Genomic DNA, 144,179 nt, shown 5'->3' with positions numbered 1-144,179 from the left:
CAGAAAAATCATGGCATTCGAAACAGATTTTTTCGATTTTTTTCTCACGGGTACGAGTTACGCGGTTACGGTTGACTTTTTCTTATTCGAAATCTGATTCTCTATAAAATGCACCTAATGGTTTCCTTTTAGCTTGAAATTTTTTTTTGTCGAAAATCCACAGTACCCTCCCTTGGAAAAATGACTCAGGAAAATCATGGCATTCGAAACAGATTTTTTCGATTTTTTTTCTCACGGGTACGAGTTACGCGGTTACGGTTGACTTTTTCTTATTCGAAATCTGATTCTCTATAAAATGCACCTAATGGTTTCCTTTTAGCTTGAAATTTTTTTTTGTCGAAAATCCACAGTACCCTCCCTTGGAAAAATGACTCAGAAAAATCATGGCATTCGAAACAGATTTTTTCGATTTTTTTCTCACGGGTACGAGTTACGCGGTTACGGTTGACTTTTTCTTATTCGAAATCTGATTCTCTATAAAATGCACCTAATGGTTTCCTTTTAGCTTGAAATTTTTTTTTTCTCGAAAATCCACAGTACCCTCCCTTGGAAAAATGACTCAGAAAAATCATGGCATTCGAAACAGATTTTTTCGATTTTTTTCTCACGGGTACGAGTTACGCGGTTACGGTTGACTTTTCCTTATTCGAAATCTGATACTCTATAAAATGCACCTAATGGTTTCCTTTTAGCTTGAAATTTTTTTTTGTCGAAAATCCACAGTACCCTCCCTTGGAAAAATGACTCAGAAAAATCATGGCATTCGAAACAGATTTTTTCGATTTTTTTCTCACGGGTACGAGTTACGCGGTTACGGTTGACTTTTTCTTATTCGAAATCTGATTCTCTATAAAATGCACCTAATGGTTTCCTTTTAGCTTGAAATTTTTTTTTGTCGAAAATCCACAGTACCCTCCCTTGCAAAAATGACTCAGAAAAATCATGGCATTCGAAACAGATTTTTTCGATTTTTTTTCTCACGGGTACGAGTTACGCGGTTACGGTTGACTTTTTCTTATTCGAAATCTGATTCTCTATAAAATGCACCTAATGGTTTCCTTTTAGCTTGAAATTTTTTTTTGTCGAAAATCCACAGTACCCTCCCTTGGAAAAATGACTCAGAAAAATCATGGCATTCGAAACAGATTTTTTCGATTTTTTTCTCACGGGTACGAGTTACGCGGTTACGGTTGACTTTTTCTTATTCGAAATCTGATTCTCTATAAAATGCACCTAATGGTTTCCTTTTAGCTTGAAATTTTTTTTTTCTCGAAAATCCACAGTACCCTCCCTTGGAAAAATGACTCAGAAAAATCATGGCATTCGAAACAGATTTTTTCGATTTTTTTCTCACGGGTACGAGTTACGCGGTTACGGTTGACTTTTTCTTATTCGAAATCTGATTCTCTATAAAATGCACCTAATGGTTTCCTTTTAGCTTGAAATTTTTTTTTGTCGAAAATCCACAGTACCCTCCCTTGGAAAAATGACTCAGAAAAATCATGGCATTCGAAACAGATTTTTTCGATTTTTTTTCTCACGGGTACGAGTTACGCGGTTACGGTTGACATTTTCTTATTCGAAATCTGATTCTCTATAAAATGCACCTAATGGTTTCCTTTTAGCTTGAAATTTTTTTTTTCTCGAAAATCCACAGTACCCTCCCTTGGAAAAATGACTCAGAAAAATCATGGCATTCGAAGCAGATTTTTTCGATTTTTTTCTCACGGGTACGAGTTACGCGGTTACGGTTGACTTTTTCTTATTCGAAATCTGATTCTCTATAAAATGCACCTAATGGTTTCCTTTTAGCTTGAAATTTTTTTTTGTCGAAAATCCACAGTACCCTCCCTTGGAAAAATGACTCAGAAAAATCATGGCATTCGAAACAGATTTTTTCGATTTTTTTCTCACGGGTACGAGTTACGCGGTTACGGTTGACTTTTCCTTATTCGAAATCTGATTCTCTATAAAATGCACCTAATGGTTTCCTTTTAGCTTGAAATTTTTTTTTCTCGAAAATCCACAGTACCTTCCCTTGGAAAAATGACTCAGAAAAATCATGGCATTCGAAACAGATTTTTTCGATTTTTTCCTCACGGGTGCGAGTTACGCGGTGACGGTTGACTTTTTTTTATTCGAAATCTGATTCCCTATAAAATGCACCTAATGGTTTCCTTTTAGCTTGAAATTTTTTTTTCTCGAAAATCCACAGTACCCTCCCTTGGAAAAATGACTCAGAAAAATCATGGCATTCGAAAGAGATTTTTTCGATTTTTTTCTCACGGGTACGAGTTACGCGGTTGCGGTTGACTTTTTCTTATTGGAAATCTGATTCTCTATAAAATGCACCTAATGGTTTCCTTTTAGCTTGAAATTTTTTTTTCTCGAAAATCCACAGTACCCTCCCTTGGAAAAATGACTCAGAAAAATCATGGCATTCGAAAGAGATTTTTTCGATTTTTTTCTCACGGGTACGAGTTACGCGGTTACGGTTGACATTTTCTTATTCGAAATCTGATTCTCTATAAAATGCACCTAATGGTTTCCTTTTAGCTTGAAATTTTTTTTTGTCGAAAATCCACAGTACCCTCCCTTGGAAAAATGACTCAGAAAAATCATGGCATTCGAAACAGATTTTTTTGATTTTTTTCTCACGGGTACGAGTTACGCGGTTACGGTTGACTTTTTCTTATTCGAAATCTGATTCTCTATAAAATGCACCTAATGGTTTCCTTTTAGCTTGAAATTTTTTTTTGTCGAAAATCCACCGTACCCTCCCTTGGAAAAATGACTCAGAAAAATCATGGCATTCGAAAGAGATTTTTTCGATTTTTTTCTCACGGGTACGAGTTACGCGGTTGCGGTTGACTTTTTCTTATTGGAAATCTGATTCTCTATAAAATGCACCTAATGGTTTCCTTTTAGCTTGAAATTTTTTTTTCTCGAAAATCCACAGTACCCTCCCTTGGAAAAATGACTCAGAAAAATCATGGCATTCGAAAGAGATTTTTTCGATTTTTTTCTCACGGGTACGAGTTACGCGGTTACGGTTGACATTTTCTTATTCGAAATCTGATTCTCTATAAAATGCACCTAATGGTTTCCTTTTAGCTTGAAATTTTTTTTTGTCGAAAATCCGCAGTACCCTCCCTTGGAAAAATGACTCAGGAAAATCATGGCATTCGAAACAGATTTTTTCGATTTTTTTCTCACGGGTACGAGTTACGCGGTTACGGTTGACATTTTCTTATTCGAAATCTGATTCTCTATAAAATGCACCTAATGGTTTCCTTTTAGCTTGAAATTTTTTTTTTCTCGAAAATCCACAGTACCCTCCCTTGGAAAAATGACTCAGAAAAATCATGGCATTCGAAAGAGATTTTTTCGATTTTTTTCTCACGGGTACGAGTTACGCGGTTACGGTTGACATTTTCTTATTCGAAATCTGATTCTCTATAAAATGCACCTAATGGTTTCCTTTTAGCTTGAAATTTTTTTTTGTCGAAAATCCACAGTACCCTCCCTTGGAAAAATGACTCAGAAAAATCATGGCATTCGAAACAGATTTTTTCGATTTTTTTCTCACGGGTACGAGTTACGCGGTTACGGTTGACATTTTCTTATTCGAAATCTGATTCTCTATAAAATGCACCTAATGGTTTCCTTTTAGCTTGAAATTTTTTTTTTCTCGAAAATCCACAGTACCCTCCCTTGGAAAAATGACTCAGAAAAATCATGGCATTCGAAACAGATTTTTTTGATTTTTTTCTCACGGGTACGAGTTACGCGGTTACGGTTGACTTTTTCTTATTCGAAATCTGATTCTCTATAAAATGCACCTAATGGTTTCCTTTTAGCTTGAAATTTTTTTTTGTCGAAAATCCACAGTACCCTCCCTTGGAAAAATGACTCAGAAAAATCATGGCATTCGAAACAGATTTTTTCGATTTTTTTCTCACGGGTACGAGTTACGCGGTTACGGTTGACTTTTTCTTATTCGAAATCTGATTCTCTATAAAATGCACCTAATGGTTTCCTTTTAGCTTGAAATTTTTTTTTGTCGAAAATCCACAGTACCCTCCCTTGGAAAAATGACTCACAAAAATCATGGCATTCGAAACCGATTTTTTCGATTTTTTTCTCACGGGTACGAGTTACGCGGTTACGGTTGACTTTTCCTTATTCGAAATCTGATTCTCTATAAAATGCACCTAATGGTTTCCTTTTAGCTTGAAATTTTTTTTTCTCGAAAATCCACAGTACCTTCCCTTGGAAAAATGACTCAGAAAAATCATGGCATTCGAAACAGATTTTTTCGATTTTTTTCTCACGGGTACGAGTTACGCGGTTACGGTTGACTTTTCCTTATTCGAAATCTGATTCTCTATAAAATGCACCTAATGGTTTCCTTTTAGCTTGAAATTTTTTTTTCTCGAAAATCCACAGTACCCTCCCTTGGAAAAATGACTCAGAAAAATCATGGCATTCGAAACAGATTTTTTCGATTTTTTTCTCACGGGTACGAGTTACGCGGTTACGATTGACTTTTTCTTATTCGAAATCTGATTCTCTATAAAATGCACCTAATGGTTTCCTTTTAGCTTGAAATTTTTTTTTGTCGAAAATCCACAGTACCCTCCCTTGGAAAAATGACTCAGAAAAATCATGGCATTCGAAACAGATTTTTTCGATTTTTTTCTCACGGGTACGAGTTACGCGGTTACGGTTGACATTTTCTTATTCGAAATCTGATTCTCTATAAAATGCACCTAATGGTTTCCTTTTAGCTTGAAATTTTTTTTTTCTCGAAAATCCACAGTACCCTCCCTTGGAAAAATGACTCAGAAAAATCATGGCATTCGAAACAGATTTTTTCGATTTTTTTCTCACGGGTACGAGTTACGCGGTTACGGTTGACTTTTCCTTATTCGAAATCTGATTCTCTATAAAATGCACCTAATGGTTTCCTTTTAGCTGGAATTTTTTTTTCTCGAAAATCCACAGTACCCTCCCTTGGAAAAATGACTCAGAAAAATCATGGCATTCGAAACAGATTTTTTCGATTTTTTTCTCACGGGTACGAGTTACGCGGTTACGGTTGACTTTTCCTTATTCGAAATCTGATACTCTATAAAATGCACCTAATGGTTTCCTTTTAGCTTGAAATTTTTTTTTCTCGAAAATCCACAGTACCCTCCCTTGGAAAAATGACTCAGAAAAATCATGGCATTCGAAACAGATTTTTTCGATTTTTTTCTCACGGGTACGAGTTACGCGGTTACGGTTGACTTTTTCTTATTCGAAATCTGATTCTCTATAAAATGCACCTAATGGTTTCCTTTTAGCTTGAAATTTTTTTTTGTCGAAAATCCACAGTACCCTCCCTTGGAAAAATGACTCAGGAAAATCATGGCATTCGAAACAGATTTTTTCGATTTTTTTTCTCACGGGTACGAGTTACGCGGTTACGGTTGACTTTTTCTTATTCGAAATCTGATTCTCTATAAAATGCACCTAATGGTTTCCTTTTAGCTTGAAATTTTTTTTTGTCGAAAATCCACAGTACCCTCCCTTGGAAAAATGACTCAGAAAAATCATGGCATTCGAAACAGATTTTTTCGATTTTTTTCTCACGGGTACGAGTTACGCGGTTACGGTTGACTTTTTCTTATTCGAAATCTGATTCTCTATAAAATGCACCTAATGGTTTCCTTTTAGCTTGAAATTTTTTTTTTCTCGAAAATCCACAGTACCCTCCCTTGGAAAAATGACTCAGAAAAATCATGGCATTCGAAACAGATTTTTTCGATTTTTTTCTCACGGGTACGAGTTACGCGGTTACGGTTGACTTTTTCTTATTCGAAATCTGATTCTCTATAAAATGCACCTAATGGTTTCCTTTTAGCTTGAAATTTTTTTTTGTCGAAAATCCACAGTACCCTCCCTTGGAAAAATGACTCAGAAAAATCATGGCATTCGAAACAGATTTTTTCGATTTTTTTCTCACGGGTACGAGTTACGCGGTTACGGTTGACTTTTTCTTATTCGAAATCTGATTCTCTATAAAATGCACCTAATGGTTTCCTTTTAGCTTGAAATTTTTTTTTTCTCGAAAATCCACAGTACCCTCCCTTGGAAAAATGACTCAGAAAAATCATGGCATTCGAAACAGATTTTTTCGATTTTTTTCTCACGGGTACGAGTTACGCGGTTACGGTTGACTTTTTCTTATTCGAAATCTGATTCTCTATAAAATGCACCTAATGGTTTCCTTTTAGCTTGAAATTTTTTTTTGTCGAAAATCCACAGTACCCTCCCTTGGAAAAATGACTCAGAAAAATCATGGCATTCGAAACAGATTTTTTCGATTTTTTTCTCACGGGTACGAGTTACGCGGTTACGGTTGACTTTTTCTTATTCGAAATCTGATTCTCTATAAAATGCACCTAATGGTTTCCTTTTAGCTTGAAATTTTTTTTTGTCGAAAATCCACAGTACCCTCCCTTGGAAAAATGACTCAGAAAAATCATGGCATTCGAAAGAGATTTTTTCGATTTTTTTCTCACGGGTACGAGTTACGCGGTTACGGTTGACATTTTCTTATTCGAAATCTGATTCTCTATAAAATGCACCTAATGGTTTCCTTTTAGCTTGAAATTTTTTTTTGTCGAAAATCCACAGTACCCTCCCTTGGAAAAATGACTCAGAAAAATCATGGCATTCGAAACAGATTTTTTCGATTTTTTTCTCACGGGTACGAGTTACGCGGTTACGGTTGACATTTTCTTATTCGAAATCTGATTCTCTATAAAATGCACCTAATGGTTTCCTTTTAGCTTGAAATTTTTTTTTTCTCGAAAATCCACAGTACCCTCCCTTGGAAAAATGACTCAGAAAAATCATGGCATTCGAAACAGATTTTTTTGATTTTTTTCTCACGGGTACGAGTTACGCGGTTACGGTTGACTTTTTCTTATTCGAAATCTGATTCTCTATAAAATGCACCTAATGGTTTCCTTTTAGCTTGAAATTTTTTTTTGTCGAAAATCCACAGTACCCTCCCTTGGAAAAATGACTCAGAAAAATCATGGCATTCGAAACAGATTTTTTCGATTTTTTTCTCACGGGTACGAGTTACGCGGTTACGGTTGACTTTTTCTTATTCGAAATCTGATTCTCTATAAAATGCACCTAATGGTTTCCTTTTAGCTTGAAATTTTTTTTTGTCGAAAATCCACAGTACCCTCCCTTGGAAAAATGACTCACAAAAATCATGGCATTCGAAACAGATTTTTTCGATTTTTTTCTCACGGGTACGAGTTACGCGGTTACGGTTGACTTTTCCTTATTCGAAATCTGATTCTCTATAAAATGCACCTAATGGTTTCCTTTTAGCTTGAAATTTTTTTTTCTCGAAAATCCACAGTACCTTCCCTTGGAAAAATGACTCAGAAAAATCATGGCATTCGAAACAGATTTTTTCGATTTTTTTCTCACGGGTACGAGTTACGCGGTTACGATTGACTTTTTCTTATTCGAAATCTGATTCTCTATAAAATGCACCTAATGGTTTCCTTTTAGCTTGAAATTTTTTTTTCTCGAAAATCCACAGTACCCTCCCTTGGAAAAATGACTCAGAAAAATCATGGCATTCGAAACAGATTTTTTCGATTTTTTTCTCACGGGTACGAGTTACGCGGTTACGGTTGACATTTTCTTATTCGAAATCTGATTCTCTATAAAATGCACCTAATGGTTTCCTTTTAGCTTGAAATTTTTTTTTTCTCGAAAATCCACAGTACCCTCCGTTGGAAAAATGACTCAGAAAAATCATGGCATTCGAAACAGATTTTTTCGATTTTTTTCTCACGGGTACGAGTTACGCGGTTACGGTTGACTTTTTCTTATTCGAAATCTGATTCTCTATAAAATGCACCTAATGGTTTCCTTTTAGCTTGAAATTTTTTTTTGTCGAAAATCCACAGTACCCTCCCTTGGAAAAATGACTCAGAAAAATCATGGCATTCGAAACAGATTTTTTCGATTTTTTTCTCACGGGTACGAGTTACGCGGTTACGGTTGACTTTTTCTTATTCGAAATCTGATTCTCTATAAAATGCACCTAATGGTTTCCTTTTAGCTTGAAATTTTTTTTTTCTCGAAAATCCACAGTACCCTCCCTTGGAAAAATGACTCAGAAAAATCATGGCATTCGAAACAGATTTTTTCGATTTTTTTCTCACGGGTACGAGTTACGCGGTTACGGTTGACTTTTTCTTATTCGAAATCTGATTCTCTATAAAATGCACCTAATGGTTTCCTTTTAGCTTGAAATTTTTTTTTGTCGAAAATCCACAGTACCCTCCCTTGGAAAAATGACTCAGAAAAATCATGGCATTCGAAACAGATTTTTTCGATTTTTTTCTCACGGGTACGAGTTACGCGGTTACGGTTGACTTTTTCTTATTCGAAATCTGATTCTCTATAAAATGCACCTAATGGTTTCCTTTTAGCTTGAAATTTTTTTTTGTCGAAAATCCACAGTACCCTCCCTTGGAAAAATGACTCAGAAAAATCATGGCATTCGAAACAGATTTTTTCGATTTTTTTCTCACGGGTACGAGTTACGCGGTTACGGTTGACATTTTCTTATTCGAAATCTGATTCTCTATAAAATGCACCTAATGGTTTCCTTTTAGCTTGAAATTTTTTTTTCTCGAAAATCCACAGTACCCTCCCTTGGAAAAATGACTCAGAAAAATCATGGCATTCGAAACAGATTTTTTCGATTCTTTTCTCACGGGTACGAGTTACGCGGTTACGGTTGACTTTTTCTTATTCGAAATCTGATTCTCTATAAAATGCACCTAATGGTTTTCTTTTAGCTGGAATTTTTTTTTTCTCGAAAATCCACAGTACCCTCCCTTGGAAAAATGACTCAGAAAAATCATGGCATTCGAAACAGATTTTTTCGATTTTTTTCTCACGGGTACGAGTTACGCGGTTACGGTTGACTTTTTCTTATTCGAAATCTGATTCTCTATAAAATGCACCTAATGGTTTCCTTTTAGCTTGAAATTTTTTTTTGTCGAAAATCCACAGTACCCTCCCTTGGAAAAATGACTCAGAAAAATCATGGCATTCGAAACAGATTTTTTCGATTTTTTTCTCACGGGTACGAGTTACGCGGTTACGGTTGACTTTTTCTTATTCGAAATCTGATTCTCTATAAAATGCACCTAATGGTTTCCTTTTAGCTTGAAATTTTTTTTTGTCGAAAATCCACAGTACCCTCCCTTGGAAAAATGACTCAGGAAAATCATGGCATTCGAAACAGATTTTTTCGATTTTTTTCTCACGGGTACGAGTTACGTGGTTACGGTTGACTTTTTCTTATTCGAAATCTGATTCTCTATAAAATGCACCTAATGGTTTCCTTTTAGCTTGAAATTTTTTTTTGTCGAAAATCCACAGTACCCTCCCTTGGAAAAATGACTCAGCAAAATCATGGCATTCGAAACAGATTTTTTCGATTTTTTTCTCACGGGTACGAGTTACGCGGTTACGGTTGACTTTTTCTTATTCGAAATCTGATTCTCTATAAAATGCACCTAATGGTTTCCTTTTAGCTGGAATTTTTTTTTTCTCGAAAATCCACAGTACCCTCCCTTGGAAAAATGACTCAGAAAAATCATGGCATTCGAAACAGATTTTTTCGATTTTTTTCTCACGGGTACGAGTTACGCGGTTACGGTTGACTTTTTCTTATTCGAAATCTGATTCTCTATAAAATGCACCTAATGGTTTCCTTTTAGCTTGAAATTTTTTTTTGTCGAAAATCCACAGTACCCTCCCTTGGAAAAATGACTCAGAAAAATCATGGCATTCGAAACAGATTTTTTCGATTTTTTTCTCACGGGTACGAGTTACGCGGTTACGGTTGACTTTTTCTTATTGGAAATCTGATTCTCTATAAAATGCACCTAATGGTTTCCTTTTAGCTTGAAATTTTTTTTTCTCGAAAATCCACAGTACCCTCCCTTGGAAAAATGACTCAGAAAAATCATGGCATTCGAAAGAGATTTTTTCGATTTTTTTCTCACGGGTACGAGTTACGCGGTTGCGGTTGACTTTTTCTTATTGGAAATCTGATTCTCTATAAAATGCACCTAATGGTTTCCTTTTAGCTTGAAATTTTTTTTTCTCGAAAATCCACAGTACCCTCCCTTGGAAAAATGACTCAGAAAAATCATGGCATTCGAAACAGATTTTTTCGATTTTTTTCTCACGGGTACGAGTTACGCGGTTACGGTTGACATTTTCTTATTCGAAATCTGATTCTCTATAAAATGCACCTAATGGTTTCCTTTTAGCTTGAAATTTTTTTTTGTCGAAAATCCACAGTACCCTCCCTTGGAAAAATGACTCAGGAAAATCATGGCATTCGAAACAGATTTTTTCGATTTTTTTCTCACGGGTACGAGTTACGCGGTTACGGTTGACTTTTTCTTATTCGAAATCTGATTCTCTATAAAATGCACCTAATGGTTTCCTTTTAGCTTGAAATTTTTTTTTGTCGAAAATCCACAGTACCCTCCCTTGGAAAAATGACTCAGAAAAATCATGGCATTCGAAACAGATTTTTTCGATTTTTTTCTCACGGGTACGAGTTACGCGGTTACGGTTGACATTTTCTTATTCGAAATCTGATTCTCTATAAAATGCACCTAATGGTTTCCTTTTAGCTTGAAATTTTTTTTTCTCGAAAATCCACAGTACCCTCCCTTGGAAAAATGACTCAGAAAAATCATGGCATTCGAAACAGATTTTTTCGATTTTTTTCTCACGGGTACGAGTTACGCGGTTACGGTTGACTTTTTCTTATTCGAAATCTGATTCTCTATAAAATGCACCTAATGGTTTCCTTTTAGCTTGAAATTTTTTTTTGTCGAAAATCCACAGTACCCTCCCTTGGAAAAATGACTCAGAAAAATCATGGCATTCGAAACAGATTTTTTCGATTTTTTTCTCACGGGTACGAGTTACGCGGTTACGGTTGACTTTTTCTTATTCGAAATCTGATTCTCTATAAAATGCACCTAATGGTTTCCTTTTAGCTTGAAATTTTTTTTTGTCGAAAATCCACAGTACCCTCCCTTGGAAAAATGACTCAGAAAAATCATGGCATTCGAAACAGATTTTTTCGATTTTTTTCTCACGGGTACGAGTTACGCGGTTACGGTTGACTTTTCCTTATTCGAAATCTGATTCTCTATAAAATGCACCTAATGGTTTCCTTTTAGCTTGAAATTTTTTTTTCTCGAAAATCCACAGTACCCTCCCTTGGAAAAATGACTCAGAAAAATCATGGCATTCGAAAGAGATTTTTTCGATTTTTTTCTCACGGGTACGAGTTACGCGGTTGCGGTTGACTTTTTCTTATTGGAAATCTGATTCTCTATAAAATGCACCTAATGGTTTCCTTTTAGCTTGAAATTTTTTTTTCTCGAAAATCCACAGTACCCTCCCTTGGAAAAATGACTCAGAAAAATCATGGCATTCGAAACAGATTTTTTCGATTTTTTTCTCACGGGTACGAGTTACGCGGTTACGGTTGACATTTTCTTATTCGAAATCTGATTCTCTATAAAATGCACCTAATGGTTTCCTTTTAGCTTGAAATTTTTTTTTGTCGAAAATCCACAGTACCCTCCCTTGGAAAAATGACTCAGGAAAATCATGGCATTCGAAACAGATTTTTTCGATTTTTTTCTCACGGGTACGAGTTACGCGGTTACGGTTGACATTTTCTTATTCGAAATCTGATTCTCTATAAAATGCACCTAATGGTTTCCTTTTAGCTTGAAATTTTTTTTTGTCGAAAATCCACAGTACCCTCCCTTGGAAAAATGACTCAGAAAAATCATGGCATTCGAAACAGATTTTTTCGATTTTTTTCTCACGGGTACGAGTTACGCGGTTACGGTTGACTTTTCCTTATTCGAAATCTGATTCTCTATAAAATGCACCTAATGGTTTCCTTTTAGCTTGAAATTTTTTTTTCTCGAAAATCCACAGTACCTTCCCTTGGAAAAATGACTCAGAAAAATCATGGCATTCGAAACAGATTTTTTCGATTTTTTTCTCACGGGTACGAGTTACGCGGTTACGGTTGACTTTTCCTTATTCGAAATCTGATTCTCTATAAAATGCACCTAATGGTTTCCTTTTAGCTTGAAATTTTTTTTTCTCGAAAATCCACAGTACCTTCCCTTGGAAAAATGACTCAGAAAAATCATGGCATTCGAAACAGATTTTTTCGATTTTTTTCTCACGGGTACGAGTTACGCGGTTACGGTTGACTTTTCCTTATTCGAAATTTGATTCTCTATAAAATGCACCTAATGGTTTCCTTTTAGCTGGAATTTTTTTTTTCTCGAAAATCCACAGTACCCTCCCTTGGAAAAATGACTCAGAAAAATCATGGCATTCGAAACAGATTTTTTCGATTTTTTTCTCACGGGTACGAGTTACGCGGTTGCGGTTGACTTTTTCTTATTGGAAATCTGATTCTCTATAAAATGCACGTAATGGTTTCCTTTTAGCTTGAAATTTTTTTTTCTCGAAAATCCACAGTACCCTCCCTTGGAAAAATGACTCAGAAAAATCATGGCATTCGAAACAGATTTTTTCGATTTTTTTCTCACGGGTACGAGTTACGCGGTTACGGTTGACATTTTCTTATTCGAAATCTGATTCTCTATAAAATGCACCTAATGGTTTCCTTTTAGCTTGAAATTTTTTTTTCTCGAAAATCCACAGTACCCTCCCTTGGAAAAATGACTCAGAAAAATCATGGCATTCGAAACAGATTTTTTCGATTTTTTTCTCACGGGTACGAGTTACGCGGTTACGGTTGACTTTTTCTTATTCGAAAAAAGATTCTCTATAAAATGCACCTAATGGTTTCCTTTTAGCTTGAAATTTTTTTTTGTCGAAAATCCACAGTACCCTCCCTTGGAAAAATGACTCAGAAAAATCATGGCATTCGAAACAGATTTTTTCGATTTTTTTCTCACGGGTACGAGTTACGCGGTTACGGTTGACTTTTCCTTATTCGAAATCTGATTCTCTATAAAATGCACCTAATGGTTTCCTTTTAGCTTGAAATTTTTTTTTCTCGAAAATCCACAGTACCCTCCCTTGGAAAAATGACTCAGAAAAATCATGGCATTCGAAACAGATTTTTTCGATTTTTTTCTCACGGGTACGAGTTACGCGGTTACGGTTGACTTTTCCTTATTCGAAATCTGATTCTCTATAAAATGCACCTAATGGTTTCCTTTTAGCTTGAAATTTTTTTTTCTCGAAAATCCACAGTACCTTCCCTTGGAAAAATGACTCAGAAAAATCATGGCATTCGAAACAGATTTTTTCGATTTTTTTCTCACGGGTACGAGTTACGCGGTTACGGTTGACTTTTCCTTATTCGAAATCTGATTCTCTATAAAATGCACCTAATGGTTTCCTTTTAGCTTGAAATTTTTTTTTCTCGAAAATCCACAGTACCCTCCCTTGGAAAAATGACTCAGAAAAATCATGGCATTCGAAACAGATTTTTTCGATTTTTTTCTCACGGGTACGAGTTACGCGGTTACGGTTGACTTTTCCTTATTCGAAATCTGACTCTCTATAAAATGCACCTAATGGTTTCCTTTTAGCTGGAATTTTTTTTTCTCGAAAATCCACAGTACCCTCCCTTGGAAAAATGACTCAGAAAAATCATGGCATTCGAAAGAGATTTTTTCGATTTTTTTCTCACGGGTACGAGTTACGCGGTTACGGTTGACTTTTTCTTATTCGAAATCTGATTCTCTATAAAATGCACCTAATGGTTTCCTTTTAGCTTGAAATTTTTTTTTGTCGAAAATCCACAGTACCCTCCCTTGGAAAAATGACTCAGAAAAATCATGGCATTCGAAACAGATTTTTTCGATTTTTTTCTCACGGGTACGAGTTACGCGGTTACGGTTGACTTTTTCTTAGTCGAAATCTGATTCTCTATAAAATGCACCTAATGGTTTCCTTTTAGCTTGAAATTTTTTTTTGTCGAAAATCCACAGTACCCTCCCTTGGAAAAATGACTCAGAAAAATCATGGCATTCGAAACAGATTTTTTCGATTTTTTTCTCACGGGTACGAGTTACGCGGTTACGGTTGACATTTTCTTATTCGAAATCTGATTCTCTATAAAATGCACCTAATGGTTTCCTTTTAGCTTGAAATTTTTTTTTTCTCGAAAATCCACAGTACCCTCCCTTGGAAAAATGACTCAGAAAAATCATGGCATTCGAAACAGATTTTTTCGATTTTTTTCTCACGGGTACGAGTTACGCGGTTACGGTTGACTTTTTCTTATTCGAAATCTGATTCGCTATAAAATGCACCTAATGGTTTCCTTTTAGCTTGAAATTTTTTTGTGTCGAAAATCCACAGTACCCTCCCTTGGAAAAATGACTCAGAAAAATCATGGCATTCGAAACAGATTTTTTCGATTTTTTTCTCACGGGTACGAGTTACGCGGTTACGGTTGACTTTTCCTTATTCGAAATCTGATTCTCTATAAAATGCACCTAATGGTTTCCTTTTAGCTGGAATTTTTTTTTTCTCGAAAATCCACAGTACCCTCCCTTGGAAAAATGACTCAGAAAAATCATGGCATTCGAAACAGATTTTTTCGATTTTTTTCTCACGGGTACGAGTTACGCGGTTACGGTTGACTTTTTCTTATTCGAAATCTGATTCGCTATAAAATGCACCTAATGGTTTCCTTTTAGCTTGAAATTTTTTTTTCTCGAAAATCCACAGTACCCTCCCTTGGAAAAATGACTCAGAAAAATCATGGCATTCGAAACAGATTTTTTCGATTTTTTTCTCACGGGTACGAGTTACGCGGTTACGGTTGACTTTTTCTTATTCGAAATCTGATTCGCTATAAAATGCACCTAATGGTTTCCTTTTAGCTTGAAATTTTTTTGTGTCGAAAATCCACAGTACCCTCCCTTGGAAAAATGACTCAGAAAAATCATGGCATTCGAAACAGATTTTTTCGATTTTTTTCTCACGGGTACGAGTTACGCGGTTACGGTTGACTTTTTCTTATTCGAAATCTGATTCTCTATAAAATGCACCTAATGGTTTCCTTTTAGCTTGAAATTTTTTTTTGTCGAAAATCCACTGTACCCTCCCTTGGAAAAATGACTCAGAAAAATCATGGCATTCGAAACAGATTTTTTCGATTTTTTTCTCACGGGTACGAGTTACGCGGTTACGGTTGACTTTTCCTTATTCAAAATCTGATTCTCTATAAAATGCACCTAATGGTTTCCTTTTAGCTTGAAATTTTTTTTTCTCGAAAATCCACAGTACCTTCCCTTGGAAAAATGACTCAGAAAAATCATGGCATTCGAAACAGATTTTTTCGATTTTTTTCTCACGGGTACGAGTTACGCGGTTACGGTTGACTTTTCCTTATTCGAAATCTGATTCTCTATAAAATGCACCTAATGGTTTCCTTTTTGCTTGAAATTTTTTTTTCTCGAAAATCCACAGTACCCTCCCTTGGAAAAATGACTCAGTAAAATCATGGCATTCGAAACTGATTTTTTCGATTTTTTCCTCACGGGTGCGAGTTACGCGGTTACGGTTGACTTTTCCTTATTCGAAATCTGATTCTCTATAAAATGCACCTAATGGTTTCCTTTTAGCTTGAAATTTTTTTTTCTCGAAAATCCACAGTACCTTCCCTTGGAAAAATGACTCAGAAAAATCATGGCATTCGAAACAGATTTTTTCGATTTTTTTCTCACGGGTACGAGTTACGCGGTTACGGTTGACTTTTCCTTATTCGAAATCTGATTCTCTATAAAATGCACCTAATGGTTTCCTTTTAGCTTGAAATTTTTTTATCTCGAAAATCCACAGTACCCTCCCTTGGAAAAATGACTCAGAAAAATCATGGCATTCGAAACAGATTTTTTCGATTTTTTTCTCACGGGTACGAGTTACGCGGTTACGGTTGACTTTTCCTGATTCGAAATCTGATTCTCTATAAAATGCACCTAATGGTTTCCTTTTAGCTGGAATTTTTTTTTTCTCGAAAATCCACAGTACCCTCCCTTGGAAAAATGACTCAGAAAAATCATGGCATTCGAAACAGATTTTTTCGATTTTTTTCTCACGGGTACGAGTTACGCGGTTACGGTTGACTTTTTCTTATTCGAAATCTGATTCTCTATAAAATGCACCTAATGGTTTCCTTTTAGCTTGAAATTTTTTTTTGTCGAAAATCCACAGTACCCTCCCTTGGAAAAATGACTCAGAAAAATCATGGCATTCGAAAGAGATTTTTTCGATTTTTTTCTCACGGGTACGAGTTACGCGGTTACGGTTGACTTTTTCTTATTCGAAATCTGATTCTCTATAAAATGCACCTAATGGTTTCCTTTTAGCTTGAAATTTTTTTTTGTCGAAAATCCACAGTACCCTCCCTTGGAAAAATGACTCAGAAAAATCATGGCATTCGAAACAGATTTTTTCGATTTTTTTCTCACGGGTACGAGTTACGCGGTTACGGTTGACTTTTTCTTAGTCGAAATCTGATTCTCTATAAAATGCACCTAATGGTTTCCTTTTAGCTTGAAATTTTTTTTTGTCGAAAATCCACAGTACCCTCCCTTGGAAAAATGACTCAGAAAAATCATGGCATTCGAAACAGATTTTTTCGATTTTTTTCTCACGGGTACGAGTTACGCGGTTACGGTTGACATTTTCTTATTCGAAATCTGATTCTCTATAAAATGCACCTAATGGTTTCCTTTTAGCTTGAAATTTTTTTTTTCTCGAAAATCCACAGTACCCTCCCTTGGAAAAATGACTCAGAAAAATCATGGCATTCGAAACAGATTTTTTCGATTTTTTTCTCACGGGTACGAGTTACGCGGTTACGGTTGACTTTTTCTTATTCGAAATCTGATTCGCTATAAAATGCACCTAATGGTTTCCTTTTAGCTTGAAATTTTTTTGTGTCGAAAATCCACAGTACCCTCCCTTGGAAAAATGACTCAGAAAAATCATGGCATTCGAAACAGATTTTTTCGATTTTTTTCTCACGGGTACGAGTTACGCGGTTACGGTTGACTTTTCCTTATTCGAAATCTGATTCTCTATAAAATGCACCTAATGGTTTCCTTTTAGCTGGAATTTTTTTTTTCTCGAAAATCCACAGTACCCTCCCTTGGAAAAATGACTCAGAAAAATCATGGCATTCGAAACAGATTTTTTCGATTTTTTTCTCACGGGTACGAGTTACGCGGTTACGGTTGACTTTTTCTTATTCGAAATCTGATTCGCTATAAAATGCACCTAATGGTTTCCTTTTAGCTTGAAATTTTTTTTTCTCGAAAATCCACAGTACCCTCCCTTGGAAAAATGACTCAGAAAAATCATGGCATTCGAAACAGATTTTTTCGATTTTTTTCTCACGGGTACGAGTTACGCGGTTACGGTTGACTTTTTCTTATTCGAAATCTGATTCGCTATAAAATGCACCTAATGGTTTCCTTTTAGCTTGAAATTTTTTTGTGTCGAAAATCCACAGTACCCTCCCTTGGAAAAATGACTCAGAAAAATCATGGCATTCGAAACAGATTTTTTCGATTTTTTTCTCACGGGTACGAGTTACGCGGTTACGGTTGACTTTTTCTTATTCGAAATCTGATTCTCTATAAAATGCACCTAATGGTTTCCTTTTAGCTTGAAATTTTTTTTTGTCGAAAATCCACTGTACCCTCCCTTGGAAAAATGACTCAGAAAAATCATGGCATTCGAAACAGATTTTTTCGATTTTTTTCTCACGGGTACGAGTTACGCGGTTACGGTTGACTTTTCCTTATTCAAAATCTGATTCTCTATAAAATGCACCTAATGGTTTCCTTTTAGCTTGAAATTTTTTTTTCTCGAAAATCCACAGTACCTTCCCTTGGAAAAATGACTCAGAAAAATCATGGCATTCGAAACAGATTTTTTCGATTTTTTTCTCACGGGTACGAGTTACGCGGTTACGGTTGACTTTTCCTTATTCGAAATCTGATTCTCTATAAAATGCACCTAATGGTTTCCTTTTTGCTTGAAATTTTTTTTTCTCGAAAATCCACAGTACCCTCCCTTGGAAAAATGACTCAGTAAAATCATGGCATTCGAAACTGATTTTTTCGATTTTTTCCTCACGGGTGCGAGTTACGCGGTTACGGTTGACTTTTCCTTATTCGAAATCTGATTCTCTATAAAATGCACCTAATGGTTTCCTTTTAGCTTGAAATTTTTTTTTCTCGAAAATCCACAGTACCTTCCCTTGGAAAAATGACTCAGAAAAATCATGGCATTCGAAACAGATTTTTTCGATTTTTTTCTCACGGGTACGAGTTACGCGGTTACGGTTGACTTTTCCTTATTCGAAATCTGATTCTCTATAAAATGCACCTAATGGTTTCCTTTTAGCTTGAAATTTTTTTATCTCGAAAATCCACAGTACCCTCCCTTGGAAAAATGACTCAGAAAAATCATGGCATTCGAAACAGATTTTTTCGATTTTTTTCTCACGGGTACGAGTTACGCGGTTACGGTTGACTTTTCCTGATTCGAAATCTGATTCTCTATAAAATGCACCTAATGGTTTCCTTTTAGCTGGAATTTTTTTTTTCTCGAAAATCCACAGTACCCTCCCTTGGAAAAATGACTCAGAAAAATCATGGCATTCGAAACAGATTTTTTCGATTTTTTTCTCACGGGTACGAGTTACGCGGTTACGGTTGACTTTTTCTTATTCGAAATCTGATTCTCTATAAAATGCACCTAATGGTTTCCTTTTAGCTTGAAATTTTTTTTTGTCGAAAATCCACAGTACCCTCCCTTGGAAAAATGACTCAGAAAAATCATGGCATTCGAAACAGATTTTTTCGATTTTTTTCTCACGGGTACGAGTTACGCGGTTACGGTTGACTTTTTCTTATTCGAAATCTGATTCTCTATAAAATGCACCTAATGGTTTCCTTTTAGCTTGAAATTTTTTTTTGTCGAAAATCCACAGTACCCTCCCTTGGAAAAATGACTCAGAAAAATCATGGCATTCGAAACAGATTTTTTCGATTTTTTTCTCACGGGTACGAGTTACGCGGTTACGGTTGACATTTTCTTATTCGAAATCTGATTCTCTATAAAATGCACCTAATGGTTTCCTTTTAGCTTGAAATTTTTTTTTTCTCGAAAATCCACAGTACCCTCCCTTGGAAAAATGACTCAGTAAAATCATGGCATTCGAAACTGATTTTTTCGATTTTTTCCTCACGGGTGCGAGTTACGCGGTTACGGTTGACTTTTCCTTATTCGAAATCTGATTCTCTATAAAATGCACCTAATGGTTTCCTTTTAGCTTGAAATTTTTTTTTCTCGAAAATCCACAGTACCCTCCCTTGGAAAAATGACTCAGAAAAATCATGGCATTCGAAACAGATTTTTTCGATTTTTTTCTCACGGGTACGAGTTACGCGGTTACGGTTGACTTTTTCTTATTGGAAATCTGATTCTCTATAAAATGCACCTAATGGTTTCCTTTTAGCTTGAAATTTTTTTTTCTCGAAAATCCACAGTACCTTCCCTTGGAAAAATGACTCAGAAAAATCATGGCATTCGAAACAGATTTTTTCGATTTTTTTCTCACGGGTACGAGTTACGCGGTTACGGTTGACTTTTCCTTATTCGAAATCTGATTCTCTATAAAATGCACCTAATGGTTTCCTTTTAGCTTGAAATTTTTTTATCTCGAAAATCCACAGTACCCTCCCTTGGAAAAATGACTCAGAAAAATCATGGCATTCGAAACAGATTTTTTCGATTTTTTTCTCACGGGTACGAGTTACGCGGTTACGGTTGACTTTTCCTTATTCGAAATCTGATTCTCTATAAAATGCACCTAATGGTTTCCTTTTAGCTGGAATTTTTTTTTTCTCGAAAATCCACAGTACCCTCCCTTGGAAAAATGACTCAGAAAAATCATGGCATTCGAAACAGATTTTTTCGATTTTTTTCTCACGGGTACGAGTTACGCGGTTACGGTTGACTTTTTCTTATTCGAAATCTGATTCTCTATAAAATGCACCTAATGGTTTCCTTTTAGCTTGAAATTTTTTTTTGTCGAAAATCCACAGTACCCTCCCTTGGAAAAATGACTCAGAAAAATCATGGCATTCGAAACAGATTTTTTCGATTTTTTTCTCACGGGTACGAGTTACGCGGTTACGGTTGACTTTTTCTTATTCGAAATCTGATTCTCTATAAAATGCACCTAATGGTTTCCTTTTAGCTTGAAATTTTTTTTTGTCGAAAATCCACAGTACCCTCCCTTGGAAAAATGACTCAGAAAAATCATGGCATTCGAAACAGATTTTTTCGATTTTTTGCTCACGGGTACGAGTTACGCGGTTACGGTTGACTTTTTCTTATTCGAAATCTGATTCTCTATAAAATGCACCTAATGGTTTCCTTTTAGCTTGAAATTTTTTTTTGTCGAAAATCCACAGTACCCTCCCTTGGACAAATGACTCAGAAAAATCATGGCATTCGAAACAGATTTTTTCGATTTTTTGCTCACGGGTACGAGTTACGCGGTTACGGTTGACATTTTCTTATTCGAAATCTGATTCTCTATAAAATGCACCTAATGGTTTCCTTTTAGCTTGAAATTTTTTTTTTCTCGAAAATCCACAGTACCCTCCCTTGGAAAAATGACTCAGAAAAATCATGGCATTCGAAACAGATTTTTTCGATTTTTTTCTCACGGGTACGAGTTACGCGGTTACGGTTGACTTTTTCTTATTCGAAATCTGATTCTCTATAAAATGCACCTAATGGTTTCCTTTTAGCTTGAAATTTTTTTTTTCTCGAAAATCCACAGTACCCTCCCTTGGAAAAATGACTCAGAAAAATCATGGCATTCGAAACAGATTTTTTCGATTTTTTTCTCACGGGTACGAGTTACGCGGTTACGGTTGACTTTTTCTTATTCGAAATCTGATTCGCTATAAAATGCACCTAATGGTTTCCTTTTAGCTTGAAATTTTTTTGTGTCGAAAATCCACAGTACCCTCCCTTGGAAAAATGACTCAGAAAAATCATGGCATTCGAAACAGATTTTTTCGATTTTTTTCTCACGGGTACGAGTTACGCGGTTACGGTTGACTTTTCCTTATTCGAAATCTGATTCTCTATAAAATGCACCTAATGGTTTCCTTTTAGCTGGAATTTTTTTTTTCTCGAAAATCCACAGTACCCTCCCTTGGAAAAATGACTCAGAAAAATCATGGCATTCGAAACAGATTTTTTCGATTTTTTTCTCACGGGTACGAGTTACGCGGTTACGGTTGACTTTTTCTTATTCGAAATCTGATTCGCTATAAAATGCACCTAATGGTTTCCTTTTAGCTTGAAATTTTTTTTTCTCGAAAATCCACAGTACCCTCCCTTGGAAAAATGACTCAGAAAAATCATGGCATTCGAAACAGATTTTTTCGATTTTTTTCTCACGGGACGAGTTACGCGGTTACGGTTGACTTTTTCTTATTCGAAATCTGATTCGCTATAAAATGCACCTAATGGTTTCCTTTTAGCTTGAAATTTTTTTGTGTCGAAAATCCACAGTACCCTCCCTTGGAAAAATGACTCAGAAAAATCATGGCATTCGAAACAGATTTTTTCGATTTTTTTCTCACGGGTACGAGTTACGCGGTTACGGTTGACTTTTTCTTATTCGAAATCTGATTCTCTATAAAATGCACCTAATGGTTTCCTTTTAGCTTGAAATTTTTTTTTGTCGAAAATCCACAGTACCCTCCCTTGGAAAAATGACTCAGAAAAATCATGGCATTCGAAACAGATTTTTTCGATTTTTTTTCTCACGGGTACGAGTTACGCGGTTACGGTTGACTTTTTCTTATTCGAAATCTGATTCTCTATAAAATGCACCTAATGGTTTCCTTTTAGCTTGAAATTTTTTTTTGTCGAAAATCCACTGTACCCTCCCTTGGAAAAATGACTCAGAAAAATCATGGCATTCGAAACAGATTTTTTCGATTTTTTTCTCACGGGTACGAGTTACGCGGTTACGGTTGACTTTTCCTTATTCAAAATCTGATTCTCTATAAAATGCACCTAATGGTTTCCTTTTAGCTTGAAATTTTTTTTTCTCGAAAATCCACAGTACCTTCCCTTGGAAAAATGACTCAGAAAAATCATGGCATTCGAAACAGATTTTTTCGATTTTTTTCTCACGGGTACGAGTTACGCGGTTACGGTTGACTTTTCCTTATTCGAAATCTGATTCTCTATAAAATGCACCTAATGGTTTCCTTTTTGCTTGAAATTTTTTTTTCTCGAAAATCCACAGTACCCTCCCTTGGAAAAATGACTCAGTAAAATCATGGCATTCGAAACTGATTTTTTCGATTTTTTCCTCACGGGTGCGAGTTACGCGGTTACGGTTGACTTTTCCTTATTCGAAATCTGATTCTCTATAAAATGCACCTAATGGTTTCCTTTTAGCTTGAAATTTTTTTTTCTCGAAAATCCACAGTACCTTCCCTTGGAAAAATGACTCAGAAAAATCATGGCATTCGAAACAGATTTTTTCGATTTTTTTCTCACGGGTACGAGTTACGCGGTTACGGTTGACTTTTCCTTATTCGAAATCTGATTCTCTATAAAATGCACCTAATGGTTTCCTTTTAGCTTGAAATTTTTTTATCTCGAAAATCCACAGTACCCTCCCTTGGAAAAATGACTCAGAAAAATCATGGCATTCGAAACAGATTTTTTCGATTTTTTTCTCACGGGTACGAGTTACGCGGTTACGGTTGACTTTTCCTTATTCGAAATCTGATTCTCTATAAAATGCACCTAATGGTTTCCTTTTAGCTGGAATTTTTTTTTTCTCGAAAATCCACAGTACCCTCCCTTGGAAAAATGACTCAGAAAAATCATGGCATTCGAAACAGATTTTTTCGATTTTTTTCTCACGGGTACGAGTTACGCGGTTACGGTTGACTTTTTCTTATTCGAAATCTGATTCTCTATAAAATGCACCTAATGGTTTCCTTTTAGCTTGAAATTTTTTTTTGTCGAAAATCCACAGTACCCTCCCTTGGAAAAATGACTCAGAAAAATCATGGCATTCGAAACAGATTTTTTCGATTTTTTTCTCACGGGTACGAGTTACGCGGTTACGGTTGACTTTTTCTTATTCGAAATCTGATTCTCTATAAAATGCACCTAATGGTTTCCTTTTAGCTTGAAATTTTTTTTTGTCGAAAATCCACAGTACCCTCCCTTGGAAAAATGACTCAGAAAAATCATGGCATTCGAAACAGATTTTTTCGATTTTTTGCTCACGGGTACGAGTTACGCGGTTACGGTTGACTTTTTCTTATTCGAAATCTGATTCTCTATAAAATGCACCTAATGGTTTCCTTTTAGCTTGAAATTTTTTTTTGTCGAAAATCCACAGTACCCTCCCTTGGACAAATGACTCAGAAAAATCATGGCATTCGAAACAGATTTTTTCGATTTTTTGCTCACGGGTACGAGTTACGCGGTTACGGTTGACATTTTCTTATTCGAAATCTGATTCTCTATAAAATGCACCTAATGGTTTCCTTTTAGCTTGAAATTTTTTTTTTCTCGAAAATCCACAGTACCCTCCCTTGGAAAAATGACTCAGAAAAATCATGGCATTCGAAACAGATTTTTTCGATTTTTTTCTCACGGGTACGAGTTACGCGGTTACGGTTGACTTTTTCTTATTCGAAATCTGATTCTCTATAAAATGCACCTAATGGTTTCCTTTTAGCTTGAAATTTTTTTTTTCTCGAAAATCCACAGTACCCTCCCTTGGAAAAATGACTCAGAAAAATCATGGCATTCGAAACAGATTTTTTCGATTTTTTTCTCACGGGTACGAGTTACGCGGTTACGGTTGACTTTTTCTTATTCGAAATCTGATTCGCTATAAAATGCACCTAATGGTTTCCTTTTAGCTTGAAATTTTTTTGTGTCGAAAATCCACAGTACCCTCCCTTGGAAAAATGACTCAGAAAAATCATGGCATTCGAAACAGATTTTTTCGATTTTTTTCTCACGGGTACGAGTTACGCGGTTACGGTTGACTTTTCCTTATTCGAAATCTGATTCTCTATAAAATGCACCTAATGGTTTCCTTTTAGCTGGAATTTTTTTTTTCTCGAAAATCCACAGTACCCTCCCTTGGAAAAATGACTCAGAAAAATCATGGCATTCGAAACAGATTTTTTCGATTTTTTTCTCACGGGTACGAGTTACGCGGTTACGGTTGACTTTTTCTTATTCGAAATCTGATTCGCTATAAAATGCACCTAATGGTTTCCTTTTAGCTTGAAATTTTTTTGTGTCGAAAATCCACAGTACCCTCCCTTGGAAAAATGACTCAGAAAAATCATGGCATTCGAAACAGATTTTTTCGATTTTTTTCTCACGGGTACGAGTTACGCGGTTACGGTTGACTTTTTCTTATTCGAAATCTGATTCTCTATAAAATGCACCTAATGGTTTCCTTTTAGCTTGAAATTTTTTTTTGTCGAAAATCCACAGTACCCTCCCTTGGAAAAATGACTCAGAAAAATCATGGCATTCGAAACAGATTTTTTCGATTTTTTTTCTCACGGGTACGAGTTACGCGGTTACGGTTGACTTTTTCTTATTCGAAATCTGATTCTCTATAAAATGCACCTAATGGTTTCCTTTTAGCTTGAAATTTTTTTTTGTCGAAAATCCACTGTACCCTCCCTTGGAAAAATGACTCAGAAAAATCATGGCATTCGAAACAGATTTTTTCGATTTTTTTCTCACGGATACGAGTTACGCGGTTACGGTTGACTTTTCCTTATTCAAAATCTGATTCTCTATAAAATGCACCTAATGGTTTCCTTTTAGCTTGAAATTTTTTTTTCTCGAAAATCCACAGTACCTTCCCTTGGAAAAATGACTCAGAAAAATCATGGCATTCGAAACAGATTTTTTCGATTTTTTTCTCACGGGTACGAGTTACGCGGTTACGGTTGACTTTTCCTTATTCGAAATCTGATTCTCTATAAAATGCACCTAATGGTTTCCTTTTTGCTTGAAATTTTTTTTTCTCGAAAATCCACAGTACCCTCCCTTGGAAAAATGACTCAGTAAAATCATGGCATTCGAAACTGATTTTTTCGATTTTTTCCTCACGGGTGCGAGTTACGCGGTTACGGTTGACTTTTCCTTATTCGAAATCTGATTCTCTATAAAATGCACCTAATGGTTTCCTTTTAGCTTGAAATTTTTTTTTCTCGAAAATCCACAGTACCTTCCCTTGGAAAAATGACTCAGAAAAATCATGGCATTCGAAACAGATTTTTTCGATTTTTTTCTCACGGGTACGAGTTACGCGGTTACGGTTGACTTTTCCTTATTCGAAATCTGATTCTCTATAAAATGCACCTAATGGTTTCCTTTTAGCTTGAAATTTTTTTATCTCGAAAATCCACAGTACCCTCCCTTGGAAAAATGACTCAGAAAAATCATGGCATTCGAAACAGATTTTTTCGATTTTTTTCTCACGGGTACGAGTTACGCGGTTACGGTTGACTTTTCCTTATTCGAAATCTGATTCTCTATAAAATGCACCTAATGGTTTCCTTTTAGCTGGAATTTTTTTTTTGTCGAAAATCCACAGTACCCTCCCTTGGAAAAATGACTCAGAAAAATCATGGCATTCGAAACAGATTTTTTCGATTTTTTTCTCACGGGTACGAGTTACGCGGTTACGGTTGACTTTTTCTTATTCGAAATCTGATTCTCTATAAAATGCACCTAATGGTTTCCTTTTAGCTTGAAATTTTTTTTTGTCGAAAATCCACAGTACCCTCCCTTGGAAAAATGACTCAGAAAAATCATGGCATTCGAAACAGATTTTTTCGATTTTTTTCTCACGGGTACGAGTTACGCGGTTACGGTTGACTTTTCCTTATTCAAAATCTGATTCTCTATAAAATGCACCTAATGGTTTCCTTTTAGCTTGAAATTTTTTTTTCTCGAAAATCCACAGTACCTTCCCTTGGAAAAATGACTCAGAAAAATCATGGCATTCGAAACAGATTTTTTCGATTTTTTTCTCACGGGTACGAGTTACGCGGTTACGGTTGACTTTTCCTTATTCGAAATCTGATTCTCTATAAAATGCACCTAATGGTTTCCTTTTTGCTTGAAATTTTTTTTTCTCGAAAATCCACAGTACCCTCCCTTGGAAAAATGACTCAGTAAAATCATGGCATTCGAAACTGATTTTTTCGATTTTTTCCTCACGGGTGCGAGTTACGCGGTTACGGTTGACTTTTCCTTATTCGAAATCTGATTCTCTATAAAATGCACCTAATGGTTTCCTTTTAGCTTGAAATTTTTTTTTCTCGAAAATCCACAGTACCTTCCCTTGGAAAAATGACTCAGAAAAATCATGGCATTCGAAACAGATTTTTTCGATTTTTTTCTCACGGGTACGAGTTACGCGGTTACGGTTGACTTTTCCTTATTCGAAATCTGATTCTCTATAAAATGCACCTAATGGTTTCCTTTTAGCTTGAAATTTTTTTATCTCGAAAATCCACAGTACCCTCCCTTGGAAAAATGACTCAGAAAAATCATGGCATTCGAAACAGATTTTTTCGATTTTTTTCTCACGGGTACGAGTTACGCGGTTACGGTTGACTTTTCCTTATTCGAAATCTGATTCTCTATAAAATGCACCTAATGGTTTCCTTTTAGCTGGAATTTTTTTTTTCTCGAAAATCCACAGTACCCTCCCTTGGAAAAATGACTCAGAAAAATCATGGCATTCGAAACAGATTTTTTCGATTTTTTTCTCACGGGTACGAGTTACGCGGTTACGGTTGACTTTTTCTTATTCGAAATCTGATTCTCTATAAAATGCACCTAATGGTTTCCTTTTAGCTTGAAATTTTTTTTTGTCGAAAATCCACAGTACCCTCCCTTGGAAAAATGACTCAGAAAAATCATGGCATTCGAAACAGATTTTTTCGATTTTTTTCTCACGGGTACGAGTTACGCGGTTACGGTTGACTTTTTCTTATTCGAAATCTGATTCTCTATAAAATGCACCTAATGGTTTCCTTTTAGCTTGAAATTTTTTTTTCTCGAAAATCCACAGTACCCTCCCTTGGAAAAATGACTCAGAAAAATCATGGCATTCGAAACAGATTTTTTCGATTTTTTTCTCACGGGTACGAGTTACGCGGTTACGGTTGACATTTTCTTATTCGAAATCTGATTCTCTATAAAATGCACCTAATGGTTTCCTTTTAGCTTGAAATTTTTTTTTTCTCGAAAATCCACAGTACCCTCCCTTGGAAAAATGACTCAGTAAAATCATGGCATTCGAAACTGATTTTTTCGATTTTTTCCTCACGGGTGCGAGTTACGCGGTTACGGTTGACTTTTCCTTATTCGAAATCTGATTCTCTATAAAATGCACCTAATGGTTTCCTTTTAGCTTGAAATTTTTTTTTCTCGAAAATCCACAGTACCCTCCCTTGGAAAAATGACTCAGAAAAATCATGGCATTCGAAACAGATTTTTTCGATTTTTTTCTCACGGGTACGAGTTACGCGGTTACGGTTGACTTTTTCTTATTGGAAATCTGATTCTCTATAAAATGCACCTAATGGTTTCCTTTTAGCTTGAAATTTTTTTTTCTCGAAAATCCACAGTACCTTCCCTTGGAAAAATGACTCAGAAAAATCATGGCATTCGAAACAGATTTTTTCGATTTTTTTCTCACGGGTACGAGTTACGCGGTTACGGTTGACTTTTCCATATTCGAAATCTGATTCTCTATAAAATGCACCTAATGGTTTCCTTTTAGCTTGAAATTTTTTTATCTCGAAAATCCACAGTACCCTCCCTTGGAAAAATGACTCAGAAAAATCATGGCATTCGAAACAGATTTTTTCGATTTTTTTCTCACGGGTACGAGTTACGCGGTTACGGTTGACTTTTCCTTATTCGAAATCTGATTCTCTATAAAATGCACCTAATGGTTTCCTTTTAGCTGGAATTTTTTTTTTCTCGAAAATCCACAGTACCCTCCCTTGGAAAAATGACTCAGAAAAATCATGGCATTCGAAACAGATTTTTTCGATTTTTTTCTCACGGGTACGAGTTACGCGGTTACGGTTGACTTTTTCTTATTCGAAATCTGATTCTCTATAAAATGCACCTAATGGTTTCCTTTTAGCTTGAAATTTTTTTTTGTCGAAAATCCACAGTACCCTCCCTTGGAAAAATGACTCAGAAAAATCATGGCATTCGAAACAGATTTTTTCGATTTTTTTCTCACGGGTACGAGTTACGCGGTTACGGTTGACTTTTTCTTATTCGAAATCTGATTCTCTATAAAATGCACCTAATGGTTTCCTTTTAGCTTGAAATTTTTTTTTGTCGAAAATCCACAGTACCCTCCCTTGGAAAAATGACTCAGAAAAATCATGGCATTCGAAACAGATTTTTTCGATTTTTTGCTCACGGGTACGAGTTACGCGGTTACGGTTGACTTTTTCTTATTCGAAATCTGATTCTCTATAAAATGCACCTAATGGTTTCCTTTTAGCTTGAAATTTTTTTTTGTCGAAAATCCACAGTACCCTCCCTTGGACAAATGACTCAGAAAAATCATGGCATTCGAAACAGATTTTTTCGATTTTTTTCTCACGGGTACGAGTTACGCGGTTACGGTTGACTTTTTCTTATTCGAAATCTGATTCTCTATAAAATGCACCTAATGGTTTCCTTTTAGCTTGAAATTTTTTTTTCTCGAAAATCCACAGTACCCTCCCTTGGAAAAATGACTCAGAAAAATCATGGCATTCGAAATAGATTTTTTCGATTTTTTTCTCACGATTACGAGTTACGCGGTTACGGTTGACTTTTCCTTATTCGAAATCTGATTCTCTATAAAATGCACCTAATGGTTTCCTTTTAGCTTGAAATTTTTCTTTCTCAAAAATCCACAGTACCCTCCCTTGGAAAAATGACTCAGAAAAATCATGGCATTCGAAACAGATTTTTTCGATTTTTTTCTCACGGGTACGAGTTACGCGGTTACGGTTGACTTTTTCTTATTCGAAATCTGATTCTCTATAAAATGCACCTAATGGTTTCCTTTTAGCTTGAAATTTTTTTTTGTCGAAAATCCACAGTACCCTCCCTTGGAAAAATGACTCAGAAAAATCATGGCATTCGAAACAGATTTTTTCGATTTTTTTCTCACGGGTACGAGTTACGCGGTTACGGTTGACTTTTTCTTATTCGAAATCTGATTCTCTATAAAATGCACCTAATGGTTTCCTTTTAGCTTGAAATTTTTTTTTCTCGAAAATCCACAGTACCCTCCCTTGGAAAAATGACTCAGAAAAATCATGGCATTCGAAATAGATTTTTTCGATTTTTTTCTCACGATTACGAGTTACGCGGTTACGGTTGACTTTTCCTTATTCGAAATCTGATTCTCTATAAAATGCACCTAATGGTTTCCTTTTAGCTTGAAATTTTTTTTTGTCGAAAATCCACAGTACCCTCCCTTGGAAAAATGACTCAGAAAAATCATGGCATTCGAAACAGATTTTTTCGATTTTTTTCTCACGGGTGCGAGTTACGCGGTTACGGTTGACTTTTTCTTATTCGAAATCTGATTCTCTATAAAATGCACCTAATGGTTTCCTTTTACCTTGAAATTTTTTTTTCTCGAAAATCCACAGTACCCTCCCTTGGAAAAATGACTCAGAAAAATCATGGCATTCGAAATAGATTTTTTCGATTTTTTTCTCACGATTACGAGTTACGCGGTTACGGTTGACTTTTCCTTATTCGAAATCTGATTCTCTATAAAATGCACCTAATGGTTTCCTTTTAGCTTGAAATTTTTTTTTGTCGAAAATCCACAGTACCCTCCCTTGGAAAAATGACTCAGAAAAATCATGGCATTCGAAACAGATTTTTTCGATTTTTTTCTCACGGGTACGAGTTACGCGGTTACGGTTGACATTTTCTTATTCGAAATCTGATTCTCTATAAAATGCACCTAATGGTTTCCTTTTAGCTTGAAATTTTTTTTGTCGAAAATCCACAGTACCCTCCCTTGGAAAAATGACTCAGAAAAATCATGGCATTCGAAACAGATTTTTTCGATTTTTTTCTCACGGGTACGAGTTACGCGGTTACGGTTGACATTTTCTTATTCGAAATCTGATTCTCTATAAAATGCACCTAATGGTTTCCTTTTAGCTTGAAATTTTTTTTTCTCGAAAATCCACAGTACCCTCCCTTGGAAAAATGACTCAGAAAAATCATGGCATTCGAAACAGATTTTTTCGATTTTTTTCTCACGGGTACGAGTTACGCGGTTACGGTTGACTTTTTCTTATTCGAAATCTGATTCTCTATAAAATGCACCTAATGGTTTCCTTTTAGCTTGAAATTTTTTTTTGTCGAAAATCCACAGTACCCTCCCTTGGAAAAATGACTCAGAAAAATCATGGCATTCGAAAGAGATTTTTTCGATTTTTTTCTCACGGGTACGAGTTACGCGGTTACGGTTGACTTTTTCTTATTCGAAATCTGATTCTCTATAAAATGCACCTAATGGTTTCCTTTTAGCTTGAAATTTTTTTTTCTCGAAAATCCACAGTACCCTCCCTTGGAAAAATGACTCAGAAAAATCATGGCATTCGAAACAGATTTTTTCGATTTTTTTCTCACGGGTACGAGTTACGCGGTTACGGTTGACATTTTCTTATTCGAAATCTGATTCTCTATAAAATGCACCTAATGGTTTCCTTTTAGCTTGAAATTTTTTTTTGTCGAAAATCCACAGTACCCTCCCTTGGAAAAATGACTCAGAAAAATCATGGCATTCGAAACAGATTTTTTCGATTTTTTTCTCACGGGTACGAGTTACGCGGTTACGGTTGACTTTTTCTTATTCGGAATCTGATTCTCTATAAAATGCACCTAATGGTTTCCTTTTAGCTTGAAATTTTTTTTTCTCGAAAATCCACAGTACCCTCCCTTGGAAAAATGACTCAGAAAAATCATGGCATTCGAAAGAGATTTTTTCGATTTTTTTCTCACGGGTACGAGTTACGCGGTTACGGTTGACTTTTCCTTATTCGAAATCTGATTCTCTATAAAATGCACCTAATGGTTTCCTTTTAGCTTGAAATTTTTTTTTCTCAAAAATCCACAGTACCCTCCCTTGGAAAAATGACTCAGAAAAATCATGGCATTCGAAACAGATTTTTTCGATTTTTTTCTCACGGGTACGAGTTACGCGGTTACGGTTGACTTTTTCTTATTCGAAATCTGATTCTCTATAAAATGCACCTAATGGTTTCCTTTTAGCTTGAAATTTTTTTTTGTCGAAAATCCACAGTACCCTCCCTTGGAAAAATGACTCAGAAAAATCATGGCATTCGAAACAGATTTTTTCGATTTTTTTCTCACGGGTACGAGTTACGCGGTTACGGTTGACTTTTTCTTATTCGAAATCTGATTCTCTATAAAATGCACCTAATGGTTTCCTTTTAGCTTGAAATTTTTTTTTCTCGAAAATCCACAGTACCCTCCCTTGGAAAAATGACTCAGAAAAATCATGGCATTCGAAATAGATTTTTTCGATTTTTTTCTCACGATTACGAGTTACGCGGTTACGGTTGACTTTTCCTTATTCGAAATCTGATTCTCTATAAAATGCACCTAATGGTTTCCTTTTAGCTTGAAATTTTTTTTTGTCGAAAATCCACAGTACCCTCCCTTGGAAAAATGACTCAGAAAAATCATGGCATTCGAAACAGATTTTTTCGATTTTTTTCTCACGGGTACGAGTTACGCGGTTACGGTTGACATTTTCTTATTCGAAATCTGATTCTCTATAAAATGCACCTAATGGTTTCCTTTTAGCTTGAAAATTTTTTTTCTCGAAAATCCACAGTACCCTCCCTTGGAAAAATGACTCAGAAAAATCATGGCATTCGAAATAGATTTTTTCGATTTTTTTCTCACGATTACGAGTTACGCGGTTACGGTTGACTTTTCCTTATTCGAAATCTGATTCTCTATAAAATGCACCTAATGGTTTCCTTTTAGCTTGAAATTTTTTTTTGTCGAAAATCCACAGTACCCTCCCTTGGAAAAATGACTCAGAAAAATCATGGCATTCGAAACAGATTTTTTCGATTTTTTTCTCACGGGTACGAGTTACGCGGTTACGGTTGACTTTTTCTTATTCGAAATCTGATTCTCTATAAAATGCACCTAATGGTTTCCTTTTAGCTTGAAATTTTTTTTTCTCGAAAATCCACAGTACCCTCCCTTGGAAAAATGACTCAGAAAAATCATGGCATTCGAAATAGATTTTTTCGATTTTTTTCTCACGATTACGAGTTACGCGGTTACGGTTGACTTTTCCTTATTCGAAATCTGATTCTCTATAAAATGCACCTAATGGTTTCCTTTTAGCTTGAAATTTTTTTTTGTCGAAAATCCACAGTACCCTCCCTTGGAAAAATGACTCAGAAAAATCATGGCATTCGAAATAGATTTTTTCGATTTTTTTCTCACGATTACGAGTTACGCGGTTACGGTTGACTTTTCCTTATTCGAAATCTGATTCTCTATAAAATGCACCTAATGGTTTCCTTTTAGCTTGAAATTTTTTTTTGTCGAAAATCCACAGTACCCTCCCTTGGAAAAATGACTCAGAAAAATCATGGCATTCGAAACAGATTTTTTCGATTTTTTTCTCACGGGTACGAGTTACGCGGTTACGGTTGACATTTTCTTATTCGAAATCTGATTCTCTATAAAATGCACCTAATGGTTTCCTTTTAGCTTGAAATTTTTTTTGTCGAAAATCCACAGTACCCTCCCTTGGAAAAATGACTCAGAAAAATCATGGCATTCGAAACAGATTTTTTCGATTTTTTTCTCACGGGTACGAGTTACGCGGTTACGGTTGACTTTTTCTTATTCGAAATCTGATTCTCTATAAAATGCACCTAATGGTTTCCTTTTAGCTTGAAATTTTTTTTTCTCGAAAATCCACAGTACCCTCCCTTGGAAAAATGACTCAGAAAAATCATGGCATTCGAAACAGATTTTTTCGATTTTTTTCTCACGGGTACGAGTTACGCGGTTACGGTTGACTTTTTCTTATTCGAAATCTGATTCTCTATAAAATGCACCTAATGGTTTCCTTTTAGCTTGAAATTTTTTTTTCTCGAAAATCCACAGTACCCTCCCTTGGAAAAATGACTCAGAAAAATCATGGCATTCGAAATAGATTTTTTCGATTTTTTTCTCACGATTACGAGTTACGCGGTTACGGTTGACTTTTCCTTATTCGAAATCTGATTCTCTATAAAATGCACCTAATGGTTTCCTTTTAGCTTGAAATTTTTCTTTCTCAAAAATCCACAGTACCCTCCCTTGGAAAAATGACTCAGAAAAATCATGGCATTCGAAACAGATTTTTTCGATTTTTTTCTCACGGGTACGAGTTACGCGGTTACGGTTGACTTTTTCTTATTCGAAATCTGATTCTCTATAAAATGCACCTAATGGTTTCCTTTTAGCTTGAAATTTTTTTTTGTCGAAAATCCACAGTACCCTCCCTTGGAAAAATGACTCAGAAAAATCATGGCATTCGAAACAGATTTTTTCGATTTTTTTCTCACGGGTACGAGTTACGCGGTTACGGTTGACTTTTTCTTATTCGAAATCTGATTCTCTATAAAATGCACCTAATGGTTTCCTTTTAGCTTGAAATTTTTTTTTCTCGAAAATCCACAGTACCCTCCCTTGGAAAAATGACTCAGAAAAATCATGGCATTCGAAATAGATTTTTTCGATTTTTTTCTCACGATTACGAGTTACGCGGTTACGGTTGACTTTTCCTTATTCGAAATCTGATTCTCTATAAAATGCACCTAATGGTTTCCTTTTAGCTTGAAATTTTTTTTTGTCGAAAATCCACAGTACCCTCCCTTGGAAAAATGACTCAGAAAAATCATGGCATTCGAAACAGATTTTTTCGATTTTTTTCTCACGGGTACGAGTTACGCGGTTACGGTTGACTTTTTCTTATTCGAAATCTGATTCTCTATAAAATGCACCTAATGGTTTCCTTTTACCTTGAAATTTTTTTTTCTCGAAAATCCACAGTACCCTCCCTTGGAAAAATGACTCAGAAAAATCATGGCATTCGAAATAGATTTTTTCGATTTTTTTCTCACGATTACGAGTTACGCGGTTACGGTTGACTTTTCCTTATTCGAAATCTGATTCTCTATAAAATGCACCTAATGGTTTCCTTTTAGCTTGAAATTTTTTTTTGTCGAAAATCCACAGTACCCTCCCTTGGAAAAATGACTCAGAAAAATCATGGCATTCGAAACAGATTTTTTCGATTTTTTTCTCACGGGTACGAGTTACGCGGTTACGGTTGACATTTTCTTATTCGAAATCTGATTCTCTATAAAATGCACCTAATGGTTTCCTTTTAGCTTGAAATTTTTTTTGTCGAAAATCCACAGTACCCTCCCTTGGAAAAATGACTCAGAAAAATCATGGCATTCGAAACAGATTTTTTCGATTTTTTTCTCACGGGTACGAGTTACGCGGTTACGGTTGACATTTTCTTATTCGAAATCTGATTCTCTATAAAATGCACCTAATGGTTTCCTTTTAGCTTGAAATTTTTTTTTCTCGAAAATCCACAGTACCCTCCCTTGGAAAAATGACTCAGAAAAATCATGGCATTCGAAACAGATTTTTTCGATTTTTTTCTCACGGGTACGAGTTACGCGGTTACGGTTGACTTTTTCTTATTCGAAATCTGATTCTCTATAAAATGCACCTAATGGTTTCCTTTTAGCTTGAAATTTTTTTTTGTCGAAAATCCACAGTACCCTCCCTTGGAAAAATGACTCAGAAAAATCATGGCATTCGAAAGAGATTTTTTCGATTTTTTTCTCACGGGTACGAGTTACGCGGTTACGGTTGACTTTTTCTTATTCGAAATCTGATTCTCTATAAAATGCACCTAATGGTTTCCTTTTAGCTTGAAATTTTTTTTTCTCGAAAATCCACAGTACCCTCCCTTGGAAAAATGACTCAGAAAAATCATGGCATTCGAAACAGATTTTTTCGATTTTTTTCTCACGGGTACGAGTTACGCGGTTACGGTTGACATTTTCTTATTCGAAATCTGATTCTCTATAAAATGCACCTAATGGTTTCCTTTTAGCTTGAAATTTTTTTTTGTCGAAAATCCACAGTACCCTCCCTTGGAAAAATGACTCAGAAAAATCATGGCATTCGAAACAGATTTTTTCGATTTTTTTCTCACGGGTACGAGTTACGCGGTTACGGTTGACTTTTTCTTATTCGGAATCTGATTCTCTATAAAATGCACCTAATGGTTTCCTTTTAGCTTGAAATTTTTTTTTCTCGAAAATCCACAGTACCCTCCCTTGGAAAAATGACTCAGAAAAATCATGGCATTCGAAAGAGATTTTATCGATTTTTTTCTCACGGGTACGAGTTACGCGGTTACGGTTGACTTTTCCTTATTCGAAATCTGATTCTCTATAAAATGCACCTAATGGTTTCCTTTTAGCTTGAAATTTTTTTTTCTCAAAAATCCACAGTACCCTCCCTTGGAAAAATGACTCAGAAAAATCATGGCATTCGAAACAGATTTTTTCGATTTTTTTCTCACGGGTACGAGTTACGCGGTTACGGTTGACTTTTTCTTATTCGAAATCTGATTCTCTATAAAATGCACCTAATGGTTTCCTTTTAGCTTGAAATTTTTTTTTGTCGAAAATCCACAGTACCCTCCCTTGGAAAAATGACTCAGAAAAATCATGGCATTCGAAACAGATTTTTTCGATTTTTTTCTCACGGGTACGAGTTACGCGGTTACGGTTGACTTTTTCTTATTCGAAATCTGATTCTCTATAAAATGCACCTAATGGTTTCCTTTTAGCTTGAAATTTTTTTTTCTCGAAAATCCACAGTACCCTCCCTTGGAAAAATGACTCAGAAAAATCATGGCATTCGAAATAGATTTTTTCGATTTTTTTCTCACGATTACGAGTTACGCGGTTACGGTTGACTTTTCCTTATTCGAAATCTGATTCTCTATAAAATGCACCTAATGGTTTCCTTTTAGCTTGAAATTTTTTTTTGTCGAAAATCCACAGTACCCTCCCTTGGAAAAATGACTCAGAAAAATCATGGCATTCGAAACAGATTTTTTCGATTTTTTTCTCACGGGTACGAGTTACGCGGTTACGGTTGACATTTTCTTATTCGAAATCTGATTCTCTATAAAATGCACCTAATGGTTTCCTTTTAGCTTGAAATTTTTTTTTCTCGAAAATCCACAGTACCCTCCCTTGGAAAAATGACTCAGAAAAATCATGGCATTCGAAATAGATTTTTTCGATTTTTTTCTCACGATTACGAGTTACGCGGTTACGGTTGACTTTTCCTTATTCGAAATCTGATTCTCTATAAAATGCACCTAATGGTTTCCTTTTAGCTTGAAATTTTTTTTTGTCGAAAATCCACAGTACCCTCCCTTGGAAAAATGACTCAGAAAAATCATGGCATTCGAAACAGATTTTTTCGATTTTTTTCTCACGGGTACGAGTTACGCGGTTACGGTTGACTTTTTCTTATTCGAAATCTGATTCTCTATAAAATGCACCTAATGGTTTCCTTTTAGCTTGAAATTTTTTTTTCTCGAAAATCCACAGTACCCTCCCTTGGAAAAATGACTCAGAAAAATCATGGCATTCGAAATAGATTTTTTCGATTTTTTTCTCACGATTACGAGTTACGCGGTTACGGTTGACTTTTCCTTATTCGAAATCTGATTCTCTATAAAATGCACCTAATGGTTTCCTTTTAGCTTGAAATTTTTTTTTGTCGAAAATCCACAGTACCCTCCCTTGGAAAAATGACTCAGAAAAATCATGGCATTCGAAATAGATTTTTTCGATTTTTTTCTCACGATTACGAGTTACGCGGTTACGGTTGACTTTTCCTTATTCGAAATCTGATTCTCTATAAAATGCACCTAATGGTTTCCTTTTAGCTTGAAATTTTTTTTTGTCGAAAATCCACAGTACCCTCCCTTGGAAAAATGACTCAGAAAAATCATGGCATTCGAAACAGATTTTTTCGATTTTTTTCTCACGGGTACGAGTTACGCGGTTACGGTTGACATTTTCTTATTCGAAATCTGATTCTCTATAAAATGCACCTAATGGTTTCCTTTTAGCTTGAAATTTTTTTTGTCGAAAATCCACAGTACCCTCCCTTGGAAAAATGACTCAGAAAAATCATGGCATTCGAAAGAGATTTTTTCGATTTTTTTCTCACGGGTACGAGTTACGCGGTTACGGTTGACATTTTCTTATTCGAAATCTGATTCTCTATAAAATGCACCTAATGGTTTCCTTTTAGCTTGAAATTTTTTTTTGTCGAAAATCCACAGTACCCTCCCTTGGAAAAATGACTCAGAAAAATCATGGCATTCGAAACAGATTTTTTCGATTTTTTTCTCACGGGTACGAGTTACGCGGTTACGGTTGACTTTTTCTTATTCGAAATCTGATTCTCTATAAAATGCACCTAATGGTTTCCTTTTAGCTTGAAATTTTTTTTTGTCGAAAATCCACAGTACCCTCCCTTGGAAAAATGACTCAGAAAAATCATGGCATTCGAAACAGATTTTTTCGATTTTTTTCTCACGGGTACGAGTTACGCGGTTACGGTTGACTTTTTCTTATTCGAAATCTGATTCTCTATAAAATGCACCTAATGGTTTCCTTTTAGCTTGAAATTTTTTTTTGTCGAAAATCCACAGTACCCTCCCTTGGAAAAATGACTCAGAAAAATCATGGCATTCGAAACAGATTTTTTCGATTTTTTTCTCACGGGTACGAGTTACGCGGTTACGGTTGACTTTTTCTTATTCGAAATCTGATTCTCTATAAAATGCACCTAATGGTTTCCTTTTAGCTTGAAATTTTTTTTTCTCGAAAATCCACAGTACCCTCCCTTGGAAAAATGACTCAGAAAAATCATGGCATTCGAAACAGATTTTTTCGATTTTTTTCTCACGGGTACGTGTTACGCGGTTACGGTTGACTTTTTCTTATTCGAAATCTGATTCTCTATAAAATGCACCTAATGGTTTCCTTTTAGCTTGAAATTTTTTTTTCTCGAAAATCCACAGTACCCTCCCTTGGAAAAATGACTCAGAAAAATCATGGCATTCGAAACAGATTTTTTCGATTTTTTTCTCACGGGTACGAGTTACGCGGTTACGGTTGACTTTTTCTTATTCGAAATCTGATTCTCTATAAAATGCACCTAATGGTTTCCTTTTAGCTTGAAATTTTTTTTTCTCGAAAATCCACAGTACCCTCCCTTGGAAAAATGACTCAGAAAAATCATGGCATTCGAAATAGATTTTTTCGATTTTTTTCTCACGATTACGAGTTACGCGGTTACGGTTGACTTTTTCTTATTCGAAATCTGATTCTCTATAAAATGCACCTAATGGTTTCCTTTTAGATTGAAATTTTTTTTTGTCGAAAATCCACAGTACCCTCCCTTGGAAAAATGACTCAGAAAAATCATGGCATTCGAAACAGATTTTTTCGATTTTTTTCTCACGGGTACGAGTTACGCGGTTACGGTTGACATTTTCTTATTCGAAATCTGATTCTCTATAAAATGCACCTAATGGTTTCCTTTTAGCTTGAAATTTTTTTTGTCGAAAATCCACAGTACCCTCCCTTGGAAAAATGACTCAGAAAAATCATGGCATTCGAAACAGATTTTTTCGATTTTTTTCTCACGGGTACGAGTTACGCGGTTACGGTTGACATTTTCTTATTCGAAATCTGATTCTCTATAAAATGCACCTAATGGTTTCCTTTTAGCTTGAAATTTTTTTTTGTCGAAAATTCACAGTACCCTCCCTTGGAAAAATGACTCAGAAAAATCATGGCATTCGAAACAGATTTTTTCGATTTTTTTCTCACGGGTACGAGTTACGCGGTTCGGTTGACTTTTTCTTATTCGAAATCTGATTCTCTATAAAATGCACCTAATGGTTTCCTTTTAGCTTGAAATTTTTTTTTCTCGAAAATCCACAGTACCCTCCCTTGGAAAAATGACTCAGAAAAATCATGGCATTCGAAACAGATTTTTTCGATTTTTTTCTCACGGGTACGAGTTACGCGGTTACGGTTGACTTTTTCTTATTCGAAATCTGATTCTCTATAAAATGCACCTAATGGTTTCCTTTTAGCTTGAAATTTTTTTTTGTCGAAAATCCACAGTACCCTCCCTTGGAAAAATGACTCAGAAAAATCATGGCATTCGAAACAGATTTTTTCGATTTTTTTCTCACGGGTACGAGTTACGCGGTTACGGTTGACTTTTTCTTATTCGAAATCTGATTCTCTATAAAATGCACCTAATGGTTTCCTTTTAGCTTGAAATTTTTTTTTCTCGAAAATCCACAGTACCCTCCCTTGGAAAAATTACTCAGAAAAATCATGGCATTCGAAACAGATTTTTTCGATTTTTTTCTCACGGGTACGAGTTACGCGGTTACGGTTGACTTTTTCTTATTCGAAATCTGATTCTCTATAAAATGCACCTAATGGTTTCCTTTTAGCTTGAAATTTTTTTTTGTCGAAAATCCACAGTACCCTCCCTTGGAAAAATGACTCAGAAAAATCATGGCATTCGAAACAGATTTTTTCGATTTTTTTCTCACGGGTACGAGTTACGCGGTTACGGTTGACTTTTTCTTATTCGAAATCTGATTCTCTATAAAATGCACCTAATGGTTTCCTTTTAGCTTGAAATTTTTTTTTCTCGAAAATCCACAGTACCCTCCCTTGGAAAAATGACTCAGAAAAATCATGGCATTCGAAACAGATTTTTTCGATTTTTTTCTCACGGGTACGAGTTACGCGGTTACGGTTGACTTTTTCTTATTCGAAATCTGATTCTCTATAAAATGCACCTAATGGTTTCCTTTTAGCTTGAAATTTTTTTTTCTCGAAAATCCACAGTACCCTCCCTTGGAAAAATGACTCAGAAAAATCATGGCATTCGAAACAGATTTTTTCGATTTTTTTCTCACGGGTACGAGTTACGCGGTTACGGTTGACTTTTTCTTATTCGAAATCTGATTCTCTATAAAATGCACCTAATGGTTTCCTTTTAGCTTGACATTTTTTTTTCTCGAAAATCCACAGTACCCTCCCTTGGAAAAATGACTCAGAAAAATCATGGCATTCGAAACAGATTTTTTCGATTTTTTTCTCACGGATACGAGTTACGCGGTTACGGTTGACTTTTTCTTATTCGAAATCTGATTCTCTATAAAATGCACCTAATGGTTTCCTTTTAGCTTGAAATTTTTTTTTCTCGAAAATCCACAGTACCTTCCCTTGGAAAAATGACTCAGAAAAATCATGGCATTCGAAACAGATTTTTTCGATTTTTTTCTCACGGGTACGAGTTACGCGGTTACGGTTGACTTTTCCTTATTCGAAATCTGATTCTGTATAAAATGCACCTAATGGTTTCCTTTTAGCTTGAAATTTTTTTTTCTCGAAAATCCACAGTACCCTCCCTTGGAAAAATGACTCAGAAAAATCATGGCATTCGAAACAGATTTTTTCGATTTTTTTCTCACGGGTACGAGTTACGCGGTTACGGTTGACATTTTCTTATTCGAAATCTGATTCTCTATAAAATGCACCTAATGGTTTCCTTTTAGCTTGAAATTTTTTTTTGTCGAAAATTCACAGTACCCTCCCTTGGAAAAATGACTCAGAAAAATCATGGCATTCGAAACAGATTTTTTCGATTTTTTTCTCACGGGTACGAGTTACGCGGTTACGGTTGACTTTTTCTTATTCGAAATCTGATTCTCTATAAAATGCACCTAATGGTTTCCTTTTAGCTTGAAATTTTTTTTTCTCGAAAATCCACAGTACCCTCCCTTGGAAAAATGACTCAGAAAAATCATGGCATTCGAAACAGATTTTTTCGATTTTTTTCTCACGGGTACGAGTTACACGGTTACGGTTGACTTTTTCTTATTCGAAATCTGATTCTCTATAAAATGCACCTAATGGTTTCCTTTTAGCTTGACATTTTTTTTTCTCGAAAATCCACAGTACCCTCCCTTGGAAAAATGACTCAGAAAAATCATGGCATTCGAAACAGATTTTTTCGATTTTTTTCTCACGGGTACGAGTTACGCGGTTACGGTTGACTTTTCCTTATTCGAAATCTGATTCTCTATAAAATGCACCTAATTGTTTCCTTTTAGCTTGAAATTTTTTTTTCTCGAAAATCCACAGTACCCTCCCTTGGAAAAATGACTCAGAAAAATCATGGCATTCGAAACAGATTTTTTCGATTTTTTTCTCACGGGTACGAGTTACGCGGTTACGGTTGACTTTTTCTTATTCGAAATCTGATTCTCTATAAAATGCACCTAATGGTTTCCTTTTAGCTTGACATTTTTTTTTCTCGAAAATCCACAGTACCCTCCCTTGGAAAAATGACTCAGAAAAATCATGGCATTCGAAACAGATTTTTTCGATTTTTTTCTCACGGATACGAGTTACGCGGTTACGGTTGACTTTTTCTTATTCGAAATCTGATTCTCTATAAAATGCACCTAATGGTTTCCTTTTAGCTTGAAATTTTTTTTTCTCGAAAATCCACAGTACCTTCCCTTGGAAAAATGACTCAGAAAAATCATGGCATTCGAAACAGATTTTTTCGATTTTTTTCTCACGGGTACGAGTTACGCGGTTACGGTTGACTTTTCCTTATTCGAAATCTGATTCTGTATAAAATGCACCTAATGGTTTCCTTTTAGCTTGAAATTTTTTTTTCTCGAAAATCCACAGTACCCTCCCTTGGAAAAATGACTCAGAAAAATCATGGCATTCGAAACAGATTTTTTCGATTTTTTTCTCACGGGTACGAGTTACGCGGTTACGGTTGACTTTTTCTTATTCGAAATCTGATTCTCTATAAAATGCACCTAATGGTTTCCTTTTAGCTTGAAATTTTTTTTTCTCGAAAATCCACAGTACCCTCCCTTGGAAAAATGACTCAGAAAAATCATGGCATTCGAAACAGATTTTTTCGATTTTTTTCTCACGGGTACGAGTTACGCGGTTACGGTTGACATTTTCTTATTCGAAATCTGATTCTCTATAAAATGCACCTAATGGTTTCCTTTTAGCTTGAAATTTTTTTTTGTCGAAAATTCACAGTACCCTCCCTTGGAAAAATGACTCAGAAAAATCATGGCATTCGAAACAGATTTTTTCGATTTTTTTCTCACGGGTACGAGTTACGCGGTTACGGTTGACTTTTTCTTATTCGAAATCTGATTCTCTATAAAATGCACCTAATGGTTTCCTTTTAGCTTGAAATTTTTTTTTCTCGAAAATCCACAGTACCCTCCCTTGGAAAAATGACTCAGAAAAATCATGGCATTCGAAACAGATTTTTTCGATTTTTTTCTCACGGGTACGAGTTACACGGTTACGGTTGACTTTTTCTTATTCGAAATCTGATTCTCTATAAAATGCACCTAATGGTTTCCTTTTAGCTTGACATTTTTTTTTCTCGAAAATCCACAGTACCCTCCCTTGGAAAAATGACTCAGAAAAATCATGGCATTCGAAACAGATTTTTTCGATTTTTTTCTCACGGGTACGAGTTACGCGGTTACGGTTGACTTTTCCTTATTCGAAATCTGATTCTCTATAAAATGCACCTAATGGTTTCCTTTTAGCTTGAAATTTTTTTTTCTCGAAAATCCACAGTACCCTCCCTTGGAAAAATGACTCAGAAAAATCATGGCATTCGAAACAGATTTTTTCGATTTTTTTCTCACGGGTACGAGTTACGCGGTTACGGTTGACTTTTTCTTATTCGAAATCTGATTCTCTATAAAATGCACCTAATGGTTTCCTTTTAGCTTGACATTTTTTTTTCTCGAAAATCCACAGTACCCTCCCTTGGAAAAATGACTCAGAAAAATCATGGCATTCGAAACAGATTTTTTCGATTTTTTTCTCACGGATACGAGTTACGCGGTTACGGTTGACTTTTTCTTATTCGAAATCTGATTCTCTATAAAATGCACCTAATGGTTTCCTTTTAGCTTGAAATTTTTTTTTCTCGAAAATCCACAGTACCTTCCCTTGGAAAAATGACTCAGAAAAATCATGGCATTCGAAACAGATTTTTTCGATTTTTTTCTCACGGGTACGAGTTACGCGGTTACGGTTGACTTTTCCTTATTCGAAATCTGATTCTGTATAAAATGCACCTAATGGTTTCCTTTTAGCTTGAAATTTTTTTTTCTCGAAAATCCACAGTACCCTCCCTTGGAAAAATGACTCAGAAAAATCATGGCATTCGAAACAGATTTTTTCGATTTTTTTCTCACGGGTACGAGTTACGCGGTTACGGTTGACTTTTTCTTATTCGAAATCTGATTCTCTATAAAATGCACCTAATGGTTTCCTTTTAGCTTGAAATTTTTTTTTCTCGAAAATCCACAGTACCCTCCCTTGGAAAAATGACTCAGAAAAATCATGGCATTCGAAAGAGATTTTTTCGATTTTTTTCTCACGGGTACGAGTTACGCGGTTACGGTTGACTTTTCCTTATTCGAAATCTGATTCTCTATAAAATGCACCTAATGGTTTCCTTTTAGCTTGAAATTTTTTTTTCTCGAAAATCCACAGTACCCTCCCTTGGAAAAATGACTCAGAAAAATCATGGCATTCGAAACAGATTTTTTCGATTTTTTTCTCACGGGTACGAGTTACGCGGTTACGGTTCACTTTTTCTTATTCGAAATCTGATTCTCTATAAAATGCACCTAATGGTTTCCTTTTAGCTTGAAATTTTTTTTTCTCGAAAGTCCACAGTACCCTCCCTTGGAAAAATGACTCAGAAAAATCATGGCATTCGAAACAGATTTTTTCGATTTTTTTCTCACGGGTACGAGTTACGCGGTTACGGTTGACTTTTTCTTATTCGAAATCTGATTCTCTATAAAATGCACCTAATGGTTTCCTTTTAGCTTGAAATTTTTTTTTCTCGAAAATCCACAGTACCCTCCCTTGGAAAAATGACTCAGAAAAATCATGGCATTCGAAATAGATTTTTTCGATTTTTTTCTCACGATTACGAGTTACGCGGTTACGGTTGACTTTTCCTTATTCGAAATCTGATTCTCTATAAAATGCACCTAATGGTTTCCTTTTAGCTTGAAATTTTTTTTTGTCGAAAATCCACAGTACCCTCCCTTGGAAAAATGACTCAGAAAAATCATGGCATTCGAAACAGATTTTTCGATTTTTTTCTCACGGGTACGAGTTACGCGGTTACGGTTGACTTTTTCTTATTCGAAATCTGATTCTCTATAAAATGCACCTAATGGTTTCCTTTTAGCTTGAAATTTTTTTTTCTCGAAAATCCACAGTACCCTCCCTTGGAAAAATGACTCAGAAAAATCATGGCATTCGAAACAGATTTTTTCGATTTTTTTCTCACGGGTACGAGTTACGCGGTTACGGTTGACTTTTTCTTATTCGAAATCTGATTCTCTATAAAATGCACCTAATGGTTTCCTTTTAGCTTGACATTTTTTTTTCTCGAAAATCCACAGTACCCTCCCTTGGAAAAATGACTCAGAAAAATCATGGCATTCGAAACAGATTTTTTCGATTTTTTTCTCACGGGTACGAGTTACGCGGTTACGGTTGACTTTTCCTTATTCGAAATCTGATTCTGTATAAAATGCACCTAATGGTTTCCTTTTAGCTTGAAATTTTTTTTTGTCGAAAATCCACAGTACCCTCCCTTGGAAAAATGACTCAGAAAAATCATGGCATTCGAAACAGATTTTTTCGATTTTTTTCTCACGGGTACGAGTTACGCGGTTACGGTTGACTTTTTCTTATTCGAAATCTGATTCTCTATAAAATGCACCTAATGGTTTCCTTTTAGCTTGAAATTTTTTTTTCTCGAAAATCCACAGTACCCTCCCTTGGAAAAATGACTCAGAAAAATCATGGCATTCGAAACAGATTTTTTCGATTTTTTTCTCACGGGTACGAGTTACGCGGTTACGGTTGACTTTTCCTTATTCGAAATCTGATTCTCTATAAAATGCACCTAATGGTTTCCTTTTAGCTTGAAATTTTTTTTTCTCGAAAATCCACAGTACCCTCCCTTGGAAAAATGACTCAGAAAAATCATGGCATTCGAAACAGATTTTTTCGATTTTTTTCTCACGGGTACGAGTTACGCGGTTACGGTTGACTTTTTCTTATTCGAAATCTGATTCTCTATAAAATGCACCTAATGGTTTCCTTTTAGCTTGAAATTTTTTTTTGTCGAAAGTCCACAGTACCCTCCCTTGGAAAAATGACTCAGAAAAATCATGGCATTCGAAACAGATTTTTTCGATTTTTTTCTCACGGGTACGAGTTACGCGGTTACGGTTGACTTTTTCTTATTCGAAATCTGATTCTCTATAAAATGCACCTAATGGTTTCCTTTTAGCTTGAAATTTTTTTTTCTCGAAAATCCACAGTACCCTCCCTTGGAAAAATGACTCAGAAAAATCATGGCATTCGAAACAAATTTTTTCGATTTTTTTCTCACGGGTACGAGTTACGCGGTTACGGTTGACTTTTTCTTATTCGAAATCTGATTCTCTATAAAATGCACCTAATGGTTTCCTTTTAGCTTGAAATTTTTTTTTCTCGAAAATCCACAGTACCCTCCCTTGGAAAAATGACTCAGAAAAATCATGGCATTCGAAATAGATTTTTTCGATTTTTTTCTCACGATTACGAGTTACGCGGTTACGGTTGACTTTTCCTTATTCGAAATCTGATTCTCTATAAAATGCACCTAATGGTTTCCTTTTAGCTTGAAATTTTTTTTTGTCGAAAATCCACAGTACCCTCCCTTGGAAAAATGACTCAGAAAAATCATGGCATTCGAAACAGATTTTTTCGATTTTTTTCTCACGGGTACGAGTTACGCGGTTACGGTTGACATTTTCTTATTCGAAATCTGATTCTCTATAAAATGCACCTAATGGTTTCCTTTTAGCTTGAAATTTTTTTTGTCGAAAATCCACAGTACCCTCCCTTGGAAAAATGACTCAGAAAAATCATGGCATTCGAAACAGATTTTTTCGATTTTTTTCTCACGGGTACGAGTTACGCGGTTACGGTTGACATTTTCTTATTCGAAATCTGATTCTCTATAAAATGCACCTAATGGTTTCCTTTTAGCTTGAAATTTTTTTTTGTCGAAAATTCACAGTACCCTCCCTTGGAAAAATGACTCAGAAAAATCATGGCATTCGAAACAGATTTTTTCGATTTTTTTCTCACGGGTACGAGTTACGCGGTTACGGTTGACTTTTTCTTATTCGAAATCTGATTCTCTATAAAATGCACCTAATGGTTTCCTTTTAGCTTGACATTTTTTTTTCTCGAAAATCCACAGTACCCTCCCTTGGAAAAATGACTCAGAAAAATCATGGCATTCGAAACAGATTTTTTCGATTTTTTTCTCACGGGTACGAGTTACGCGGTTACGGTTGACTTTTCCTTATTCGAAATCTGATTCTGTATAAAATGCACCTAATGGTTTCCTTTTAGCTTGAAATTTTTTTTTGTCGAAAATCCACAGTACCCTCCCTTGGAAAAATGACTCAGAAAAATCATGGCATTCGAAACAGATTTTTTCGATTTTTTTCTCACGGGTACGAGTTACGCGGTTACGGTTGACTTTTTCTTATTCGAAATCTGATTCTCTATAAAATGCACCTAATGGTTTCCTTTTAGCTTGAAATTTTTTTTTCTCGAAAATCCACAGTACCCTCCCTTGGAAAAATGACTCAGAAAAATCATGGCATTCGAAACAGATTTTTTCGATTTTTTTCTCACGGGTACGAGTTACGCGGTTACGGTTGACTTTTCCTTATTCGAAATCTGATTCTCTATAAAATGCACCTAATGGTTTCCTTTTAGCTTGAAATTTTTTTTTCTCGAAAATCCACAGTACCCTCCCTTGGAAAAATGACTCAGAAAAATCATGGCATTCGAAACAGATTTTTTCGATTTTTTTCTCACGGGTACGAGTTACGCGGTTACGGTTGACTTTTTCTTATTCGAAATCTGATTCTCTATAAAATGCACCTAATGGTTTCCTTTTAGCTTGAAATTTTTTTTTGTCGAAAGTCCACAGTACCCTCCCTTGGAAAAATGACTCAGAAAAATCATGGCATTCGAAACAGATTTTTTCGATTTTTTTCTCACGGGTACGAGTTACGCGGTTACGGTTGACTTTTTCTTATTCGAAATCTGATTCTCTATAAAATGCACCTAATGGTTTCCTTTTAGCTTGAAATTTTTTTTTCTCGAAAATCCACAGTACCCTCCCTTGGAAAAATGACTCAGAAAAATCATGGCATTCGAAACAAATTTTTTCGATTTTTTTCTCACGGGTACGAGTTACGCGGTTACGGTTGACTTTTTCTTATTCGAAATCTGATTCTCTATAAAATGCACCTAATGGTTTCCTTTTAGCTTGAAATTTTTTTTTCTCGAAAATCCACAGTACCCTCCCTTGGAAAAATGACTCAGAAAAATCATGGCATTCGAAATAGATTTTTTCGATTTTTTTCTCACGATTACGAGTTACGCGGTTACGGTTGACTTTTCCTTATTCGAAATCTGATTCTCTATAAAATGCACCTAATGGTTTCCTTTTAGCTTGAAATTTTTTTTTGTCGAAAATCCACAGTACCCTCCCTTGGAAAAATGACTCAGAAAAATCATGGCATTCGAAACAGATTTTTTCGATTTTTTTCTCACGGGTACGAGTTACGCGGTTACGGTTGACATTTTCTTATTCGAAATCTGATTCTCTATAAAATGCACCTAATGGTTTCCTTTTAGCTTGAAATTTTTTTTCTCGAAAATCCACAGTACCCTCCCTTGGAAAAATGACTCAGAAAAATCATGGCATTCGAAATAGATTTTTTCGATTTTTTTCTCACGATTACGAGTTACGCGGTTACGGTTGACTTTTCCTTATTCGAAATCTGATTCTCTATAAAATGCACCTAATGGTTTCCTTTTAGCTTGAAATTTTTTTTTGTCGAAAATCCACAGTACCCTCCCTTGGAAAAATGACTCAGAAAAATCATATCATTCGAAACAGATTTTTTCGATTTTTTTCTCACGGGTACGAGTTACGCGGTTACGGTTGACATTTTCTTATTCGAAATCTGATTCTCTATAAAATGCACCTAATGGTTTCCTTTTAGCTTGAAATTTTTTTTGTCGAAAATCCACAGTACCCTCCCTTGGAAAAATGACTCAGAAAAATCATGGCATTCGAAACAGATTTTTTCGATTTTTTTCTCACGGGTACGAGTTACGCGGTTACGGTTGACATTTTCTTATTCGAAATCTGATTCTCTATAAAATGCACCTAATGGTTTCCTTTTAGCTTGAAATTTTTTTTTGTCGAAAATTCACAGTACCCTCCCTTGGAAAAATGACTCAGAAAAATCATGGCATTCGAAACAGATTTTTTCGATTTTTTTCTCACGGGTACGAGTTACGCGGTTACGGTTGACTTTTTCTTATTCGAAATCTGATTCTCTATAAAATGCACCTAATGGTTTCCTTTTAGCTTGAAATTTTTTTTTCTCGAAAATCCACAGTACCCTCCCTTGGAAAAATGACTCAGAAAAATCATGGCATTCGAAACAGATTTTTTCGATTTTTTTCTCACGGGTACGAGTTACGCGGTTACGGTTGACTTTTTCTTATTCGAAATCTGATTCTCTATAAAATGCACCTAATGGTTTCCTTTTAGCTTGACATTTTTTTTTCTCGAAAATCCACAGTACCCTCCCTTGGAAAAATGACTCAGAAAAATCATGGCATTCGAAACAGATTTTTTCGATTTTTTTCTCACGGGTACGAGTTACGCGGTTACGGTTGACTTTTCCTTATTCGAAATCTGATTCTCTATAAAATGCACCTAATGGTTTCCTTTTAGCTTGAAATTTTTTTTTCTCGAAAATCCACAGTACCCTCCCTTGGAAAAATGACTCAGAAAAATCATGGCATTCGAAACAGATTTTTTCGATTTTTTTCTCACGGGTACGAGTTACGCGGTTACGGTTGACTTTTTCTTATTCGAAATCTGATTCTCTATAAAATGCACCTAATGGTTTCCTTTTAGCTTGACATTTTTTTTTCTCGTAAATCCACAGTACCCTCCCTTGGAAAAATGACTCAGAAAAATCATGGCATTCGAAACAGATTTTTTCGATTTTTTTCTCACGGATACGAGTTACGCGGTTACGGTTGACTTTTTCTTATTCGAAATCTGATTCTCTATAAAATGCACCTAATGGTTTCCTTTTAGCTTGAAATTTTTTTTTCTCGAAAATCCACAGTACCCTCCCTTGGAAAAATGACTCAGAAAAATCATGGCATTCGAAACAGATTTTTTCGATTTTTTTCTCACGGGTACGAGTTACGCGGTTACGGTTGACTTTTCCTTATTCGAAATCTGATTCTGTATAAAATGCACCTAATGGTTTCCTTTTAGCTTGAAATTTTTTTTTGTCGAAAATCCACAGTACCCTCCCTTGGAAAAATGACTCAGAAAAATCATGGCATTCGAAACAGATTTTTTCGATTTTTTTCTCACGGGTACGAGTTACGCGGTTACGGTTGACTTTTTCTTATTCGAAATCTGATTCTCTATAAAATGCACCTAATGGTTTCCTTTTAGCTTGAAATTTTTTTTTCTCGAAAATCCACAGTACCCTCCCTTGGAAAAATGACTCAGAAAAATCATGGCATTCGAAACAGATTTTTTCGATTTTTTTCTCACGGGTACGAGTTACGCGGTTACGGTTGACTTTTTCTTATTCGAAATCTGATTCTCTATAAAATGCACCTAATGGTTTCCTTTTAGCTTGAAATTTTTTTTTCTCGAAAATCCACAGTACCCTCCCTTGGAAAAATGACTCAGAAAAATCATGGCATTCGAAACAGATTTTTTCGATTTTTTCTCACGGGTACGAGTTACGCGGTTACGGTTGACTTTTTCTTATTCGAAATCTGATTCTCTATAAAATGCACCTAATGGTTTCCTTTTAGCTTGAAATTTTTTTTTCTCGAAAATCCACAGTACCCTCCCTTGGAAAAATGACTCAGAAAAATCATGGCATTCGAAACAGATTTTTTCGATTTTTTTTTCACGGGTACGAGTTACGCGGTTACGGTTGACTTTTCCTTATTCGAAATCTGATTCTCTATAAAATGCACCTAATGGTTTCCTTTTAGCTTGAAATTTTTTTTTCTCGAAAATCCACAGTACCCTCCCTTGGAAAAATGACTCAGAAAAATCATGGCATTCGAAACAGATTTTTTCGATTTTTTTCTCACGGGTACGAGTTACGCGGTTACGGTTGACTTTTTCTTATTCGAAATCTGATTCTCTATAAAATGCACCTAATGGTTTCCTTTTAGCTTGAAATTTTTTTTTCTCGAAAATCCACAGTACCCTCCCTTGGAAAAATGACTCAGAAAAATCATGGCATTCGAAATAGATTTTTTCGATTTTTTTCTCACGGGTACGAGTTACGCGGTTACGGTTGACTTTTCCTTATTCGAAATCTGAATCTCTATAAAATGCACCTAATGGTTTCCTTTTAGCTTGAAATTTTTTTTTCTCGAAAATCCACAGTACCCTCCCTTGGAAAAATGACTCAGAAAAATCATGGCATTCGAAACAGATTTTTTCGATTTTTTTCTCACGGGTACGAGTTACGCGGTTACGGTTGACTTTTCCTTATTCGAAATCTGATTCTCTATAAAATGCACCTAATGGTTTCCTTTTAGCTTGAAATTTTTTTTTCTCGAAAATCCACAGTACCCTCCCTTGGAAAAATGACTCAGAAAAATCATGGCATTCGAAACAGATTTTTTCGATTTTTTTCTCACGGGTACGAGTTACGCGGTTACGGTTGACTTTTTCTTATTCGAAATCTGATTCTCTATAAAATGCACCTAATGGTTTCCTTTTAGCTTGAAATTTTTTTTTCTCGAAAATCCACAGTACCCTCCCTTGGAAAAATGACTCAGAAAAATCATGGCATTCGAAACAGATTTTTTCGATTTTTTTCTCACGATTACGAGTTACGCGGTTACGGTTGACTTTTTCTTATTCGAAATCTGATTCTCTATAAAATGCACCTAATGGTTTCCTTTTAGCTTGAAATTTTTTTTTGTCGAAAATCCACAGTACCCTCCCTTGGAAAAATGACTCAGAAAAATCATGGCATTCGAAACAGATTTTTTCGATTTTTTTCTCACGGGTACGAGTTACGCGGTTACGGTTGACTTTTTCTTATTCGAAATCTGATTCTCTATAAAATGCACCTAATGGTTTCCTTTTAGCTTGAAATTTTTTTTTCTCGAAAATCCACAGTACCCTCCCTTGGAAAAATGACTCAGAAAAATCATGGCATTCGAAACAGATTTTTTCGATTTTTTTCTCACGGGTACGAGTTACGCGGTTACGGTTGACTTTTCCTTATTCGAAATCTGATTCTCTATAAAATGCACCTAATGGTTTCCTTTTAGCTTGAAATTTTTTTTTGTCGAAAATCCACAGTACCCTCCCTTGGAAAAATGACTCAGAAAAATCATGGCATTCGAAACAGATTTTTTCGATTTTTTTCTCACGGGTACGAGTTACGCGGTTACGGTTGACTTTTTCTTATTCGAAATCTGATTCTCTATAAAATGCACCTAATGGTTTCCTTTTAGCTTGAAATTTTTTTTTCTCGAAAATCCACAGTACCCTCCCTTGGAAAAATGACTCAGAAAAATCATGGCATTCGAAATAGATTTTTTCGATTTTTTTCTCACGATTACGAGTTACGCGGTTACGGTTGACTTTTCCTTATTCGAAATCTGATTCTCTATAAAATGCACCTAATGGTTTCCTTTTAGCTTGAAATTTTTTTTTGTCGAAAATCCACAGTACCCTCCCTTGGAAAAATGACTCAGAAAAATCATGGCATTCGAAACAGATTTTTTCGATTTTTTTCTCACGGGTACGAGTTACGCGGTTACGGTTGACATTTTCTTATTCGAAATCTGATTCTCTATAAAATGCACCTAATGGTTTCCTTTTAGCTTGAAATTTTTTTTGTCGAAAATCCACAGTACCCTCCCTTGGAAAAATGACTCAGAAAAATCATGGCATTCGAAACAGATTTTTTCGATTTTTTTCTCACGGGTACGAGTTACGCGGTTACGGTTGACATTTTCTTATTCGAAATCTGATTCTCTATAAAATGCACCTAATGGTTTCCTTTTAGCTTGAAATTTTTTTTTGTCGAAAATTCACAGTACCCTCCCTTGGAAAAATGACTCAGAAAAATCATGGCATTCGAAACAGATTTTTTCGATTTTTTTCTCACGGGTACGAGTTACGCGGTTACGGTTGACTTTTTCTTATTCGAAATCTGATTCTCTATAAAATGCACCTAATGGTTTCCTTTTAGCTTGACATTTTTTTTTCTCGAAAATCCACAGTACCCTCCCTTGGAAAAATGACTCAGAAAAATCATGGCATTCGAAACAGATTTTTTCGATTTTTTTCTCACGGGTACGAGTTACGCGGTTACGGTTGACTTTTCCTTATTCGAAATCTGATTCTGTATAAAATGCACCTAATGGTTTCCTTTTAGCTTGAAATTTTTTTTTGTCGAAAATCCACAGTACCCTCCCTTGGAAAAATGACTCAGAAAAATCATGGCATTCGAAACAGATTTTTTCGATTTTTTTCTCACGGGTACGAGTTACGCGGTTACGGTTGACTTTTTCTTATTCGAAATCTGATTCTCTATAAAATGCACCTAATGGTTTCCTTTTAGCTTGAAATTTTTTTTTCTCGAAAATCCACAGTACCCTCCCTTGGAAAAATGACTCAGAAAAATCATGGCATTCGAAACAGATTTTTTCGATTTTTTTCTCACGGGTACGAGTTACGCGGTTACGGTTGACTTTTCCTTATTCGAAATCTGATTCTCTATAAAATGCACCTAATGGTTTCCTTTTAGCTTGAAATTTTTTTTTCTCGAAAATCCACAGTACCCTCCCTTGGAAAAATGACTCAGAAAAATCATGGCATTCGAAACAGATTTTTTCGATTTTTTTCTCACGGGTACGAGTTACGCGGTTACGGTTGACTTTTTCTTATTCGAAATCTGATTCTCTATAAAATGCACCTAATGGTTTCCTTTTAGCTTGAAATTTTTTTTTGTCGAAAGTCCACAGTACCCTCCCTTGGAAAAATGACTCAGAAAAATCATGGCATTCGAAACAGATTTTTTCGATTTTTTTCTCACGGGTACGAGTTACGCGGTTACGGTTGACTTTTTCTTATTCGAAATCTGATTCTCTATAAAATGCACCTAATGGTTTCCTTTTAGCTTGAAATTTTTTTTTCTCGAAAATCCACAGTACCCTCCCTTGGAAAAATGACTCAGAAAAATCATGGCATTCGAAACAAATTTTTTCGATTTTTTTCTCACGGGTACGAGTTACGCGGTTACGGTTGACTTTTTCTTATTCGAAATCTGATTCTCTATAAAATGCACCTAATGGTTTCCTTTTAGCTTGAAATTTTTTTTTCTCGAAAATCCACAGTACCCTCCCTTGGAAAAATGACTCAGAAAAATCATGGCATTCGAAATAGATTTTTTCGATTTTTTTCTCACGATTACGAGTTACGCGGTTACGGTTGACTTTTCCTTATTCGAAATCTGATTCTCTATAAAATGCACCTAATGGTTTCCTTTTAGCTTGAAATTTTTTTTTCTCGAAAATCCACAGTACCTTCCCTTGGAAAAATGACTCAGAAAAATCATGGCATTCGAAACAGATTTTTTCGATTTTTTTCTCACGGGTACGAGTTACGCGGTTACGGTTGACTTTTCCTTATTCGAAATCTGATTCTGTATAAAATGCACCTAATGGTTTCCTTTTAGCTTGAAATTTTTTTTTCTCGAAAATCCACAGTACCCTCCCTTGGAAAAATGACTCAGAAAAATCATGGCATTCGAAACAGATTTTTTCGATTTTTTTCTCACGGGTACGAGTTACGCGGTTACGGTTGACTTTTTCTTATTCGAAATCTGATTCTCTATAAAATGCACCTAATGGTTTCCTTTTAGCTTGAAATTTTTTTTTCTCGAAAATCCACAGTACCCTCCCTTGGAAAAATGACTCAGAAAAATCATGGCATTCGAAACAGATTTTTTCGATTTTTTTCTCACGGGTACGAGTTACGCGGTTACGGTTGACATTTTCTTATTCGAAATCTGATTCTCTATAAAATGCACCTAATGGTTTCCTTTTAGCTTGAAATTTTTTTTTGTCGAAAATTCACAGTACCCTCCCTTGGAAAAATGACTCAGAAAAATCATGGCATTCGAAACAGATTTTTTCGATTTTTTTCTCACGGGTACGAGTTACGCGGTTACGGTTGACTTTTTCTTATTCGAAATCTGATTCTCTATAAAATGCACCTAATGGTTTCCTTTTAGCTTGAAATTTTTTTTTCTCGAAAATCCACAGTACCCTCCCTTGGAAAAATGACTCAGAAAAATCATGGCATTCGAAACAGATTTTTTCGATTTTTTTCTCACGGGTACGAGTTACACGGTTACGGTTGACTTTTTCTTATTCGAAATCTGATTCTCTATAAAATGCACCTAATGGTTTCCTTTTAGCTTGACATTTTTTTTTCTCGAAAATCCACAGTACCCTCCCTTGGAAAAATGACTCAGAAAAATCATGGCATTCGAAACAGATTTTTTCGATTTTTTTCTCACGGGTACGAGTTACGCGGTTACGGTTGACTTTTCCTTATTCGAAATCTGATTCTCTATAAAATGCACCTAATGGTTTCCTTTTAGCTTGAAATTTTTTTTTCTCGAAAATCCACAGTACCCTCCCTTGGAAAAATGACTCAGAAAAATCATGGCATTCGAAACAGATTTTTTCGATTTTTTTCTCACGGGTACGAGTTACGCGGTTACGGTTGACTTTTTCTTATTCGAAATCTGATTCTCTATAAAATGCACCTAATGGTTTCCTTTTAGCTTGACATTTTTTTTTCTCGAAAATCCACAGTACCCTCCCTTGGAAAAATGACTCAGAAAAATCATGGCATTCGAAACAGATTTTTTCGATTTTTTTCTCACGGATACGAGTTACGCGGTTACGGTTGACTTTTTCTTATTCGAAATCTGATTCTCTATAAAATGCACCTAATGGTTTCCTTTTAGCTTGAAATTTTTTTTTCTCGAAAATCCACAGTACCTTCCCTTGGAAAAATGACTCAGAAAAATCATGGCATTCGAAACAGATTTTTTCGATTTTTTTCTCACGGGTACGAGTTACGCGGTTACGGTTGACTTTTCCTTATTCGAAATCTGATTCTGTATAAAATGCACCTAATGGTTTCCTTTTAGCTTGAAATTTTTTTTTCTCGAAAATCCACAGTACCCTCCCTTGGAAAAATGACTCAGAAAAATCATGGCATTCGAAACAGATTTTTTCGATTTTTTTCTCACGGGTACGAGTTACGCGGTTACGGTTGACTTTTTCTTATTCGAAATCTGATTCTCTATAAAATGCACCTAATGGTTTCCTTTTAGCTTGAAATTTTTTTTTCTCGAAAATCCACAGTACCCTCCCTTGGAAAAATGACTCAGAAAAATCATGGCATTCGAAAGAGATTTTTTCGATTTTTTTCTCACGGGTACGAGTTACGCGGTTACGGTTGACTTTTCCTTATTCGAAATCTGATTCTCTATAAAATGCACCTAATGGTTTCCTTTTAGCTTGAAATTTTTTTTTCTCGAAAATCCACAGTACCCTCCCTTGGAAAAATGACTCAGAAAAATCATGGCATTCGAAACAGATTTTTTCGATTTTTTTCTCACGGGTACGAGTTACGCGGTTACGGTTCACTTTTTCTTATTCGAAATCTGATTCTCTATAAAATGCACCTAATGGTTTCCTTTTAGCTTGAAATTTTTTTTTCTCGAAAGTCCACAGTACCCTCCCTTGGAAAAATGACTCAGAAAAATCATGGCATTCGAAACAGATTTTTTCGATTTTTTTCTCACGGGTACGAGTTACGCGGTTACGGTTGACTTTTTCTTATTCGAAATCTGATTCTCTATAAAATGCACCTAATGGTTTCCTTTTAGCTTGAAATTTTTTTTTCTCGAAAATCCACAGTACCCTCCCTTGGAAAAATGACTCAGAAAAATCATGGCATTCGAAATAGATTTTTTCGATTTTTTTCTCACGATTACGAGTTACGCGGTTACTGTTGACTTTTCCTTATTCGAAATCTGATTCTCTATAAAATGCACCTAATGGTTTCCTTTTAGCTTGAAATTTTTTTTTGTCGAAAATCCACAGTACCCTCCCTTGGAAAAATGACTCAGAAAAATCATGGCATTCGAAACAGATTTTTCGATTTTTTTCTCACGGGTACGAGTTACGCGGTTACGGTTGACTTTTTCTTATTCGAAATCTGATTCTCTATAAAATGCACCTAATGGTTTCCTTTTAGCTTGAAATTTTTTTTTCTCGAAAATCCACAGTACCCTCCCTTGGAAAAATGACTCAGAAAAATCATGGCATTCGAAACAGATTTTTTCGATTTTTTTCTCACGGGTACGAGTTACGCGGTTACGGTTGACTTTTTCTTATTCGAAATCTGATTCTCTATAAAATGCACCTAATGGTTTCCTTTTAGCTTGACATTTTTTTTTCTCGAAAATCCACAGTACCCTCCCTTGGAAAAATGACTCAGAAAAATCATGGCATTCGAAACAGATTTTTTCGATTTTTTTCTCACGGGTACGAGTTACGCGGTTACGGTTGACTTTTCCTTATTCGAAATCTGATTCTGTATAAAATGCACCTAATGGTTTCCTTTTAGCTTGAAATTTTTTTTTGTCGAAAATCCACAGTACCCTCCCTTGGAAAAATGACTCAGAAAAATCATGGCATTCGAAACAGATTTTTTCGATTTTTTTCTCACGGGTACGAGTTACGCGGTTACGGTTGACTTTTTCTTATTCGAAATCTGATTCTCTATAAAATGCACCTAATGGTTTCCTTTTAGCTTGAAATTTTTTTTTCTCGAAAATCCACAGTACCCTCCCTTGGAAAAATGACTCAGAAAAATCATGGCATTCGAAACAGATTTTTTCGATTTTTTTCTCACGGGTACGAGTTACGCGGTTACGGTTGACTTTTCCTTATTCGAAATCTGATTCTCTATAAAATGCACCTAATGGTTTCCTTTTAGCTTGAAATTTTTTTTTCTCGAAAATCCACAGTACCCTCCCTTGGAAAAATGACTCAGAAAAATCATGGCATTCGAAACAGATTTTTTCGATTTTTTTCTCACGGGTACGAGTTACGCGGTTACGGTTGACTTTTTCTTATTCGAAATCTGATTCTCTATAAAATGCACCTAATGGTTTCCTTTTAGCTTGAAATTTTTTTTTGTCGAAAGTCCACAGTACCCTCCCTTGGAAAAATGACTCAGAAAAATCATGGCATTCGAAACAGATTTTTTCGATTTTTTTCTCACGGGTACGAGTTACGCGGTTACGGTTGACTTTTTCTTATTCGAAATCTGATTCTCTATAAAATGCACCTAATGGTTTCCTTTTAGCTTGAAATTTTTTTTTCTCGAAAATCCACAGTACCCTCCCTTGGAAAAATGACTCAGAAAAATCATGGCATTCGAAACAAATTTTTTCGATTTTTTTCTCACGGGTACGAGTTACGCGGTTACGGTTGACTTTTTCTTATTCGAAATCTGATTCTCTATAAAATGCACCTAATGGTTTCCTTTTAGCTTGAAATTTTTTTTTCTCGAAAATCCACAGTACCCTCCCTTGGAAAAATGACTCAGAAAAATCATGGCATTCGAAATAGATTTTTTCGATTTTTTTCTCACGATTACGAGTTACGCGGTTACGGTTGACTTTTCCTTATTCGAAATCTGATTCTCTATAAAATGCACCTAATGGTTTCCTTTTAGCTTGAAATTTTTTTTTGTCGAAAATCCACAGTACCCTCCCTTGGAAAAATGACTCAGAAAAATCATGGCATTCGAAACAGATTTTTTCGATTTTTTTCTCACGGGTACGAGTTACGCGGTTACGGTTGACATTTTCTTATTCGAAATCTGATTCTCTATAAAATGCACCTAATGGTTTCCTTTTAGCTTGAAATTTTTTTTGTCGAAAATCCACAGTACCCTCCCTTGGAAAAATGACTCAGAAAAATCATGGCATTCGAAACAGATTTTTTCGATTTTTTTCTCACGGGTACGAGTTACGCGGTTACGGTTGACATTTTCTTATTCGAAATCTGATTCTCTATAAAATGCACCTAATGGTTTCCTTTTAGCTTGAAATTTTTTTTTGTCGAAAATTCACAGTACCCTCCCTTGGAAAAATGACTCAGAAAAATCATGGCATTCGAAACAGATTTTTTCGATTTTTTTCTCACGGGTACGAGTTACGCGGTTACGGTTGACTTTTTCTTATTCGAAATCTGATTCTCTATAAAATGCACCTAATGGTTTCCTTTTAGCTTGACATTTTTTTTTCTCGAAAATCCACAGTACCCTCCCTTGGAAAAATGACTCAGAAAAATCATGGCATTCGAAACAGATTTTTTCGATTTTTTTCTCACGGGTACGAGTTACGCGGTTACGGTTGACTTTTCCTTATTCGAAATCTGATTCTGTATAAAATGCACCTAATGGTTTCCTTTTAGCTTGAAATTTTTTTTTGTCGAAAATCCACAGTACCCTCCCTTGGAAAAATGACTCAGAAAAATCATGGCATTCGAAACAGATTTTTTCGATTTTTTTCTCACGGGTACGAGTTACGCGGTTACGGTTGACTTTTTCTTATTCGAAATCTGATTCTCTATAAAATGCACCTAATGGTTTCCTTTTAGCTTGAAATTTTTTTTTCTCGAAAATCCACAGTACCCTCCCTTGGAAAAATGACTCAGAAAAATCATGGCATTCGAAACAGATTTTTTCGATTTTTTTCTCACGGGTACGAGTTACGCGGTTACGGTTGACTTTTCCTTATTCGAAATCTGATTCTCTATAAAATGCACCTAATGGTTTCCTTTTAGCTTGAAATTTTTTTTTCTCGAAAATCCACAGTACCCTCCCTTGGAAAAATGACTCAGAAAAATCATGGCATTCGAAACAGATTTTTTCGATTTTTTTCTCACGGGTACGAGTTACGCGGTTACGGTTGACTTTTTCTTATTCGAAATCTGATTCTCTATAAAATGCACCTAATGGTTTCCTTTTAGCTTGAAATTTTTTTTTGTCGAAAGTCCACAGTACCCTCCCTTGGAAAAATGACTCAGAAAAATCATGGCATTCGAAACAGATTTTTTCGATTTTTTTCTCACGGGTACGAGTTACGCGGTTACGGTTGACTTTTTCTTATTCGAAATCTGATTCTCTATAAAATGCACCTAATGGTTTCCTTTTAGCTTGAAATTTTTTTTTCTCGAAAATCCACAGTACCCTCCCTTGGAAAAATGACTCAGAAAAATCATGGCATTCGAAACAAATTTTTTCGATTTTTTTCTCACGGGTACGAGTTACGCGGTTACGGTTGACTTTTTCTTATTCGAAATCTGATTCTCTATAAAATGCACCTAATGGTTTCCTTTTAGCTTGAAATTTTTTTTTCTCGAAAATCCACAGTACCCTCCCTTGGAAAAATGACTCAGAAAAATCATGGCATTCGAAATAGATTTTTTCGATTTTTTTCTCACGATTACGAGTTACGCGGTTACGGTTGACTTTTCCTTATTCGAAATCTGATTCTCTATAAAATGCACCTAATGGTTTCCTTTTAGCTTGAAATTTTTTTTTGTCGAAAATCCACAGTACCCTCCCTTGGAAAAATGACTCAGAAAAATCATGGCATTCGAAACAGATTTTTTCGATTTTTTTCTCACGGGTACGAGTTACGCGGTTACGGTTGACATTTTCTTATTCGAAATCTGATTCTCTATAAAATGCACCTAATGGTTTCCTTTTAGCTTGAAATTTTTTTTCTCGAAAATCCACAGTACCCTCCCTTGGAAAAATGACTCAGAAAAATCATGGCATTCGAAATAGATTTTTTCGATTTTTTTCTCACGATTACGAGTTACGCGGTTACGGTTGACTTTTCCTTATTCGAAATCTGATTCTCTATAAAATGCACCTAATGGTTTCCTTTTAGCTTGAAATTTTTTTTTGTCGAAAATCCACAGTACCCTCCCTTGGAAAAATGACTCAGAAAAATCATATCATTCGAAACAGATTTTTTCGATTTTTTTCTCACGGGTACGAGTTACGCGGTTACGGTTGACATTTTCTTATTCGAAATCTGATTCTCTATAAAATGCACCTAATGGTTTCCTTTTAGCTTGAAATTTTTTTTGTCGAAAATCCACAGTACCCTCCCTTGGAAAAATGACTCAGAAAAATCATGGCATTCGAAACAGATTTTTTCGATTTTTTTCTCACGGGTACGAGTTACGCGGTTACGGTTGACATTTTCTTATTCGAAATCTGATTCTCTATAAAATGCACCTAATGGTTTCCTTTTAGCTTGAAATTTTTTTTTGTCGAAAATTCACAGTACCCTCCCTTGGAAAAATGACTCAGAAAAATCATGGCATTCGAAACAGATTTTTTCGATTTTTTTCTCACGGGTACGAGTTACGCGGTTACGGTTGACTTTTTCTTATTCGAAATCTGATTCTCTATAAAATGCACCTAATGGTTTCCTTTTAGCTTGAAATTTTTTTTTCTCGAAAATCCACAGTACCCTCCCTTGGAAAAATGACTCAGAAAAATCATGGCATTCGAAACAGATTTTTTCGATTTTTTTCTCACGGGTACGAGTTACGCGGTTACGGTTGACTTTTTCTTATTCGAAATCTGATTCTCTATAAAATGCACCTAATGGTTTCCTTTTAGCTTGACATTTTTTTTTCTCGAAAATCCACAGTACCCTCCCTTGGAAAAATGACTCAGAAAAATCATGGCATTCGAAACAGATTTTTTCGATTTTTTTCTCACGGGTACGAGTTACGCGGTTACGGTTGACTTTTCCTTATTCGAAATCTGATTCTCTATAAAATGCACCTAATGGTTTCCTTTTAGCTTGAAATTTTTTTTTCTCGAAAATCCACAGTACCCTCCCTTGGAAAAATGACTCAGAAAAATCATGGCATTCGAAACAGATTTTTTCGATTTTTTTCTCACGGGTACGAGTTACGCGGTTACGGTTGACTTTTTCTTATTCGAAATCTGATTCTCTATAAAATGCACCTAATGGTTTCCTTTTAGCTTGACATTTTTTTTTCTCGAAAATCCACAGTACCCTCCCTTGGAAAAATGACTCAGAAAAATCATGGCATTCGAAACAGATTTTTTCGATTTTTTTCTCACGGATACGAGTTACGCGGTTACGGTTGACTTTTTCTTATTCGAAATCTGATTCTCTATAAAATGCACCTAATGGTTTCCTTTTAGCTTGAAATTTTTTTTTCTCGAAAATCCACAGTACCCTCCCTTGGAAAAATGACTCAGAAAAATCATGGCATTCGAAACAGATTTTTTCGATTTTTTTCTCACGGGTACGAGTTACGCGGTTACGGTTGACTTTTCCTTATTCGAAATCTGATTCTGTATAAAATGCACCTAATGGTTTCCTTTTAGCTTGAAATTTTTTTTTGTCGAAAATCCACAGTACCCTCCCTTGGAAAAATGACTCAGAAAAATCATGGCATTCGAAACAGATTTTTTCGATTTTTTTCTCACGGGTACGAGTTACGCGGTTACGGTTGACTTTTTCTTATTCGAAATCTGATTCTCTATAAAATGCACCTAATGGTTTCCTTTTAGCTTGAAATTTTTTTTTCTCGAAAATCCACAGTACCCTCCCTTGGAAAAATGACTCAGAAAAATCATGGCATTCGAAACAGATTTTTTCGATTTTTTTCTCACGGGTACGAGTTACGCGGTTACGGTTGACTTTTTCTTATTCGAAATCTGATTCTCTATAAAATGCACCTAATGGTTTCCTTTTAGCTTGAAATTTTTTTTTCTCGAAAATCCACAGTACCCTCCCTTGGAAAAATGACTCAGAAAAATCATGGCATTCGAAACAGATTTTTTCGATTTTTTCTCACGGGTACGAGTTACGCGGTTACGGTTGACTTTTTCTTATTCGAAATCTGATTCTCTATAAAATGCACCTAATGGTTTCCTTTTAGCTTGAAATTTTTTTTTCTCGAAAATCCACAGTACCCTCCCTTGGAAAAATGACTCAGAAAAATCATGGCATTCGAAACAGATTTTTTCGATTTTTTTTTCACGGGTACGAGTTACGCGGTTACGGTTGACTTTTCCTTATTCGAAATCTGATTCTCTATAAAATGCACCTAATGGTTTCCTTTTAGCTTGAAATTTTTTTTTCTCGAAAATCCACAGTACCCTCCCTTGGAAAAATGACTCAGAAAAATCATGGCATTCGAAACAGATTTTTTCGATTTTTTTCTCACGGGTACGAGTTACGCGGTTACGGTTGACTTTTTCTTATTCGAAATCTGATTCTCTATAAAATGCACCTAATGGTTTCCTTTTAGCTTGAAATTTTTTTTTCTCGAAAATCCACAGTACCCTCCCTTGGAAAAATGACTCAGAAAAATCATGGCATTCGAAATAGATTTTTTCGATTTTTTTCTCACGGGTACGAGTTACGCGGTTACGGTTGACTTTTCCTTATTCGAAATCTGAATCTCTATAAAATGCACCTAATGGTTTCCTTTTAGCTTGAAATTTTTTTTTCTCGAAAATCCACAGTACCCTCCCTTGGAAAAATGACTCAGAAAAATCATGGCATTCGAAACAGATTTTTTCGATTTTTTTCTCACGGGTACGAGTTACGCGGTTACGGTTGACTTTTCCTTATTCGAAATCTGATTCTCTATAAAATGCACCTAATGGTTTCCTTTTAGCTTGAAATTTTTTTTTCTCGAAAATCCACAGTACCCTCCCTTGGAAAAATGACTCAGAAAAATCATGGCATTCGAAACAGATTTTTTCGATTTTTTTCTCACGGGTACGAGTTACGCGGTTACGGTTGACTTTTTCTTATTCGAAATCTGATTCTCTATAAAATGCACCTAATGGTTTCCTTTTAGCTTGAAATTTTTTTTTCTCGAAAATCCACAGTACCCTCCCTTGGAAAAATGACTCAGAAAAATCATGGCATTCGAAACAGATTTTTTCGATTTTTTTCTCACGATTACGAGTTACGCGGTTACGGTTGACTTTTTCTTATTCGAAATCTGATTCTCTATAAAATGCACCTAATGGTTTCCTTTTAGCTTGAAATTTTTTTTTGTCGAAAATCCACAGTACCCTCCCTTGGAAAAATGACTCAGAAAAATCATGGCATTCGAAACAGATTTTTTCGATTTTTTTCTCACGGGTACGAGTTACGCGGTTACGGTTGACTTTTTCTTATTCGAAATCTGATTCTCTATAAAATGCACCTAATGGTTTCCTTTTAGCTTGAAATTTTTTTTTCTCGAAAATCCACAGTACCCTCCCTTGGAAAAATGACTCAGAAAAATCATGGCATTCGAAACAGATTTTTTCGATTTTTTTCTCACGGGTACGAGTTACGCGGTTACGGTTGACTTTTCCTTATTCGAAATCTGATTCTCTATAAAATGCACCTAATGGTTTCCTTTTAGCTTGAAATTTTTTTTTGTCGAAAATCCACAGTACCCTCACTTGGAAAAATGACTCAGAAAAATCATGGCATTCGAAACAGATTTTTTCGATTTTTTTCTCACGGGTACGAGTTACGCGGTTACGGTTGACTTTTTCTTATTCGAAATCTGATTGTCTATAAAATGCACCTAATGGTTTCCTTTTAGCTTGAAATTTTTTTTTCTCGAAAATCCACAGTACCCTCCCTTGGAAAAATGACTCAGAAAAATCATGGCATTCGAAATAGATTTTTTCGATTTTTTTCTCACGATTACGAGTTACGCGGTTACGGTTGACTTTTCCTTATTCGAAATCTGATTCTCTATAAAATGCACCTAATGGTTTCCTTTTAGCTTGAAATTTTTTTTTGTCGAAAATCCACAGTACCCTCCCTTGGAAAAATGACTCAGAAAAATCATGGCATTCGAAACAGATTTTTTCGATTTTTTTCTCACGGGTACGAGTTACGCGGTTACGGTTGACATTTTCTTATTCGAAATCTGATTCTCTATAAAATGCACCTAATGGTTTCCTTTTAGCTTGAAATTTTTTTTGTCGAAAATCCACAGTACCCTCCCTTGGAAAAATGACTCAGAAAAATCATGGCATTCGAAACAGATTTTTTCGATTTTTTTCTCACGGGTACGAGTTACGCGGTTACGGTTGACATTTTCTTATTCGAAATCTGATTCTCTATAAAATGCACCTAATGGTTTCCTTTTAGCTTGAAATTTTTTTTTGTCGAAAATTCACAGTACCCTCCCTTGGAAAAATGACTCAGAAAAATCATGGCATTCGAAACAGATTTTTTCGATTTTTTTCTCACGGGTACGAGTTACGCGGTTACGGTTGACTTTTTCTTATTCGAAATCTGATTCTCTATAAAATGCACCTAATGGTTTCCTTTTAGCTTGACATTTTTTTTTCTCGAAAATCCACAGTACCCTCCCTTGGAAAAATGACTCAGAAAAATCATGGCATTCGAAACAGATTTTTTCGATTTTTTTCTCACGGGTACGAGTTACGCGGTTACGGTTGACTTTTCCTTATTCGAAATCTGATTCTGTATAAAATGCACCTAATGGTTTCCTTTTAGCTTGAAATTTTTTTTTGTCGAAAATCCACAGTACCCTCCCTTGGAAAAATGACTCAGAAAAATCATGGCATTCGAAACAGATTTTTTCGATTTTTTTCTCACGGGTACGAGTTACGCGGTTACGGTTGACTTTTTCTTATTCGAAATCTGATTCTCTATAAAATGCACCTAATGGTTTCCTTTTAGCTTGAAATTTTTTTTTCTCGAAAATCCACAGTACCCTCCCTTGGAAAAATGACTCAGAAAAATCATGGCATTCGAAACAGATTTTTTCGATTTTTTTCTCACGGGTACGAGTTACGCGGTTACGGTTGACTTTTCCTTATTCGAAATCTGATTCTCTATAAAATGCACCTAATGGTTTCCTTTTAGCTTGAAATTTTTTTTTCTCGAAAATCCACAGTACCCTCCCTTGGAAAAATGACTCAGAAAAATCATGGCATTCGAAACAGATTTTTTCGATTTTTTTCTCACGGGTACGAGTTACGCGGTTACGGTTGACTTTTTCTTATTCGAAATCTGATTCTCTATAAAATGCACCTAATGGTTTCCTTTTAGCTTGAAATTTTTTTTTGTCGAAAGTCCACAGTACCCTCCCTTGGAAAAATGACTCAGAAAAATCATGGCATTCGAAACAGATTTTTTCGATTTTTTTCTCACGGGTACGAGTTACGCGGTTACGGTTGACTTTTTCTTATTCGAAATCTGATTCTCTATAAAATGCACCTAATGGTTTCCTTTTAGCTTGAAATTTTTTTTTCTCGAAAATCCACAGTACCCTCCCTTGGAAAAATGACTCAGAAAAATCATGGCATTCGAAACAAATTTTTTCGATTTTTTTCTCACGGGTACGAGTTACGCGGTTACGGTTGACTTTTTCTTATTCGAAATCTGATTCTCTATAAAATGCACCTAATGGTTTCCTTTTAGCTTGAAATTTTTTTTTCTCGAAAATCCACAGTACCCTCCCTTGGAAAAATGACTCAGAAAAATCATGGCATTCGAAATAGATTTTTTCGATTTTTTTCTCACGATTACGAGTTACGCGGTTACGGTTGACTTTTCCTTATTCGAAATCTGATTCTCTATAAAATGCACCTAATGGTTTCCTTTTAGCTTGAAATTTTTTTTTGTCGAAAATCCACAGTACCCTCCCTTGGAAAAATGACTCAGAAAAATCATGGCATTCGAAACAGATTTTTTCGATTTTTTTCTCACGGGTACGAGTTACGCGGTTACGGTTGACATTTTCTTATTCGAAATCTGATTCTCTATAAAATGCACCTAATGGTTTCCTTTTAGCTTGAAATTTTTTTTCTCGAAAATCCACAGTACCCTCCCTTGGAAAAATGACTCAGAAAAATCATGGCATTCGAAATAGATTTTTTCGATTTTTTTCTCACGATTACGAGTTACGCGGTTACGGTTGACTTTTCCTTATTCGAAATCTGATTCTCTATAAAATGCACCTAATGGTTTCCTTTTAGCTTGAAATTTTTTTTTGTCGAAAATCCACAGTACCCTCCCTTGGAAAAATGACTCAGAAAAATCATATCATTCGAAACAGATTTTTTCGATTTTTTTCTCACGGGTACGAGTTACGCGGTTACGGTTGACATTTTCTTATTCGAAATCTGATTCTCTATAAAATGCACCTAATGGTTTCCTTTTAGCTTGAAATTTTTTTTGTCGAAAATCCACAGTACCCTCCCTTGGAAAAATGACTCAGAAAAATCATGGCATTCGAAACAGATTTTTTCGATTTTTTTCTCACGGGTACGAGTTACGCGGTTACGGTTGACATTTTCTTATTCGAAATCTGATTCTCTATAAAATGCACCTAATGGTTTCCTTTTAGCTTGAAATTTTTTTTTGTCGAAAATTCACAGTACCCTCCCTTGGAAAAATGACTCAGAAAAATCATGGCATTCGAAACAGATTTTTTCGATTTTTTTCTCACGGGTACGAGTTACGCGGTTACGGTTGACTTTTTCTTATTCGAAATCTGATTCTCTATAAAATGCACCTAATGGTTTCCTTTTAGCTTGAAATTTTTTTTTCTCGAAAATCCACAGTACCCTCCCTTGGAAAAATGACTCAGAAAAATCATGGCATTCGAAACAGATTTTTTCGATTTTTTTCTCACGGGTACGAGTTACGCGGTTACGGTTGACTTTTTCTTATTCGAAATCTGATTCTCTATAAAATGCACCTAATGGTTTCCTTTTAGCTTGACATTTTTTTTTCTCGAAAATCCACAGTACCCTCCCTTGGAAAAATGACTCAGAAAAATCATGGCATTCGAAACAGATTTTTTCGATTTTTTTCTCACGGGTACGAGTTACGCGGTTACGGTTGACTTTTTCTTATTCGAAATCTGATTCTCTATAAAATGCACCTAATGGTTTCCTTTTAGCTTGAAATTTTTTTTGTCGAAAATCCACAGTACCCTCCCTTGGAAAAATGACTCAGAAAAATCATGGCATTCGAAACAGATTTTTTCGATTTTTTTCTCACGGGTACGAGTTACGCGGTTACGGTTGACTTTTTCTTATTCGAAATCTGATTCTCTATAAAATGCACCTAATGGTTTCCTTTTAGCTTGAAATTTTTTTTTCTCGAAAATCCACAGTACCCTCCCTTGGAAAAATGACTCAGAAAAATCATGGCATTCGAAACAGATTTTTTCGATTTTTTTCTCACGGGTACGAGTTACGCGGTTACGGTTGACTTTTTCTTATTCGAAATCTGATTCTCTATAAAATGCACCTAATGGTTTCCTTTTAGCTTGAAATTTTTTTTGTCGAAAATCCACAGTACCCTCCCTTGGAAAAATGACTCAGAAAAATCATGGCATTCGAAACAGATTTTTTCGATTTTTTTCTCACGGGTACGAGTTACGCGGTTACGGTTGACTTTTTCTTATTCGAAATCTGATTCTCTATAAAATGCACCTAATGGTTTCCTTTTAGCTTGAAATTTTTTTTTCTCGAAAATCCACAGTACCCTCCCTTGGAAAAATGACTCAGAAAAATCATGGCATTCGAAACAGATTTTTTCGATTTTTTTCTCACGGGTACGAGTTACGCGGTTACGGTTGACTTTTCCTTATTCGAAATCTGAATCTCTATAAAATGCACCTAATGGTTTCCTTTTAGCTTGAAATTTTTTTTTCTCGAAAATCCACAGTACCCTCCCTTGGAAAAATGACTCAGAAAAATCATGGCATTCGAAACAGATTTTTTCGATTTTTTTCTCACGGGTACGAGTTACGCGGTTACGGTTGACTTTTCCTTATTCGAAATCTGATTCTCTATAAAATGCACCTAATGGTTTCCTTTTAGCTTGAAATTTTTTTTTCTCGAAAATCCACAGTACCCTCCCTTGGAAAAATGACTCAGAAAAATCATGGCATTCGAAACAGATTTTTTCGATTTTTTTCTCACGGGTACGAGTTACGCGGTTACGGTTGACTTTTTCTTATTCGAAATCTGATTCTCTATAAAATGCACCTAATGGTTTCCTTTTAGCTTGAAATTTTTTTTTCTCGAAAATCCACAGTACCCTCCCTTGGAAAAATGACTCAGAAAAATCATGGCATTCGAAACAGATTTTTTCGATTTTTTTCTCACGATTACGAGTTACGCGGTTACGGTTGACTTTTTCTTATTCGAAATCTGATTCTCTATAAAATGCACCTAATGGTTTCCTTTTAGCTTGAAATTTTTTTTTGTCGAAAATCCACAGTACCCTCCCTTGGAAAAATGACTCAGAAAAATCATGGCATTCGAAACAGATTTTTTCGATTTTTTTCTCACGGGTACGAGTTACGCGGTTACGGTTGACTTTTTCTTATTCGAAATCTGATTCTCTATAAAATGCACCTAATGGTTTCCTTTTAGCTTGAAATTTTTTTTTCTCGAAAATCCACAGTACCCTCCCTTGGAAAAATGACTCAGAAAAATCATGGCATTCGAAACAGATTTTTTCGATTTTTTTCTCACGGGTACGAGTTACGCGGTTACGGTTGACTTTTCCTTATTCGAAATCTGATTCTCTATAAAATGCACCTAATGGTTTCCTTTTAGCTTGAAATTTTTTTTTGTCGAAAATCCACAGTACCCTCACTTGGAAAAATGACTCAGAAAAATCATGGCATTCGAAACAGATTTTTTCGATTTTTTTCTCACGGGTACGAGTTACGCGGTTACGGTTGACTTTTTCTTATTCGAAATCTGATTGTCTATAAAATGCACCTAATGGTTTCCTTTTAGCTTGAAATTTTTTTTTCTCGAAAATCCACAGTACCCTCCCTTGGAAAAATGACTCAGAAAAATCATGGCATTCGAAATAGATTTTTTCGATTTTTTTCTCACGATTACGAGTTACGCGGTTACGGTTGACTTTTCCTTATTCGAAATCTGATTCTCTATAAAATGCACCTAATGGTTTCCTTTTAGCTTGAAATTTTTTTTTGTCGAAAATCCACAGTACCCTCCCTTGGAAAAATGACTCAGAAAAATCATGGCATTCGAAACAGATTTTTTCGATTTTTTTCTCACGGGTACGAGTTACGCGGTTACGGTTGACATTTTCTTATTCGAAATCTGATTCTCTATAAAATGCACCTAATGGTTTCCTTTTAGCTTGAAATTTTTTTTGTCGAAAATCCACAGTACCCTCCCTTGGAAAAATGACTCAGAAAAATCATGGCATTCGAAACAGATTTTTTCGATTTTTTTCTCACGGGTACGAGTTACGCGGTTACGGTTGACATTTTCTTATTCGAAATCTGATTCTCTATAAAATGCACCTAATGGTTTCCTTTTAGCTTGAAATTTTTTTTTGTCGAAAATTCACAGTACCCTCCCTTGGAAAAATGACTCAGAAAAATCATGGCATTCGAAACAGATTTTTTCGATTTTTTTCTCACGGGTACGAGTTACGCGGTTACGGTTGACTTTTTCTTATTCGAAATCTGATTCTCTATAAAATGCACCTAATGGTTTCCTTTTAGCTTGACATTTTTTTTTCTCGAAAATCCACAGTACCCTCCCTTGGAAAAATGACTCAGAAAAATCATGGCATTCGAAACAGATTTTTTCGATTTTTTTCTCACGGGTACGAGTTACGCGGTTACGGTTGACTTTTCCTTATTCGAAATCTGATTCTGTATAAAATGCACCTAATGGTTTCCTTTTAGCTTGAAATTTTTTTTTGTCGAAAATCCACAGTACCCTCCCTTGGAAAAATGACTCAGAAAAATCATGGCATTCGAAACAGATTTTTTCGATTTTTTTCTCACGGGTACGAGTTACGCGGTTACGGTTGACTTTTTCTTATTCGAAATCTGATTCTCTATAAAATGCACCTAATGGTTTCCTTTTAGCTTGAAATTTTTTTTTCTCGAAAATCCACAGTACCCTCCCTTGGAAAAATGACTCAGAAAAATCATGGCATTCGAAACAGATTTTTTCGATTTTTTTCTCACGGGTACGAGTTACGCGGTTACGGTTGACTTTTCCTTATTCGAAATCTGATTCTCTATAAAATGCACCTAATGGTTTCCTTTTAGCTTGAAATTTTTTTTTCTCGAAAATCCACAGTACCCTCCCTTGGAAAAATGACTCAGAAAAATCATGGCATTCGAAACAGATTTTTTCGATTTTTTTCTCACGGGTACGAGTTACGCGGTTACGGTTGACTTTTTCTTATTCGAAATCTGATTCTCTATAAAATGCACCTAATGGTTTCCTTTTAGCTTGAAATTTTTTTTTGTCGAAAGTCCACAGTACCCTCCCTTGGAAAAATGACTCAGAAAAATCATGGCATTCGAAACAGATTTTTTCGATTTTTTTCTCACGGGTACGAGTTACGCGGTTACGGTTGACTTTTTCTTATTCGAAATCTGATTCTCTATAAAATGCACCTAATGGTTTCCTTTTAGCTTGAAATTTTTTTTTCTCGAAAATCCACAGTACCCTCCCTTGGAAAAATGACTCAGAAAAATCATGGCATTCGAAACAAATTTTTTCGATTTTTTTCTCACGGGTACGAGTTACGCGGTTACGGTTGACTTTTTCTTATTCGAAATCTGATTCTCTATAAAATGCACCTAATGGTTTCCTTTTAGCTTGAAATTTTTTTTTCTCGAAAATCCACAGTACCCTCCCTTGGAAAAATGACTCAGAAAAATCATGGCATTCGAAATAGATTTTTTCGATTTTTTTCTCACGATTACGAGTTACGCGGTTACGGTTGACTTTTCCTTATTCGAAATCTGATTCTCTATAAAATGCACCTAATGGTTTCCTTTTAGCTTGAAATTTTTTTTTGTCGAAAATCCACAGTACCCTCCCTTGGAAAAATGACTCAGAAAAATCATGGCATTCGAAACAGATTTTTTCGATTTTTTTCTCACGGGTACGAGTTACGCGGTTACGGTTGACATTTTCTTATTCGAAATCTGATTCTCTATAAAATGCACCTAATGGTTTCCTTTTAGCTTGAAATTTTTTTTCTCGAAAATCCACAGTACCCTCCCTTGGAAAAATGACTCAGAAAAATCATGGCATTCGAAATAGATTTTTTCGATTTTTTTCTCACGATTACGAGTTACGCGGTTACGGTTGACTTTTCCTTATTCGAAATCTGATTCTCTATAAAATGCACCTAATGGTTTCCTTTTAGCTTGAAATTTTTTTTTGTCGAAAATCCACAGTACCCTCCCTTGGAAAAATGACTCAGAAAAATCATATCATTCGAAACAGATTTTTTCGATTTTTTTCTCACGGGTACGAGTTACGCGGTTACGGTTGACATTTTCTTATTCGAAATCTGATTCTCTATAAAATGCACCTAATGGTTTCCTTTTAGCTTGAAATTTTTTTTGTCGAAAATCCACAGTACCCTCCCTTGGAAAAATGACTCAGAAAAATCATGGCATTCGAAACAGATTTTTTCGATTTTTTTCTCACGGGTACGAGTTACGCGGTTACGGTTGACATTTTCTTATTCGAAATCTGATTCTCTATAAAATGCACCTAATGGTTTCCTTTTAGCTTGAAATTTTTTTTTGTCGAAAATTCACAGTACCCTCCCTTGGAAAAATGACTCAGAAAAATCATGGCATTCGAAACAGATTTTTTCGATTTTTTTCTCACGGGTACGAGTTACGCGGTTACGGTTGACTTTTTCTTATTCGAAATCTGATTCTCTATAAAATGCACCTAATGGTTTCCTTTTAGCTTGAAATTTTTTTTTCTCGAAAATCCACAGTACCCTCCCTTGGAAAAATGACTCAGAAAAATCATGGCATTCGAAACAGATTTTTTCGATTTTTTTCTCACGGGTACGAGTTACGCGGTTACGGTTGACTTTTTCTTATTCGAAATCTGATTCTCTATAAAATGCACCTAATGGTTTCCTTTTAGCTTGACATTTTTTTTTCTCGAAAATCCACAGTACCCTCCCTTGGAAAAATGACTCAGAAAAATCATGGCATTCGAAACAGATTTTTTCGATTTTTTTCTCACGGGTACGAGTTACGCGGTTACGGTTGACTTTTTCTTATTCGAAATCTGATTCTCTATAAAATGCACCTAATGGTTTCCTTTTAGCTTGAAATTTTTTTTGTCGAAAATCCACAGTACCCTCCCTTGGAAAAATGACTCAGAAAAATCATGGCATTCGAAACAGATTTTTTCGATTTTTTTCTCACGGGTACGAGTTACGCGGTTACGGTTGACTTTTTCTTATTCGAAATCTGATTCTCTATAAAATGCACCTAATGGTTTCCTTTTAGCTTGAAATTTTTTTTTCTCGAAAATCCACAGTACCCTCCCTTGGAAAAATGACTCAGAAAAATCATGGCATTCGAAACAGATTTTTTCGATTTTTTTCTCACGGGTACGAGTTACGCGGTTACGGTTGACTTTTTCTTATTCGAAATCTGATTCTCTATAAAATGCACCTAATGGTTTCCTTTTAGCTTGAAATTTTTTTTGTCGAAAATCCACAGTACCCTCCCTTGGAAAAATGACTCAGAAAAATCATGGCATTCGAAACAGATTTTTTCGATTTTTTTCTCACGGGTACGAGTTACGCGGTTACGGTTGACTTTTTCTTATTCGAAATCTGATTCTCTATAAAATGCACCTAATGGTTTCCTTTTAGCTTGAAATTTTTTTTTCTCGAAAATCCACAGTACCCTCCCTTGGAAAAATGACTCAGAAAAATCATGGCATTCGAAACAGATTTTTTCGATTTTTTTCTCACGGGTACGAGTTACGCGGTTACGGTTGACTTTTTCTTATTCGAAATCTGATTCTCTATAAAATGCACCTAATGGTTTCCTTTTAGCTTGACATTTTTTTTTCTCGAAAATCCACAGTACCCTCCCTTGGAAAAATGACTCAGAAAAATCATGGCATTCGAAACAGATTTTTTCGATTTTTTTCTCACGGGTACGAGTTACGCGGTTACGGTTGACTTTTCCTTATTCGAAATCTGATTCTCTATAAAATGCACCTAATGGTTTCCTTTTAGCTTGAAATTTTTTTTTCTCGAAAATCCACAGTACCCTCCCTTGGAAAAATGACTCAGAAAAATCATGGCATTCGAAACAGATTTTTTCGATTTTTTTCTCACGGGTACGAGTTACGCGGTTACGGTTGACTTTTTCTTATTCGAAATCTGATTCTCTATAAAATGCACCTAATGGTTTCCTTTTAGCTTGACATTTTTTTTTCTCGAAAATCCACAGTACCCTCCCTTGGAAAAATGACTCAGAAAAATCATGGCATTCGAAACAGATTTTTTCGATTTTTTTCTCACGGATACGAGTTACGCGGTTACGGTTGACTTTTTCTTATTCGAAATCTGATTCTCTATAAAATGCACCTAATGGTTTCCTTTTAGCTTGAAATTTTTTTTTCTCGAAAATCCACAGTACCCTCCCTTGGAAAAATGACTCAGAAAAATCATGGCATTCGAAACAGATTTTTTCGATTTTTTTCTCACGGGTACGAGTTACGCGGTTACGGTTGACTTTTCCTTATTCGAAATCTGATTCTGTATAAAATGCACCTAATGGTTTCCTTTTAGCTTGAAATTTTTTTTTGTCGAAAATCCACAGTACCCTCCCTTGGAAAAATGACTCAGAAAAATCATGGCATTCGAAACAGATTTTTTCGATTTTTTTCTCACGGGTACGAGTTACGCGGTTACGGTTGACTTTTTCTTATTCGAAATCTGATTCTCTATAAAATGCACCTAATGGTTTCCTTTTAGCTTGAAATTTTTTTTTCTCGAAAATCCACAGTACCCTCCCTTGGAAAAATGACTCAGAAAAATCATGGCATTCGAAACAGATTTTTTCGATTTTTTTCTCACGGGTACGAGTTACGCGGTTACGGTTGACTTTTTCTTATTCGAAATCTGATTCTCTATAAAATGCACCTAATGGTTTCCTTTTAGCTTGAAATTTTTTTTTCTCGAAAATCCACAGTACCCTCCCTTGGAAAAATGACTCAGAAAAATCATGGCATTCGAAACAGATTTTTTCGATTTTTTCTCACGGGTACGAGTTACGCGGTTACGGTTGACTTTTTCTTATTCGAAATCTGATTCTCTATAAAATGCACCTAATGGTTTCCTTTTAGCTTGAAATTTTTTTTTCTCGAAAATCCACAGTACCCTCCCTTGGAAAAATGACTCAGAAAAATCATGGCATTCGAAACAGATTTTTTCGATTTTTTTTTCACGGGTACGAGTTACGCGGTTACGGTTGACTTTTCCTTATTCGAAATCTGATTCTCTATAAAATGCACCTAATGGTTTCCTTTTAGCTTGAAATTTTTTTTTCTCGAAAATCCACAGTACCCTCCCTTGGAAAAATGACTCAGAAAAATCATGGCATTCGAAACAGATTTTTTCGATTTTTTTCTCACGGGTACGAGTTACGCGGTTACGGTTGACTTTTTCTTATTCGAAATCTGATTCTCTATAAAATGCACCTAATGGTTTCCTTTTAGCTTGAAATTTTTTTTTCTCGAAAATCCACAGTACCCTCCCTTGGAAAAATGACTCAGAAAAATCATGGCATTCGAAATAGATTTTTTCGATTTTTTTCTCACGGGTACGAGTTACGCGGTTACGGTTGACTTTTCCTTATTCGAAATCTGAATCTCTATAAAATGCACCTAATGGTTTCCTTTTAGCTTGAAATTTTTTTTTCTCGAAAATCCACAGTACCCTCCCTTGGAAAAATGACTCAGAAAAATCATGGCATTCGAAACAGATTTTTTCGATTTTTTTCTCACGGGTACGAGTTACGCGGTTACGGTTGACTTTTCCTTATTCGAAATCTGATTCTCTATAAAATGCACCTAATGGTTTCCTTTTAGCTTGAAATTTTTTTTTCTCGAAAATCCACAGTACCCTCCCTTGGAAAAATGACTCAGAAAAATCATGGCATTCGAAACAGATTTTTTCGATTTTTTTCTCACGGGTACGAGTTACGCGGTTACGGTTGACTTTTTCTTATTCGAAATCTGATTCTCTATAAAATGCACCTAATGGTTTCCTTTTAGCTTGAAATTTTTTTTTCTCGAAAATCCACAGTACCCTCCCTTGGAAAAATGACTCAGAAAAATCATGGCATTCGAAACAGATTTTTTCGATTTTTTTCTCACGATTACGAGTTACGCGGTTACGGTTGACTTTTTCTTATTCGAAATCTGATTCTCTATAAAATGCACCTAATGGTTTCCTTTTAGCTTGAAATTTTTTTTTGTCGAAAATCCACAGTACCCTCCCTTGGAAAAATGACTCAGAAAAATCATGGCATTCGAAACAGATTTTTTCGATTTTTTTCTCACGGGTACGAGTTACGCGGTTACGGTTGACTTTTTCTTATTCGAAATCTGATTCTCTATAAAATGCACCTAATGGTTTCCTTTTAGCTTGAAATTTTTTTTTCTCGAAAATCCACAGTACCCTCCCTTGGAAAAATGACTCAGAAAAATCATGGCATTCGAAACAGATTTTTTCGATTTTTTTCTCACGGGTACGAGTTACGCGGTTACGGTTGACTTTTCCTTATTCGAAATCTGATTCTCTATAAAATGCACCTAATGGTTTCCTTTTAGCTTGAAATTTTTTTTTGTCGAAAATCCACAGTACCCTCCCTTGGAAAAATGACTCAGAAAAATCATGGCATTCGAAACAGATTTTTTCGATTTTTTTCTCACGGGTACGAGTTACGCGGTTACGGTTGACTTTTCCTTATTCGAAATCTGATTCTCTATAAAATGCACCTAATGGTTTCCTTTTAGCTTGAAATTTTTTTTTCTCGAAAATCCACAGTACCCTCCCTTGGAAAAATGACTCAGAAAAATCATGGCATTCGAAACAGATTTTTTCGATTTTTTCTCACGGGTACGAGTTACGCGGTTACGGTTGACTTTTTCTTATTCGAAATCTGATTCTCTATAAAATGCACCTAATGGTTTCCTTTTAGCTTGAAATTTTTTTTTCTCGAAAATCCACAGTACCCTCCCTTGGAAAAATGACTCAGAAAAATCATGGCATTCGAAACAGATTTTTTCGATTTTTTTTTCACGGGTACGAGTTACGCGGTTACGGTTGACTTTTCCTTATTCGAAATCTGATTCTCTATAAAATGCACCTAATGGTTTCCTTTTAGCTTGAAATTTTTTTTTCTCGAAAATCCACAGTACCCTTGGAAAAATGACTCAGAAAAATCATGGCATTCGAAACAGATTTTTTCGATTTTTTTCTCACGGGTACGAGTTACGCGGTTACGGTTGACTTTTTCTTATTCGAAATCTGATTCTCTATAAAATGCACCTAATGGTTTCCTTTTAGCTTGAAATTTTTTTTTCTCGAAAATCCACAGTACCCTCCCTTGGAAAAATGACTCAGAAAAATCATGGCATTCGAAATAGATTTTTTCGATTTTTTTCTCACGGGTACGAGTTACGCGGTTACGGTTGACTTTTCCTTATTCGAAATCTGAATCTCTATAAAATGCACCTAATGGTTTCCTTTTAGCTTGAAATTTTTTTTTCTCGAAAATCCACAGTACCCTCCCTTGGAAAAATGACTCAGAAAAATCATGGCATTCGAAACAGATTTTTTCGATTTTTTTCTCACGGGTACGAGTTACGCGGTTACGGTTGACTTTTCCTTATTCGAAATCTGATTCTCTATAAAATGCACCTAATGGTTTCCTTTTAGCTTGAAATTTTTTTTTCTCGAAAATCCACAGTACCCTCCCTTGGAAAAATGACTCAGAAAAATCATGGCATTCGAAACAGATTTTTTCGATTTTTTTCTCACGGGTACGAGTTACGCGGTTACGGTTGACTTTTTCTTATTCGAAATCTGATTCTCTATAAAATGCACCTAATGGTTTCCTTTTAGCTTGAAATTTTTTTTTCTCGAAAATCCACAGTACCCTCCCTTGGAAAAATGACTCAGAAAAATCATGGCATTCGAAACAGATTTTTTCGATTTTTTTCTCACGATTACGAGTTACGCGGTTACGGTTGACTTTTTCTTATTCGAAATCTGATTCTCTATAAAATGCACCTAATGGTTTCCTTTTAGCTTGAAATTTTTTTTTGTCGAAAATCCACAGTACCCTCCCTTGGAAAAATGACTCAGAAAAATCATGGCATTCGAAACAGATTTTTTCGATTTTTTTCTCACGGGTACGAGTTACGCGGTTACGGTTGACTTTTTCTTATTCGAAATCTGATTCTCTATAAAATGCACCTAATGGTTTCCTTTTAGCTTGAAATTTTTTTTTCTCGAAAATCCACAGTACCCTCCCTTGGAAAAATGACTCAGAAAAATCATGGCATTCGAAACAGATTTTTTCGATTTTTTTCTCACGGGTACGAGTTACGCGGTTACGGTTGACTTTTCCTTATTCGAAATCTGATTCTCTATAAAATGCACCTAATGGTTTCCTTTTAGCTTGAAATTTTTTTTTGTCGAAAATCCACAGTACCCTCCCTTGGAAAAATGACTCAGAAAAATCATGGCATTCGAAACAGATTTTTTCGATTTTTTTCTCACGGGTACGAGTTACGCGGTTACGGTTGACTTTTCCTTATTCGAAATCTGATTCTCTATAAAATGCACCTAATGGTTTCCTTTTAGCTTGAAATTTTTTTTTCTCGAAAATCCACAGTACCCTCCCTTGGAAAAATGACTCAGAAAAATCATGGCATTCGAAATAGATTTTTTCGATTTTTTTCTCACGGGTACGAGTTACGCGGTTACGGTTGACTTTTCCTTATTCGAAATCTGAATCTCTATAAAATGCACCTAATGGTTTCCTTTTAGCTTGAAATTTTTTTTTCTCGAAAATCCACAGTACCCTCCCTTGGAAAAATGACTCAGAAAAATCATGGCATTCGAAACAGATTTTTTCGATTTTTTTCTCACGGGTACGAGTTACGCGGTTACGGTTGACTTTTTCTTATTCGAAATCTGATTCTCTATAAAATGCACCTAATGGTTTCCTTTTAGCTTGAAATTTTTTTTTGTCGAAAATCCACAGTACCCTCCCTTGGAAAAATGACTCAGAAAAATCATGGCATTCGAAACAGATTTTTTCGATTTTTTTCTCACGATTACGAGTTACGCGGTTACGGTTGACTTTTTCTTATTCGAAATCTGATTCTCTATAAAATGCACCTAATGGTTTCCTTTTAGCTTGAAATTTTTTTTTCTCGAAAATCCACAGTACCCTCCCTTGGAAAAATGACTCAGAAAAATCATGGCATTCGAAACAGATTTTTTCGATTTTTTTCTCACGGGTACGAGTTACGCGGTTACGGTTGACTTTTTCTTATTCGAAATCTGATTCTCTATAAAATGCACCTAATGGTTTCCTTTTAGCTTGAAATTTTTTTTTCTCGAAAATCCACAGTACCCTCCCTTGGAAAAATGACTCAGAAAAATCATGGCATTCGAAACAGATTTTTTCGATTTTTTTCTCACGATTACGAGTTACGCGGTTACGGTTGACTTTTTCTTATTCGAAATCTGATTCTCTATAAAATGCACCTAATGGTTTCCTTTTAGCTTGAAATTTTTTTTTGTCGAAAATCCACAGTACCCTCCCTTGGAAAAATGACTCAGAAAAATCATGGCATTCGAAACAGATTTTTTCGATTTTTTTCTCACGGGTACGAGTTACGCGGTTACGGTTGACTTTTTCTTATTCGAAATCTGATTCTCTATAAAATGCACCTAATGGTTTCCTTTTAGCTTGAAATTTTTTTTTCTCGAAAATCCACAGTACCCTCCCTTGGAAAAATGACTCAGAAAAATCATGGCATTCGAAACAGATTTTTTCGATTTTTTTCTCACGATTACGAGTTACGCGGTTACGGTTGACTTTTTCTTATTCGAAATCTGATTCTCTATAAAATGCACCTAATGGTTTCCTTTTAGCTTGAAATTTTTTTTTGTCGAAAATCCACAGTACCCTCCCTTGGAAAAATGACTCAGAAAAATCATGGCATTCGAAACAGATTTTTTCGATTTTTTTCTCACGGGTACGAGTTACGCGGTTACGGTTGACTTTTCCTTATTCGAAATCTGATTCTCTATAAAATGCACCTAATGGTTTCCTTTTAGCTTGAAATTTTTTTTTGTCGAAAATCCACAGTACCCTCCCTTGGAAAAATGACTCAGAAAAATCATGGCATTCGAAAGAGATTTTTTCGATTTTTTTCTCACGGGTACGAGTTACGCGGTTACGGTTGACATTTTCTTATTCGAAATCTGATTCTCTATAAAATGCACCTAATGGTTTCCTTTTAGCTTGAAATTTTTTTTGTCGAAAATCCACAGTACCCTCCCTTGGAAAAATGACTCAGAAAAATCATGGCATTCGAAACAGATTTTTTCGATTTTTTTCTCACGAGTACGAGTTACGCGGTTACGGTTGACTTTTTCTTATTCGAAATCTGATTCTCTATAAAATGCACCTAATGGTTTCCTTTTAGCTTGAAATTTTTTTTTCTCGAAAATCCACAGTACCCTCCCTTGGAAAAATGACTCAGAAAAATCATGGCATTCGAAACAGATTTTTTCGATTTTTTTCTCACGGGTACGAGTTACGCGGTTACGGTTGACTTTTTCTTATTCGAAATCTGATTCTCTATAAAATGCACCTAATGGTTTCCTTTTAGCTTGAAATTTTTTTTTCTCGAAAATCCACAGTACCCTCCCTTGGAAAAATGACTCAGAAAAATCATGGCATTCGAAATAGATTTTTTCGATTTTTTTCTCACGATTACGAGTTACGCGGTTACGGTTGACTTTTCCTTATTCGAAATCTGATTCTCTATAAAATGCACCTAATGGTTTCCTTTTAGCTTGAAATTTTTTTTTGTCGAAAATCCACAGTACCCTCCCTTGGAAAAATGACTCAGAAAAATCATGGCATTCGAAACAGATTTTTTCGATTTTTTTCTCACGGGTACGAGTTACGCGGTTACGGTTGACATTTTCTTATTCGAAATCTGATTCTCTATAAAATGCACCTAATGGTTTCCTTTTAGCTTGAAATTTTTTTTTGTCGAAAATTCACAGTACCCTCCCTTGGAAAAATGACTCAGAAAAATCATGGCATTCGAAACAGATTTTTTCGATTTTTTTCTCACGATTACGAGTTACGCGGTTACGGTTGACTTTTTCTTATTCGAAATCTGATTCTCTATAAAATGCACCTAATGGTTTCCTTTTAGCTTGAAATTTTTTTTTGTCGAAAATCCACAGTACCCTCCCTTGGAAAAATGACTCAGAAAAATCATGGCATTCGAAAGAGATTTTTTCGATTTTTTTCTCACGGGTACGAGTTACGCGGTTACGGTTGACTTTTTCTTATTCGAAATCTGATTCTCTATAAAATGCACCTAATGGTTTCCTTTTAGCTTGAAATTTTTTTTTCTCGAAAATCCACAGTACCCTCCCTTGGAAAAATGACTCAGAAAAATCATGGCATTCGAAACAGATTTTTTCGATTTTTTTCTCACGGGTACGAGTTACGCGGTTACGGTTGACTTTTCCTTATTCGAAATCTGATTCTCTATAAAATGCACCTAATGGTTTCCTTTTAGCTTGAAATTTTTTTTTGTCGAAAATCCACAGTACCCTCCCTTGGAAAAATGACTCAGAAAAATCATGGCATTCGAAACAGATTTTTTCGATTTTTTTCTCACGGGTACGAGTTACGCGGTTACGGTTGACTTTTCCTTATTCGAAATCTGATTCTCTATAAAATGCACCTAATGGTTTCCTTTTAGCTTGAAATTTTTTTTTCTCGAAAATCCACAGTACCCTCCCTTGGAAAAATGACTCAGAAAAATCATGGCATTCGAAACAGATTTTTTCGATTTTTTTCTCACGGGTACGAGTTACGCGGTTACGGTTGACTTTTTCTTATTCGAAATCTGATTCTCTATAAAATGCACCTAATGGTTTCCTTTTAGCTTGAAATTTTTTTTTCTCGAAAATCCACAGTACCCTCCCTTGGAAAAATGACTCAGAAAAATCATGGCATTCGAAATAGATTTTTTCGATTTTTTTCTCACGGGTACGAGTTACGCGGTTACGGTTGACTTTTCCTTATTCGAAATCTGAATCTCTATAAAATGCACCTAATGGTTTCCTTTTAGCTTGAAATTTTTTTTTCTCGAAAATCCACAGTACCCTCCCTTGGAAAAATGACTCAGAAAAATCATGGCATTCGAAACAGATTTTTTCGATTTTTTTCTCACGGGTACGAGTTACGCGGTTACGGTTGACTTTTCCTTATTCGAAATCTGATTCTCTATAAAATGCACCTAATGGTTTCCTTTTAGCTTGAAATTTTTTTTCCTCGAAAATCCACAGTACCCTCCCTTGGAAAAATGACTCAGAAAAATCATGGCATTCGAAACAGATTTTTTCGATTTTTTTCTCACGGGTACGAGTTACGCGGTTACGGTTGACTTTTTCTTATTCGAAATCTGATTCTCTATAAAATGCACCTAATGGTTTCCCTTTAGCTTGAAATTTTTTTTTCTCGAAAATCCACAGTACCCTCCCTTGGAAAAATGACTCAGAAAAATCATGGCATTCGAAACAGATTTTTTCGATTTTTTTTCTCACGATTACGAGTTACGCGGTTACGGTTGACTTTTTCTTATTCGAAATCTGATTCTCTATAAAATGCACCTAATGGTTTCCTTTTAGCTTGAAATTTTTTTTTGTCGAAAATCCACAGTACCCTCCCTTGGAAAAATGACTCAGAAAAATCATGGCATTCGAAACAGATTTTTTCGATTTTTTTCTCACGGGTACGAGTTACGCGGTTACGGTTGACTTTTTCTTATTCGAAATCTGATTCTCTATAAAATGCACCTAATGGTTTCCTTTTAGCTTGAAATTTTTTTTTCTCGAAAATCCACAGTACCCTCCCTTGGAAAAATGACTCAGAAAAATCATGGCATTCGAAAGAGATTTTTTCGATTTTTTTCTCACGGGTACGAGTTACGCGGTTACGGTTGACTTTTTCTTATTCGAAATCTGATTCTCTATAAAATGCACCTAATGGTTTCCTTTTAGCTTGAAATTTTTTTTTCTCGAAAATCCACAGTACCCTCCCTTGGAAAAATGACTCAGAAAAATCATGGCATTCGAAACAGATTTTTTCGATTTTTTTCTCACGGGTACGAGTTACGCGGTTACGGTTGACTTTTCCTTATTCGAAATCTGATTCTCTATAAAATGCACCTAATGGTTTCCTTTTAGCTTGAAATTTTTTTTTGTCGAAAATCCACAGTACCCTCCCTTGGAAAAATGACTCAGAAAAATCATGGCATTCGAAACAGATTTTTTCGATTTTTTTCTCACGGGTACGAGTTACGCGGTTACGGTTGACTTTTCCTTATTCGAAATCTGATTCTCTATAAAATGCACCTAATGGTTTCCTTTTAGCTTGAAATTTTTTTTTCTCGAAAATCCACAGTACCCTCCCTTGGAAAAATGACTCAGAAAAATCATGGCATTCGAAACAGATTTTTTCGATTTTTTTCTCACGGGTACGAGTTACGCGGTTACGGTTGACTTTTTCTTATTCGAAATCTGATTCTCTATAAAATGCACCTAATGGTTTCCTTTTAGCTTGAAATTTTTTTTTCTCGAAAATCCACAGTACCCTCCCTTGGAAAAATGACTCAGAAAAATCATGGCATTCGAAATAGATTTTTTCGATTTTTTTCTCACGGGTACGAGTTACGCGGTTACGGTTGACTTTTCCTTATTCGAAATCTGAATCTCTATAAAATGCACCTAATGGTTTCCTTTTAGCTTGAAATTTTTTTTTCTCGAAAATCCACAGTACCCTCCCTTGGAAAAATGACTCAGAAAAATCATGGCATTCGAAACAGATTTTTTCGATTTTTTTCTCACGGGTACGAGTTACGCGGTTACGGTTGACTTTTCCTTATTCGAAATCTGATTCTCTATAAAATGCACCTAATGGTTTCCTTTTAGCTTGAAATTTTTTTTCCTCGAAAATCCACAGTACCCTCCCTTGGAAAAATGACTCAGAAAAATCATGGCATTCGAAACAGATTTTTTCGATTTTTTTCTCACGGGTACGAGTTACGCGGTTACGGTTGACTTTTTCTTATTCGAAATCTGATTCTCTATAAAATGCACCTAATGGTTTCCCTTTAGCTTGAAATTTTTTTTTCTCGAAAATCCACAGTACCCTCCCTTGGAAAAATGACTCAGAAAAATCATGGCATTCGAAACAGATTTTTTCGATTTTTTTTCTCACGATTACGAGTTACGCGGTTACGGTTGACTTTTTCTTATTCGAAATCTGATTCTCTATAAAATGCACCTAATGGTTTCCTTTTAGCTTGAAATTTTTTTTTGTCGAAAATCCACAGTACCCTCCCTTGGAAAAATGACTCAGAAAAATCATGGCATTCGAAACAGATTTTTTCGATTTTTTTCTCACGGGTACGAGTTACGCGGTTACGGTTGACTTTTTCTTATTCGAAATCTGATTCTCTATAAAATGCACCTAATGGTTTCCTTTTAGCTTGAAATTTTTTTTTCTCGAAAATCCACAGTACCCTCCCTTGGAAAAATGACTCAGAAAAATCATGGCATTCGAAACAGATTTTTTCGATTTTTTTCTCACGGGTACGAGTTACGCGGTTACGGTTGACTTTTCCTTATTCGAAATCTGATTCTCTATAAAATGCACCTAATGGTTTCCTTTTAGCTTGAAATTTTTTTTTGTCGAAAATCCACAGTACCCTCCCTTGGAAAAATGACTCAGAAAAATCATGGCATTCGAAAGAGATTTTTTCGATTTTTTTCTCACGGGTACGAGTTACGCGGTTACGGTTGACATTTTCTTATTCGAAATCTGATTCTCTATAAAATGCACCTAATGGTTTCCTTTTAGCTTGAAATTTTTTTTGTCGAAAATCCACAGTACCCTCCCTTGGAAAAATGACTCAGAAAAATCATGGCATTCGAAACAGATTTTTTCGATTTTTTTTCTCACGATTACGAGTTACGCGGTTACGGTTGACTTTTTCTTATTCGAAATCTGATTCTCTATAAAATGCACCTAATGGTTTCCTTTTAGCTTGAAATTTTTTTTTGTCGAAAATCCACAGTACCCTCCCTTGGAAAAATGACTCAGAAAAATCATGGCATTCGAAACAGATTTTTTCGATTTTTTTCTCACGGGTACGAGTTACGCGGTTACGGTTGACTTTTTCTTATTCGAAATCTGATTCTCTATAAAATGCACCTAATGGTTTCCTTTTAGCTTGAAATTTTTTTTTCTCGAAAATCCACAGTACCCTCCCTTGGAAAAATGACTCAGAAAAATCATGGCATTCGAAACAGATTTTTTCGATTTTTTTCTCACGGGTACGAGTTACGCGGTTACGGTTGACTTTTCCTTATTCGAAATCTGATTCTCTATAAAATGCACCTAATGGTTTCCTTTTAGCTTGAAATTTTTTTTTGTCGAAAATCCACAGTACCCTCCCTTGGAAAAATGACTCAGAAAAATCATGGCATTCGAAAGAGATTTTTTCGATTTTTTTCTCACGGGTACGAGTTACGCGGTTACGGTTGACATTTTCTTATTCGAAATCTGATTCTCTATAAAATGCACCTAATGGTTTCCTTTTAGCTTGAAATTTTTTTTGTCGAAAATCCACAGTACCCTCCCTTGGAAAAATGACTCAGAAAAATCATGGCATTCGAAAGAGATTTTTTCGATTTTTTTCTCACGGGTACGAGTTACGCGGTTACGGTTGACTTTTTCTTATTCGAAATCTGATTCTCTATAAAATGCACCTAATGGTTTCCTTTTAGCTTGAAATTTTTTTTTCTCGAAAATCCACAGTACCCTCCCTTGGAAAAATGACTCAGAAAAATCATGGCATTCGAAACAGATTTTTTCGATTTTTTTCTCACGATTACGAGTTACGCGGTTACGGTTGACTTTTTCTTATTCGAAATCTGATTCTCTATAAAATGCACCTAATGGTTTCCTTTTAGCTTGAAATTTTTTTTTGTCGAAAATCCACAGTACCCTCCCTTGGAAAAATGACTCAGAAAAATCATGGCATTCGAAACAGATTTTTTCGATTTTTTTCTCACGGGTACGAGTTACGCGGTTACGGTTGACTTTTCCTTATTCGAAATCTGATTCTCTATAAAATGCACCTAATGGTTTCCTTTTAGCTTGAAATTTTTTTTTGTCGAAAATCCACAGTACCCTCCCTTGGAAAAATGACTCAGAAAAATCATGGCATTCGAAAGAGATTTTTTCGATTTTTTTCTCACGGGTACGAGTTACGCGGTTACGGTTGACATTTTCTTATTCGAAATCTGATTCTCTATGAAATGCACCTAATGGTTTCCTTTTAGCTTGAAATTTTTTTTGTCGAAAATCCACAGTACCCTCCCTTGGAAAAATGACTCAGAAAAATCATGGCATTCGAAAGAGATTTTTTCGATTTTTTTCTAACGGGTACGAGTTACGCGGTTACGGTTGACATTTTCTTATTCGAAATCTGATTCTCTATAAAATGCACCTAATGGTTTCCTTTTAGCTTGAAATTTTTTTTTGTCGAAAATCCACAGTACCCTCCCTTGGAAAAATGACTCAGAAAAATCATGGCATTCGAAACAGATTTTTTCGATTTTTTTCTCACGGGTACGAGTTACGCGGTTACGGTTGACTTTTCCTTATTCGAAATCTGATTCTCTATAAAATGCACCTAATGGTTTCCTTTTAGCTTGAAATTTTTTTTTCTCGAAAATCCACAGTACCCTCCCTTGGAAAAATGACTCAGAAAAATCATGGCATTCGAAACAGATTTTTTCGATTTTTTTCTCACGGGTACGAGTTACGCGGTTACGGTTGACTTTTTCTTATTCGAAATCTGATTCTCTATAAAATGCACCTAATGGTTTCCTTTTAGCTTGAAATTTTTTTTTCTCGAAAATCCACAGTACCCTCCCTTGGAAAAATGACTCAGAAAAATCATGGCATTCGAAATAGATTTTTTCGATTTTTTTCTCACGGGTACGAGTTACGCGGTTACGGTTGACTTTTCCTTATTCGAAATCTGAATCTCTATAAAATGCACCTAATGGTTTCCTTTTAGCTTGAAATTTTTTTTTCTCGAAAATCCACAGTACCCTCCCTTGGAAAAATGACTCAGAAAAATCATGGCATTCGAAACAGATTTTTTCGATTTTTTTCTCACGGGTACGAGTTACGCGGTTACGGTTGACTTTTCCTTATTCGAAATCTGATTCTCTATAAAATGCACCTAATGGTTTCCTTTTAGCTTGAAATTTTTTTTTCTCGAAAATCCACAGTACCCTCCCTTGGAAAAATGACTCAGAAAAATCATGGCATTCGAAACAGATTTTTTCGATTTTTTTCTCACGGGTACGAGTTACGCGGTTACGGTTGACTTTTTCTTATTCGAAATCTGATTCTCTATAAAATGCACCTAATGGTTTCCTTTTAGCTTGAAATTTTTTTTTCTCGAAAATCCACAGTACCCTCCCTTGGAAAAATGACTCAGAAAAATCATGGCATTCGAAACAGATTTTTTCGATTTTTTTCTCACGATTACGAGTTACGCGGTTACGGTTGACTTTTTCTTATTCGAAATCTGATTCTCTATAAAATGCACCTAATGGTTTCCTTTTAGCTTGAAATTTTTTTTTGTCGAAAATCCACAGTACCCTCCCTTGGAAAAATGACTCAGAAAAATCATGGCATTCGAAACAGATTTTTTCGATTTTTTTCTCACGGGTACGAGTTACGCGGTTACGGTTGACTTTTTCTTATTCGAAATCTGATTCTCTATAAAATGCACCTAATGGTTTCCTTTTAGCTTGAAATTTTTTTTTCTCGAAAATCCACAGTACCCTCCCTTGGAAAAATGACTCAGAAAAATCATGGCATTCGAAACAGATTTTTTCGATTTTTTTCTCACGGGTACGAGTTACGCGGTTACGGTTGACTTTTTCTTATTCGAAATCTGATTCTCTATAAAATGCACCTAATGGTTTCCTTTTAGCTTGAAATTTTTTTTTCTCGAAAATCCACAGTACCCTCCCTTGGAAAAATGACTCAGAAAAATCATGGCATTCGAAATAGATTTTTTCGATTTTTTTCTCACGGGTACGAGTTACGCGGTTACGGTTGACTTTTCCTTATTCGAAATCTGAATCTCTATAAAATGCACCTAATGGTTTCCTTTTAGCTTGAAATTTTTTTTTGTCGAAAATCCACAGTACCCTCCCTTGGAAAAATGACTCAGAAAAATCATGGCATTCGAAACAGATTTTTTCGATTTTTTTCTCACGATTACGAGTTACGCGGTTACGGTTGACTTTTTCTTATTCGAAATCTGATTCTCTATAAAATGCACCTAATGGTTTCCTTTTAGCTTGAAATTTTTTTTTGTCGAAAATCCACAGTACCCTCCCTTGGAAAAATGACTCAGAAAAATCATGGCATTCGAAACAGATTTTTTCGATTTTTTTCTCACGGGTACGAGTTACGCGGTTACGGTTGACTTTTTCTTATTCGAAATCTGATTCTCTATAAAATGCACCTAATGGTTTCCTTTTAGCTTGAAATTTTTTTTTCTCGAAAATCCACAGTACCCTCCCTTGGAAAAATGACTCAGAAAAATCATGGCATTCGAAATAGATTTTTTCGATTTTTTTCTCACGGGTACGAGTTACGCGGTTACGGTTGACTTTTCCTTATTCGAAATCTGAATCTCTATAAAATGCACCTAATGGTTTCCTTTTAGCTTGAAATTTTTTTTTCTCGAAAATCCACAGTACCCTCCCTTGGAAAAATGACTCAGAAAAATCATGGCATTCGAAACAGATTTTTTCGATTTTTTTCTCACGGGTACGAGTTACGCGGTTACGGTTGACTTTTCCTTATTCGAAATCTGATTCTCTATAAAATGCACCTAATGGTTTCCTTTTAGCTTGAAATTTTTTTTTCTCGAAAATCCACAGTACCCTCCCTTGGAAAAATGACTCAGAAAAATCATGGCATTCGAAACAGATTTTTTCGATTTTTTTCTCACGGGTACGAGTTACGCGGTTACGGTTGACTTTTTCTTATTCGAAATCTGATTCTCTATAAAATGCACCTAATGGTTTCCTTTTAGCTTGAAATTTTTTTTTCTCGAAAATCCACAGTACCCTCCCTTGGAAAAATGACTCAGAAAAATCATGGCATTCGAAACAGATTTTTTCGATTTTTTTCTCACGATTACGAGTTACGCGGTTACGGTTGACTTTTTCTTATTCGAAATCTGATTCTCTATAAAATGCACCTAATGGTTTCCTTTTAGCTTGAAATTTTTTTTTGTCGAAAATCCACAGTACCCTCCCTTGGAAAAATGACTCAGAAAAATCATGGCATTCGAAACAGATTTTTTCGATTTTTTTCTCACGGGTACGAGTTACGCGGTTACGGTTGACTTTTTCTTATTCGAAATCTGATTCTCTATAAAATGCACCTAATGGTTTCCTTTTAGCTTGAAATTTTTTTTTCTCGAAAATCCACAGTACCCTCCCTTGGAAAAATGACTCAGAAAAATCATGGCATTCGAAACAGATTTTTTCGATTTTTTTCTCACGGGTACGAGTTACGCGGTTACGGTTGACTTTTCCTTATTCGAAATCTGATTCTCTATAAAATGCACCTAATGGTTTCCTTTTAGCTTGAAATTTTTTTTTGTCGAAAATCCACAGTACCCTCCCTTGGAAAAATGACTCAGAAAAATCATGGCATTCGAAAGAGATTTTTTCGATTTTTTTCTCACGGGTACGAGTTACGCGGTTACGGTTGACATTTTCTTATTCGAAATCTGATTCTCTATAAAATGCACCTAATGGTTTCCTTTTAGCTTGAAATTTTTTTTGTCGAAAATCCACAGTACCCTCCCTTGGAAAAATGACTCAGAAAAATCATGGCATTCGAAACAGATTTTTTCGATTTTTTTCTCACGGGTACGAGTTACGCGGTTACGGTTGACTTTTTCTTATTCGAAATCTGATTCTCTATAAAATGCACCTAATGGTTTCCTTTTAGCTTGAAATTTTTTTTTCTCGAAAATCCACAGTACCCTCCCTTGGAAAAATGACTCAGAAAAATCATGGCATTCGAAACAGATTTTTTCGATTTTTTTCTCACGGGTACGAGTTACGCGGTTACGGTTGACTTTTCCTTATTCGAAATCTGATTCTCTATAAAATGCACCTAATGGTTTCCTTTTAGCTTGAAATTTTTTTTTGTCGAAAATCCACAGTACCCTCCCTTGGAAAAATGACTCAGAAAAATCATGGCATTCGAAAGAGATTTTTTCGATTTTTTTCTCACGGGTACGAGTTACGCGGTTACGGTTGACATTTTCTTATTCGAAATCTGATTCTCTATAAAATGCACCTAATGGTTTCCTTTTAGCTTGAAATTTTTTTTGTCGAAAATCCACAGTACCCTCCCTTGGAAAAATGACTCAGAAAAATCATGGCATTCGAAAGAGATTTTTTCGATTTTTTTCTCACGGGTACGAGTTACGCGGTTACGGTTGACATTTTCTTATTCGAAATCTGATTCTCTATAAAATGCACCTAATGGTTTCCTTTTAGCTTGAAATTTTTTTTTGTCGAAAATCCACAGTACCCTCCCTTGGAAAAATGACTCAGAAAAATCATGGCATTCGAAAGAGATTTTTTCGATTTTTTTCTCACGGGTACGAGTTACGCGGTTACGGTTGACATTTTCTTATTCGAAATCTGATTCTCTATAAAATGCACCTAATGGTTTCCTTTTAGCTTGAAATTTTTTTTGTCGAAAATCCACAGTACCCTCCCTTGGAAAAATGACTCAGAAAAATCATGGCATTCGAAAGAGATTTTTTCGATTTTTTTCTCACGGGTACGAGTTACGCGGTTACGGTTGACTTTTCCTTATTCGAAATCTGAATCTCTATAAAATGCACCTAATGGTTTCCTTTTAGCTTGAAATTTTTTTTTCTCGAAAATCCACAGTACCCTCCCTTGGAAAAATGACTCAGAAAAATCATGGCATTCGAAACAGATTTTTTCGATTTTTTTCTCACGATTACGAGTTACGCGGTTACGGTTGACTTTTTCTTATTCGAAATCTGATTCTCTATAAAATGCACCTAATGGTTTCCTTTTAGCTTGAAATTTTTTTTTGTCGAAAATCCACAGTACCCTCCCTTGGAAAAATGACTCAGAAAAATCATGGCATTCGAAACAGATTTTTTCGATTTTTTTCTCACGGGTACGAGTTACGCGGTTACGGTTGACTTTTTCTTATTCGAAATCTGATTCTCTATAAAATGCACCTAATGGTTTCCTTTTAGCTTGAAATTTTTTTTTCTCGAAAATCCACAGTACCCTCCCTTGGAAAAATGACTCAGAAAAATCATGGCATTCGAAATAGATTTTTTCGATTTTTTTCTCACGGGTACGAGTTACGCGGTTACGGTTGACTTTTCCTTATTCGAAATCTGAATCTCTATAAAATGCACCTAATGGTTTCCTTTTAGCTTGAAATTTTTTTTTCTCGAAAATCCACAGTACCCTCCCTTGGAAAAATGACTCAGAAAAATCATGGCATTCGAAACAGATTTTTTCGATTTTTTTCTCACGGGTACGAGTTACGCGGTTACGGTTGACTTTTCCTTATTCGAAATCTGATTCTCTATAAAATGCACCTAATGGTTTCCTTTTAGCTTGAAATTTTTTTTTCTCGAAAATCCACAGTACCCTCCCTTGGAAAAATGACTCAGAAAAATCATGGCATTCGAAACAGATTTTTTCGATTTTTTTCTCACGGGTACGAGTTACGCGGTTACGGTTGACTTTTTCTTATTCGAAATCTGATTCTCTATAAAATGCACCTAATGGTTTCCTTTTAGCTTGAAATTTTTTTTTCTCGAAAATCCACAGTACCCTCCCTTGGAAAAATGACTCAGAAAAATCATGGCATTCGAAACAGATTTTTTCGATTTTTTTCTCACGATTACGAGTTACGCGGTTACGGTTGACTTTTTCTTATTCGAAATCTGATTCTCTATAAAATGCACCTAATGGTTTCCTTTTAGCTTGAAATTTTTTTTTGTCGAAAATCCACAGTACCCTCCCTTGGAAAAATGACTCAGAAAAATCATGGCATTCGAAACAGATTTTTTCGATTTTTTTCTCACGGGTACGAGTTACGCGGTTACGGTTGACTTTTTCTTATTCGAAATCTGATTCTCTATAAAATGCACCTAATGGTTTCCTTTTAGCTTGAAATTTTTTTTTCTCGAAAATCCACAGTACCCTCCCTTGGAAAAATGACTCAGAAAAATCATGGCATTCGAAACAGATTTTTTCGATTTTTTTCTCACGGGTACGAGTTACGCGGTTACGGTTGACTTTTCCTTATTCGAAATCTGATTCTCTATAAAATGCACCTAATGGTTTCCTTTTAGCTTGAAATTTTTTTTTGTCGAAAATCCACAGTACCCTCCCTTGGAAAAATGACTCAGAAAAATCATGGCATTCGAAAGAGATTTTTTCGATTTTTTTCTCACGGGTACGAGTTACGCGGTTACGGTTGACATTTTCTTATTCGAAATCTGATTCTCTATAAAATGCACCTAATGGTTTCCTTTTAGCTTGAAATTTTTTTTGTCGAAAATCCACAGTACCCTCCCTTGGAAAAATGACTCAGAAAAATCATGGCATTCGAAACAGATTTTTTCGATTTTTTTCTCACGGGTACGAGTTACGCGGTTACGGTTGACTTTTTCTTATTCGAAATCTGATTCTCTATAAAATGCACCTAATGGTTTCCTTTTAGCTTGAAATTTTTTTTTCTCGAAAATCCACAGTACCCTCCCTTGGAAAAATGACTCAGAAAAATCATGGCATTCGAAACAGATTTTTTCGATTTTTTTCTCACGGGTACGAGTTACGCGGTTACGGTTGACTTTTCCTTATTCGAAATCTGATTCTCTATAAAATGCACCTAATGGTTTCCTTTTAGCTTGAAATTTTTTTTTGTCGAAAATCCACAGTACCCTCCCTTGGAAAAATGACTCAGAAAAATCATGGCATTCGAAAGAGATTTTTTCGATTTTTTTCTCACGGGTACGAGTTACGCGGTTACGGTTGACATTTTCTTATTCGAAATCTGATTCTCTATAAAATGCACCTAATGGTTTCCTTTTAGCTTGAAATTTTTTTTGTCGAAAATCCACAGTACCCTCCCTTGGAAAAATGACTCAGAAAAATCATGGCATTCGAAAGAGATTTTTTCGATTTTTTTCTCACGGGTACGAGTTACGCGGTTACGGTTGACATTTTCTTATTCGAAATCTGATTCTCTATAAAATGCACCTAATGGTTTCCTTTTAGCTTGAAATTTTTTTTTGTCGAAAATCCACAGTACCCTCCCTTGGAAAAATGACTCAGAAAAATCATGGCATTCGAAAGAGATTTTTTCGATTTTTTTCTCACGGGTACGAGTTACGCGGTTACGGTTGACATTTTCTTATTCGAAATCTGATTCTCTATAAAATGCACCTAATGGTTTCCTTTTAGCTTGAAATTTTTTTTGTCGAAAATCCACAGTACCCTCCCTTGGAAAAATGACTCAGAAAAATCATGGCATTCGAAAGAGATTTTTTCGATTTTTTTCTCACGGGTACGAGTTACGCGGTTACGGTTGACTTTTCCTTATTCGAAATCTGAATCTCTATAAAATGCACCTAATGGTTTCCTTTTAGCTTGAAATTTTTTTTTCTCGAAAATCCACAGTACCCTCCCTTGGAAAAATGACTCAGAAAAATCATGGCATTCGAAACAGATTTTTTCGATTTTTTTCTCACGATTACGAGTTACGCGGTTACGGTTGACTTTTTCTTATTCGAAATCTGATTCTCTATAAAATGCACCTAATGGTTTCCTTTTAGCTTGAAATTTTTTTTTGTCGAAAATCCACAGTACCCTCCCTTGGAAAAATGACTCAGAAAAATCATGGCATTCGAAACAGATTTTTTCGATTTTTTTCTCACGGGTACGAGTTACGCGGTTACGGTTGACTTTTTCTTATTCGAAATCTGATTCTCTATAAAATGCACCTAATGGTTTCCTTTTAGCTTGAAATTTTTTTTTCTCGAAAATCCACAGTACCCTCCCTTGGAAAAATGACTCAGAAAAATCATGGCATTCGAAATAGATTTTTTCGATTTTTTTCTCACGGGTACGAGTTACGCGGTTACGGTTGACTTTTCCTTATTCGAAATCTGAATCTCTATAAAATGCACCTAATGGTTTCCTTTTAGCTTGAAATTTTTTTTTCTCGAAAATCCACAGTACCCTCCCTTGGAAAAATGACTCAGAAAAATCATGGCATTCGAAACAGATTTTTTCGATTTTTTTCTCACGGGTACGAGTTACGCGGTTACGGTTGACTTTTCCTTATTCGAAATCTGATTCTCTATAAAATGCACCTAATGGTTTCCTTTTAGCTTGAAATTTTTTTTTCTCGAAAATCCACAGTACCCTCCCTTGGAAAAATGACTCAGAAAAATCATGGCATTCGAAACAGATTTTTTCGATTTTTTTCTCACGGGTACGAGTTACGCGGTTACGGTTGACTTTTTCTTATTCGAAATCTGATTCTCTATAAAATGCACCTAATGGTTTCCTTTTAGCTTGAAATTTTTTTTTCTCGAAAATCCACAGTACCCTCCCTTGGAAAAATGACTCAGAAAAATCATGGCATTCGAAACAGATTTTTTCGATTTTTTTCTCACGATTACGAGTTACGCGGTTACGGTTGACTTTTTCTTATTCGAAATCTGATTCTCTATAAAATGCACCTAATGGTTTCCTTTTAGCTTGAAATTTTTTTTTGTCGAAAATCCACAGTACCCTCCCTTGGAAAAATGACTCAGAAAAATCATGGCATTCGAAACAGATTTTTTCGATTTTTTTCTCACGGGTACGAGTTACGCGGTTACGGTTGACTTTTTCTTATTCGAAATCTGATTCTCTATAAAATGCACCTAATGGTTTCCTTTTAGCTTGAAATTTTTTTTTCTCGAAAATCCACAGTACCCTCCCTTGGAAAAATGACTCAGAAAAATCATGGCATTCGAAACAGATTTTTTCGATTTTTTTCTCACGGGTACGAGTTACGCGGTTACGGTTGACTTTTCCTTATTCGAAATCTGATTCTCTATAAAATGCACCTAATGGTTTCCTTTTAGCTTGAAATTTTTTTTTGTCGAAAATCCACAGTACCCTCCCTTGGAAAAATGACTCAGAAAAATCATGGCATTCGAAAGAGATTTTTTCGATTTTTTTCTCACGGGTACGAGTTACGCGGTTACGGTTGACATTTTCTTATTCGAAATCTGATTCTCTATAAAATGCACCTAATGGTTTCCTTTTAGCTTGAAATTTTTTTTGTCGAAAATCCACAGTACCCTCCCTTGGAAAAATGACTCAGAAAAATCATGGCATTCGAAACAGATTTTTTCGATTTTTTTCTCACGGGTACGAGTTACGCGGTTACGGTTGACTTTTTCTTATTCGAAATCTGATTCTCTATAAAATGCACCTAATGGTTTCCTTTTAGCTTGAAATTTTTTTTTCTCGAAAATCCACAGTACCCTCCCTTGGAAAAATGACTCAGAAAAATCATGGCATTCGAAAGAGATTTTTTCGATTTTTTTCTCACGGGTACGAGTTACGCGGTTACGGTTGACATTTTCTTATTCGAAATCTGATTCTCTATAAAATGCACCTAATGGTTTCCTTTTAGCTTGAAATTTTTTTTGTCGAAAATCCACAGTACCCTCCCTTGGAAAAATGACTCAGAAAAATCATGGCATTCGAAACAGATTTTTTCGATTTTTTTCTCACGGGTACGAGTTACGCGGTTACGGTTGACTTTTTCTTATTCGAAATCTGATTCTCTATAAAATGCACCTAATGGTTTCCTTTTAGCTTGAAATTTTTTTTTCTCGAAAATCCACAGTACCCTCCCTTGGAAAAATGACTCAGAAAAATCATGGCATTCGAAACAGATTTTTTCGATTTTTTTCTCACGGGTACGAGTTACGCGGTTACGGTTGACTTTTCCTTATTCGAAATCTGATTCTCTATAAAATGCACCTAATGGTTTCCTTTTAGCTTGAAATTTTTTTTTGTCGAAAATCCACAGTACCCTCCCTTGGAAAAATGACTCAGAAAAATCATGGCATTCGAAAGAGATTTTTTCGATTTTTTTCTCACGGGTACGAGTTACGCGGTTACGGTTGACATTTTCTTATTCGAAATCTGATTCTCTATAAAATGCACCTAATGGTTTCCTTTTAGCTTGAAATTTTTTTTGTCGAAAATCCACAGTACCCTCCCTTGGAAAAATGACTCAGAATAATCATGGCATTCGAAAGAGATTTTTTCGATTTTTTTCTAACGGGTACGAGTTACGCGGTTACGGTTGACATTTTCTTATTCGAAATCTGATTCTCTATAAAATGCACCTAATGGTTTCCTTTTAGCTTGAAATTTTTTTTTGTCGAAAATTCACAGTACCCTCCCTTGGAAAAATGACTCAGAAAAATCATGGCATTCGAAACAGATTTTTTCGATTTTTTTCTCACGAGTACGAGTTACGCGGTTACGGTTGACTTTTTCTTATTCGAAATCTGATTCTCTATAAAATGCACCTAATGGTTTCCTTTTAGCTTGAAATTTTTTTTTCTCGAAAATCCACAGTACCCTCCCTTGGAAAAATGACTCAGAAAAATCATGGCATTCGAAACAGATTTTTTCGATTTTTTTCTCACGGGTACGAGTTACGCGGTTACGGTTGACTTTTTCTTATTCGAAATCTGATTCTCTATAAAATGCACCTAATGGTTTCCTTTTAGCTTGAAATTTTTTTTTCTCGAAAATCCACAGTACCCTCCCTTGGAAAAATGACTCAGAAAAATCATGGCATTCGAAATAGATTTTTTCGATTTTTTTCTCACGATTACGAGTTACGCGGTTACGGTTGACTTTTCCTTATTCGAAATCTGATTCTCTATAAAATGCACCTAATGGTTTCCTTTTAGCTTGAAATTTTTTTTTGTCGAAAATCCACAGTACCCTCCCTTGGAAAAATGACTCAGAAAAATCATGGCATTCGAAACAGATTTTTTCGATTTTTTTCTCACGGGTACGAGTTACGCGGTTACGGTTGACATTTTCTTATTCGAAATCTGATTCTCTATAAAATGCACCTAATGGTTTCCTTTTAGCTTGAAATTTTTTTTTGTCGAAAATTCACAGTACCCTCCCTTGGAAAAATGACTCAGAAAAATCATGGCATTCGAAACAGATTTTTTCGATTTTTTTCTCACGGGTACGAGTTACGCGGTTACGGTTGACTTTTTCTTATTCGAAATCTGATTCTCTATAAAATGCACCTAATGGTTTCCTTTTAGCTTGAAATTTTTTTTTGTCGAAAATCCACAGTACCCTCCCTTGGAAAAATGACTCAGAAAAATCATGGCATTCGAAACAGATTTTTTCGATTTTTTTCTCACGGGTACGAGTTACGCGGTTACGGTTGACTTTTCCTTATTCGAAATCTGATTCTCTATAAAATGCACCTAATGGTTTCCTTTTAGCTTGAAATTTTTTTTTCTCGAAAATCCACAGTACCCTCCCTTGGAAAAATGACTCAGAAAAATCATGGCATTCGAAACAGATTTTTTCGATTTTTTTCTCACGGGTACGAGTTACGCGGTTACGGTTGACTTTTTCTTATTCGAAATCTGATTCTCTATAAAATGCACCTAATGGTTTCCTTTTAGCTTGACATTTTTTTTTCTCGAAAATCCACAGTACCCTCCCTTGGAAAAATGACTCAGAAAAATCATGGCATTCGAAACAGATTTTTTCGATTTTTTTCTCACTGGTACGAGTTACGCGGTTACGGTTGACTTTTTCTTATTCGAAATCTGATTCTCTATAAAATGCACCTAATGGTTTCCTTTTAGCTTGAAATTTTTTTTTGTCGAAAATCCACAGTACCCTCCCTTGGAAAAATGACTCAGAAAAATCATGGCATTCGAAACAGATTTTTTCGATTTTTTTCTCACGGGTACGAGTTACGCGGTTACGGTTGACATTTTCTTATTCGAAATCTGATTCTCTATAAAATGCACCTAATGGTTTCCTTCTAGCTTGAAATTTTTTTTTGTCGAAAATCCACAGTACCCTCCCTTGGAAAAATGACTCAGAAAAATCATGGCATTCGAAACAGATTTTTTCGATTTTTTTCTCACGGGTACGAGTTACGCGGTTACGGTTGACTTTTTCTTATTCGAAATCTGATTCTCTATAAAATGCACCTAATGGTTTCCTTTTAGCTTGAAATTTTTTTTTCTCGAAAATCCACAGTACCCTCCCTTGGAAAAATGACTCAGAAAAATCATGGCATTCGAAATAGATTTTTTCGATTTTTTTCTCACGGGTACGAGTTACGCGGTTACGGTTGACTTTTCCTTATTCGAAATCTGATTCTCTATAAAATGCACCTAATGGTTTCCTTTTAGCTTGAAATTTTTTTTTCTCGAAAATCCACAGTACCCTCCCTTGGAAAAATGACTCAGAAAAATCATGGCATTCGAAACAGATTTTTTCGATTTTTTTCTCACGGGTACGAGTTACGCGGTTACGGTTGACTTTTCCTTATTCGAAATCTGATTCTCTATAAAATGCACCTAATGGTTTCCTTTTAGCTTGAAATTTTTTTTTCTCGAAAATCCACAGTACCCTCCCTTGGAAAAATGACTCAGAAAAATCATGGCATTCGAAACAGATTTTTTCGATTTTTTTCTCACGGGTACGAGTTACGCGGTTACGGTTGACTTTTCCTTATTCGAAATCTGATTCTCTATAAAATGCACCTAATGGTTTCCTTTTAGTTTGAAATTTTTTTTTCTCGAAAATCCACAGTACCCTCCCTTGGAAAAATGACTCAGAAAAATCATGGCATTCGAAACAGATTTTTTCGATTTTTTTCTAACGGGTACGAGTTACGCGGTTACGGTTGACTTTTTCTTATTCGAAATCTGATTCTCTATAAAATGCACCTAATGGTTTCCTTTTAGCTTGAAATTTTTTTTTCTCGAAAATCCACAGTACCCTCCCTTGGAAAAATGACTCAGAAAAATCATGGCATTCGAAACAGATTTTTTCGATTTTTTTCTCACGGGTACGAGTTACGCGGTTACGGTTGACTTTTTCTTATTCGAAATCTGATTCTCTATAAAATGCACCTAATGGTTTCCTTTTAGCTTGAAATTTTTTTTTCTCGAAAATCCACAGTACCCTCCCTTGGAAAAATGACTCAGAAAAATCATGGCATTCGAAATAGAGTTTTTCGATTTTTTTCTCACGATTACGAGTTACGCGGTTACGGTTGACTTTTCCTTATTCGAAATCTGATTCTCTATAAAATGCACCTAATGGTTTCCTTTTAGCTTGAAATTTTTTTTTGTCGAAAATCCACAGTACCCTCCCTTGGAAAAATGACTCAGAAAAATCATGGCATTCGAAACAGATTTTTTCGATTTTTTTCTCACGGGTACGAGTTACGCGGTTACGGTTGACATTTTCTTATTCGAAATCTGATTCTCTATAAAATGCACCTAATGGTTTCCTTTTAGCTTGAAATTTTTTTTTGTCGAAAATTCACAGTACCCTCCCTTGGAAAAATGACTCAGAAAAATCATGGCATTCGAAACAGATTTTTTCGATTTTTTTCTCACGGGTACGAGTTACGCGGTTACGGTTGACTTTTTCTTATTCGAAATCTGATTCTCTATAAAATGCACCTAATGGTTTCCTTTTAGCTTGAAATTTTTTTTTGTCGAAAATCCACAGTACCCTCCCTTGGAAAAATGACTCAGAAAAATCATGGCATTCGAAACAGATTTTTTCGATTTTTTTCTCACGGGTACGAGTTACGCGGTTACGGTTGACTTTTCCTTATTCGAAATCTGATTCTCTATAAAATGCACCTAATGGTTTCCTTTTAGCTTGAAATTTTTTTTTCTCGAAAATCCACAGTACCCTCCCTTGGAAAAATGACTCAGAAAAATCATGGCATTCGAAACAGATTTTTTCGATTTTTTTCTCACGGGTACGAGTTACGCGGTTACGGTTGACTTTTTCTTATTCGAAATCTGATTCTCTATAAAATGCACCTAATGGTTTCCTTTTAGCTTGACATTTTTTTTTCTCGAAAATCCACAGTACCCTCCCTTGGAAAAATGACTCAGAAAAATCATGGCATTCGAAACAGATTTTTTCGATTTTTTTCTCACTGGTACGAGTTACGCGGTTACGGTTGACTTTTTCTTATTCGAAATCTGATTCTCTATAAAATGCACCTAATGGTTTCCTTTTAGCTTGAAATTTTTTTTTCTCAAAAATCCACAGTACCCTCCCTTGGAAAAATGACTCAGAAAAATCATGGCATTCGAAACAGATTTTTTCGATTTTTTTCTCACGGGTACGAGTTACGCGGTTACGGTTGACATTTTCTTATTCGAAATCTGATTCTCTATAAAATGCACCTAATGGTTTCCTTTTAGCTTGAAATTTTTTTTTGTCGAAAATCCACAGTACCCTCCCTTGGAAAAATGACTCAGAAAAATCATGGCATTCGAAACAGATTTTTTCGATTTTTTTCTCACGGGTACGAGTTACGCGGTTACGGTTGACATTTTCTTATTCGAAATCTGATTCTCTATAAAATGCACCTAATGGTTTCCTTTTAGCTTGAAATTTTTTTTTGTCGAAAATCCACAGTACCCTCCCTTGGAAAAATGACTCAGAAAAATCATGGCATTCGAAACAGATTTTTTCGATTTTTTTCTCACGGGTACGAGTTACGCGGTTACGGTTGACTTTTTCTTATTCGAAATCTGATTCTCTATAAAATGCACCTAATGGTTTCCTTTTAGCTTCAAATTTTTTTTTGTCGAAAGTCCACAGTACCCTCCCTTGGAAAAATGACTCAGAAAAATCATGGCATTCGAAACAGATTTTTTCGATTTTTTTCTCACGGGTACGAGTTACGCGGTTACGGTTGACTTTTTCTTATTCGAAATCTGATTCTCTATAAAATGCACCTAATGGTTTCCTTTTAGCTTGAAATTTTTTTTTCTCGAAAATCCACAGTACCCTCCCTTGGAAAAATGACTCAGAAAAATCATGGCATTCGAAACAGATTTTTTCGATTTTTTTCTCACGGGTACGAGTTACGCGGTTACGGTTGACTTTTTCTTATTCGAAATCTGATTCTCTATAAAATGCACCTAATGGTTTCCTTTTAGCTTGAAATTTTTTTTTCTCGAAAATCCACAGTACCCTCCCTTGGAAAAATGACTCAGAAAAATCATGGCATTCGAAATAGATTTTTTCGATTTTTTTCTCACGATTACGAGTTACGCGGTTACGGTTGACTTTTCCTTATTCGAAATCTGATTCTCTATAAAATGCACCTAATGGTTTCCTTTTAGCTTGAAATTTTTTTTTGTCGAAAATCCACAGTACCCTCCCTTGGAAAAATGACTCAGAAAAATCATGGCATTCGAAACAGATTTTTTCGATTTTTTTCTCACGGGTACGAGTTACGCGGTTACGGTTGACATTTTCTTATTCGAAATCTGATTCTCTATAAAATGCACCTAATGGTTTCCTTTTAGCTTGAAATTTTTTTTTGTCGAAAATCCACAGTACCCTCCCTTGGAAAAATGACTCAGAAAAATCATGGCATTCGAAACAGATTTTTTCGATTTTTTTCTTACGGGTACGAGTTACGCGGTTACGGTTGACTTTTTCTTATTCGAAATCTGATTCTCTATAAAATGCACCTAATGGTTTCCTTTTAGCTTGAAATTTTTTTTTCTCGAAAATCCACAGTACCCTCCCTTGGAAAAATGACTCAGAAAAATCATGGCATTCGAAACAGATTTTTTCGGTTTTTTTCTCACGGGTACGAGTTACGCGGTTACGGTTGACTTTTCCTTATTCGAAATCTGATTCTCTATAAAATGCACCTAATGGTTTCCTTTTAGCTTGAAATTTTTTTTTGTCGAAAATCCACAGTACCCTCCCTTGGAAAAATGACTCAGAAAAATCATGGCATTCGAAAGAGATTTTTTCGATTTTTTTCTCACGGGTACGAGTTACGCGGTTACGGTTGACATTTTCTTATTCGAAATCTGATTCTCTATAAAATGCACCTAATGGTTTCCTTTTAGCTTGAAATTTTTTTTGTCGAAAATCCACAGTACCCTCCCTTGGAAAAATGACTCAGAAAAATCATGGCATTCGAAAGAGATTTTTTCGATTTTTTTCTCACGGGTACGAGTTACGCGGTTACGGTTGACATTTTCTTATTCGAAATCTGATTCTCTATAAAATGCACCTAATGGTTTCCTTTTAGCTTGAAATTTTTTTTTGTCGAAAATTCACAGTACCCTCCCTTGGAAAAATGACTCAGAAAAATCATGGCATTCGAAACAGATTTTTTCGATTTTTTTCTCACGGGTACGAGTTACGCGGTTACGGTTGACTTTTTCTTATTCGAAATCTGATTCTCTATAAAATGCACCTAATGGTTTCCTTTTAGCTTGAAATTTTTTTTTGTCGAAAATCCACAGTACCCTCCCTTGGAAAAATGACTCAGAAAAATCATGGCATTCGAAACAGATTTTTTCGATTTTTTTCTCACGGGTACGAGTTACGCGGTTACGGTTGACTTTTCCTTATTCGAAATCTGATTCTCTATAAAATGCACCTAATGGTTTCCTTTTAGCTTGAAATTTTTTTTTTCTCGAAAATCCACAGTACCCTCCCTTGGAAAAATGACTCAGAAAAATCATGGCATTCGAAACAGATTTTTTCGATTTTTTTCTCACTGGTACGAGTTACGCGGTTACGGTTGACTTTTTCTTATTCGAAATCTGATTCTCTATAAAATGCACCTAATGGTTTCCTTTTAGCTTGAAATTTTTTTTTCTCAAAAATCCACAGTACCCTCCCTTGGAAAAATGACTCAGAAAAATCATGGCATTCGAAACAGATTTTTTCGATTTTTTTCTCACGGGTACGAGTTGCGCGGTTACGGTTGACATTTTCTTATTCGAAATCTGATTCTCTATAAAATGCACCTAATGGTTTCCTTTTAGCTTGAAATTTTTTTTTCTCGAAAATCCACAGTACCCTCCCTTGGAAAAATGACTCAGAAAAATCATGGCATTCGAAACAGATATTTTCGATTTTTTTCTCACGGGTACGAGTTACGCGGTTACGGTTGACTTTTCCTTATTCGAAATCTGATTCTCTATAAAATGCACCTAATGGTTTCCTTTTAGCTTGAAATTTTTTTTTCTCGAAAATCCACAGTACCCTCCCTTGGAAAAATGACTCAGAAAAATCATGGCATTCGAAACAGATTTTTTCGATTTTTTTCTCACGGGTACGAGTTACGCGGTTACGGTTGACTTTTTCTTATTCGAAATCTGATTCTCTATAAAATGCACCTAATGGTTTCCTTTTAGCTTCAAATTTTTTTTTGTCGAAAGTCCACAGTACCCTCCCTTGGAAAAATGACTCAGAAAAATCATGGCATTCGAAACAGATTTTTTCGATTTTTTTCTCACGGGTACGAGTTACGCGGTTACGGTTGACTTTTTCTTATTCGAAATCTGATTCTCTATAAAATGCACCTAATGGTTTCCTTTTAGCTTGAAATTTTTTTTTCTCGAAAATCCACAGTACCCTCCCTTGGAAAAATGACTCAGAAAAATCATGGCATTCGAAACAGATTTTTTCGATTTTTTTCTCACGGGTACGAGTTACGCGGTTACGGTTGACTTTTTCTTATTCGAAATCTGATTCTCTATAAAATGCACCTAATGGTTTCCTTTTAGCTTGAAATTTTTTTTTCTCGAAAATCCACAGTACCCTCCCTTGGAAAAATGACTCAGAAAAATCATGGCATTCGAAATAGATTTTTTCGATTTTTTTCTCACGATTACGAGTTACGCGGTTACGGTTGACTTTTCCTTATTCGAAATCTGATTCTCTATAAAATGCACCTAATGGTTTCCTTTTAGCTTGAAATTTTTTTTTGTCGAAAATCCACAGTACCCTCCCTTGGAAAAATGACTCAGAAAAATCATGGCATTCGAAACAGATTTTTTCGATTTTTTTCTCACGGGTACGAGTTACGCGGTTACGGTTGACATTTTCTTATTCGAAATCTGATTCTCTATAAAATGCACCTAATGGTTTCCTTTTAGCTTGAAATTTTTTTTGTCGAAAATCCACAGTACCCTCCCTTGGAAAAATGACTCAGAAAAATCATGGCATTCGAAACAGATTTTTTCGATTTTTTTCTCACGGGTACGAGTTACGCGGTTACGGTTGACTTTTTCTTATTCGAAATCTGATTCTCTATAAAATGCACCTAATGGTTTCCTTTTAGCTTGAAATTTTTTTTTGTCGAAAATCCACAGTACCCTCCCTTGGAAAAATGACTCAGAAAAATCATGGCATTCGAAACAGATTTTTTCGATTTTTTTCTCACGGGTACGAGTTACGCGGTTACGGTTGACATTTTCTTATTCGAAATCTGATTCTCTATAAAATGCACCTAATGGTTTCCTTTTAGCTTGAAATTTTTTTTTGTCGAAAATCCACAGTACCCTCCCTTGGAAAAATGACTCAGAAAAATCATGGCATTCGAAACAGATTTTTTCGATTTCTTTCTCACGGGTACGAGTTACGCGGTTACGGTTGACTTTTTCTTATTCGAAATCTGATTCTCTATAAAATGCACCTAATGGTTTCCTTTTAGCTTGAAATTTTTTTTTCTCGAAAATCCACAGTACCCTCCCTTGGAAAAATGACTCAGAAAAATCATGGCATTCGAAACAGATTTTTTCGATTTTTTTCTCACGGGTACGAGTTACGCGGTTACGGTTGACTTTTTCTTATTCGAAATCTGATTCTCTATAAAATGCACCTACTGGTTTCCTTTTAGCTTGAAATTTTTTTTTCTCGAAAATCCACAGTACCCTCCCTTGGAAAAATGACTCAGAAAAATCATGGCATTCGAAACAGATTTTTTCGATTTTTTTCTCACGGGTACGAGTTACGCGGTTACGGTTGACTTTTTCTTATTCGAAATCTGATTCTCTATAAAATGCACCTAATGGTTTCCTTTTAGCTTGAAATTTTTTTTCTCGAAAATCCACAGTACCCTCCCTTGGAAAAATGACTCAGAAAAATCATGGCATTCGAAACAGATTTTTTCGATTTTTTTCTCACGGGTACGAGTTACGCGGTTACGGTTGACTTTTCCTTATTCGAAATCTGATTCTCTATAAAATGCACCTAATGGTTTCCTTTTAGCTTGAAATTTTTTTTTCTCGAAAATCCACAGTACCCTCCCTTGGAAAAATGACTCAGAAAAATCATGGCATTCGAAACAGATTTTTTCGATTTTTTTCTCACGGGTACGAGTTACGCGGTTACGGTTGACTTTTTCTTATTCGAAATCTGATTCTCTATAAAATGCACCTAATGGTTTCCTTTTAGCTTGACATTTTTTTTTCTCGAAAATCCACAGTACCCTCCCTTGGAAAAATGACTCAGAAAAATCATGGCATTCGAAACAGATTTTTTCGATTTTTTTCTCACTGGTACGAGTTACGCGGTTACGGTTGACATTTTCTTATTCGAAATCTGATTCTCTATAAAATGCACCTAATGGTTTCCTTTTAGCTTGAAATTTTTTTTTGTCGAAAATCCACAGTACCCTCCCTTGGAAAAATGACTCAGAAAAATCATGGCATTCGAAACAGATTTTTTCGATTTTTTTCTCACGGGTACGAGTTACGCGGTTACGGTTGACATTTTCTTATTCGAAATCTGATTCTCTATAAAATGCACCTAATGGTTTCCTTCTAGCTTGAAATTTTTTTTTGTCGAAAATCCACAGTACCCTCCCTTGGAAAAATGACTCAGAAAAATCATGGCATTCGAAACAGATTTTTTCGATTTTTTTCTCACGGGTACGAGTTACGCGGTTACGGTTGACTTTTTCTTATTCGAAATCTGATTCTCTATAAAATGCACCTAATGGTTTCCTTTTAGCTTCAAATTTTTTTTTGTCGAAAGTCCACAGTACCCTCCCTTGGAAAAATGACTCAGAAAAATCATGGCATTCGAAACAGATTTTTTCGATTTTTTTCTCACGGGTACGAGTTACGCGGTTACGGTTGACTTTTTCTTATTCGAAATCTGATTCTCTATAAAATGCACCTAATGGTTTCCTTTTAGCTTGAAATTTTTTTTTCTCGAAAATCCACAGTACCCTCCCTTGGAAAAATGACTCAGAAAAATCATGGCATTCGAAACAGATTTTTTCGATTTTTTTCTCACGGGTACGAGTTACGCGGTTACGGTTGACTTTTTCTTATTCGAAATCTGATTCTCTATAAAATGCACCTAATGGTTTCCTTTTAGCTTGAAATTTTTTTTTCTCGAAAATCCACAGTACCCTCCCTTGGAAAAATGACTCAGAAAAATCATGGCATTCGAAATAGATTTTTTCGATTTTTTTCTCACGATTACGAGTTACGCGGTTACGGTTGACTTTTCCTTATTCGAAATCTGATTCTCTATAAAATGCACCTAATGGTTTCCTTTTAGCTTGAAATTTTTTTTTCTCGAAAATCCACAGTACCCTCCCTTGGAAAAATGACTCAGAAAAATCATGGCATTCGAAACAGATTTTTTCGATTTTTTTCTCACGGGTACGAGTTACGCGGTTACGGTTGACATTTTCTTATTCGAAATCTGATTCTCTATAAAATGCACCTAATGGTTTCCTTTTAGCTTGAAATTTTTTTTTGTCGAAAATCCACAGTACCCTCCCTTGGAAAAATGACTCAGAAAAATCATGGCATTCGAAACAGATTTTTTCGATTTTTTTCTTACGGGTACGAGTTACGCGGTTACGGTTGACTTTTTCTTATTCGAAATCTGATTCTCTATAAAATGCACCTAATGGTTTCCTTTTAGCTTGAAATTTTTTTTTCTCGAAAATCCACAGTACCCTCCCTTGGAAAAATGACTCAGAAAAATCATGGCATTCGAAACAGATTTTTTCGATTTTTTTCTCACGGGTACGAGTTACGCGGTTACGGTTGACTTTTCCTTATTCGAAATCTGATTCTCTATAAAATGCACCTAATGGTTTCCTTTTAGCTTGAAATTTTTTTTTGTCGAAAATCCACAGTACCCTCCCTTGGAAAAATGACTCAGAAAAATCATGGCATTCGAAAGAGATTTTTTCGATTTTTTTCTCACGGGTACGAGTTACGCGGTTACGGTTGACATTTTCTTATTCGAAATCTGATTCTCTATAAAATGCACCTAATGGTTTCCTTTTAGCTTGAAATTTTTTTTGTCGAAAATCCACAGTACCCTCCCTTGGAAAAATGACTCAGAAAAATCATGGCATTCGAAAGAGATTTTTTCGATTTTTTTCTCACGGGTACGAGTTACGCGGTTACGGTTGACATTTTCTTATTCGAAATCTGATTCTCTATAAAATGCACCTAATGGTTTCCTTTTAGCTTGAAATTTTTTTTTGTCGAAAATTCACAGTACCCTCCCTTGGAAAAATGACTCAGAAAAATCATGGCATTCGAAACAGATTTTTTCGATTTTTTTCTCACGGGTACGAGTTACGCGGTTACGGTTGACTTTTTCTTATTCGAAATCTGATTCTCTATAAAATGCACCTAATGGTTTCCTTTTAGCTTGAAATTTTTTTTTGTCGAAAATCCACAGTACCCTCCCTTGGAAAAATGACTCAGAAAAATCATGGCATTCGAAACAGATTTTTTCGATTTTTTTCTCACGGGTACGAGTTACGCGGTTACGGTTGACTTTTCCTTATTCGAAATCTGATTCTCTATAAAATGCACCTAATGGTTTCCTTTTAGCTTGAAATTTTTTTTTTCTCGAAAATCCACAGTACCCTCCCTTGGAAAAATGACTCAGAAAAATCATGGCATTCGAAACAGATTTTTTCGATTTTTTTCTCACTGGTACGAGTTACGCGGTTACGGTTGACTTTTTCTTATTCGAAATCTGATTCTCTATAAAATGCACCTAATGGTTTCCTTTTAGCTTGAAATTTTTTTTTCTCGAAAATCCACAGTACCCTCCCTTGGAAAAATGACTCAGAAAAATCATGGCATTCGAAACAGATTTTTTCGATTTTTTTCTCACGGGTACGAGTTACGCGGTTACGGTTGACATTTTCTTATTCGAAATCTGATTCTCTATAAAATGCACCTAATGGTTTCCTTTTAGCTTGAAATTTTTTTTTGTCGAAAATCCACAGTACCCTCCCTTGGAAAAATGACTCAGAAAAATCATGGCATTCGAAACAGATTTTTTCGATTTTTTTCTCACGGGTACGAGTTACGCGGTTACGGTTGACTTTTCCTTATTCGAAATCTGATTCTCTATAAAATGCACCTAATGGTTTCCTTTTAGCTTGAAATTTTTTTTTTCTCGAAAATCCACAGTACCCTCCCTTGGAAAAATGACTCAGAAAAATCATGGCATTCGAAACAGATTTTTTCGATTTTTTTCTCACTGGTACGAGTTACGCGGTTACGGTTGACTTTTTCTTATTCGAAATCTGATTCTCTATAAAATGCACCTAATGGTTTCCTTTTAGCTTGAAATTTTTTTTTCTCAAAAATCCACAGTACCCTCCCTTGGAAAAATGACTCAGAAAAATCATGGCATTCGAAACAGATTTTTTCGATTTTTTTCTCACGGGTACGAGTTGCGCGGTTACGGTTGACATTTTCTTATTCGAAATCTGATTCTCTATAAAATGCACCTAATGGTTTCCTTTTAGCTTGAAATTTTTTTTTCTCGAAAATCCACAGTACCCTCCCTTGGAAAAATGACTCAGAAAAATCATGGCATTCGAAACAGATTTTTTCGATTTTTTTCTCACGGGTACGAGTTACGCGGTTACGGTTGACTTTTTCTTATTCGAAATCTGATTCTCTATAAAATGCACCTAATGGTTTCCTTTTAGCTTCAAATTTTTTTTTGTCGAAAGTCCACAGTACCCTCCCTTGGAAAAATGACTCAGAAAAATCATGGCATTCGAAACAGATTTTTTCGATTTTTTTCTCACGGGTACGAGTTACGCGGTTACGGTTGACTTTTTCTTATTCGAAATCTGATTCTCTATAAAATGCACCTAATGGTTTCCTTTTAGCTTGAAATTTTTTTTTCTCGAAAATCCACAGTACCCTCCCTTGGAAAAATGACTCAGAAAAATCATGGCATTCGAAACAGATTTTTTCGATTTTTTTCTCACGGGTACGAGTTACGCGGTTACGGTTGACTTTTTCTTATTCGAAATCTGATTCTCTATAAAATGCACCTAATGGTTTCCTTTTAGCTTGAAATTTTTTTTTCTCGAAAATCCACAGTACCCTCCCTTGGAAAAATGACTCAGAAAAATCATGGCATTCGAAATAGATTTTTTCGATTTTTTTCTCACGATTACGAGTTACGCGGTTACGGTTGACTTTTCCTTATTCGAAATCTGATTCTCTATAAAATGCACCTAATGGTTTCCTTTTAGCTTGAAATTTTTTTTTGTCGAAAATCCACAGTACCCTCCCTTGGAAAAATGACTCAGAAAAATCATGGCATTCGAAACAGATTTTTTCGATTTTTTTCTCACGGGTACGAGTTACGCGGTTACGGTTGACATTTTCTTATTCGAAATCTGATTCTCTATAAAATGCACCTAATGGTTTCCTTTTAGCTTGAAATTTTTTTTGTCGAAAATCCACAGTACCCTCCCTTGGAAAAATGACTCAGAAAAATCATGGCATTCGAAACAGATTTTTTCGATTTTTTTCTCACGGGTACGAGTTACGCGGTTACGGTTGACTTTTTCTTATTCGAAATCTGATTCTCTATAAAATGCACCTAATGGTTTCCTTTTAGCTTGAAATTTTTTTTTGTCGAAAATCCACAGTACCCTCCCTTGGAAAAATGACTCAGAAAAATCATGGCATTCGAAACAGATTTTTTCGATTTTTTTCTCACGGGTACGAGTTACGCGGTTACGGTTGACATTTTCTTATTCGAAATCTGATTCTCTATAAAATGCACCTAATGGTTTCCTTTTAGCTTGAAATTTTTTTTTGTCGAAAATCCACAGTACCCTCCCTTGGAAAAATGACTCAGAAAAATCATGGCATTCGAAACAGATTTTTTCGATTTCTTTCTCACGGGTACGAGTTACGCGGTTACGGTTGACTTTTTCTTATTCGAAATCTGATTCTCTATAAAATGCACCTAATGGTTTCCTTTTAGCTTGAAATTTTTTTTTCTCGAAAATCCACAGTACCCTCCCTTGGAAAAATGACTCAGAAAAATCATGGCATTCGAAACAGATTTTTTCGATTTTTTTCTCACGGGTACGAGTTACGCGGTTACGGTTGACTTTTTCTTATTCGAAATCTGATTCTCTATAAAATGCACCTACTGGTTTCCTTTTAGCTTGAAATTTTTTTTTCTCGAAAATCCACAGTACCCTCCCTTGGAAAAATGACTCAGAAAAATCATGGCATTCGAAAGAGATTTTTGCGATTTTTTTCTCACGGGTACGAGTTACGCGGTTACGGTTGACATTTTCTTATTCGAAATCTGATTCTCTATAAAATGCACCTAATTGTTTCCTTTTAGCATGAAATTTTTTTTTCTCGAAAATCCACAGTACCCTCCCTTGGAAAAATGACTCAGAAAAATCATGGCATTCGAAACAGATTTTTTCGATTTTTTTCTCACGGGTACGAGTTACGCGGTTACGGTTGACTTTTTCTTATTCGAAATCTGATTCTCTATAAAATGCACCTAATGGTTTCCTTTTAGCTTGAAATTTTTTTTTCTCGAAAATCCACAGTACCCTCCCTTGGAAAAATGACTCAGAAAAATCATGGCATTCGAAACAGATTTTTTCGATTTTTTTCTCACGGGTACGAGTTACGCGGTTACGGTTGACATTTTCTTATTCGAAATCTGATTCTCTATAAAATGCACCTAATGGTTTCCTTTTAGCTTGAAATTTTTTTTTGTCGAAAATCCACAGTACCCTCCCTTGGAAAAATGACTCAGAAAAATCATGGCATTCGAAACAGATTTTTTCGATTTCTTTCTCACGGGTACGAGTTACGCGGTTACGGTTGACTTTTTCTTATTCGAAATCTGATTCTCTATAAAATGCACCTAATGGTTTCCTTTTAGCTTGAAATTTTTTTTTCTCGAAAATCCACAGTACCCTCCCTTGGAAAAATGACTCAGAAAAATCATGGCATTCGAAACAGATTTTTTCGATTTTTTTCTCACGGGTACGAGTTACGCGGTTACGGTTGACATTTTCTTATTCGAAATCTGATTCTCTATAAAATGCACCTAATGGTTTCCTTTTAGCTTGAAATTTTTTTTTGTCGAAAATCCACAGTACCCTCCCTTGGAAAAATGACTCAGAAAAATCATGGCATTCGAAACAGATTTTTTCGATTTCTTTCTCACGGGTACGAGTTACGCGGTTACGGTTGACTTTTTCTTATTCGAAATCTGATTCTCTATAAAATGCACCTAATGGTTTCCTTTTAGCTTGAAATTTTTTTTTCTCGAAAATCCACAGTACCCTCCCTTGGAAAAATGACTCAGAAAAATCATGGCATTCGAAACAGATTTTTTCGATTTTTTTCTCACGGGTACGAGTTACGCGGTTACGGTTGACTTTTCCTTATTCGAAATCTGATTCTCTATAAAATGCACCTAATGGTTTCCTTTTAGCTTGAAATTTTTTTTTGTCGAAAATCCACAGTACCCTCATTTGGAAAAATGACTCAGAAAAATCATGGCATTCGAAACAGATTTTTTCGATTTTTTTCTCACGGGTACGAGTTACGCGGTTACGGTTGACTTTTCCTTATTCGAAATCTGATTCTCTATAAAATGCACCTAATGGTTTCCTTTTAGCTTGAAATTTTTTTTTGTCGAAAATCCACAGTACCCTCCCTTGGAAAAATGACTCAGAAAAATCATGGCATTCGAAACAGATTTTTTCGATTTTTTTCTCACGGGTACGAGTTACGCGGTTACGGTTGACTTTTTCTTATTCGAAATCTGATTCTCTATAAAATGCACCTACTGGTTTCCTTTTAGCTTGAAATTTTTTTTTCTCGAAAATCCACAGTACCCTCCCTTGGAAAAATGACTCAGAAAAATCATGGCATTCGAAACAGATTTTTTCGATTTTTTTCTCACGGGTACGAGTTACGCGGTTACGGTTGACTTTTTCTTATTCGAAATCTGATTCTCTATAAAATGCACCTAATGGTTTTCTTTTAGCTTGAAATTTTTTTTTCTCGAAAATCCACAGTACCCTCCCTTGGAAAAATGACTCAGAAAAATCATGGCATTCGAAACAGATTTTTTCGATTTTTTTCTCACGGGTACGAGTTACGCGGTTACGGTTGACTTTTCCTTATTCGAAATCTGATTCTCTATAAAATGCACCTAATGGTTTCCTTTTAGCTTGAAATTTTTTTTTGTCGAAAATCCACAGTACCCTCCCTTGGAAAAATGACTCAGAAAAATCATGGCATTCGAAAGAGATTTTTTCGATTTTTTTCTCACGGGTACGAGTTACGCGGTTACGGTTGACTTTTTCTTATTCGAAATCTGATTCTCTATAAAATGCACCTAATGGTTTCCTTTTAGCTTGAAATATTTTTTTCTCGAAAATCCACAGTACCCTCCCTTGGAAAAATGACTCAGAAAAATCATGGCATTCGAAAGAGATTTTTTCGATTTTTTTCTCACGGGTACGAGTTACGCGGTTACGGTTGACTTTTTCTTATTCGAAATCTGATTCTCTATAAAATGCACCTAATGGTTTCCTTTTAGCTTGAAATTTTTTTTTCTCGAAAATCCACAGTACCCTCCCTTGGAAAAATGACTCAGAAAAATCATGGCATTCGAAACAGATTTTTTCGATTTTTTTCTCACGGGTACGAGTTACGTGGTTACGGTTGACTTTTTCTTATTCGAAATCTGATTCTCTATAAAATGCACCTAATGGTTTCCTTTTAGCTTGACATTTTTTTTTCTCGAAAATCCACAGTACCCTTCCTTGGAAAAATGACTCAGAAAAATCATGGCATTCGAAACAGATTTTTTCGATTTTTTTCTCACGGGTACGAGTTACGCGGTTACGGTTGACATTTTCTTATTCGAAATCTGATTCTCTATAAAATGCACCTAATGGTTTCCTTTTAGCTTGAAATTTTTTTTTGTCGAAAATCCACAGTACCCTCCCTTGGAAAAATGACTCAGAAAAATCATGGCATTCGAAACAGATTTTTTCGATTTCTTTCTCACGGGTACGAGTTACGCGGTTACGGTTGACTTTTTCTTATTCGAAATCTGATTCTCTATAAAATGCACCTAATGGTTTCCTTTTAGCTTGAAATTTTTTTTTCTCGAAAATCCACAGTACCCTCCCTTGGAAAAATGACTCGGAAAAATCATGGCATTCGAAACAGATTTTTTCGATTTTTTTCTCACGGGTACGAGTTACGCGGTTACGGTTGACTTTTCCTTATTCGAAATCTGATTCTCTATAAAATGCACCTAATGGTTTCCTTTTAGCTTGAAATTTTTTTTTCTCGAAAATCCACAGTACCCTCCCTTGGAAAAATGACTCAGAAAAATCATGGCATTCGAAACAGATTTTTTCGATTTTTTTCTCACGGGTACGAGTTACGCGGTTACGGTTGACTTTTTCTTATTCGAAATCTGATTCTCTATAAAATGCACCTACTGGTTTCCTTTTAGCTTGAAATTTTTTTTTCTCGAAAATCCACAGTACCCTCCCTTGGAAAAATGACTCAGAAAAATTATGGCATTCGAAACAGATTTTTTCGATTTTTTTCTCACGGGTACGAGTTACGCGGTTACGGTTGACTTTTTCTTATTCGAAATCTGATTCTCTATAAAATGCACCTAATGGTTTTCTTTTAGCTTGAAATTTTTTTTTCTCGAAAATCCACAGTACCCTCCCTTGGAAAAATGACTCAGAAAAATCATGGCATTCGAAACAGATTTTTTCGATTTTTTTCTCACGGGTACGAGTTACGCGGTTACGGTTGACTTTTCCTTATTCGAAATCTGATTCTCTATAAAATGCACCTAATGGTTTCCTTTTAGCTTGAAATTTTTTTTTGTCGAAAATCCACAGTACCCTCCCTTGGAAAAATGACTCAGAAAAATCATGGCATTCGAAAGAGATTTTTGCGATTTTTTTCTCACGGGTACGAGTTACGCGGTTACGGTTGACATTTTCTTATTCGAAATCTGATTCTCTATAAAATGCACCTAATGGTTTCCTTTTAGCTTGAAATTTTTTTTTCTCGAAAATTCACAGTACCCTCCCTTGGAAAAATGACTCAGAAAAATCATGGCATTCGAAAGAGATTTTTTCGATTTTTTTCTCACGGGTACGAGTTACGCGGTTACGGTTGACTTTTTCTTATTCGAAATCTGATTCTCTATAAAATGCACCTAATGGTTTCCTTTTAGCTTGAAATATTTTTCTCTCGAAAATCCACAGTACCCTCCCTTGGAAAAATGACTCAGAAAAATCATGGCATTCGAAACAGATTTTTTCGATTTTTTTCTCACGGGTACGAGTTACGCGGTTACGGTTGACTTTTTCTTATTCGAAATCTGATTCTCTATAAAATGCACCTAATGGTTTCCTTTTAGCTTGAAATTTTTTTTTCTCGAAAATCCACAGTACCCTCCCTTGGAAAAATGACTCAGAAAAATCATGGCATTCGAAACAGATTTTTTCGATTTTTTTCTCACGGGTACGAGTTACGCGGTTACGGTTGACTTTTTCTTATTCGAAATCTGATTCTCTATAAAATGCACCTAATGGTTTCCTTTTAGCTTGACATTTTTTTTTCTCGAAAATCCACAGTACCCTTCCTTGGAAAAATGACTCAGAAAAATCATGGCATTCGAAACAGATTTTTTCGATTTTTTTCTCACGGGTACGAGTTACGCGGTTACGGTTGACTTTTTCTTATTCGAAATCTGATTCTCTATAAAATGCACCTACTGGTTTCCTTTTAGCTTGAAATTTTTTTTTCTCGAAAATCCACAGTACCCTCCCTTGGAAAAATGACTCAGAAAAATTATGGCATTCGAAACAGATTTTTTCGATTTTTTTCTCACGGGTACGAGTTACGCGGTTACGGTTGACTTTTTCTTATTCGAAATCTGATTCTCTATAAAATGCACCTAATGGTTTTCTTTTAGCTTGAAATTTTTTTTTCTCGAAAATCCACAGTACCCTCCCTTGGAAAAATGACTCAGAAAAATCATGGCATTCGAAACAGATTTTTTCGATTTTTTTCTCACGGGTACGAGTTACGCGGTTACGGTTGACTTTTCCTTATTCGAAATCTGATTCTCTATAAAATGCACCTAATGGTTTTCTTTTAGCTTGAAATTTTTTTTTGTCGAAAATCCACAGTACCCTCCCTTGGAAAAATGACTCAGAAAAATCATGGCATTCGAAAGAGATTTTTGCGATTTTTTTCTCACGGGTACGAGTTACGCGGTTACGGTTGACATTTTCTTATTCGAAATCTGATTCTCTATAAAATGCACCTAATGGTTTCCTTTTAGCTTGAAATTTTTTTTTCTCGAAAATTCACAGTACCCTCCCTTGGAAAAATGACTCAGAAAAATCATGGCATTCGAAAGAGATTTTTTCGATTTTTTTCTCACGGGTACGAGTTACGCGGTTACGGTTGACTTTTTCTTATTCGAAATCTGATTCTCTATAAAATGCACCTAATGGTTTCCTTTTAGCTTGAAATATTTTTCTCTCGAAAATCCACAGTACCCTCCCTTGGAAAAATGACTCAGAAAAATCATGGCATTCGAAACAGATTTTTTCGATTTTTTTCTCACGGGTACGAGTTACGCGGTTACGGTTGACTTTTTCTTATTCGAAATCTGATTCTCTATAAAATGCACCTAATGGTTTCCTTTTAGCTTGAAATTTTTTTTTCTCGAAAATCCACAGTACCCTCCCTTGGAAAAATGACTCAGAAAAATCATGGCATTCGAAACAGATTTTTTCGATTTTTTTCTCACGGGTACGAGTTACGCGGTTACGGTTGACTTTTTCTTATTCGAAATCTGATTCTCTATAAAATGCACCTAATGGTTTCCTTTTAGCTTGACATTTTTTTTTCTCGAAAATCCACAGTACCCTTCCTTGGAAAAATGACTCAGAAAAATCATGGCATTCGAAACAGATTTTTTCGATTTTTTTCTCACGGGTACGAGTTACGCGGTTACGGTTGACATTTTCTTATTCGAAATCTGATTCTCTATAAAATGCACCTAATGGTTTCCTTTTAGCTTGAAATTTTTTTTTGTCGAAAATCCACAGTACCCTCCCTTGGAAAAATGACTCAGAAAAATCATGGCATTCGAAACAGATTTTTTCGATTTCTTTCTCACGGGTACGAGTTACGCGGTTACGGTTGACTTTTTCTTATTCGAAATCTGATTCTCTATAAAATGCACCTAATGGTTTCCTTTTAGCTTGAAATTTTTTTTTCTCGAAAATCCACAGTACCCTCCCTTGGAAAAATGACTCAGAAAAATCATGGCATTCGAAACAGATTTTTTCGATTTTTTTCTCACGGGTACGAGTTACGCGGTTACGGTTGACTTTTCCTTATTCGAAATCTGATTCTCTATAAAATGCACCTAATGGTTTCCTTTTAGCTTGAAATTTTTTTTTGTCGAAAATCCACAGTACCCTCATTTGGAAAAATGACTCAGAAAAATCATGGCATTCGAAACAGATTTTTTCGATTTTTTTCTCACGGGTACGAGTTACGCGGTTACGGTTGACTTTTTCTTATTCGAAATCTGATTCTCTATAAAATGCACCTACTGGTTTCCTTTTAGCTTGAAATTTTTTTTTCTCGAAAATCCACAGTACCCTCCCTTGGAAAAATGACTCAGAAAAATCATGGCATTCGAAACAGATTTTTTCGATTTTTTTCTCACGGGTACGAGTTACGCGGTTACGGTTGACTTTTTCTTATTCGAAATCTGATTCTCTATAAAATGCACCTAATGGTTTCCTTTTAGCTTGAAATTTTTTTTCTCGAAAATCCACAGTACCCTCCCTTGGAAAAATGACTCAGAAAAATCATGGCATTCGAAACAGATTTTTTCGATTTTTTTCTCACGGGTACGAGTTACGCGGTTACGGTTGACTTTTCCTTATTCGAAATCTGATTCTCTATAAAATGCACCTAATGGTTTCCTTTTAGCTTGAAATTTTTTTTTGTCGAAAATCCACAGTACCCTCCCTTGGAAAAATGACTCAGAAAAATCATGGCATTCGAAAGAGATTTTTTCGATTTTTTTCTCACGGGTACGAGTTACGCGGTTACGGTTGACATTTTCTTATTCGAAATCTGATTCTCTATAAAATGCACCTAATGGTTTCCTTTTAGCTTGAAATTTTTTTTTCTCGAAAATCCACAGTACCCTCCCTTGGAAAAATGACTCAGAAAAATCATGGCATTCGAAACAGATTTTTTCGATTTTTTTCTCACGGGTACGAGTTACGCGGTTACGGTTGACTTTTTCTTATTCGAAATCTGATTCTCTATAAAATGCACCTACTGGTTTCCTTTTAGCTTGAAATTTTTTTTTCTCGAAAATCCACAGTACCCTCCCTTGGAAAAATGACTCAGAAAAATCATGGCATTCGAAACAGATTTTTTCGATTTTTTTCTCACGGGTACGAGTTACGCGGTTACGGTTGACTTTTTCTTATTCGAAATCTGATTCTCTATAAAATGCACCTAATGGTTTCCTTTTAGCTTGAAATTTTTTTTTCTCGAAAATCCACAGTACCCTCCCTTGGAAAAATGACTCAGAAGAATCATGGCATTCGAAACAGATTTTTTCGATTTTTTTCTCACGGGTACGAGTTACGCGGTTACGGTTGACTTTTCCTTATTCGAAATCTGATTCTCTATAAAATGCACCTAATGGTTTCCTTTTAGCTTGAAATTTTTTTTTGTCGAAAATCCACAGTACCCTCCCTTGGAAAAATGACTCAGAAAAATCATGGCATTCGAAAGAGATTTTTTGCGATTTTTTTCTCACGGGTACGAGTTACGCGGTTACGGTTGACATTTTCTTATTCGAAATCTGATTCTCTATAAAATGCACCTAATGGTTTCCTTTTAGCATGAAATTTTTTTTTCTCGAAAATCCACAGTACCCTCCCTTGGAAAAATGACTCAGAAAAATCATGGCATTCGAAACAGATTTTTTCGATTTTTTTCTCACGGGTACGAGTTACGCGGTTACGGTTGACTTTTTCTTATTCGAAATCTGATTCTCTATAAAATGCACCTAATGGTTTCCTTTTAGCTTGAAATATTTTTTTCTCGAAAATCCACAGTACCCTCCCTTGGAAAAATGACTCAGAAAAATCATGGCATTCGAAACAGATTTTTTCGATTTTTTTCTCACGGGTACGAGTTACGCGGTTACGGTTGACTTTTTCTTATTCGAAATCTGATTCTCTATAAAATGCACCTAATGGTTTCCTTTTAGCTTGAAATTTTTTTTTCTCGAAAATCCACAGTACCCTCCCTTGGAAAAATGACTCAGAAAAATCATGGCATTCGAAACAGATTTTTTCGATTTTTTTCTCACGGGTACGAGTTACGCGGTTACGGTTGACTTTTTCTTATTCGAAATCTGATTCTCTATAAAATGCACCTAATGGTTTCCTTTTAGCTTGACATTTTTTTTTCTCGAAAATCCACAGTACCCTTCCTTGGAAAAATGACTCAGAAAAATCATGGCATTCGAAACAGATTTTTTCGATTTTTTTCTCACGGGTACGAGTTACGCGGTTACGGTTGACTTTTTCTTATTCGAAATCTGATTCTCTATAAAATGCACCTAATGGTTTCCTTTTAGCTTGAAATTTTTTTTTCTCGAAAATCCACAGTACCCTCCCTTGGAAAAATGACTCAGAAAAATCATGGCATTCGAAACAGATTTTTTCGATTTTTTTCTCACGGGTACGAGTTACGCGGTTACGGTTGACTTTTCCTTATTCGAAATCTGATTCTCTATAAAATGCACCTAATGGTTTCCTTTTAGCTTGAAATTTTTTTTTGTCGAAAATCCACAGTACCCTCCCTTGGAAAAATGACTCAGAAAAATCATGGCATTCGAAACAGATTTTTTCGATTTTTTTCTCACGGGTACGAGTTACGCGGTTACGGTTGACATTTTCTTATTCGAAATCTGATTCTCTATAAAATGCACCTATTGGTTTCCTTTTAGCTTGAAATTTTTTTTTGTCGAAAATCCACAGTACTCTCCCTTGGAAAAATGACTCAGAAAAATCATGGCATTCGAAACAGATTTTTTCGATTTTTTTCTCACGGGTACGAGTTACGCGGTTACGGTTGACATTTTCTTATTCGAAATCTGATTCTCTATAAAATGCACCTTATTGTTTCCTTTTAGCTTGAAATTTTTTTTTGTCGAAAATCCACAGTACCCTCCCTTGGAAAAATGACTCAGAAAAATCATGGCATTCGAAACAGATTTTTTCGATTTTTTTCTCACGGGTACGAGTTATGCGGTTACGGTTGACTTTTCCTTATTCGAAATCTGATTCTCTATAAAATGCACCTAATGGTTTCCTTTTAGCTTGAAATTTTTTTTTGTCGAAAATCCACAGTACCCTCCCTTGGAAAAATGACTCAGAAAAATCATGGCATTCGAAAGAGATTTTTTCGATTTTTTTCTCACGGGTACGAGTTACGCGGTTACGGTTGACATTTTCTTATTCGAAATCTGATTCTCTATAAAATGCACCTAATGGTTTCCTTTTAGCTTGAAATTTTTTTTTGTCGAAAATCCACAGTACCCTCCCTTGGAAAAATGACTCAGAAAAATCATGGCATTCGAAACAGATTTTTTCGATTTCTTTCTCACGGGTACGAGTTACGCGGTTACGGTTGACTTTTTCTTATTCGAAATCTGATTCTCTATAAAATGCACCTAATGGTTTCCTTTTAGCTTGAAATTTTTTTTTCTCGAAAATCCACAGTACCCTCCCTTGGAAAAATGACTCAGAAAAATCATGGCATTCGAAACAGATTTTTTCGATTTTTTTCTCACGGGTACGAGTTACGCGGTTACGGTTGACATTTTCTTATTCGAAATCTGATTCTCTATAAAATGCACCTAATGGTTTCCTTTTAGCTTGAAATTTTTTTTTGTCGAAAATCCACAGTACCCTCCCTTGGAAAAATGACTCAGAAAAATCATGGCATTCGAAACAGATTTTTTCGATTTCTTTCTCACGGGTACGAGTTACGCGGTTACGGTTGACTTTTTCTTATTCGAAATCTGATTCTCTATAAAATGCACCTAATGGTTTCCTTTTAGCTTGAAATTTTTTTTTCTCGAAAATCCACAGTACCCTCCCTTGGAAAAATGACTCAGAAAAATCATGGCATTCGAAACAGATTTTTTCGATTTTTTTCTCACGGGTACGAGTTACGCGGTTACGGTTGACTTTTCCTTATTCGAAATCTGATTCTCTATAAAATGCACCTAATGGTTTCCGTTTAGCTTGAAATTTTTTTTTGTCGAAAATCCACAGTACCCTCCCTTGGAAAAATGACTCAGAAAAATCATGGCATCCGAAAGAGATTTTTTGCGATTTTTTTCTCACGGGTACGAGTTACGCGGTTACGGTTGACATTTTCTTATTCGAAATCTGATTCTCTATAAAATGCACCTAATGGTTTCCTTTTAGCATGAAATTTTTTTTTCTCGAAAATCCACAGTACCCTCCCTTGGAAAAATGACTCAGAAAAATCATGGCATTCGAAACAGATTTTTTCGATTTTTTTCTCACGGGTACGAGTTACGCGGTTACGGTTGACTTTTTCTTATTCGAAATCTGATTCTCTATAAAATGCACCTACTGGTTTCCTTTTAGCTTGAAATTTTTTTTTCTCGAAAATCCACAGTACCCTCCCTTGGAAAAATGACTCAGAAAAATCATGGCATTCGAAACAGATTTTTTCGATTTTTTTCTCACGGGTACGAGTTATGCGGTTACGGTTGACTTTTCCTTATTCGAAATCTGATTCTCTATAAAATGCACCTAATGGTTTCCTTTTAGCTTGAAATTTTTTTTTGTCGAAAATCCACAGTACCCTCCCTTGGAAAAATGACTCAGAAAAATCATGGCATTCGAAAGAGATTTTTTCGATTTTTTTCTCACGGGTACGAGTTACGCGGTTACGGTTGACATTTTCTTATTCGAAATCTGATTCTCTATAAAATGCACCTAATGGTTTCCTTTTAGCTTGAAATTTTTTTTTGTCGAAAATCCACAGTACCCTCCCTTGGAAAAATGACTCAGAAAAATCATGGCATTCGAAACAGATTTTTTCGATTTCTTTCTCACGGGTACGAGTTACGCGGTTACGGTTGACTTTTTCTTATTCGAAATCTGATTCTCTATAAAATGCACCTAATGGTTTCCTTTTAGCTTGAAATTTTTTTTTCTCGAAAATCCACAGTACCCTCCCTTGGAAAAATGACTCAGAAAAATCATGGCATTCGAAACAGATTTTTTCGATTTTTTTCTCACGGGTACGAGTTACGCGGTTACGGTTGACATTTTCTTATTCGAAATCTGATTCTCTATAAAATGCACCTAATGGTTTCCTTTTAGCTTGAAATTTTTTTTTGTCGAAAATCCACAGTACCCTCCCTTGGAAAAATGACTCAGAAAAATCATGGCATTCGAAACAGATTTTTTCGATTTCTTTCTCACGGGTACGAGTTACGCGGTTACGGTTGACTTTTTCTTATTCGAAATCTGATTCTCTATAAAATGCACCTAATGGTTTCCTTTTAGCTTGAAATTTTTTTTTCTCGAAAATCCACAGTACCCTCCCTTGGAAAAATGACTCAGAAAAATCATGGCATTCGAAACAGATTTTTTCGATTTTTTTCTCACGGGTACGAGTTACGCGGTTACGGTTGACTTTTCCTTATTCGAAATCTGATTCTCTATAAAATGCACCTAATGGTTTCCGTTTAGCTTGAAATTTTTTTTTGTCGAAAATCCACAGTACCCTCCCTTGGAAAAATGACTCAGAAAAATCATGGCATCCGAAAGAGATTTTTTGCGATTTTTTTCTCACGGGTACGAGTTACGCGGTTACGGTTGACATTTTCTTATTCGAAATCTGATTCTCTATAAAATGCACCTAATGGTTTCCTTTTAGCATGAAATTTTTTTTTCTCGAAAATCCACAGTACCCTCCCTTGGAAAAATGACTCAGAAAAATCATGGCATTCGAAACAGATTTTTTCGATTTTTTTCTCACGGGTACGAGTTACGCGGTTACGGTTGACTTTTTCTTATTCGAAATCTGATTCTCTATAAAATGCACCTACTGGTTTCCTTTTAGCTTGAAATTTTTTTTTCTCGAAAATCCACAGTACCCTCCCTTGGAAAAATGACTCAGAAAAATCATGGCATTCGAAACAGATTTTTTCGATTTTTTTCTCACGGGTACGAGTTACGCGGTTACGGTTGACTTTTTCTTATTCGAAATCTGATTCTCTATAAAATGCACCTAATGGTTTCCTTTTAGCTTGAAATTTTTTTTTCTCGAAAATCCACAGTACCCTCCCTTGGAAAAATGACTCAGAAAAATCATGGCATTCGAAACAGATTTTTTCGATTTTTTTCTCACGGGTACGAGTTACGCGGTTAAGGTTGACTTTTCCTTATTCGAAATCTGATTCTCTATAAAATGCACCTAATGGTTTCCTTTTAGCTTGAAATTTTTTTTTCTCGAAAATCCACAGTACCCTCCCTTGGAAAAATGACTCAGAAAAATCATGGCATTCGAAAGAGATTTTTTGCGATTTTTTTCTCACGGGTACGAGTTACGCGGTTACGGTTGACATTTTCTTATTCGAAATCTGATTCTCTATAAAATGCACCTAATGGTTTCCTTTTAGCATGAAATTTTTTTTTCTCGAAAATCCACAGTACCCTCCCTTGGAAAAATGACTCAGAAAAATCATGGCATTCGAAACAGATTTTTTCGATTTTTTTCTCACGGGTACGAGTTACGCGGTTACGGTTGACTTTTTCTTATTCGAAATCTGATTCTCTATAAAATGCGCCTAATGGTTTCCTTTTAGCTTGAAATATTTTTTTCTCGAAAATCCACAGTACCCTCCCTTGGAAAAATGACTCAGAAAAATCATGGCATTCGAAACAGATTTTTTCGATTTTTTTCTCACGGGTACGAGTTACGCGGTTACGGTTGACTTTTTCTTATTCGAAATCTGATTCTCTATAAAATGCACCTAATGGTTTCCTTTTAGCTTGAAATTTTTTTTTCTCGAAAATCCACAGTACCCTCCCTTGGAAAAATGACTCAGAAAAATCATGGCATTCGAAACAGATTTTTTCGATTTTTTTCTCACGGGTACGAGTTACGCGGTTACGGTTGACTTTTTCTTATTCGAAATCTGATTCTCTATAAAATGCACCTAATGGTTTCCTTTTAGCTTGACATTTTTTTTTCTCGAAAATCCACAGTACCCTTCCTTGGAAAAATGACTCAGAAAAATCATGGCATTCGAAACAGATTTTTTCGATTTTTTTCTCACGGGTACGAGTTACGCGGTTACGGTTGACTTTTTCTTATTCGAAATCTGATTCTCTATAAAATGCACCTAATGGTTTCCTTTTAGCTTGAAATTTTTTTTTCTCGAAAATCCACAGTACCCTCCCTTGGAAAAATGACTCAGAAAAATCATGGCATTCGAAACAGATTTTTTCGATTTTTTTCTCACGGGTACGAGTTACGCGGTTACGGTTGACTTTTCCTTATTCGAAATCTGATTCTCTATAAAATGCACCTAATGGTTTCCTTTTAGCTTGAAATTTTTTTTTGTCGAAAATCCACAGTACCCTCCCTTGGAAAAATGACTCAGAAAAATCATGGCATTCGAAACAGATTTTTTCGATTTTTTTCTCACGGGTACGAGTTACGCGGTTACGGTTGACATTTTCTTATTCGAAATCTGATTCTCTATAAAATGCACCTAATGGTTTCCTTTTAGCTTGAAATTTTTTTTTGTCGAAAATCCACAGTACCCTCCCTTGGAAAAATGACTCAGAAAAATCATGGCATTCGAAACAGATTTTTTCGATTTTTTTCTCACGGGTACGAGTTACGCGGTTACGGTTGACATTTTCTTATTCGAAATCTGATTCTCTATAAAATGCACCTTATTGTTTCCTTTTAGCTTGAAATTTTTTTTTGTCGAAAATCCACAGTACCCTCCCTTGGAAAAATGACTCAGAAAAATCATGGCATTCGAAACAGATTTTTTCGATTTTTTTCTCACGGGTACGAGTTACGCGGTTACGGTTGACTTTTCCTTATTCGAAATCTGATTCTCTATAAAATGCACCTAATGGTTTCCTTTTAGCTTGAAATTTTTTTTTGTCGAAAATCCACAGTACCCTCCCTTGGAAAAATGACTCAGAAAAATCATGGCATTCGAAACAGATTTTTTCGATTTTTTTCTCACGGGTACGAGTTACGCGGTTACGGTTGACTTTTTCTTATTCGAAATCTGATTCTCTATAAAATGCACCTAATGGTTTCCTTTTAGCTTGAAATTTTTTTTTCTCGAAAATCCACAGTACCCTCCCTTGGAAAAATGACTCAGAAAAATCATGGCATTCGAAACAGATTTTTTCGATTTTTTTCTCACGGGTACGAGTTACGCGGTTACGGTTGACATTTTCTTATTCGAAATCTGATTCTCTATAAAATGCACCTAATGGTTTCCTTTTAGCTTGAAATTTTTTTTTGTCGAAAATCCACAGTACCCTCCCTTGGAAAAATGACTCAGAAAAATCATGGCATTCGAAACAGATTTTTTCGATTTCTTTCTCACGGGTACGAGTTACGCGGTTACGGTTGACTTTTTCTTATTCGAAATCTGATTCTCTATAAAATGCACCTAATGGTTTCCTTTTAGCTTGAAATTTTTTTTTCTCGAAAATCCACAGTACCCTCCCTTGGAAAAATGACTCAGAAAAATCATGGCATTCGAAACAGATTTTTTCGATTTTTTTCTCACGGGTACGAGTTACGCGGTTACGGTTGACTTTTCCTTATTCGAAATCTGATTCTCTATAAAATGCACCTAATGGTTTCCTTTTAGCTTGAAATTTTTTTTTGTCGAAAATCCACAGTACCCTCATTTGGAAAAATGACTCAGAAAAATCATGGCATTCGAAACAGATTTTTTCGATTTTTTTCTCACGGGTACGAGTTACGCGGTTACGGTTGACATTTTCTTATTCGAAATCTGATTCTCTATAAAATGCACCTACTGGTTTCCTTTTAGCTTGAAATTTTTTTTTCTCGTAAATCCACAGTACCCTCCCTTGGAAAAATGACTCAGAAAAATCATGGCATTCGAAACAGATTTTTTCGATTTTTTTCTCACGGGTACGTGTTACGCGGTTACGGTTGACTTTTTCTTATTCGAAATCTGATTCTCTATAAAATGCACCTACTGGTTTCCTTTTAGCTTGAAATTTTTTTTTCTCGAAAATCCACAGTACCCTCCGTTGGAAAAATGACTCAGAAAAATCATGGCATTCGAAACAGATTTTTTCGATTTTTTTCTCACGGGTACGAGTTACGCGGTTACGGTTGACTTTTTCTTATTCGAAATCTGATTCTCTATAAAATGCACCTACTGGTTTCCTTTTAGCTTGAAATTTTTTTTTCTCGAAAATCCACAGTACCCTCCCTTGGAAAAATGACTCAGAAAAATCATGGCATTCGAAACAGATTTTTTCGATTTTTTTCTCACGGGTACGAGTTACGCGGTTACGGTTGACTTTTTCTTATTCGAAATCTGATTCTCTATAAAATGCACCTAATGGTTTCCTTTTAGCTTGAAATTTTTTTTTCTCGAAAATCCACAGTACCCTCCCTTGGAAAAATGACTCAGAAAAATCATGGCATTCGAAACAGATTTTTTCGATTTTTTTCTCACGGGTACGAGTTACGCGGTTACGGTTGACTTTTCCTTATTCGAAATCTGATTCTCTATAAAATGCACCTAATGGTTTCCTTTTAGCTTGAAATTTTTTTTTGTCGAAAATCCACAGTACCCTCCCTTGGAAAAATGACTCAGAAAAATCATGGCATTCGAAAGAGATTTTTTCGATTTTTTTCTCACGGGTACGAGTTACGCGGTTACGGTTGACATTTTCTTATTCGAAATCTGATTCTCTATAAAATGCACCTAATGGTTTCCTTTTAGCTTGAAATTTTTTTTTCTCGAAAATCCACAGTACCCTCCCTTGGAAAAATGACTCAGAAAAATCATGGCATTCGAAACAGATTTTTTCGATTTTTTTCTCACGGGTACGAGTTACGCGGTTACGGTTGACTTTTTCTAATTCGAAATCTGATTCTCTATAAAATGCACCTTATTGTTTCCTTTTAGCTTGAAATTTTTTTTTGTCGAAAATCCACAGTACCCTCCCTTGGAAAAATGACTCAGAAAAATCATGGCATTCGAAACAGATTTTTTCGATTTTTTTCTCACGGGTACGAGTTACGCGGTTACGGTTGACTTTTCCTTATTCGAAATCTGATTCTCTATAAAATGCACCTAATGGTTTCCTTTTAGCTTGAAATTTTTTTTTGTCGAAAATCCACAGTACCCTCCCTTGGGAAAATGACTCAGAAAAATCATGGCATTCGAAACAGATTTTTTCGATTTTTTTCTCACGGGTACGAGTTACGCGGTTACGGTTGACTTTTTCTTATTCGAAATCTGATTCTCTATAAAATGCACCTAATGGTTTCCTTTTAGCTTGAAATTTTTTTTTCTCGAAAATCCACAGTACCCTCCCTTGGAAAAATGACTCAGAAAAATCATGGCATTCGAAACAGATTTTTTCGATTTTTTTCTCACGGGTACGAGTTACGCGGTTACGGTTGACATTTTCTTATTCGAAATCTGATTCTCTATAAAATGCACCTAATGGTTTCCTTTTAGCTTGAAATTTTTTTTTGTCGAAAATCCACAGTACCCTCCCTTGGAAAAATGACTCAGAAAAATCATGGCATTCGAAACAGATTTTTTCGATTTCTTTCTCACGGGTACGAGTTACGCGGTTACGGTTGACTTTTTCTTATTCGAAATCTGATTCTCTATAAAATGCACCTAATGGTTTCCTTTTAGCTTGAAATTTTTTTTTCTCGAAAATCCACAGTACCCTCCCTTGGAAAAATGACTCAGAAAAATCATGGCATTCGAAACAGATTTTTTCGATTTTTTTCTCACGGGTACGAGTTACGCGGTTACGGTTGACTTTTCCTTATTCGAAATCTGATTCTCTATAAAATGCACCTAATGGTTTCCTTTTAGCTTGAAATTTTTTTTTGTCGAAAATCCACAGTACCCTCATTTGGAAAAATGACTCAGAAAAATCATGGCATTCGAAACAGATTTTTTCGATTTTTTTCTCACGGGTACGAGTTACGCGGTTACGGTTGACTTTTTCTTATTCGAAATCTGATTCTCTATAAAATGCACCTACTGGTTTCCTTTTAGCTTGAAATTTTTTTTTCTCGTAAATCCACAGTACCCTCCCTTGGAAAAATGACTCAGAAAAATCATGGCATTCGAAACAGATTTTTTCGATTTTTTTCTCACGGGTACGTGTTACGCGGTTACGGTTGACTTTTTCTTATTCGAAATCTGATTCTCTATAAAATGCACCTACTGGTTTCCTTTTAGCTTGAAATTTTTTTTTCTCGAAAATCCACAGTACCCTCCGTTGGAAAAATGACTCAGAAAAATCATGGCATTCGAAACAGATTTTTTCGATTTTTTTCTCACGGGTACGAGTTACGCGGTTACGGTTGACTTTTTCTTATTCGAAATCTGATTCTCTATAAAATGCACCTACTGGTTTCCTTTTAGCTTGAAATTTTTTTTTCTCGAAAATCCACAGTACCCTCCCTTGGAAAAATGACTCAGAAAAATCATGGCATTCGAAACAGATTTTTTCGATTTTTTTCTCACGGGTACGAGTTACGCGGTTACGGTTGACTTTTTCTTATTCGAAATCTGATTCTCTATAAAATGCACCTAATGGTTTCCTTTTAGCTTGAAATTTTTTTTTCTCGAAAATCCACAGTACCCTCCCTTGGAAAAATGACTCAGAAAAATCATGGCATTCGAAACAGATTTTTTCGATTTTTTTCTCACGGGTACGAGTTACGCGGTTACGGTTGACTTTTCCTTATTCGAAATCTGATTCTCTATAAAATGCACCTAATGGTTTCCTTTTAGCTTGAAATTTTTTTTTGTCGAAAATCCACAGTACCCTCCCTTGGAAAAATGACTCAGAAAAATCATGGCATTCGAAACAGATTTTTTCGATTTTTTTCTCACGGGTACGAGTTACGCGGTTACGGTTGACATTTTCTTATTCGAAATCTGATTCTCTATAAAATGCACCTAATGGTTTCCTTTTAGCTTGAAATTTTTTTTTCTCGAAAATCCACAGTACCCTCCCTTGGAAAAATGACTCAGAAAAATCATGGCATTCGAAACAGATTTTTTCGATTTTTTTCTCACGGGTACGAGTTACGCGGTTACGGTTGACTTTTTCTTATTCGAAATCTGATTCTCTATAAAATGCACCTAATGGTTTCCTTTTAGCTTGAAATTTTTTTTTCTCGAAAATCCACAGTACCCTCCCTTGGAAAAATGACTCAGAAAAATCATGGCATTCGAAACAGATTTTTTCGATTTTTTTCTCACGGGTACGAGTTACGCGGTTACGGTTGACTTTTTCTTATTCGAAATCTGATTCTCTATAAAATGCACCTAATGGTTTCCTTTTAGCTTGAAATTTTTTTTTCTCGAAAATCCACAGTACCCTCCCTTGGAAAAATGACTCAGAAAAATCATGGCATTCGAAACAGATTTTTTCGATTTTTTTCTCACGGGTACGAGTTACGCGGTTACGGTTGACTTTTTCTTATTCGAAATCTGATTCTCTATAAAATGCACCTAATGGTTTCCTTTTAGCTTGACATTTTTTTTTCTCGAAAATCCACAGTACCCTTCCTTGGAAAAATGACTCAGAAAAATCATGGCATTCGAAACAGATTTTTTCGATTTTTTTCTCACGGGTACGAGTTACGCGGTTACGGTTGACTTTTTCTTATTCGAAATCTGATTCTCTATAAAATGCACCTAATGGTTTCCTTTTAGCTTGAAATTTTTTTTTCTCGAAAATCCACAGTACCCTCCCTTGGAAAAATGACTCAGAAAAATCATGGCATTCGAAACAGATTTTTTCGATTTTTTTCTCACGGGTACGAGTTACGCGGTTACGGTTGACATTTTCTTATTCGAAATCTGATTCTCTATAAAATGCACCTTATTGTTTCCTTTTAGCTTGAAATTTTTTTTTGTCGAAAATCCACAGTACCCTCCCTTGGAAAAATGACTCAGAAAAATCATGGCATTCGAAACAGATTTTTTCGATTTTTTTCTCACGGGTACGAGTTACGCGGTTACGGTTGACTTTTCCTTATTCGAAATCTGATTCTCTATAAAATGCACCTAATGGTTTCCTTTTAGCTTGAAATTTTTTTTTGTCGAAAATCCACAGTACCCTCCCTTGGAAAAATGACTCAGAAAAATCATGGCATTCGAAAGAGATTTTTTCGATTTTTTTCTCACGGGTACGAGTTACGCGGTTACGGTTGACATTTTCTTATTCGAAATCTGATTCTCTATAAAATGCACCTAATGGTTTCCTTTTAGCTTGAAATTTTTTTTTGTCGAAAATCCACAGTACCCTCCCTTGGAAAAATGACTCAGAAAAATCATGGCATTCGAAACAGATTTTTTCGATTTTTTTCTCACGGGTACGAGTTACGCGGTTACGGTTGACATTTTCTTATTCGAAATCTGATTCTCTATAAAATGCACCTTATTGTTTCCTTTTAGCTTGAAATTTTTTTTTGTCGAAAATCCACAGTACCCTCCCTTGGAAAAATGACTCAGAAAAATCATGGCATTCGAAACAGATTTTTTCGATTTTTTTCTCACGGGTACGAGTTACGCGGTTACGGTTGACTTTTCCTTATTCGAAATCTGATTCTCTATAAAATGCACCTAATGGTTTCCTTTTAGCTTGAAATTTTTTTTTGTCGAAAATCCACAGTACCCTCCCTTGGAAAAATGACTCAGAAAAATCATGGCATTCGAAAGAGATTTTTTCGATTTTTTTCTCACGGGTACGAGTTACGCGGTTACGGTTGACATTTTCTTATTCGAAATCTGATTCTCTATAAAATGCACCTAATGGTTTCCTTTTAGCTTGAAATTTTTTTTTGTCGAAAATCCACAGTACCCTCCCTTGGAAAAATGACTCAGAAAAATCATGGCATTCGAAACAGATTTTTTCGATTTCTTTCTCACGGGTACGAGTTACGCGGTTACGGTTGACTTTTTCTTATTCGAAATCTGATTCTCTATAAAATGCACCTAATGGTTTCCTTTTAGCTTGAAATTTTTTTTTCTCGAAAATCCACAGTACCCTCCCTTGGAAAAATGACTCAGAAAAATCATGGCATTCGAAACAGATTTTTTCGATTTTTTTCTCACGGGTACGAGTTACGCGGTTACGGTTGACTTTTTCTTATTCGAAATCTGATTCTCTATAAAATGCACCTAATGGTTTCCTTTTAGCTTGAAATTTTTTTTTCTCGAAAATCCACAGTACCCTCCCTTGGAAAAATGACTCAGAAAAATCATGGCATTCGAAACAGATTTTTTCGATTTTTTTCTCACGGGTACGAGTTACGCGGTTACGGTTGACTTTTTCTTATTCGAAATCTGATTCTCTATAAAATGCACCTAATGGTTTCCTTTTAGCTTGAAATTTTTTTTTCTCGAAAATCCACAGTACCCTCCCTTGGAAAAATGACTCAGAAAAATCATGGCATTCGAAACAGATTTTTTCGATTTTTTTCTCACGGGTACGAGTTACGCGGTTACGGTTGACTTTTTCTTATTCGAAATCTGATTCTCTATAAAATGCACCTAATGGTTTCCTTTTAGCTTGACATTTTTTTTTCTCGAAAATCCACAGTACCCTTCCTTGGAAAAATGACTCAGAAAAATCATGGCATTCGAAACAGATTTTTTCGATTTTTTTCTCACGGGTACGAGTTACGCGGTTACGGTTGACTTTTTCTTATTCGAAATCTGATTCTCTATAAAATGCACCTAATGGTTTCCTTTTAGCTTGAAATTTTTTTTTCTCGAAAATCCACAGTACCCTCCCTTGGAAAAATGACTCAGAAAAATCATGGCATTCGAAACAGATTTTTTCGATTTTTTTCTCACGGGTACGAGTTACGCGGTTACGGTTGACATTTTCTTATTCGAAATCTGATTCTCTATAAAATGCACCTTATTGTTTCCTTTTAGCTTGAAATTTTTTTTTGTCGAAAATCCACAGTACCCTCCCTTGGAAAAATGACTCAGAAAAATCATGGCATTCGAAACAGATTTTTTCGATTTTTTTCTCACGGGTACGAGTTACGCGGTTACGGTTGACTTTTCCTTATTCGAAATCTGATTCTCTATAAAATGCACCTAATGGTTTCCTTTTAGCTTGAAATTTTTTTTTGTCGAAAATCCACAGTACCCTCCCTTGGAAAAATGACTCAGAAAAATCATGGCATTCGAAAGAGATTTTTTCGATTTTTTTCTCACGGGTACGAGTTACGCGGTTACGGTTGACATTTTCTTATTCGAAATCTGATTCTCTATAAAATGCACCTAATGGTTTCCTTTTAGCTTGAAATTTTTTTTTGTCGAAAATCCACAGTACCCTCCCTTGGAAAAATGACTCAGAAAAATCATGGCATTCGAAACAGATTTTTTCGATTTTTTTCTCACGGGTACGAGTTACGCGGTTACGGTTGACATTTTCTTATTCGAAATCTGATTCTCTATAAAATGCACCTTATTGTTTCCTTTTAGCTTGAAATTTTTTTTTGTCGAAAATCCACAGTACCCTCCCTTGGAAAAATGACTCAGAAAAATCATGGCATTCGAAACAGATTTTTTCGATTTTTTTCTCACGGGTACGAGTTACGCGGTTACGGTTGACTTTTCCTTATTCGAAATCTGATTCTCTATAAAATGCACCTAATGGTTTCCTTTTAGCTTGAAATTTTTTTTTGTCGAAAATCCACAGTACCCTCCCTTGGAAAAATGACTCAGAAAAATCATGGCATTCGAAAGAGATTTTTTCGATTTTTTTCTCACGGGTACGAGTTACGCGGTTACGGTTGACATTTTCTTATTCGAAATCTGATTCTCTATAAAATGCACCTAATGGTTTCCTTTTAGCTTGAAATTTTTTTTTGTCGAAAATCCACAGTACCCTCCCTTGGAAAAATGACTCAGAAAAATCATGGCATTCGAAACAGATTTTTTCGATTTCTTTCTCACGGGTACGAGTTACGCGGTTACGGTTGACTTTTTCTTATTCGAAATCTGATTTTCTATAAAATGCACCTAATGGTTTCCTTTTAGCTTGAAATTTTTTTTTCTCGAAAATCCACAGTACCCTCCCTTGGAAAAATGACTCAGAAAAATCATGGCATTCGAAACAGATTTTTTCGATTTTTTTTCTCACGGGTACGAGTTACGCGGTTACGGTTGACATTTTCTTATTCGAAATCTGATTCTCTATAAAATGCACCTAATGGTTTCCTTTTAGCTTGAAATTTTTTTTTGTCGAAAATCCACAGTACCCTCCCTTGGAAAAATGACTCAGAAAAATCATGGCATTCGAAACAGATTTTTTCGATTTTTTTCTCACGGGTACGAGTTACGCGGTTACGGTTGACTTTTTCTTATTCGAAATCTGATTCTCTATAAAATGCACCTAATGGTTTCCTTTTAGCTTGAAATTTTTTTTTCTCGAAAATCCACAGTACCCTCCCTTGGAAAAATGACTCAGAAAAATCATGGCATTCGAAACAGATTTTTTCGATTTTTTTCTCACGGGTACGAGTTACGCGGTTACGGTTGACTTTTTCTTATTCGAAATCTGATTCTCTATAAAATGCACCTAATGGTTTCCTTTTAGCTTGAAATTTTTTTTTCTCGAAAATCCACAGTACCCTCCCTTGGAAAAATGACTCAGAAAAATCATGGCATTCGAAACAGATTTTTTCGATTTTTTTCTCACGGGTACGAGTTACGCGGTTACGGTTGACTTTTTCTTATTCGAAATCTGATTCTCTATAAAATGCACCTAATGGTTTCCTTTTAGCTTGACATTTTTTTTTCTCGAAAATCCACAGTACCCTTCCTTGGAAAAATGACTCAGAAAAATCATGGCATTCGAAACAGATTTTTTCGATTTTTTTCTCACGGGTACGAGTTACGCGGTTACGGTTGACTTTTTCTTATTCGAAATCTGATTCTCTATAAAATGCACCTAATGGTTTCCTTTTAGCTTGAAATTTTTTTTTCTCGAAAATCCACAGTACCCTCCCTTGGAAAAATGACTCAGAAAAATCATGGCATTCGAAACAGATTTTTTCGATTTTTTTCTCACGGGTACGAGTTACGCGGTTACGGTTGACATTTTCTTATTCGAAATCTGATTCTCTATAAAATGCACCTTATTGTTTCCTTTTAGCTTGAAATTTTTTTTTGTCGAAAATCCACAGTACCCTCCCTTGGAAAAATGACTCAGAAAAATCATGGCATTCGAAACAGATTTTTTCGATTTTTTTCTCACGGGTACGAGTTACGCGGTTACGGTTGACTTTTCCTTATTCGAAATCTGATTCTCTATAAAATGCACCTAATGGTTTCCTTTTAGCTTGAAATTTTTTTTTGTCGAAAATCCACAGTACCCTCCCTTGGAAAAATGACTCAGAAAAATCATGGCATTCGAAAGAGATTTTTTCGATTTTTTTCTCACGGGTACGAGTTACGCGGTTACGGTTGACATTTTCTTATTCGAAATCTGATTCTCTATAAAATGCACCTAATGGTTTCCTTTTAGCTTGAAATTTTTTTTTGTCGAAAATCCACAGTACCCTCCCTTGGAAAAATGACTCAGAAAAATCATGGCATTCGAAACAGATTTTTTCGATTTTTTTCTCACGGGTACGAGTTACGCGGTTACGGTTGACATTTTCTTATTCGAAATCTGATTCTCTATAAAATGCACCTTATTGTTTCCTTTTAGCTTGAAATTTTTTTTTGTCGAAAATCCTCAGTACCCTCCCTTGGAAAAATGACTCAGAAAAATCATGGCATTCGAAACAGATTTTTTCGATTTTTTTCTCACGGGTACGAGTTACGCGGTTACGGTTGACTTTTCCTTATTCGAAATCTGATTCTCTATAAAATGCACCTAATGGTTTCCTTTTAGCTTGAAATTTTTTTTTGTCGAAAATCCACAGTACCCTCCCTTGGAAAAATGACTCAGAAAAATCATGGCATTCGAAAGAGATTTTTTCGATTTTTTTCTCACGGGTACGAGTTACGCGGTTACGGTTGACATTTTCTTATTCGAAATCTGATTCTCTATAAAATGCACCTAATGGTTTCCTTTTAGCTTGAAATTTTTTTTTGTCGAAAATCCACAGTACCCTCCCTTGGAAAAATGACTCAGAAAAATCATGGCATTCGAAACAGATTTTTTCGATTTCTTTCTCACGGGTACGAGTTACGCGGTTACGGTTGACTTTTTCTTATTCGAAATCTGATTTTCTATAAAATGCACCTAATGGTTTCCTTTTAGCTTGAAATTTTTTTTTCTCGAAAATCCACAGTACCCTCCCTTGGAAAAATGACTCAGAAAAATCATGGCATTCGAAACAGATTTTTTCGATTTTTTTTCTCACGGGTACGAGTTACGCGGTTACGGTTGACATTTTCTTATTCGAAATCTGATTCTCTATAAAATGCACCTAATGGTTTCCTTTTAGCTTGAAATTTTTTTTTGTCGAAAATCCACAGTACCCTCCCTTGGAAAAATGACTCAGAAAAATCATGGCATTCGAAACAGATTTTTTCGATTTCTTTCTCACGGGTACGAGTTACGCGGTTACGGTTGACTTTTTCTTATTCGAAATCTGATTCTCTATAAAATGCACCTAATGGTTTCCTTTCAGCTTGAAATTTTTTTTTCTCGAAAATCCACAGTACCCTCCCTTGGAAAAATGACTCAGAAAAATCATGGCATTCGAAACAGATTTTTTCGATTTTTTTCTCACGGGTACGAGTTACGCGGTTACGGTTGACTTTTTCTTATTCGAAATCTGATTCTCTATAAAATGCACCTAATGGTTTCCTTTTAGCTTGAAATTTTTTTTCTCGAAAATCCACAGTACCCTCCCTTGGAAAAATGACTCAGAAAAATCATGGCATTCGAAACAGATTTTTTCGATTTTTTTCTCACGGGTACGAGTTACGCGGTTACGGTTGACTTTTCCTTATTCGAAATCTGATTCTCTATAAAATGCACCTAATGGTTTCCTTTTAGCTTGAAATTTTTTTTTGTCGAAAATCCACAGTACCCTCCCTTGGAAAAATGACTCAGAAAAATCATGGCATTCGAAAGAGATTTTTTCGATTTTTTTCTCACGGGTACGAGTTACGCGGTTACGGTTGAAATTTTCTTATTCGAAATCTGATTCTCTATAAAATGCACCTAATGGTTTCCTTTTAGCTTGAAATTTTTTTTTCTCGAAAATCCACAGTACCCTCCCTTGGAAAAATGACTCAGAAAAATCATGGCATTCGAAACAGATTTTTTCGATTTTTTTCTCACGGGTACGAGTTACGCGGTTACGGTTGACTTTTTCTTATTCGAAATCTGATTCTCTATAAAATGCACCTACTGGTTTCCTTTTAGCTTGAAATTTTTTTTTCTCGAAAATCCACAGTACCCTCCCTTGGAAAAATGACTCAGAAAAATCATGGCATTCGAAACAGATTTTTTCGATTTTTTTCTCACGGGTACGAGTTACGCGGTTACGGTTGACTTTTCCTTATTCGAAATCTGATTCTCTATAAAATGCACCTAATGGTTTCCTTTTAGCTTGAAATTTTTTTTTGTCGAAAATCCACAGTACCCTCCCTTGGAAAAATGACTCAGAAAAATCATGGCATTCGAAAGAGATTTTTTCGATTTTTTTCTCACGGGTACGAGTTACGCGGTTACGGTTGACTTTTTCTTATTCGAAATCTGATTCTCTATAAAATGCACCTAATGGTTTCCTTTTAGCTTGAAATTTTTTTTTCTCGAAAATCCACAGTACCCTCCCTTGGAAAAATGACTCAGAAAAATCATGGCATTCGAAACAGATTTTTTCGATTTTTTTCTCACGGGTACGAGTTACGCGGTTACGGTTGACTTTTTCTTATTCGAAATCTGATTCTCTATAAAATGCACCTAATGGTTTCCTTTTAGCTTGACATTTTTTTTTCTCGAAAATCCACAGTACCCTTCCTTGGAAAAATGACTCAGAAAAATCATGGCATTCGAAACAGATTTTTTCGATTTTTTTCTCACGGGTACGAGTTACGCGGTTACGGTTGACTTTTTCTTATTCGAAATCTGATTCTCTATAAAATGCACCTAATGGTTTCCTTTTAGCTTGAAATTTTTTTTTCTCGAAAATCCACAGTACCCTCCCTTGGAAAAATGACTCAGAAAAATCATGGCATTCGAAACAGATTTTTTCGATTTTTTTCTCACGGGTACGAGTTACGCGGTTACGGTTGACTTTTCCTTATTCGAAATCTGATTCTCTATAAAATGCACCTAATGGTTTCCTTTTAGCTTGAAATTTTTTTTTGTCGAAAATCCACAGTACCCTCCCTTGGAAAAATGACTCCGAAAAATCATGGCATTCGAAACAGATTTTTTCGATTTTTTTCTCACGGGTACGAGTTACGCGGTTACGGTTGACTTTTTCTTATTCGAAATCTGATTCTCTATAAAATGCACCTAATGGTTTCCTTTTAGCTTGAAATTTTTTTTTCTCGAAAATCCACAGTACCCTCCCTTGGAAAAATGACTCAGAAAAATCATGGCATTCGAAACAGATTTTTTCGATTTTTTTCTCACGGGTACGAGTTACGCGGTTACGGTTGACTTTTTCTTATTCGAAATCTGATTCTCTATAAAATGCACCTAATGGTTTCCTTTTAGCTTGACATTTTTTTTTCTCGAAAATCTACAGTACCCTTCCTTGGAAAAATGACTCAGAAAAATCATGGCATTCGAAACAGATTTTTTCGATTTTTTTCTCACGGGTACGAGTTACGCGGTTACGGTTGACTTTTTCTTATTCGAAATCTGATTCTCTATAAAATGCACCTAATGGTTTCCTTTTAGCTTGAAATTTTTTTTTCTCGAAAATCCACAGTACCCTCCCTTGGAAAAATGACTCAGAAAAATCATGGCATTCGAAACAGATTTTTTCGATTTTTTTCTCACGGGTACGAGTTACGCGGTTACGGTTGACTTTTCCTTATTCGAAATCTGATTCTCTATAAAATGCACCTAATGGTTTCCTTTTAGCTTGAAATTTTTTTTTGTCGAAAATCCACAGTACCCTCCCTTGGAAAAATGACTCAGAAAAATCATGGCATTCGAAACAGATTTTTTCGATTTTTTTCTCACGGGTACGAGTTACGCGGTTACGGTTGACATTTTCTTATTCGAAATCTGATTCTCTATAAAATGCACCTAATGGTTTCCTTTTAGCTTGAAATTTTTTTTTGTCGAAAATCCACAGTACCCTCCCTTGGAAAAATGACTCAGAAAAATCATGGCATTCGAAACAGATTTTTTCGATTTTTTTCTCACGGGTACGAGTTACGCGGTTACGGTTGACTTTTTCTTATTCGAAATCTGATTCTCTATAAAATGCACCTTATTGTTTCCTTTTAGCTTGAAATTTTTTTTTGTCGAAAATCCACAGTACCCTCCCTTGGAAAAATGACTCAGAAAAATCATGGCATTCGAAACAGATTTTTTCGATTTTTTTCTCACGGGTACGAGTTACGCGGTTACGGTTGACTTTTTCTTATTCGAAATCTGATTCTCTATAAAATGCACCTAATGGTTTCCTTTTAGCTTGAAATTTTTTTTTGTCGAAAATCCACAGTACCCTCCCTTGGAAAAATGACTCAGAAAAATCATGGCATTCGAAACAGATTTTTTCGATTTTTTTCTCACGGGTACGAGTTACGCGGTTACGGTTGACTTTTTCTTATTCGAAATCTGATTCTCTATAAAATGCACCTAATGGTTTCCTTTTAGCTTGAAATTTTTTTTTCTCGAAAATCCACAGTACCCTCCCTTGGAAAAATGACTCAGAAAAATCATGGCATTCGAAACAGATTTTTTCGATTTTTTTCTCACGGGTACGAGTTACGCGGTTACGGTTGACTTTTTCTTATTCGAAATCTGATTCTCTATAAAATGCACCTAATGGTTTCCTTTTAGCTTGAAATTTTTTTTTCTCGAAAATCCACAGTACCCTCCCTTGGAAAAATGACTCAGAAAAATCATGGCATTCGAAACAGATTTTTTCGATTTTTTTCTCACGGGTACGAGTTACGCGGTTACGGTTGACTTTTTCTTATTCGAAATCTGATTCTCTATAAAATGCACCTAATGGTTTCCTTTTAGCTTGAAATTTTTTTTTCTCGAAAATCCGCAGTACCCTCCCTTGGAAAAATGACTCAGAAAAATCATGGCATTCGAAACAGATTTTTTCGATTTTTTTCTCACGGGTACGAGTTACGCGGTTACGGTTGACTTTTCCTTATTCGAAATCTGATTCTCTATAAAATGCACCTAATGGTTTCCTTTTAGCTTGAAATTTTTTTTTGTCGAAAATCCACAGTACCCTCCCTTGGAAAAATGACTCAGAAAAATCATGGCATTCGAAACAGATTTTTTCGATTTTTTTCTCACGGGTACGAGTTACGCGGTTACGGTTGACATTTTCTTATTCGAAATCTGATTCTCTATAAAATGCACCTAATGGTTTCCTTTTAGCTTGAAATTTTTTTTTGTCGAAAATCCACAGTACCCTCCCTTGGAAAAATGACTCAGAAAAATCATGGCATTCGAAACAGATTTTTTCGATTTTTTTCTCACGGGTACGAGTTACGCGGTTACGGTTGACTTTTCCTTATTCGAAATCTGATTCTCTATAAAATGCACCTAATGGTTTCCTTTTAGCTTGAAATTTTTTTTTGTCGAAAATCCACAGTACTCTCCCTTGGAAAAATGACTCAGAAAAATCATGGCATTCGAAACAGATTTTTTCGATTTTTTTCTCACGGGTACGAGTTACGCGGTTACGGTTGACTTTTTCTTATTCGAAATCTGATTCTCTATAAAATGCACCTAATGATTTCCTTTTAGCTTGAAATTTTTTTTGTCTAAAATCCACAGTAACCTCCCTTGGAAAAATGACTCCGAAAAATCATGGCATTCGAAACAGGTTTTTTCGATTTTTTTCTCACGGGTACGAGTTACGCGGTTACGGTTGACTTTTTCTTATTCGAAATCTGATTCTCTATAAAATGCACCTAATGGTTTCCTTTTAGCTTGAAATTTTTTTTTTGTCGAAAATACACAGTAAACGTCCTTGGAAAAATGACTCCGAAAAATCATGGCATTCGAAACAGATTTTTTCGATTTTTTTCTCACGGGTACGAGTTACGCGGTTACGGTTGACTTTTTCTTATTCGAAATCTGATTCTCTATAAAATGCACCTAATGGTTTCCTTTTAGCTTGAAATTTTTTTTTCTCGAAAATCCACAGTACCCTTCCTTGCAAAAATGACTCCGAAAAATCATGGCATTCGAAACAGATTTTTTCGATTTTTTTCTCACGCGTACGAGTTAGGCGGTTACGGTTGACTTTTTCTTATTCGAAATCTGATTCTCTATAAAATGCACCTAATGATTTCCTTTTAGCTTGAAATTTTTTTTTGTCGAAAATCCACAGTACCCTCCCTTGGAAAAATGACTCAGAAAAATCATGGCATTCGAAACAGATTTTTTCGATTTTTTTCTCACGGGTACGAGTTACGCGGTTACGGTTGACTTTTTCTTATTCGAAATCTGATTCTCTATAAAATGCACCTAATGATTTCCTTTTAGCTTGAAATTTTTTTTGTCTAAAATCCACAGTAACCTCCCTTGGAAAAATGACTCCGAAAAATCATGGCATTCGAAACAGGTTTTTTCGATTTTTTTCTCACGGGTACGAGTTACGCGGTTACGGTTGAGTTTTTCTTATTCGAAATCTGATTCTCTATAAAATGCACCTAATGGTTTCCTTTTAGCTTGAAATTTTTTTTTGTCGAAAATCCACAGTACCCTTCCTTGGAAAAATGACTCCGAAAAATCATGGCATTCGAAACAGATTTTTTCGATTTTTTTCTCACGGGTACGAGTTACGCGGTTACGGTTGAGTTTTTCTTATTCGAAATCTGATTCTCTATAAAATGCACCTAATGATTTCCTTTTAGCTTGAAATTTTTTTTGTCTAAAATCCACAGTAAACTCCCTTGGAAAAATGACTCCGAAAAATCATGGCATTCGAAACAGATTTTTTCGATTTTTTTCTCACGGGTACGAGTTAGGCGGTTACGGTTGACTTTTTCTTATTCGAAATCTGATTCTCTATAAAATGCACGTAATGGTTTCCTTTTAGCTTGAAATTTTTTTTTGTCGAAAATCCACAGTACCCTCCCTTGGAAAAATGACTCCGAAAAATCATGGCATTCGAAACAGATTTTTTCGATTTTTTTCTCACGGGTACGAGTTACGCGGTTACGGTTGACTTTTTCTTATTCGAAATCTGATTCTCTATAAAATGCACCTAATGGTTTCCTTTTAGCTTGAAATTTTTTTTTCTCGAAAATCCACAGTACCCTTCCTTGGAAAAATGACTCCGAAGAATCATGGAATTCGAAACAGATTTTTTCGATTTTTTTCTCACGGGTACGAGTTACGCGGTTACGGTTGACTTTTTCTTATTCGAAATCTGATTCTCTATAAAATGCACCTAATGATTTCCTTTTAGCTTGAAATTTTTTTTGTCTAAAATCCACAGTAACCTCCCTTGGAAAAATGACTCCGAAAAATCATGGCATTCGAAACAGGTTTATTCGATTTTTTTCTCACGGGTACGAGTTACGCGGTTACGGTTGACTTTTTCTTATTCGAAATCTGATTCTCTATAAAATGCACCTAATGGTTTCCTTTTAGCTTGAAATTTTTTTTCTCGAAAATCCACAGTACCCTTCCTTGGAAAAATGACTCCGAAAAATCATGGAATTCGAAACAGATTTTTTCGATTTTTTTCTCACGGGTACGAGTTACGCGGTTACGGTTGACTTTTTCTTATTCGAAATCTGATTCTCTATAAAATGCACCTAATGGTTTCCTTTTAGCTTGAAATTTTTTTTTGTCGAAAATCCACAGTACCCTCCCTTGGAAAAATGACTCCGAAAAATCATGGCATTCGAAACAGGTTTTTTCGATTTTTTTCTCACGGGTACGAGTTACGCGGTTACGGTTGAGTTTTTCTTATTCGAAATCTGATTCTCTATAAAATGCACCTAATGGTTTCCTTTTAGCTTGAAATTTTTTTTTGTCGAAAATCCACAGTACCCTTCCTTGGAAAAATGACTCCGAAAAATCATGGCATTCGAAACAGATTTTTTCGATTTTTTTCTCACGGGTACGAGTTACGCGGTTACGGTTGAGTTTTTCTTATTCGAAATCTGATTCTCTATAAAATGCACCTAATGATTTCCTTTTAGCTTGAAATTTTTTTTGTCTAAAATCCACAGTAAACTCCCTTGGAAAAATGACTCCGAAAAATCATGGCATTCGAAACAGATTTTTTCGATTTTTTTCTCACGGGTACGAGTTAGGCGGTTACGGTTGACTTTTTCTTATTCGAAATCTGATTCTCTATAAAATGCACGTAATGGTTTCCTTTTAGCTTGAAATTTTTTTTTGTCGAAAATCCACAGTACCCTCCCTTGGAAAAATGACTCCGAAAAATCATGGCATTCGAAACAGATTTTTTCGATTTTTTTCTCACGGGTACGAGTTACGCGGTTACGGTTGACTTTTTCTTATTCGAAATCTGATTCTCTATAAAATGCACCTAATGGTTTCCTTTTAGCTTGAAATTTTTTTTTCTCGAAAATCCACAGTACCCTTCCTTGGAAAAATGACTCCGAAGAATCATGGAATTCGAAACAGATTTTTTCGATTTTTTTCTCACGGGTACGAGTTACGCGGTTACGGTTGACTTTTTCTTATTCGAAATCTGATTCTCTATAAAATGCACCTAATGATTTCCTTTTAGCTTGAAATTTTTTTTGTCTAAAATCCACAGTAACCTCCCTTGGAAAAATGACTCCGAAAAATCATGGCATTCGAAACAGGTTTATTCGATTTTTTTCTCACGGGTACGAGTTACGCGGTTACGGTTGACTTTTTCTTATTCGAAATCTGATTCTCTATAAAATGCACCTAATGGTTTCCTTTTAGCTTGAAATTTTTTTTCTCGAAAATCCACAGTACCCTTCCTTGGAAAAATGACTCCGAAAAATCATGGAATTCGAAACAGATTTTTTCGATTTTTTTCTCACGGGTACGAGTTACGCGGTTACGGTTGACTTTTTCTTATTCGAAATCTGATTCTCTATAAAATGCACCTAATGGTTTCCTTTTAGCTTGAAATTTTTTTTTGTCGAAAATCCACAGTACCCTCCCTTGGAAAAATGACTCAGAAAAATCATGGCATTCGAAACAGATTTTTTCGATTTTTTTCTCACGGGTACGAGTTACGCGGTTACGGTTGACATTTTCTTATTCGAAATCTGATTCTCTATAAAATGCACCTTATTGTTTCCTTTTAGCTTGAAATTTTTTTTTGTCGAAAATCCACAGTACCCTCCCTTGGAAAAATGACTCAGAAAAATCATGGCATTCGAAACAGATTTTTTCGATTTTTTTCTCACGGGTACGAGTTACGCGGTTACGGTTGACTTTTTCTTATTCGAAATCTGATTCTCTATAAAATGCACCTAATGGTTTCCTTTTAGCTTGAAATTTTTTTTTCTCGAAAATCCACAGTACCCTCCCTTGGAAAAATGACTCAGAAAAATCATGGCATTCGAAACAGATTTTTTCGATTTTTTTCTCACGGGTACGAGTTACGCGGTTACGGTTGACTTTTTCTTATTCGAAATCTGATTCTCTATAAAATGCACCTAATGATTTCCTTTTAGCTTGAAATTTTTTTTGTCTAAAATCCACAGTAACCTCCCTTGGAAAAATGACTCCGAAAAATCATGGCATTCGAAACAGGTTTTTTCGATTTTTTTCTCACGGGTACGAGTTACGCGGTTACGGTTGACTTTTTCTTATTCGAAATCTGATTCTCTATAAAATGCACCTAATGGTTTCCTTTTAGCTTGAAATTTTTTTTTTGTCGAAAATACACAGAAAACGTCCTTGGAAAAATGACTCCGAAAAATCATGGCATTCGAAACAGATTTTTTCGATTTTTTTCTCACGGGTACG

The sequence above is a fragment of the Pholcus phalangioides genome, unplaced genomic scaffold (genome assembly GCF_987345545.1).
Source record: "Pholcus phalangioides strain wild (caught in Gottingen) unplaced genomic scaffold, Ppha-v1.0 ptg000010l_1, whole genome shotgun sequence".
In the NCBI taxonomy this organism is placed as follows: domain Eukaryota; kingdom Metazoa; phylum Arthropoda; class Arachnida; order Araneae; family Pholcidae; genus Pholcus; species Pholcus phalangioides.
The sequence above is the reverse complement of the archived record's forward strand: the minus strand, read 5'-3'. Positions refer to the sequence as shown.